The following is a 144179-nucleotide window of genomic DNA, read 5'->3' on the forward strand; positions in this document are numbered from 1 at the left end:
GACATAAATAAAATTATTAAAAATAAACTTACAACATTAAATGTAATCTAAAAATAGAAAACAAAACTCCACAATATTACCAATTATAATATTTTATTCCAATTATAATTTTACAATAATTACCTACCATATTTTTAAATTTTTATTTATTTTTCTTTTATAATAATCACAGTTTTTTCTTTTTAATTTTGATACTTTATTTAATATTTTAAAAAATTGTTTTAATTATTTTATGCAAATTGCAATATTACCCTAAACTTAAAATTTCATGTTCATATTAACATTTTCATTCATTTTATAATATTTATGGACATTATTTATATGTAAATCAAAATACTATACAGTATCGTTTTTTAGTACGAAAAAAAACCAACCTTATATATTAGTAACTCAGAAATATGAATATAAATTTATTAAATATTTGTTTCAAAATAGGTATAATTTTTTTATAAGGTTAAATTTTATAAATAAAAATTTTTGGGAATTTTTTATTATTATAAATTAATGAAAATATAAAGTAAATGTAAATATATAATCAATTTTTAGTTTCATATGGGAGATCATGAAAACTTACCTAAAAAATTATAATGCTATCACACATGTATCCCATATTTATAAAACCAACCAAAAGATCTCATATTTATGAAACCAACCAAATTGTCAACTCCATTATATAAATATATATTACTAAATAAAAAAATTCTAAAATCAATATCTTCTTGATATTTCCACCGGCAAAGAATCATGTCAAACCTATATTTATATGATGTCTTTTAACTTATTTATACAATCCCTTTTAACACATTATTATTAATTAAAAAAATCAATATTTTTTTATTTATTTTTTTTAGCCCGAATGTAATATTAAAAAAAATTGATTAGAATGTAAACAAATTATTATTAACCAATTTTTTTACAAGCGGAAAAGAAACTATATTTTTCTCTCAGGAGTATTTATATGAGAATATTTGATTACGGTCAAGTTTAGGTTATCGTAATAAAGATATTCTAAATAATTTTTATTACTTTTAAAGCAATAAAATAACTCAGGTTCATTTACAAAACCTAGCGAAGGGCCTTTTCAATTCGAAGAGATTGAATGCTTTCTAAATGATAGCTACGTTGCCAGTTGGCCGAGGTCGACCTGCGGTTTGTGATGGCAACCAATATACCGTACCAACCCATCGCACGAAACCATTGATATGCAGATGCCATAACCATGGCATGAAATGGCTACGGTCATACATAAAAGGGCGTACTATAAGGCATTAAAATCCCTATAGCATGGGATTTATGGCTTGCCGTGATTGATGAGAAGGACAATCACAATTCAAAGCTTAAATATAAAATCTGCAAGTAATATTCACTGTGCTGCAAAGTACATAATAGGTAAATATAATTATGGCAAAGTACATAAAGATAATGATGCTAAAATAAAATCTCAGCCAAATTTCTCAATTTTGGTAATTAAAATTGAGAAAAAATATTAAAATTGAGAAAAAATAAATTAAAAATAGAATTAAAATTGAGAAAAAATAAATTAAAAATTTAAGAGGTAATTAAAATTCAGCTAAATTTCTCAATTTTGGTAATTAAAATTGGGAAAAAATATTGAAATTGAAAACAAATAAATTAAAAATTTGAGAATTAAAATTGAGAAAAAATAAATTAAAAATTTGAAAATTAAAATTGAAAAAAAATATTAAAATTGAGAAAAATAAATTAAAAATTTGAGAGGTAATTAAAATTGAGAAAAAATAAATTAAAAATTTGAGAGGTAATTAAAATTGAGAAAAAATAAATTAAAATTTTTATTTTAAGTAAAAAAACTTAAATTATTTTCTAATTTTTAGATTAGAAAACTTATTATTAATTTTTAATCAACTTAGATTTAATTTTTAATCTAATTAAAAATCATTTTTATAATTATTAATTTTTAATTAACTTAGATTTAATTTTTGATCTAATTAAAAATAATGTTTACATTAGAAAATTTATTATTAATTTTTAATCAACTTAGATTTAATTTTTAATCTAATTAAAAATTTGAGAGGTAATTAAAATTGAGAAAAAAATATTTTTTTTAGTTTAAGTTGAGAAAAAAACAACTAAAATAATGCTAAAATAAAATCTCAGCCAAATTTCTCAATTTTGGTAATTAAAATTGAGAAAAAATAAATTAAAAAGGTGAGAGGTAATTAAAATTGAGAAAAAAAATAAATTTTAGAGGTAATTAAAATTGAGAAAAAAAATAAATTTGAGAGGTTATTAAAATTGAGAAAAAATAAATTAAAAATTTTAGTTTAAGTAAAAAAAACTTAAATTATTTTCTAATTTTTAGATTAGAAAACTTATTATTAATTTTTAATCAACTTAGATTTAATTTTTAATATAATTAAAAATTTGAGAAGTAATTAAAATTTTGGAAAAAAATATAAATTTTAGTTTAAGTCGAGAAAAAGAACTAAAAATTATTTTCCAATTTTTACATTAGAAAACTTAATATTAATTTTTACATTAGAAAACATATTATTAATTTTTAATCAACTTCGATTTAATTTTTTAATTTTTAATCCAATTAGATTTAATGTCACAATCAAGCATTAATGCGTTATTTTATTACCATGGTGCAGCAGGGAATAATAAAAGCTACCGTAAGTAAACTACGAAAGGCGTGTGAATGAAAGGAGATTTGCCCAAAAAGGAAAATGCGTGATTGTTGGGACAACGAAGGAATGCGCGGAGAAAAAGAAGAATAATCCAAAGGAAGAGCCCGGAAAATGAAATGCCTTCCTTCCTTCCGAGAAGAAAAATCCAAAGTGAAGAGCCCGGAAAAGATAATGGACTGGAAATCTGATAATGGAATAAATCGATTCAAAGTGCCGACAAGATGGGCATCCTGAAGAAGAAGTTTTCCTGACTCGTGCCCACTCTTTGCCGTCCAGTGGAAGGAGAAGATGGACGTAATGTATACATTTCTGAGCTCAGTCACGAATATCCAAGTTGCTACAATGAAGAGAAAATGCCTTCATATTTTTCTCAGTCTAATGACATAGATGGCTTTACGATACAATGAAGGATAAGAAGCAGGGAATGAGGAAACAGATGAGTACACTCAGTTAGTAGGTTGCAGTTTATTGTTCCTGTAGAGGAAGACTGACAATCATGGGGAAATCTCAAGAAATTATGAGCACCTTCTTGCTTGTCTTTCAAATATGTCTGGGCTTCTGGCAATTTGTCAAGCTCACCCCTCTGGGGGGGGCTTGTAAAGGGGGGATTTAAATGGTTGCTTTCGCTGCTGCCCTTTGGCCTGTCTTCAGATTATGTATTACTACAGCGTTTTCCGGGCGGGTTGTTGAAGCAAGTGGGCTGCCTTGTACCGGTAAAGGATTTAGGGTCACATGATGAGTTGGCTACCCTGATAATCGATCCCCCAAGTGGTGAGAGTCCTGAGATTATCGATTTGTCCTACTTGGGCGAGAATTTCCGGTTAGAGAGGAGGAACAGAGATAAGTTGTTCATCAATGGCAAAATGGCCTACTACATTACTGATTCAATATGGCAGAATTTGCTGGTCATGATAGAAGTCCAAAACTTCTTCAATAGAGAATATGTGTATTTGAAAGGTTATAAGGAGTTTTGGGAATTAGTGGTCACAGGGGGTGTCATGGAGTTTTCAGAAGTGCTGGATTGTATTATATTAGAAAACTTTACTATCATGCAGTCAGACACTAAAAGGTTTCTCCCAGTCAATTTGTCACTCTCGGAGGAGAAAGTACTCAAGCTTTTAAATTTCGTTGGGTTGTTCCTGCAAACCAAGAAAGTCGTTTGGTTGATTCCCACATTGCTGAGCTTAGCCTCGGCAATATTGGAGTTCATCACAATTCTGAGGGTATGGCTTTATAGCAACATCAATCGGGTGTTCTGTAGCTCGATGCATGCGGTGTGTGACAAACTGAGTTACTCAACGAGGAGGCAGGTGTATTCATTAGGTAAGTGGATAGAAAATTTCAAGCCGTGCAATGATCTACAATTAAGTACTGCCGGGGGGATATATGCGCACCAATAGCTGGAGGCGCAAAAGCAGATAAGGAAAATGCAACGGCGGTGCCTTGATTAAACGTCGAAGAAGGAGAAACAGAATCGATCTTTCATTGTGACCCCATTGATATCTCGTGTGAGTATATTGAACGTTCTAATAAATGCGCTGTGGGTGTGGAGTACCTCGAGGATGTAGCATTTACGATCGTGGATTGTAAGAATAGGGAGGAGTTTATGAAGCTGTGCACATTCATTGACTGCGTAGCAAGGAACCGTTCAGGTTCATTGAAATCATATGACGGTAAGAAGAAAGTGACGGTTCGCGGGTGGAAGGAGTCTGTCCGACATTATGCCAAAAATGGGTTTCCCCCCATCTATGAACTCAGATTCGAAAACGTAATTGTGACAGGGAGCTAAGGCAAGCTTTAAGACTTTTACTTGATTCGCCCTTTGTTATTTTCGTGTTTCCAAATACCCAGTTTAATAGGTAATTTGATTGACTTCGAGGCTAATATTGAAAAAGGAATGCGGATGTTGTTAACCAGAGCCATATGGTTTTTTTTTTCACATTGTTATTATGTAGTGTTTATCTGGTTTTTACTTGCAAATGTATATATTATTTTGATTATTGAAATTTGTTATAATTGAATTATGTTTTAGATTTTTTATAATTATTATATGTTTTAGATTATTTTTTTTATAAAAATTGGATCAAATCATGTTGGTGAAATTATATTTTTTTGTTGTTTAAAATTTGTATAATTTAATTTGTGAAGTAAATTTCTAATACATTAAAATTATATAAAATTCATGTTGTTTAAAATTTGTATAATTTAATTTGGGAAATAAACTTCTAATACATTAAAATTATATAAAATTTACTATTGAAACTAAAAATTCAATGAATATTAAAATTATATAAAATTTACAATTGAAACTAAAAATTCAATGAATATTTCTCAAATTAGGGATAAATTTAACTAAAAATATATATAAAAAACACAAAATTCTACTTCAATTATTTCAAAATTTCAATAAAAACTATTAATTATATAAAAAATACAATTAATATTTAATCTATATTTAATTAAAAATCACCCTAAATTATTTATTATATACTAAATTCTATTTAAATAGTAGTTAAGCTTTCAATATGCTAACCTATATGCCGAAGAAAATCCAATGAATAAATTTTATGAAATTTCCATGGTATGGTATCATCATGATGGTGGTTGTCTAACCTGTATGGCAAAGAAAATTCAATGAATAAATATTATGAAATTTCCTATGTCTTTTCTCTTTTTACATTTAGATGAGCACAAGTTGCAATTTTTTATTTGCAACTGTGACAAATTCCCTATGTTTTAATTCTCAATTAAATATGAAATGAAATGATATTTTAACGTTCATGAGATTAAAAATAGTATAGTAATAGTTTATGGTATCATTAGTTCCCTGTTTTTTGTCAATCTTTTTCTTGTTCAAATTGATGAGGAGTTGACCCAACTTTCCAACAATCCCTTACAATGCCAAGAAATCGATGCTAGCATATTCCCATAACTTTCTGTGATGTCTTTGAATGCATCACATTCTAAATGAAATGTTTTTCATTTTCCATTGCCCCAGATGTGCAAAATGTACACACACTAGTGCTTCCCAAGCTTCTTTAGGGTTTTTCCACCACCTTGTTTCACACCGAAGTTGTTGTTGAAATTGATGTGAGCTTCTTTAGGGTTTTTCCACCACCTTGTTTCACACCGAAGTTGTTGTTGAAATTGATGTGAGTTGGTTCTTAATTGAGCAATATGAACCTTTGCCCTCCATAGAAATGCTTCTTGTGACAAATTCCTTATTTTCCAGTTCATTTTCTTCCCATAACTTTCTCTGATGTCTTTGAATGCATCACATTCTAAATGAAATGTTTTTCATTTCCCATTCCCCCGGATGTGCAAAATGTACACACACCAGTGCTTCCCAAACTTCTTTAGGGTTTTTCCACCTTTGCCCTCCATAGAAATGCTTCTTGTGACAAATTCCTTATTTTCCAGTTCATTTTCTTCCCATAACTTTCTCCAATGTCTTTGAATGCATCACATTCTAAATGAAATGTTTTTCATTTTCCATTGCCCCAGATGTGCAAAATGTACACACCAGTGCTTCCCAAGCTTCTTTAGGGTTTTTCCACCACCTTGTTTCACACCGAAGAAGCATTTCAACAACACATCAATTTCATCAAAATGAACTAGAAAATAAGGAATTTGTCACAAGAAGCAATATGATCTAGTAGAATTTCCAGTTAAATTAGCAGGTTGGCACTTCGAATCTTTGCATTGCCATGATCTAGGAGAGTTTCCAGTTAATTAGTAGGTTGGCACTTCGAATCTTTGCATTGCCATGATCTAGTAGAATTTCCAGTTAATTAGTAGGTTGGCACTTCAAATATTTGCAGTTGATCAGCATCACGATGGCATATCAAATATTTGCAGTTAATTAGCAATAGGTTAGCAAATCAAACCCTACACAACAAAAATGAAATGAAATGAGAAAGAAAGATCAATGGGACCATACAATGTTCGCATAGGGGTTATGTAGCCAAGAAGTTCCAGGAGTTTCATTTTTGGAGAAAAAATTACGATCGCTACATTGGAAGTTTTCTGACAAGTGCTAGAGAACTTATATCTGGAATTTGTCCTTTTGAAAAATTGATCATTTTCTCTACTTCCATAGAAGTGAATGTCAATTCAAAAGAAAACATCCAAATAAAAATAGCAGAACCACTCTATATAATTTACAACAACCCACAATATTGTCTGTTAGAGCAAATATAGAAGAACTATTGCATATAACAACCTGCAATATTTCTCATTTATTAGGTTTGTAATATAACCATATTCCATTCATCAACCTCTTTCACTCGCCTTTAAATTCAATCAATGCCTACTTGATCCATTTAGAATCATTCAATATTGAATGCAAATTTCTGGACCACTATGTAAGCATTTATCGTGGTTTTCTTCTCACATCGTTTCCATCCCTTTTAACCATTTCATCTTGAACCACATTCTTGAATTCATTATTGTCTACTAATGATACTTGCAACTAACAAATACAATAAGAACGTAGTCAACATCAATATGAAAGTTCTAAAATAATTACAAACCTACAAGCTCCACATGGATTAGTGACCTTTCTATTTATTTTCTTCCTTTGAAGAAAAGAAAGAAAATATGTAACTGGCAGTTCATAGTATATTTCAAAGTTCCAAAGTTCAGTTTCTAGGGTTGATTTGGCACATTTATGTTTGATTTGTTTTACGAAAATTTGTAATGTCAAATTTCCCATCAGATGGTGGATTTGAATTCCATTGTAGGGACAATTTGACCAAAAAGCAGTCGTTCAACCTTGATATTGTATAAATAGTTTTTCAGAAGAAGTCACATTGAAGATTTGGGTCGATGCGTTTCAAACCAACAAGTGTGCTTCATCTTCAAGATGAACCACACGTGTTGGTTCGAAACGCATCGACCCAAATCTTCAATGTGACTTTTTTCAAAAAACTCTTCATACATTGTGATATGGATCACAGAATCTTGAATTCGAATAACCTTGATATTGTGAACATGGGAGGTGGTGTTACGTTGTGATCCCATGGGAACCTTGATATTGTGCACAAGGAAGGTGGCATTACGCTGTGATGCCGTGGAATTGGATGCAAAGATGGAAATTTTGTGAGGAAAATCGATGAATTTTATGCATTTCGAGGGTGATTTTCTATTAAGTCTATATAATACTAGTCCCCTATTACTATTGTCATTGTAGCCCTTATTGTTATTATTGTGCCCATATTGTCCTCATATTGTTATTAGTGTGCCCCATAGAAACCCACTATTATTATTATTGTGCCTTATGTTATTATTGTTATATCGGCTTGATTATATTGTGACCCCTTAGACTCCTATATATAGAAGGGAGGTTTAGTCATTTGTGTCATACAAGAAGTGTTCATTTGTGTAATGTAAAGGTGGTTGTCCCTTCGAAGAGGCTGAATTTTAAGGCGTTGATGTATCTTTTCTATCTTTTTGTGAGCTGGTTTCATAACATTTGGTATTAGAGCTTTGAATTCTAGGGTTTCGCTGCTCCAAACAGGTCATCGTGGTATTTTCGCTATAATTTTTTTCTGCGACGTTTCAGAAATTAAAAAAAACCCATTTGAACCGAAATCATTCTGAACTTCGACTCCAAATTTCAGAGCTTGTCTCGCTATATTTTCGGAGATATGATCCGAGGAAGTTAGGGTTTTTGAAAACTCCTGAATTACATTTCAAACAGGTGACCTAGGGAAAATCATCATAACTTTTGTTCTGAGCATCAAATTGAAATTTCGTAAAACGTTTCAGAAAGATGACGACATGTAGTTTTCTGTATATCAGTTTCATGTACTAAGGTCAAAACAATGACACATGGCACTTCGTACAAGTTCGCTCTACTGAACTTGTTTATAATCAGGTCACCGTGGGCGATTTGGCATAACTCTTCATTGGAGAATCCAATCTTGATCAGACTTGCGGGATTAGAAAAATGACTCAAAGGGCTACTACAGGACGCGATTTCAGATATTAGAGATCCACAGTTACAAAGATACAATAGATTCAATATCAAGCTTTTACAAAGTGAAAAAAAAAATGTGTAGTTTTAATTTTTTTTTGCATAAGATTGGTTTGAAAAATTAGTTTGAAGGAATTCAAAGGGAATAGTGAAGAATTATTAGCATTAATTGGTGCCCCGAAGAAAAATTAGAATGGAAACACCTAGTAAGCAACCTGAAAGCTCTAGCATGACTCGTGAAGAAGATGAAGAAATGCAACATGATATATCAAAATTACAAGACCAAGTACAACAAATTTCACTCTCATACAAGGTCACTGAAGCCAAGATGAATGGCGTGGAAGCTAATATGAATGGCGTGCAAGTTAAGATGGATGGCATGGTAGCTAAGATGAATGGCATGGACGCTAAGATGGAATAATTGAAGATAAATTTGAATAAGTTGCTACAAGAAATGGTTACTAATGGTGAAAGGGTAGTAAAGGAAACTCATGATGAGGATAAAAGAAATGTTAATCATGATTTCATACACTCTAATGTTAGATTGAAGACCCACACGTTCCAAAAATCGATATGAGGAAGTTTGATGGTAAGGATCCCGGAACATGGATACTATAGATGGGGCAATTTTTCGATCTCCATAATGTGCAAAACACACAAAAGGTACATATTGCAACTTTATATTTGGAACCAAATGAGTTTCTATGGTATCGATGACTTTGCTCTCATAAACAAATTGTCACTTGACAATTTTTATGGAATAAATGATAGCACGTTATGAGGATGCAAAAAACAACACCTTTTTTAGGCAATTGATAAATCTCAAACAAAAGGGTTCAATGATGGAGCACATTAAGGACTTCCAAAAATTTAACATAAGGGTAAAATATATTCCAGAGGAGCATAGGATTGATGTGTTCATAGGGGCTTTAAAGGATAGTATCCAACATGAGCTTTTCCTTTGGGAACTTGATTCATTGGAAAAGACATTCAGGTTAGCAAAAAAAATGGAAATAAAAATTATGGCAACTAGGACGCCTACCACTCACAACTATAAAGATGGAAGTGTTGTTGCCCCTAGCCTTCCATAACCTACAAGGTTGACATCACAACAATTGGAAGAAAAAAGAGCAAAATGGCTTTGTTACAACTGTGATAGCTAATTCAAAAAGAACGGCTGCCCAAAAATCTAGAGAAGCATCAGTTTGAAGTATAAGCAGACCATCACCTGGTGGTTGAAGTTTTGGCAATTGCTGACATTCTGCTTTCAACTGTTTTACTGCTGCTGTTGCTTCTGGTGACCATCTTTCTTTTAGATGTTTTCTGATTGGAGCTGTTTTCTCTGTCTCTTGCAACAGGAGCAAAAGTTTCTTCAAAGTCTATTCCTTCTTGCTGCGCATACCCTTTACAAACAAGTCTGGCTTTGTTTCTAATTACTTCTCCATTTTCATTCAATTTATTTTTGAAGACCCATTTTGTTCCGATAACATTCTTATCCTTTGGTCTAGGAACCAGCTCCCAAGTGTTGTTCTTTTCGATTTGCTCAAGTTCTTCATCCATTGCTTTCACCCAACATTAATCTTTGCATGCATCTTTCACATTTTGTGGTTCAGTAGAGGAAAGTAATGCCAAATAGCTTGAAGCTTCTGCAACTGTTCTTCTAGTTTGTATACCTGCTTCTTTCTGTCCCATGATCTGAGATTCTGGATGGTTCTTCTGAACATACCTGGACGGAGTCTTTTCTTCTATTCTTGTTCGTTCTTCTGCTTCTTCGTGAGGTTCTTCTTGAGATTCTTCTTGCGGTTCTTCTTCTTCATCATTCTGTCTTTGAGGGTAGCTTTCATCTTCTTCGATGTCTTCACGATGTATTTGCCTAGGAATGTATCCCTTCTCATCAACCACTACATCAATGCTGTCAACAATTCTGCCAAGTCTTTTATTGTAGCATTTGTATGCTTTGCTATGTGGAGAGTAGCCAAGAAGAATACCTTCATCTGCTCTAGGATCAAGTTTGCCAAGCTGCTCCTCAGTATTCTTGATATAGCATTTGCTCCCAAAGATTTTGAAGTGCTTTACCGAAGGAGTTTTACCACTCCAGAGCTCATGAGGAGTTTGAGTGCTGTTCACTCGGACATTTGTCTTGTTGAGAATAATAACCGCCGCATGTGCAGCTTCACCCCAGAAGGTTGCAGGAGTTCCTGATTCATCAAGCATAGCACGAGCCATTTGTTGGATTGTTCTGTTCATTCTTTCAACTACTCCATTTTGCTGAGGAGTTCTAGCTGTAGAAAATTCTCTCCTTATCCCATGTTCATCACAGAAATCGAAAAATTCATTTGAAGTAAATTCCCCACCTCTGTCGGATCTGAGGCACTTAATTTTGTGACCTGATTCATTTTCAACCAAAGCTTTGAAGGATTTGAATTTTTCGAATGCTTCATCTTTGTGCTTCATAAGTCCTAACCAAACAAACCTGGAGAAATCGTCAATAAATAATATCAAGTATTCCTCTCCTCTAGGTGTTCTTTTTCTGAATGGTCCACATACATCTGTATGTACTAGCTCAAGAGGCATGCTGGCTGATCCTTCTTTCTCTGGAAAGTTAGTTCTGGTTTGTTTTCCAAACTGACATGATCTGCATATGGTGTTGTCAGGAATTTTGATATCTGGAAGATCGCGAACTGCCTGATATTTGCAAGCTTTCCTTATTTGTGAGAAGCTTAGATGTCCCAACCTTCGATGCCGCCACATGTTGGGGTAGAAAGGTAGCTAGTAAAAGGGAAGCCCACACTTGGGTATATAATGTATAGGAGGGAGAAATCGTGGTACATGAGGTGCCCCGACCTTGATATTTCCACCCTTCTTTATATGCCTTTTTCCTTTAATGATTTTTCTTTAATTAACTGCTCGGGGCTCAAAGGGGTAAGAGCATGATGTGTGAAATATAGTAGTGGATACCCCCTTTAAGGTATGGCGGTTCATTTCCCACTGGGGTTGGGACAATCATGTGTTCCTGAATGATAAAGGAGGCTAATCTAGGGCTTGTAGGAACCAAGGTGATGGCCATGATGATGGGGTAGAGCTCATATATTGGCTTTTACCCACGTGCTGAATGTGTTTGTCCGGGCCATCTTTTGCATTTTGTGCCACATTTCCCTGTTGGATGTCGCCAATTATGCTTTTACTTTTCTTTTCAACTGCATCAACCTCTAGGGCATTATTTTAGGCCCGACCCAAGGTGTGGGAAAGGGGAAAGGGAAGGCTAACCCTATGTGGACCCAGTGGAGGAATGTGGACCCAGGTGGGAGAAATGATGAATGGGGTTATTATGAGTGGAAGAGAAGTAATATATATGTATAAGGGAGCAAGACCACGCAACCAAAATCAGGGTTTCCCATGTAGTACCATCCCTGAGTCCCAAGGGTTGGTAAAAGAGATCCCACGAGACTAGGGTCCAAGGTTAACATCCAAAAGAAGTCTAGGAGACAAGAGCACAAACCTAGCCCACTATTTCTGCCGAATCCCCCCATTAATCCATGCCCATAAGTGTCCATGATAAGCAAACTACAATACTCAATTACCAAATGACAAGGCATACCTTTAGGTTCGTGAATCCCACCTTCAAACATACGATCATGGCAGATAGGTGACGGACCACATGGTTGGCTCAGGTGGCAGAGAAATGGCACAACAAGCTAGTCGGTGGCTACAAGGGGCTGCTACCTACCAGCTGAGGACCATCTTGGAGAAAAAATTTCACTTAGGGATATCACCCACAAAGTGGTGGGTAATAGAACCTATTCAAATAGCTCTCCAAAGAGATTCTTCAACCAAAATACTTCGCAGCTAGCCATGTTAGCGACAATATACTCTTCTTTGGCGGTACTCAATGCTACGGACTTCTGTTTCCTGCTCATTCAAGATATCATGGCAGATCCAAGGCTAAAGAACCATCCAAGCATACTCTTCCTATCGATAATGTTCCCCTCCCATTCAGCATGACGGACCACATGGTTGGCTCAGGTGGCAGAGAAATGGCACAACAAGCTAGTCGGTGGCTACAAGGGGCTGCTACCTACCAGCTGAGGACCATCTTGGAGAAAAAATTTCACTTAGGGATATCACCCACAAAGTGGTGGATGATAGGACCTATTCAATAGCTCTCCAAAGATATTCTTCAACCAAAATACTTCGCAGCTAGCCATGTTAGCGACAATATACTCTTCTTTGGCGGTACTCAATGCTACGGACTTCTGTTTCCTGCTCATTCAAGATATCATGGCAGATCCAAGGCTAAAGAACCATCCAAGCATACTCTTCCTATCGACAATGTTCCCCTCCCATTCAGCATCGATGTATCCATGAAGTTGAACATCTCAGGTAGAATATCTCAAACCAAGTGTGTTGTCCCATGCAAATATCTCAAAATATGTTTGGCAGCAATCCAATGTGCATGAAGAGGTTCAGTCATGAATTAAATCAACATATTCACTGCATAGCATATGTCCAGAAGGTTGTTCACTACGAACATCAGAGCCCCCTATCAACTATCTATACTCGTATGGATTCGCCAAATCGGGTCCTGCAGCTTCTCTATATAACTTATTGAAATACATTTCCATCGGTGTGGGTAGTGACTTGCATTCTATTATTCCAAATCTTTCTAGCAGCTTCACAATATATTTTCCTTGTGAAAGGAAAATCTCACTGGGCCTTTGCCACACCTCAAGGCCTAGAAAGTAGTGCATGAGTCCAAGGTCCTTCATCTTGAATTTAGAGGCTAGATCCCTCTTACACTCGATCATCAAGGGCTCACTTCCTGTCAAGAATAGATCATCAACATATAAAACCAAAATTAACGACATACCTTGGACTACCTTGAAGTAGAGGTTGGGATCGACATTGCTTCTTCTGAATCCCAACTTCACCAAATAATTGTCTATGTAGGCATACGTACCATGCTCTGGGGGCTTGCTTCAAACCATAAAATGCCTTCTTCAACCTGAAAACATGTGTCTTTAGATCCTCTACTTCAAATCCCTATGGTTTCTCAACATACACTTCTTCTTGTAACATGCCATGGAGGAATGCAGTCTTCACGTCCATCTGATGAAGAGTCCATCCATGCAAATATATCATCATAATCATCTCCCTATTTCTGGGACAATCCTCGAGCCATGAACCTTGCCTTGTATTTCTTAATGCTACAATCAAATCCATGCTTGATCTTGAATAGCCACTCTGAAGTCAACACAGATTTCCCCTTTGGTCTCGACACAACATCCCATACGTCATTCTTCATGAGTGATTCGTATTCTTCGGCTATAACATCTTTCCAAACTTGTTCCTTCACGACTTCTTCGAATGTGGGAGGTTCGACTTCAATCATAGTGCTCATGGCTACAACATATCCCTGGTACCTGCATGGCTTCTTCCTTTCTCTAAATGATCTTCGAACGGGAGCTCATCTCTCATCATCTTGTAATGTGTCTCAAAGCCAAAGTGGCCTCTCCCCAGCAGGAGGATCACATGCACGAGGATCTAAGGGATCTGTGGGCTCCAAGGGATCATCAACAATATCTCTCTCAAATTCGGCCACGGAAGGACCATCCAAAATATCGATAACATTAACCTCCTCACGAGGAGGAGGCAGAGGAAGGTACCTTGATTTTACTAGGGCAGCATCTTCATTGAATGTAACATCCCTGCTAATTTCAAACTTCTTTTGACTAGGAATATATATTCTAAATGCTTTAGAATTTTCACAACATCTAGGAAACGTACATTTTGTTCTCGAGGCTTCCAACTTGTTTCTTTTGTCCTTTCGAACATGAAAAGTCATGGGGCAACGAAAGATACGGAAATGACCAACATCGAGCTGGATACCTGTGAACACCTCTTCGAGTGTCTTGTTGTCCAATGCTTGATTAGGTACCCTATTTTGGACATATACAACAGCATTTGTTGCTTCTCCCCAAAGGAGCTTTGACAACTTCTAATCATAGACCTGTTCTTTCTTTCAACCACTCCATTTTGATTAGGAGTATAGGGCACAATTGTTTCTTTCTTGATTGCTTCCTTCTTGAAAAAATCAATGAAATCCTTTGATGTGTACTCTCCACCATTTTCGGACCTGAATATTTTGATTTTCTTAATTGTTTGATTTTTTTATCAAAGTTTTGAACTCCTTGAACATTTCGAAGTCTTCATCCTTATGCTTCAAATAATTTATTCATGTCTTTTTGAGAAGACATCAATGGAGGTGATATAGTAGAGATTACCACCAATAGAATGCACGGGCATCAGACCACATATGTCAGAATGGATGAGCCGGAGGATGTCATTTGACTTGTTCTCGCTAGGGGGGAGTGGTCCCATTGTCTTCTTTCCACTCGCAAAACCTGGACATACACCATCATGATGGGCTTGAACCTTGGGAATCCTAGAAGTGGCCTTTCGGTAACCCTGTAGAGTCCTTCATATCTTGATCCTAATGTGAATGCATCTCTCATAGGTGATCCAATAGGCCAAGTAAGAACATTTCCGTTGATGAAGGCAACCCTCATCCCCTTGTTTTACAAAGCAGATATTGATACCAAATTCTTCTTCAACCCTGAAACATACATCACATCATGTACAAAAATAGATTCTCCTGAATCAAATGAAATTTGACAGACCCAAAACATTTAACGGGATGAGTGGAGTTGTCTCCAAGAATGATTTTCAAATTTGATTCCCTCTCTACCAAATTAGAGAGAATTTCCTTATAACTAGAGAAGTGATGAGTGGTCCCACTTTCAACTAACCAACTATCCCATGAATTCAGAGGAGATGAACTAGTAAGGGCAGAAATAAAAATATATTCGGATTGATTCGCAACATTGCTTTCATACCTGAAGAATTTTGACTTTTTTTGAGGACGACGATCTTCTTCATGATCACTTGGAGCATTGCAATCGTTCCTTCGGTCGTCTCTCTTTCTTTGATCATTGAACCTGTTGTTGTTGCTTCTTGTATTGTAGCGTGGTCCATTGTTTTTCTCAAGGAAATCTTGGGCATAGCACCCTTTCTTATGAAAATTATAGCTTTTGATGTGCAAAAATTCCTTCCTTCTATTTAAATTTCGAGGAGTGTAATGTTCCAATCTAGGAAAAATAGTGTTGTGCAAAGCAAAAAATAAAAACAACACCATAAAATTGAAACATTGAGTGCACACACATAAAAAGTCCAAGAATAACCAACAATCAAGCCATTTTATTATAATCTGGGAGAAAAGTACAATAATGTGAAAGTGGTGCACTTGGGCTTGCCTCAAAGGCAAGCATGATCAAGCCCAAGTGGTAATATGTCAAGCCCATATGGCACAAACAACTACTGCAATGATGGCCTGCGCTGCCCTTGTGAAACTGTATTGTTTGCAGCAAAGATGTTGTTGGAAACCCACCTTTGGTGCTCAGAAAATTACAGGAAATTAACCCCTACCTCTCCACCAAATATCCAGAATAACCCATGAAGGAACTGGCCAAATGTTGACCTCGGAATTTTGGCCCAAATCCCCCTTAGCTTCTCTAGCCGCTGCTGAGTTGGGACCCCTGTTTGACCCCTTAGATCTACCTAGAAAATTCTATAAAATTAGGAGTGTGATCCCTGCCCAAAACCCAAAAGAACCCAAAAAGTGTTTCCCTTGGTTCCAACCTTCAAAAATTGACCCTTCACAGCTTAGCCCTCCCTCCAATTTCGAATTTTGTTGCTGTGACTGATCCTGTCAATATCTACTCTCCCAACACTAGAAATCCTCCTCAAATGGCCCTCCAAATGATCTCCTAGCTCCAAACTCCCCCAGATGGTGCTGCCCCAAAGAGTCTCACTCCAATGACTGCGCAGTCAAGGAGGAGATGACACAGTGTTGCGTCTGATGAAATGAGAGTTGCGTGTAGGATGGTCCTCTTTTCTGTAGTTTCCCTCTATACTCCTGAAAATGATGAAGGATGCTCCTGTCTCCCCAACTTCCCGAAGTACCTCACGTAGTGACTGCGCAATCCCTGCATTGTTGTTACTCCCCCTGCTGCTGGTACTCGACTTACCACTATTGTAACTCGTCTCCCTATTGTTGCTACAAACTAAGATAAAGAAGAACTCCCTTCTAGGGTTGGCACCTGAAGTCCACTGAAGCAAGGGTTGAGATCTTCGCTTGGAGACACTCGCGTGATAAACAACACAGTAACCCGCCTAAGCAGCCCGAGCAACTAATATTGAGTTCAATATGTCAAAAGATAAGATATCCAAATGAGAAGAGTTTCCTTCCTTACATAGATTTTGTGGAGCACTTTTCCTTCCATTTTCCCTCCATCGTGGGTTCCTCACCTAAACATCGATTTCCCCTCCATGCAAATCGAACTACGGAATGCGTATTCCCCTAGTATGGGTGGCCCCCACATATACTTAACCACATCGAAATAATTTCTACTAAGTCTAGCCTCCTAATAAAATCGAATGAGCCCCCATCACCTCCAAAATTGGCCCCAAAATGTAGAAATTAATACTGCTCCAAAATAATTTAGGAAGGGACATGGCAATCCTCCCCTCCCAAATGTTGTTTGTCCCCAAGAAACTTCAATGCTGGACGCTCAAGTATGTGCTCACCCTCCCAAGTAGCATTCTCGACCGACAAGTTCCTCCAATGCACCAAAAATCACTTGTCCTCAAGCAATGCCTGAACGAGCATCCTCTCTAACTGTTGATCCCCACTGTCACTGCAACATGTGCCAAGGTCCCTGATGTGCCACTGAATCATCCCTAACCTCAGCACTGTCCTGATATGAAAGAATCCTTCAAAACCAGGATCCCGAGCCATCATGTCCAACATGAAGCTCCCCTCGTTCCATTCACTATCTTGCTCAGTGCAAGTACCAGAATTCCCCTGCTCCAACATGTACTCTAGCTGCATCAGTAGGGATTCCAACCACTTCCTAACATGAGCCAATTTGGTCGTGGACTCGGCATAAACCGCTCTCATGCCCTCTAGCTCCACATTCTGCTGGAGAAGAGACTTTCACACTAACATGGCCTTCCTTTTTAATGCTAGAAAGTTGGCCTGAAACTGATGGAATCGTTGTGGGCATCTATCAGTTGTAAACTCGATCACGGCTCCAGATACCTCAGCAACTGTTGGCATCTCGTCCATGGGTGGCACCCCCTCAACAAATGGCTCTATGTGTGTAGGCTCTATCCTCTCCACCAAGGTGTCAACTGGAGCTATCAAAGAGGTCTCTAATAAAGGTGACTCATGTGCCACACTAGGTATATCGATGTGCTCCTCACCATCCTTTGGGCTCTCAGCATCATGCTCAACCTCCTACTCAAGCTCCTAATATCTGAAGTCAGGTCTCCACCAGCAAAAGCACCCCCTGGTCTCACCCTCTAACGGTCTTTGTCTTGCCTGCTCCCTTTCAAGAGATCTGGTGCCTTGATCTGGTTGACTTTCCCCACATGATGTAGATGGATGCACCCCCATGGCTTGCACACCTCTCACATCTCCTTTGTAAGGGTGAGGATGGGTTTGGTCTGTCACCCTCCTCAACTAGACCAACCTCTCATCGTCCCAATGAATTCTACCCCAGAATTTTTGCATACTAGTTTCCCTTGAGCCATGGGTTTGTCTCTGGTTTCCCCCGTCACTGTACACTCATACCCAATGTTTCCATGATCTTCTAGCTAGTTTCACACAGCTGGGCCAGGATCATTCTCTGATACCACCGTAATGTTCCAAACTACAAAAAATAGTGCTATGAAAAGCAAACAATAAAAACAACACCATAAAACTGAAACATTCAGTGCACACCCATAAAAAGTCCACCTGGTGCACCTGGGCTTGCCTCAAGTGATGCACCTGGGCTTGCCTCAATGGCAAGCGTGATCAAGCCCAGGTGGTAATATGTCAAGCCCAGATGGCACAAATAACTACTGCAATGATGGCCTGCCCTGGCCTTGTGAAACTGTGTTGTCTGCTGCACAGATGTTGCTGGAAACCCCACCTCTGGTGCTCATAAAATTACGGGAAATTAACCCCGGCCTCTCCACCAATACCCAAAATAACCCACGAAGGAATTGGCCAAATGTTGACCTCGGAATTTTGGCGCAAATTCCCCTTAGCTTCTCTAGCTACTGGCTGAGTTGAGACCCCTATTTGACCCCTTATATCTGCCCATAAAATTCTATAAAAATAGGAGGGTGATCCTTGCCCAAAACCCAGAAAAACACAGAAAGGGTTTCCCCTGGTTCCAACCTTCAAAAATTGACCCTTCACAGCTTGGCCTTCCTCCAGTTTCGAATTTTGTTGTTGTGGTTGATCTTGTCAATATCTTCACTCCCGACTCCAGCAATCCTCCTTAAATGGCCCTCCAAATGATCTCCCAGCCTCCCAGCTCCAAACTCCCCCGGATGGTGTTGCCCCAAAGAGTCTCACTCCAATGACTGTGCAGTCAAGGAGGAGATGACACAATCCTACATGTGATGAAATGAGAGTTGCGTGTAGGATGGCCCTCTTATCTATAGCTGCCCTCTATACTCCTGAAAATGATGAAAGATGCTCCTATCTCCCCAACTTCCCGTAGTACCTCACGTTGTGACTGTGCAATCCCTGCGCTGTTGTTACTCCCCCTACTGTTGGTACTCGACTTACAGTTGTTGTAACTCATCTCCCTACTGCTGCTACGAACTGAGATGAAGAAGAAATCCCTTCTAGGCTGGCACTCGAAGTCCACCGAAACAAGGGTTGAGATCTCCACTCGGAGACACTCGTGTGCTAAACAACACAGTAACCTGGCTAAGCAGCTCGAGCAACTAAGATTGAGTTCAATATGTCAAAAGATAAGATATCCAAATGAGGAGAGTTGTCTTCCTTATATAGATTTCGTGGAGCACTTTTCCATCCATTTTCCCTCCATCGTGGATTTTTCACCTAACCATCGATTTCCCCTTCATGCAAATTGAACTAGGGAATGTGTATTCCCGTAGTATGGGTGGGCCCCACGTATACTTAACCACATCGAAATAACTTCTACTAATTCTAGCCTCCTAATAAAACCGAATGGGCCCCCATCACCTCCAAAATTGGCCCCAAAATGTAGAAATTAATACTGCTCCAAAATAATTTAGGAAGGGACATGACAAGGAGGATTTCTTGATAGACCTCCTTTCCCTTTCTTCTCCTTCTTGTCATGAGTGATTAATGCAGCGGGCTCTCCTGTGGATATCATCCTTGATTGATCTTGAGTGAGATTTCCAACAATTTCATCAAATGACGGGAGGACGTTATTGTTGCTTATAGTAGTAATAAAGGTTTCCCAAATAGGAGGGAAATCTCTTCGAGTCAAAATTACCAATTCCCTGTCAGGCACAGATTCCCCAACTCTTTGCAATTGATCTCTAAGACGAGATATCTTCGTTATGTATGATTGCACAAAATCTCCTTTGTTCATATTTGTGTCTCTGAGTTGAGCTTTCAAGGAGATGATTTCATTCAAATTGTTGACTTCATACATGCAAGCTACCTTATCATACATGTCCTTAGACCTTCTCAAGTTTCCAACATATGCAAGTAAATTATCTTGTAAACCATCAACTATTATTTTTTTTGCTTTTAACTCACCTTTCTTGTGTTTGTTCTTGACAACAAGAGGAGCATTCTCTAGAGGCTCAGGTACTTTTCATTGAATGTAGTCCAAAACATCATTGTTATCAGCTATGATCTCCAACTTGGCTTACCATGCAGCAAAATTGGATGAGTCACCCAACTTCTCATTTTCCTTGAAGAAGTAAGACATATTGACTTGACTAGATTGGCTCCTTCAACTTTCCCAAAGATGATTGCTTCAATGCTTGTCTCCTTTTGGGCTTGTCCTTCACCTTAGGTTTGATACCATGTTTTCAGATTGTTCTATGTTTTTAAATAATGAATCCATACAGGTGGGGAGAAGATTTTTAGATAAGGGAGGAATAACCTGTTAATGGAGTTTGTTCTATGTTGTATCAATTACTTTAGCCCAAATCCAATTAGCAATTTTTCCAATTACAATTAGTCTTTCCATTCATCAACAATAATTGAAGATAGAACAATAAATGCAATGACAAAGGAGACAACACATCAACAAGAGATACCATGATTGGTCAAAGAAAACCCTTTAAAATTATTCCTCTATAATATTGTCATAAGATGCTCATCAGAGAGTACAATGAGCCCAATTCAATATCATCAGCAAAACAACCCAATAACATTCAGAAATAAGTTTCCAGCATCATAATATATCAGAGACAATGTTTCCCATCTGCAGTCAACTTCGGTCAACAGTGAATTTTAGTCAAACTTTCCAGTCACATGCATGAGGAGTTGTGCGAGCGACTAGAGGCTTCCATTCGCACCCTTGATGCCTGCAAGCCAGTGACTGTGCTCGAATTTTCCCTATGAGGTGTCTGTGACTGTAATCCAAAAACCCTAAAACAGATGCGAGCCTCACACCCTGTAATTTCAGAACTTTTGCGAACTTTTGTTGTCATCCCTGCCTTAGACATGTGTGAGCCAATCAATGAAGAAGAAAAGAATAAGATGCTTAGTGATATCCAAATGAGCTTGAGGTCACTTGTATTTATAGGCTTCCAAGGGTGTCAAATTTGCTTTAGGGCAGACCTTGCCCAAATGAACATATGTGGGCTTTTCTTCATAAGTACACTTTCCCTTATTCGATTAGAGAGATCTTTAGGTCGATTTTGGTCCTCTCAAAAAGAGGAATTCAATACAATCATCAACTCCATCAAATGAGCTTTCCAAAGTGGAATTTGACCGTAGCTGCATATTTTAACAATTTCACTCTCCAAGTGTCCTCATTCAAGGATTACTCCTCTACTTTTGTATCACATGCATTTTTTTGCCCAACATACCTCAACATGTGTGTCAAGTTGATTATTATGCTGCAATTCTTCTCAACATAGGTGTATAGGTCCATTCTCAACTTCCATGATGTATGCTCCTCAACCCAAGCGTCCTCAAGTCAAGTGTCCAAATTCCATAGGGCTAAGTGTCTAGAACTCCTCCTCTGAGGTAGGTAACTCTCGCAATCATGCATGAGGAGTTGTGCGAGCGACTAGAGGCTTCCATTCGCACCCTTGATGCCTGCAAGCCAGTGACTGTGCTCAAATTTTCCCTATGAGGTGTCTGTGACTGTAATCCAAAAACCCTAAAACAGATGCGAGCCTCACACCCTGTAATTTCAGAACTTTTGCGAACTTTTGTTGTCATCCCTGCCTTAGACATGTGTGAGCCAATCAATGAAGAAGAAAAGAATAAGATGCTTAGTGATATCCAAATGAGCTTGAGGTCACTTGTCTTTATAGGCTTCCAAGGGTGTCAAATTTGCTTTAGGGCAAACCTTGCCCAAATGAACATATGTGGGCTTTTCTTCATAAGTACACTTTCCCTTATTCGATTAGAGAGATCTTTAGGTCGATTTTGGTCCTCTCAAAAAGAGGAATTCAATACAATCATCAACTCCATCAAATGAGCTTTCCAAAGTGGAATTTGACCGTAGCTGCATATTTTAACAATTTCACTCTCCAAGTGTCCTCATTCAAGGATTCCTCCTCTACTTTTGTATCACATGCATTTTTTTGCCCAACATACCTCAACATGTGTGTCAAGTTGATTATTATGCTGCAATTCTTCTCAACATAGGTGTATAGGTCCATTCTCAACTTCCATGATGTATGCTCCTCGACCCAAGCGTCCTCAAGTCAAGTGTCCAAATTCCATAGGGCTAAGTGTCTAGAACTCCTCCTCTGAGGTAGGTAACTCTCGTAATCAAGCAACTAACCCCCCATTGTATGCACCCAATGGATTAGTCATAATGTTAATTAGGATAACAACCTCCCAAATAAATGCATCATGCTATCACTCTAAACAAGGTCAATCATCCACCCAAACTAAGTCATCCATATGTCCATCAAGCATCTACTAAGAACCAGGAGACCTAGCACTCTTCTAGATATGTGAAAACCCTTTTGGAACGACCCAAAAAGATAAAAAACCAACAATGAGAGAAATTAGAAGGTCAAAAGACAGGAAAGGATAAGAAATCTCCCATGAGAGAAATAGAAAAGAGGTAAGAAGGAAATTTCCCAAGAGTAATTCATAGTCATAATGCTAATTAGGATAACAACCTCCCAAATAAATGCATCATGATATCACTCTAAACAAGGTCAATCATCCACCCAAACTAAGTGATGCATATGTCCATCAAGCATCTACTAAGAACCAGGAGACCTAGCACTCTTCTAGCTATGTGAAAACCCTTTTGGAATAACCCAAACAGATAAAAAACCAATAATGAGATAATTTAGAAGGTCAAAAGACAGGAAAGGATAAGAAATCTCCCATGAGAGAAATAGAAAAGGGGTAAGAAGGGAATTTCCCAAGAGTAATTCAAATCCACTAACAGTGGCTCCAACCCAAAAGGAGCCATCCAAAGGATGAACTACATTGACACTCATCATAGAGAAATGACATAGTAACCAAAATTACAATAAAATAATGAGTGACTGGGCCTACTTCCCAGTCTTCCAGAGATGGCTTTGCTAAGGAGATAACTTAAGTCACTCAGGGTCCAATGGAAATATTAAGAAAAGGAAAACTTTGGCCAAAAAGAGAGGGTCTATTTACCATGGTTGTTGTATTTGTTCTTGTTTTAGAGGATCTAGCTCCATGCTTCACATGTTTTGAATATGTGTTTCTAAAAGAACAGAAAATGGTTCACTTCCTCAAATCCATTCATGTTGGCCTTCTTAGACTATTCTAGCACATAAAATAAAAATAGAGAGGGGAGGTGTTACCCACCAAAATGTGTAACCCCTAGTGTGAAATTTTTAATATTGTTGCAGTTACTGGTTATTATTCACCTATATAAAATATATTATTTGTCTTTTGAAAATTTTATGTGGCAAACACTGAATAAAACACTATTGCAACTTCACAAAAATTAAATCACATGAATTCAGAAAATATTGCACACACAAAAAATAATAGACATCGGAGCAAGTTCATTCTCCCTCATCCATCTACTTGGAGGAACTAACTAGGAAGTGAGAGACAATTTCAAATAGAATTGCTTTTCTCATAGAATAGCTATATGTTTCAATTACCATGCTAATAGCAACATATAGCTATGACTGTCTTTATTTCATTTTTTCGATAAAAAGACTCCCTGGCATGATGTGTTCCCACTGACCGGACCTGGAGGTTGACACAGGGAGGGGCATTGATTAAATGGATGCCAAGATAAGACCCTCATTCCCCACCGGTATATGCCCGGCCGATAGTCTCCTCAACAACGGCGCCAAAAATGACAGTTATCTATTATGCTACCTGGATGTACAGGCGGAAAGTGAATTTACTGTTCATTTCATTTATCAATCCGATATTTTTGGACTAATTGTCCCAAGAAAAAACTGAAAGTGGGGAAAACCAGTTCTATAGATGAGTATTTTATTATTCTTCAACAAATTTGTAATTGAAAATTGTGAAAATTCCTTGAACTGCAGCAATTGAGTAATATTCTTCTAACTTAACAGTTTATTTGTCTTGTATTAAATTATTAACGACTAATAACAGATAAACCACATTGCAGTTCTTCACCAACACTACAGAAATAAAAAGCGGGAACTAAGAAATAGTTGCACACACAAAATAATGACATCGTCATTTATGGAAAATAGTCCCTGGAAAAACGCTAAAGGGAAAACCGGTGCAACAGATAAGGGTTTTATTATTATGCAACAATTTGACAGAAATATTAAAACTAGTTGCCAACTGGAAAACCTTTGGCAATACACAGGAGATCCAATATCTCTTCTGCAAACCAACTCTACCTCCTCTGGCCTGCTCGTACCTCACACTGGAAACTCACCCTGCTGCCTGAAATGCGCACTATTGGCTCTTAGTGACTCGTACAACCCTGGATCTGCCCTCAATTAGGACTTTTGGCCTCCCTCTACCTCTGGAATGTATTTTCTCTACCTTCGGACATTGATTTGGCCTCAGGAAACTAAATCAAACCTCTTGCAGCAACTCACACTAGGGTTTCTAGCTATTCGCACTAGTTGTAGCGGCCCTCTCTACAGATATTTCGACCTCCCTTCTCCCGTCTCTCTGACACTGGAAAATAACTGTGAATCTCTCAAGAATCCTGCTCTTCCCAAATCTCTGTTTCTTCCTCTCTCTGATGCTCTTTCCCTAGCTCGAACTACGCCCTCACTGAAAACAACGAACTGGGGTATTCTATCTCCCTTGCTCCCTTGATGTAAACAATGTCAATCTCCAACCCCATTGACTTGCTCTTATAATCCCTCATTGGAGCATCAACGGCTAAAATATAATAATGACCGATGGCTTAGATCATTTTGACTCCATCAATATAAGTCTCTAGAGAAAAATCGATTTCCTCAATTAATACCCATTAATTAATAATTTTTCCTAAGTTAGACGTAGGTATTTTTAATTATTGATCAATTAAATTAATTGAGAGGTTTCTAAGAGTTTTCTCTCAAAACCTTTTTTGGCTTTTGGAGGTCTTGTGTTCCTTAACCTCTCTAACACCTTGGAGACTAGAACACCTATTTGATGCTACCATATCCATCAAAAACTAACACTCCCTCTTAGTTAAGAAGGTGTTCTCCACTATACTCCACTATCCATTCATCTCTCCTAATGAACAATCTATAGTTGGACTACCACACGCTACTGATGTCTGACATCTATTGTACCTCATTGCTTCAATAGTGCCAATTTCCAAAGGTCAATTTCCTTGAGGACGATTTTTCCTAGTAGGGTCGAGTTCCAGGTTCCAACAATGTTATTTTTCTGTGTATTCTCTATGGGTCTAAGCCCAAATTTTGCTAAGGAATTTAATATGAAGTAAGATTGTGTTGGGAACAAATTTGATATTGTAGTGTAATTGATTTACTTAGCTTACTTCCGCTGCAATTTATTTTCTGAGTTAATACACCAATGTGTTTATTTTATTAACAATTTTAAAAATAATTGAGATAAATATTCCTTAATTTTTTAAGGAATTGTTTAAGTAAATCAGCTTTGGTATAAAAGAATTTAACATGTCCCTTTATTCAAAATAGGAGAGGGAGGCCAACATAAAACATGAACTAAGTCCATACAAGTAACCAACAAGGCAAACCCACATTGAGTACTATAGTATACACAATACAATGATAATAAGTACCATATTAGGTTTTTACAAAAACCCAACATGGTACACCATCCAACCATAATCCTCCTTGGGTTCAATGCCCACCTCTCTAAGATGGTGCAATCTCCAACACATGCTAGACCAACACCACTCCCTATTCCATGGTGTTTCACTCTCTAAGTGTCATCATTGAAGGTATTCCTCTAGTTTTGTATCACATGCACTTTTTTCCCAACATACCTCAACATGTGTGTCATGTTGGTTATTATGCTCCAATGCTTCTCAACATAGGTGTCTAGGTCCATGCTCAAACTCCATGAAGTATTCTCCTTGACCCAAGCGTCCTCAATGTTGATTTCTAGTAGCTTCAGATGTGCTCTAAGTCTCAAATTTTGTAGGGAGGCTTGGGCACATGTATTCCAAAGAACCCAGAAAGGGTTTTGGGAAATTCCACCCAGAGACTGTGTTATTAAAATAATTAATTTTTTTAATGGGACTCTAAGTCTAAACTTAGGAAATTAAAATAATTAACGGGTATTAATCTAAACTGTCAGTGTAACTTCTAGAAGAAGACAAGGATCAAGCGGAAATGATCTTAGCCATTTATTAGCCTCTAATATGGGTCGTTGAATGTCAACGAGAAGATTATTTAAGGAGGCTTGAGGGTCATTTGGAAAACACACCGAGAAAGATCAAGAAGATCGAATTTCTTAGAGAGGGCGACGCCGCAGTTGCTAGAGGAGTGATCAAGTGATATTTTGCAATGAAGGGCAGAGATATCATCCGGAAGAGGGAATTTTTCCTGGGTCGGAGAGTACAAGACAGAGAGGGAAGAACGACATCCAGAGAGAGGCAGATGTTGGCCCACGCAGAGGTGACGCAGTGGCAGCACAGGCCTTAGAGGGAGATCGAATTCCTACTGAGGAAATCGAGTTTCAGAAGTCGGGAGCCGGGGTGTGAGACAGGGAGGCAGAAATTCAGAACTTCCAACCAGCAGAAGATCTGAAGGAGGAGCAGCAGGATTCCCAGCAAGGGTGACACAGAGTTGTGTGAGGCTTACGCAGTTCTGTGTAGAGACCACGCAGAGGCTACAGTCCAGCGTGATCGACTCAGATTCTTCCATTGACAAAGTGAGAGCATCTCACTATTTGTTTTGTCCAGTTTCTCTCTGTATCGGATTGCTAGTTGAGCATCCACGAAATTGTACACAGAATTACTACTGCATAATAATAAAACCCTCAAATCTGTTGCACCGGTTTTCCCACATTGGGTTTTTTCCAGGGACATTTGTCCAAAAATAACGATGTTATTGTGTTGTATTTTCTTTCCTGCTCAATTTCTTGTTTCCGCATTATATTTAATTAAGTGAAGGCTGCAGTGTATGTATTTCGATATTTTTCGTAAGACACTGCAAGTAATTTGTTTGAAGGAATCTAACAAATAGGAGAAATATCATCAGTTGCTGCAGCAGGGATTCCGGTTTAGGAATTTTCACACTCAAGTCAAGTGTCCAAACTCCATAGGGCTAAGAACCTAGAACTCCTCCTCTAAGGTAGGTATCTCTCCTAATCAAGCAACTAACCCCCCATTGTGTGCACCCAATGGATTAGTCATAATGTTTTAGGATAACAACATATCAAGTAAATGCATCATGCTATCACTCTAAACAAGGTCAATCATCCACCCAAACTAAGTCATCCATATGTCCATCAAGCATCTCCTAGGAACTAGGAGACCTAGCACTCTCCTAGCTAGGTGAAAACCCTTTTGGAATAACCCAAAAAACTAACAAAGCAATAATGAAAGAATTTAGAAGGTCAAAAGATAGGCAAGGATAAGATATCTCCCATGAAAGAAATAGAAAAGGGGTAAGAAGGGACTTTCCCAAGAGTAATTCAAATCCACTATCAGTGGCTTCAACCCAAAGGGAGCCATCCAAAGGATGAACTAGATTGACACTCATCATAGAGAAATGACATAATCACCAAAATTATAAAAAAAATATTGTGTGACTTGGCCTACTTCCCACTCTTCAAGGGATGGCTTTGCTAAGGAGATAACTTAAGTCACTTAGGGTCCAATGGAAATATTAAGAAAAGGAAAACTTTGGCCAAAAAGAGAGGGTCTATTTACCATGGTTGTTGTATTTGTTCTTGTTTTAGTGGATCTAGCTCCATGCTTCACATCTTTTGCATATGTAATTCTAAAAGAACAAAAAATAGTTCACTTCCTCAATTCCATTCATGTCGGCCTTCTTAGAGTATTCTAGCACATAGAATAAAAATACAGAGGGGAGGTGTTACCCACCAAAATGTGTAACCCGTAGTGTGAAATTTGTTCTTGTTTTAGAGGATCTAGCTCCATGCTTCACATGTTTTTCATATGTGATTCTAAAAGAACAAAAAATAGTTCACTTCCTCAATTCCATTCATGTCGGCCTTATTAGAGTATTCTAGCACATAAAATAAAAATAGAGAGGGGAGGTGTTACCCACCAAAATGTGTAACCCCTAGTGTGAAATTTTTAATATTGTTGCAATTATTGGTTATTATTCACCTATCTGAAACAAATTATTTGTCTTTTACAAATTTTATGCGGCAAATACTGAATAAAACACTATTGCAACTTCACGAAAATTAAATCATATGAACTCGGAAAATATTGCACACGCAAAATAATAAACACCTATAATTTTGGACTAATTGTCCCTGGAAATACCCCAAAGTGGAGAAAACCAATTCTGCAAATGAGTATTTTATTATTCTTAAGCAAATTTGTAATTGAAAATTGTGAAAATTCCTTGAACTGCAACAATTGAGTATTATTCTTCTCACTTGACAATTTATTTGTCTTCTATTAAATTATTAACGATAAATAACAAATAAACCACATTGCAATTCTTCACTAATAAAATACGTTGCGCAAATAAAAAACAGGGACTAAGAAATAGATGTACACACAAAGTAATGACACCATTGTTTTTGGAAAATAGTCCCCGGAAAAATGTCAAAGGGAAAACCGGTGCAACAGATGAGGGTTTTATTATTATGCAGCAATTGGAGAGAAATATTAAAAATGGTTGCCCAACTGGAAAACTTCCAGAAATACACTGGAAAAATACATTGGAGATCTAAGATCTCCTCTGCAAATCAACTAGACCTCCTCTGGCCTGCTCGCACCCAACACTAGCAACTCGCCCTACTGCCTGAAATGTGCACTGTTGAACAACCATGGATCTACCCTCATTTGGGACTTCTAGCCTCCCTCTGCCTATGGAAATTTTTTTCTTTGCCTTCCGGACATTGATTCAACCTTTGGCAACTTAATCGAACCTCTTTCGACAACTCGCACTAGGGTTTCTAGCTATTCGCACTCGCTGTAGCGACCCTCTCTACAGATATTTCGGCCTCCCTTCTCCTGTCTCTCTGACACTGGAAAATTACTGGGAATCTCTCTGGAATCATGCTCTTCCCAAATCTTTGTTTCTTCCTCTCTCTGATGCTCTTTCCCTGGCTCGAACTGCGCCATCATTGAAAACTACAAACTAGGGAATTCAATCTGCCTTGCTCCCTTGATGTAAATTGTGTCTATCTCCAAACCCATCGACTTTGTTATAGCTCCAAATCTCACTCTTATGGTTTGTGATGCTGCACTTATGGCCTAGGGCAACCCCTCCTTCCAGACCTGGTCCAAAAATTTAAAAAACAGTGTTTTATTCCCTATACGCGACTTTGCCCTGTGTTAAACGCGTGTACACGCGGGTCTGTCATACCCAACCCGCGTGTATCTATTAAAACACTTAAAAAAATATAATTTCCTCTTTTTCGGGCGGTGATCGCGGGTTTACCTGCTGGATCACCTGTTAGTGCCCGTGGCCCAACTGATCCCAACCAACTCCTAACTAAAAAACTACTTTGGAGAGGGTATAAAAAGACATCAAAGGGAAGGCCAAAGGGAGAGAAAGGAGAGCAAGATTATTATGCTGAGATTTTTCCCTTAGACCAGGTCTGAAGTCCTTGGTGCATTCTGCACTTCCCCCATTTTGCATAGGAAACCCTTGTTTCCATGTGTATTGGTGATCATTCATCCTTGACATCATCATTGAGTAAGACTTGGAAGGAGCTCTTGTTGGAGGCTGGAGGCTGGAACGAATCCGGGAGGAAGCTTGCTTGGAGCCTGCTGAAGGTGTTCAGGTGATATCTTTCCGATATATGTACTTTATTTGCCTTTATATATAAAGAAACACGTCTTTGTTCCCGAATAATCTTTCTTTATGCTTATGAGATTCTTGTGTTGAATTCTTATGAAAGTGGTTACTTAAAGATTTTTTATAACTAACTTTATAGCATAAAGATGATTTATACATAAACTTCTATACATGTACTGTTGTGTTCTTTGATTTGTTTGTCTTGCAGGTCAGAGAAAGAAGAAGGGAACTCCAAGAAGGGTTTGCACCCTAACGGTCTTCTCGAACGTAGGACCTTAGGTATGTACCCTAAACATTAGAATTTGCTTAAAAGTAAAAAAGATGGCTGTGTGTGTGTGTTTCTTTGTATAAGCAATTTTCAGTCTGGTAGAGTCTTAGCCCAAAGGACCCTAGGGGTATTTTCCCTTCAACCAGAATTGGCGACTCCGCTGGGGACAACACTCTTGTTGTTCCTAGTTTGGGTAGTCCTCAAGCCAATCAAGGCTCAGTCCCTCTGTTTGTTGGTTCTGACTGTCTGATATTTTCTTGAACTCCAAGCTTTTCCAGTTTTTCAGTTTGTGTTTTTTATTTTTCTTGAAACACTTCATATACGCACTTTTTCTGGATTACAGAAGCGTATATACGCAAGTTGCACTAAGTAAACCCGCGTATACGCAGGTTTCCTTAGTTACAGTCGCGTGTACACGCATTCTGCAAATAATTGCAGGCGCGTATATCACATAATTTTCAAGATTTATAATTTTTCTTTTGGCTGAATGTCTGTCTGGTGGTTTGGGTCAGTTTAAAACAGTCAATTCCCAGTGACAGTTCTCTGTTTAACAGGGGGCATCTTGTTTCGAACTCTCTCTAGTTATAAGGAGTGCTAGTCTTGTTTTTCGTTGATTGCAAGCGTCATTGATTTTTGACACACAAGGTTTCTGTTTAAGAATCTTGATTGCTCTGTTTCGGCGGAGTGGGAAGATTGTCTTCAAATCTTTGTGTCCATTTTGTTTTCATGACATTTATGTTTGCTTAACGAAATCGTTTTTATGACCATTTACTCCTTTGTTTCGGGAAATTTGCTTGTTACCAGTTTCTTGAAACTTGTCTTTTGATATTTTGGACTTTCATTGCTGCTTTTGATTGTCAAAAGCGTTTTCGAACACATTTTATTTTTGTTGAGTTTTCATCATTTGAAAGGTGTCAATTCACAAAAGTGTTTGGTGGCTTGTTTATCAATCATTAGTGTCATTTTTTTTTGAGAGTTTTCCTTTGAAAAAGACTTTTTGGTTTGATTGAAAGAAAATCTTTTGAAAGTTTTTGAGTTTCGCTTTCTTAAACTTGCTTCTCATCTGATTTCCTTTTTCGCGAAGTGAAAGTGCCTTGTTTTTTATCTTAAAACTTGTTTTTATTGTTTGGACGAAATGATTAGTAACAAATCATCTTCTATCTAAGCATTTCAGTGGCAAGACAAAATTTGGTAAAGCAGCAACTTTCCTTCTTTGTTTTTAGAGTAGTCTTTGAATTGTGCATCCACATTTAGTTCTTGCATTAGGGAAAGATTTGCATCTCTTTTTAGGCATATTTAGTTTTGTTAGTTTTTGTGAGTGTGGAGTCTGAAAAGAAAAAGAAAAAAAATTTTTGTTTATATTACAAGTGCCTTCTGAACCTCATAGAAATTGCTATTCATCGAAAACAAAAGTGCATGTGCATGTAGCTAGGTTTTATTAATTTCTTTTGCGTCCATAAAACACCACAAGTTTCACCTCCATTACCTTTGACTTAAAGAACAGCCTAATAAAATCAAGCGCTTAATTAAAATCCACTAGAACTTTTTGTTTTAGTTATTACACCAACAAGTTTAGGATTTTAGGGCCTTGGATTAGGCGAGTGGAGAGTTAACTCTCCAAGGCCACACAAAACGTCAAACATAAGAGTCTGATTAAAGAGAGTAAATCCAATAGCGTTAGGGAGACCAGGAAAGCTCCGGATCTGGGAGTTAAGCACGAGGGTCTGTGAAGACAGGGAAGAGAGATACCCCCTCTCCTACTTGTCCGAACTTACCTCACGACTGTTCCGCCTGGCTTCTGCGACGAGTTGGTACCCATAGTTGCCTCTCATAGGGATCTGCATAGGTGGTTGCGGAGGGGAATCCCGTGGCACCTGAGGTCGACGTTGTATCACTCTCGACAGTACTTCCGGAGGGCACCCTTGCGAAGCTTGGGGGCTTGCACCGGCGCAGACTGTTGTTAGGAGGTCAGCGTAACTTCCTCTGATACCTTCGCTGATAGGACTGGGCCCTCATCATCCCAGACTATCCTCGGAAGGCCCTTTGATTCACTTTCTCGTATTTTGGTGTCCGGTCTCAATCACCCGGAGCGGAAATACTTGAAAGTTGTTTGACTGGCTGTATCTTTAGGAACTTTATTCTGTGTGCTCTGTGCTCCTAGTCGGCTTAGCTTTTAATTTTTTTTGAGTCTTTAGTTAGATCTTAACAAAAGAATTCAAAGTGGCTGACCGGTCTCCAAGACGGTCTCGAAGACTTCGTGGTCTCTCGCCACCTAGTTTAGAGCCTTCTCCTAGAAGGCGCAGAGGGAATACTACCGGTGGGGTCCGTCCCACGCCGGCTGACGCATCGGGGATTGATCCTCCTCTCGGGGATATTAGCGGCCAAGCAAGGCCTGGTACTTTTGAACAAGAGAGGGACGCTCCAGTCTTTTCTCAAGTTCGCTTTCAAGCGGAGGATAACGTAGAGGTAGAAGAACTTTCAGAATCATTAGTGATTCCAAATTCTCCACTACCATCTAGTTACCCAGACGTATTGCAATACGTTGGACCTCCATTATATAGACCAGCGAGTCCAGGTTACGCTACGCGCTTACCATTTATGATCACTACTGGAAGCATGGCTTCCACGAGTGCTGCGACTATGCAAACCCCAACATCGGTGCAAGGGGGAGGAACCATTTCCATCCCCTCCGCTTCCTTGTTCGGATCGTTTGCTAGCACATCTTTGGTTGGGTCTACCTCCATTCCGTCCACGAGTGGAAATGCCCAAACCAATCCTTTTAGTACTGGTTCCTTCCTTTTTGGCACCCAATCACAGGGTATTCCGTCAGTTCCGTTCAGTGCCGCTACGTCCATGATGGGCGGATCGGCTTCATTTCAGGGTTTTCCTTTTGGAAGTGGTCATATTCCACATTCCAACCCAACGGTAGGATCCATGCCTTTTTCTTCAATAGGACAAAGCAGCAATCCTTTCCAAGGTTGGAATAACCCTGGGGCTAGTAACGCAGGAACTGCGAATCCATTCATTGGCCAACAAGGAAGTAGGCCGTATTCCACGGTTAGCATGTTTCAAAGTATCCCTCCCCTCGCTTCGGCTTGGAACCCATATCAGGGGTTATCGACTCCTTACAATTCTTTAGGAGGAAACTTTGCAAGCTATGGAGCTTATACGGCAGGAGTTGGTCAAACTCCGAATTTTGCTGGACCACAAGGCTTGCCCTTTGGTTCAGCTGGTTCTACTGGTCACTTGGGGCAGCCTGGTGCCTCTCAAATCCCAGGACAATCTTTTCAGAACTTGGGGAGTTCTGCCCAGTCTGGGTGGAATCCCCTAGGTCCTCCTAGGCTTCCATTTCTGGCAACGTTAAACTTGCCAGATCTCACTAAGCTAACGAACGACCCTATCAGATACAATCCAGCCTGGCCTCCGGTCCCAACCAAACTCCCTTCGGACATCCCAAAATTCGAAGGGAAGAGCGGTGAAGATCCGGGCGATCATGTAACCACATTCCATTTGTGGTGCTCATCTAACTCCCTCATCGAAGATTCGGTTAGGTTGAGACTCTTTCAACGCACCTTGACTGGTAATGCGGCTAAATGGTACATAGAGTTGCCAGGGGGCAGCTTTACATCGTTCGCAGACTTAGCTAATATCTTCTTGAATCACTTTCAGTTGCCTGTCCGCTATGATGCCGGAACTGAACTTCTGGCTACCTTTCGTCAGGATAAGGCAACCCACATTTCTGATCACATACAGGAATGGAGACGGAGAAAAAGGCTCATTAAAGCCGAAATCCCTCCGGAGTACCGTCTAGAGTGGTTTTTGAAGTCTTTGCAACCTGAGATCTCCAAGGATGTCTCCATGTCTGGGGTCTATTCTGAGGAGCAAGCCATTTTCAGGGCCCAGCAATTAGAACTGATCTACTCTCAGTCTGGGATCCTCCAAAAGTACTTGCCAGATGCTCCTGGATCTAAGGTTGATTTAGCTAAGCCAAAGCCAGGTCCGCATGCGGATGGTATCGTGGGGTCTGTAGACTCGACTACAGTGAACTTGTTGAATCAATTGCAGCAGTTGTCATTACAAACTGCTCCTAACAACCAAGTCACAATGTCTAATCCTCCTGCTTCCCAAAATTCTTCCATTAACGCCGTCCAATCCGATAACCCCAAAGGAAATCAAAATTCCAATGGGAAAAAGAAAGGACGTGGTAAAAAGAAGAACTCGGATGGGAAGCCCGATGCGAATAAATCCGGCAACAACGCTGGTGGTGGCAAGGGTGAGTCGAGAAAGAAAGTCAAGTTTCCTTGCAAGTTATGCAGTGGGGACCATCTAACTCATCTTTGCCCTAGAATCGAAGACGCTCAGCGCTTGTTAGCACAGCAAGGGACTTCTAGTTCGCAAGCTGTGTTGACTAACCCGTTTCCCCAAGGGCAGCAACTTCTTGCTGGCGCAAATTCGAATCCTGGGACCTCCTCAGGGGGCAACCAGGAAGGGGAAAAAGCATCAAATGTTTTTATGATGGGTTCAAACGTTAACGTGACTACTCGGTCACGTGATTATGGTGAAGCCGAAACATCTAAGGATAAAACGGTTCCCGGAAGTAATGACCTTCATATTGAGCGACCTCCTGTTGAGACTGTACCTAGGATACCGAAAGGTTCCGCCAAACGCGCGACAATTAACCCCAATGCTAGAGCTGCTCAAAATTACTCCATTGTGGAGGATTTGGCTCAAAGCCCATGTGCTATGTCCGCTTTGGAAGTTCTCCAGTCGTGTCCGTCTCAGAGAAGTGCTTTACTCTCCGCCATTGGAGCAGTCGATTCAGCTAACTCTCTAGTGCTCTCTTTTGACATGTCAAATGTCAAAAAGAGACTCCCTCATCATATGGCTTTTCAAGTAAAGTCAACATACCGGAAAATCAATATTTTTCGCACCGTTATAGATGAAGGAGCTTCCACATGCGTCATGTCCATGTCTTGTTGGAAGGCTATTGGTTCACCTTCGGCTGTTCCTTCACCAACCGTCTTAACTGCATTTGATGGCCATTCTCACAAGCCGCATGGGATTATCCCGGCCTTTCCTATATGTGTTGGAGGGAAGGTCGTTAATATCGAAGTTGAAGTCGTAGATGCTAACCTAGACTATAATCTCCTATTAGGAAGGAACTGGGTGTACGAGATGGAAGCCGTTGTTTCGACTTTGTTTCGTGTCATTTGCTTTCCTCATGAGGGGAAAATCGTTAAGGTTGATCAATTGGACTATGCTCCAATCGATCCTCAAGCAACCTCCGACTCTACTGTTCCTTTGGTGGATAACCCTCGCCCGCCGACTGAGAATTTAGGAGTAGGGATGTATTCCTCATTGATGGGTACGTTTGATCTTCCCTCTCCTTTTGCAAGAATCAATGCTATTTCATCATCCAAGGAATCTTCTCGAGAGGAGTTCTTCCGAACTCATCATTTTTCCGACCCTTGGACCTTGCCTTCACCTACGACCACATTAGTTGAAGGGCAAGTTAATGGAATGGCGTTTCCTATATCTGCAGCTGAGCTTAGATATCAGGCTATCGTAGACTCTGCCGATAACCATTCTACTCCCTTTTCCGAAGAGGAGCTAGATGGTCATGTGGCCCCCGCTTGGAGCTTTGATTCTAACTCTGCCTTGGACTGCTTAGATTCGGTTCTACCTTCTGAAGAAGCAATCCTCGAAATTATGATGGGTATAGATCGACCTTGGGAAGACTTACACCATCGCTCATATTTTCTTCCTCCATTGCAGGAAGTAGAATCTAGATTCTCCGAGCTCGTTGGTAGTGATGTTTGTACGGTATCGAACCCTTTGGCTCCAACACACACACGTGCTGAAGGTAATATGTCGGTAATCTCAAAAACGATACCTATAAACATCTCTAAAAATCCTAACATCATCGAGAATATCTTCATCGGAAGTGAGTGTTCCCCTGAAGAAATTCAAATTTACACCGACCTCTTCAAGGAATATCGTGATGTATTTGCTTGGTCTTATGAGGAAATGCCCGGCATTGATCCTTCTATAGTCCAACATGAGATCAAGACGTACGAAAACGCAAAACCGATTCGTCAAAGGCTTCGGCCGGTTAACCCTAGGAAAGCAGCGGCTATCAAAGCTGAGGTTGAGAAGCTGCTAAGGGCGGGTTTTATATACCCTGTTCCTCTTACGGATTGGGTTTCGAATCCAGTCCCTGTGGACAAAAAGCAAGGAACAATCCGCGTATGCATCGATTTTAGGGACTTAAACAAGGCTTGTCCAAAAGACAATTACCCCACGCCATTTATTGATCAAATTATTGACGAGTGTGCGGGTAATGCGATTTTCTCCTTTATGGATGGTTTCTCAGGTTATAATCAAATCTCTATTCGTCCTGAGGATCAGCATAAGACTGCCTTCATATGTCCCTGGGGTACCTTTGCATATCGAAAGATGCCCTTCGGTCTTAAAAATGCTGGAGCCACCTTTCAGCGGGCCATGTCTTACGCTTTCCACGACATCAAACATATCATCGAGGCATACTTAGATGATCTCGCTGCTCGTTCTCGAAGGAGAACTGATCATCCTAGTCATCTTCGATTAGTCTTTGAGCGATGTCGTTTTTACAAAATCCGGTTGAATCCTAATAAGTGCGTTTTCGCGGTTACATCAGGTCGGTTGTTAGGGTTTATAGTTTCCAATGAAGGGATTCGGGTTGATCCCTTCAAGGTTGAGGCAATAGTTCAGTTGCCTCCCCCGTCTTCAATTCGTCAACTTCAAAGTCTTCAAGGGAAGGCCAATTTCTTAAGAAGGTTTATAGCAAACTATGCCGAGATCACTAAAGGGTTCATGCGTTTGCTACGGAAAGGAGTTCCATTCCTGTGGGACGACTTTGCGCAGCGGTCGTTTGATGCTTTGAAAAAGGCATTAGTCTCTGCCCCGCTTTTGAGTCCACCGGATTACGGTAGAGACTTCCTTTTATATCTCGCTGCAGCAGAATCTACCATTGGTATGGTTCTAGTTCAGGAAGACGATGCTCTTGTCGAGCACGTGATTTATTATTTGAGCCGAGGCTTGATAGGCCCTGAACTCCGCTATTCTCCGATTGAGAAGTTGGCCTTGGCAGCAGTCCATGCTGTCCAGAGGCTCCGTCATTACATTTTGCTACGCAAGACTTTTGTCTTAGCGGCGGTCAATCCATTCCAATTTGTCCTCAGTAGGCGAGTGATTGGGGGCAAATATAATAGATGGATAGTCATTTTACAAGAATTCGACCTCGAGTTCTTGTCCGCCAAGTCTAAGAAATCTATGGTCTTCGCGGAGCTAATTTCTGAGCTTCCTTGTGGAGAGGATGTTGTTTATGAGGAAAGTTTACCCGACGAACATATATTCCTCATCTCTTCACAAGACCCTTGGTATGGAGATATCATTGTTTATCTCCAGACTTCGAAGTTTCCCTCTACTTCCTCCAAGGATGAACGTCGCAAGTTACGTCACCTGGCTAAAAACTATGTTATCATTGGTGACACTTTATACCGTCGAGGGGTTGATTCAATTCTTCGACGTTGTTTAACCTTAGAGGAAGCAGAGTCTGTTCTTAATGATTGCCACAGTGGAGCTTGTGGTGGTCATCTATCTGGGCTTGCTACAGCCCAGCGCATCTTACGTGCTGGCTACTTTTGGCCTTCACTCTTTAAGGACTGTGTGGAAGCGGTAAAACGCTGTCACCCGTGTCAAATTTTTACTCGCAAGATGCGCGCGCATCCAGCTCCCCTTTTTCCCGTTGTCACCGTCGGTCCCTTTACTAAGTGGGGTATTGATTTTACGACTTGTAATCCACCTTCAGCGGCAAATCACAAGTACATTATCGTGGCTGTAGACTACTTCACGAAGTGGGCTGAAGCCATGCCTACTTATAAGAACGACAGTGACACGGCAGCTTTGTTTCTTTTCAATCAAGTTATCTCAAGATTCGGTATCCCAAGAGAGATTGTCACTGACCATGGCAGTCATTTCCAAAATCAGCTAATGTCCGAATTGGCTTTTAAATTAGGTTTCCGTCAAGAGCATTCGTCTCCTTACTATCCTCAGGCCAATGGACAGGTCGAGGCGGTCAATAAAACTCTTAAGACGATACTCCAACGGACAATCGATAAAAATCGGTCCAATTGGCACATTATGTTGTATCCGGCTCTTTGGGCATACCGAACCTCCGTTAAAACGGCTACTGGTTTTACTCCTTTTCAGTTAGTTTACGGGGTGGAATCTATCTTTCCGGTTGAATGTGAAATTCCATCTCTGAAATTGGCTGTCGAGCTTCTTCCTGAGACTTCGAGTCTCGAGGAGCGCCTAGTTCACCTGGAACATCTCGATGAGCAGCGTCGAGATGCCGCCACGACGAATGAGGCCCATAAGAAAAGGGTCAAAACTCAGTATGATAAGTCTGTCAGACCTCGTGTCTTTTCTGAAGGTGACCTTGTCTTGGTCTATGACCAAGATAAGGACGCCTTGGGGGCAGGCAAATTCAAGCCTATGTGGTACGGTCCTTTCATTATCAAACGAGTCTTAGAAAAAGGATCGTATGAGTTAATTGATTTCGAAGGAAACAAGCTGGCGGAGCCCCGAAATGGGCTCTATTTAAAGAAGTATTTTGCTTAGTTTTACCAGGCAATGGCTTCTTTGTATTTTATGTATATTTGTACATATCTTATCGAGCGTTTTCTGATATCAGCACTTTTGGTCTGCTTTGGCAGGTGTTGATGGATGATTTGGTTTATTTTGGATTCGCCGATGGTGCTAGTCGGCACACTCGGAATCTTGCTTCCGCAGCTTGGGTACTTTATTACCCAACTGGTCAGTTGATGACATCGAGAGGCGTGTGTATCGGTCCTGCTTCAAACAATATGGCCGAGTATACAGCTGTTATCAATTTATTATCCGAGGCAATCTCTCATGAGATCGACTCGTTGGTAGTGTATCTTGATTCTCAATTGATAGTGTCTCAGTTAAATAACATTTATCGGGTTAGAGATCCATCATTATATCGCCAATATTTAAGGGTGAGGTTGTTGCAAAGATCATTTATTTACATTAATTATTTGCACATTCCAAGATCTCAAAATTGGTTAGCTGATTCTATCGCTAATCAAGCATTAGACTGGCATATCAATCATTCATCATCATAAAATCATGCATCAAAAAGTCAAACTGTATATATATATATATCGCAAAGCGTCTCAAGTGTACATATGCGTGTCCAAAATATACAAAATTGGGACTCAAATGCCCATAATCATGTCAGGCATATCTAATGCCTCGGCTCTGGATGAGCAGCTAAATAACTAACTATAGCATTGGCCACGCGCCGAAAAACGCGAACCCAGTCACGTGGCATCCCAACCACATGACGCTGCATATCTGGAGGAAGGTCCTCTATCTCGGCCATCGGTACTTGATAGCTCAATCTCGCCAAGTGTCGCTGGACGTTGGCGAGGGTCCTTTCCGCATCCGCAGCCGCCTCTTCGGCTCCTCGGCCACGCCGTCCGTGCCGTGGGAATCCATCTGGTCGCACAGGCCCAATGTCTGGAACATGATCATCATATCAGTCATTTGAATCTCATCAAAAAAAAATATTTTTCAAAGTTCATCATTATGCTTGAAAAATCCTAAAAATCATAAAATCATAAAAATCAAAAAAATCTTACCGATCTCGCCCCATGCTGCATCTGGTGGCAGCACTAGGTCAGGATCTCCTCGGAAATCCAGTCCAGCATAGGGGTAGTCGTCTATGGCGATGATCTGTTGCTCCCACCAAGCAAAAAAGTCGTCGTCGAATGCATTCCTGGGCACTTCCCCACCCCCCAGACGTTTCATCAAGTCAGCCCACCGGCCCATACGTGGATCACGTGGACTACTGATGGGAACTGCTACCCTGGGGCGGAGTGCGGGAACCTTCTCGAAGAAAAACGTGCATAAAATGGTTCCGTACCCAAAGTTCTTGGTCTGTCCCTTCCTGATAGAAGCAAGCTGCTCCTTCATGTTGGCAAGTAGAGGAGTACACCAGTCAAACACCGTGGTGAGACAGTCCACTGCTACGCTCATGTTTACTCGTGATGCCTGATGTAGCGAAGATGACCCGTTCACTCGAGCTATGGTGAACAGGATTATCCGCAGTGACAAACTCGCCACGTGTGGGATCGAGATCTGACTCCCGACCTTCCGATGACCTGGGCAGTAAAGTTGTACATAGTCGTCTACGCTGAGACTATTCCGGGTCCTGCCCCGGGAGTGGACTACCTCTCCCCTTCGGGAAAGGCCCGTGATGAAATATATATCTTCCACTTCTATCCTGAGTGGCATTTGATCAATCATAAAAGCTTCTTCCTCGACATCCCAATAATCAATAAGTCTCTCGAGCAGACGCACATTTGCTTTCATATTCGGCAACTTGAAGAATTTTAACAATCCGCATCCCCGTAAGGCATCTAATGCCTCATCATTGTCCATAACTTCATTATCTACAGCTGAGTGCTCTCTTTCACGCCATGTGAGAGTCATCCTGGAAGAAAAAATCATTTTCATCCATTAGTTTTTTGTATAAAAAATTTTCGCTGCGCACACGCGGTTTACCCTATACACAGTCGCGTGTAGGGCCGTCGTATACGCGATTTATATACATCCAACCCGCGTGTACGCCGCAGAGCAATTTTTTGCAAAAATCTAACGGTGAAACATTAATTAAACTTCCTAAAAACTATCACAATTGATTGCAAGACAAGTTTAGTGCTTACCTGGAAGTTTTCGGCAAGTTTGAACGGTTGAATAAGTCACGGGGAAAGTTTGCTCCTTTTGCTCCACAATTTGCTCTCCAAGTCAAACGGTGAAAATGGTAAGTCCAAAATTTCTTTTTATAAGTTTTGAAAATGCAAAATTTTTTCAAAATTTTATTTTGTTTGGTTTCATGTCACTTTTAACTTGGGAGCTTGGAATGTCGAGATTGAGTTGTTTTTCAGGACATTTTGGACATTTTTCGACGGTTCGAGACGGTTCCATGACTGCTGACCCGTCATGGCAGGTATCGTGTTCTCACTGGCATATAGGTTAGGGACACCATTTTTCCGTTGCATTATGCATACTAGCCTCCATTTGACCGATACATCTGCCGTAGGGTCGACCCCGTCATGTTATGGTTCGCAAGCCATTTTCACTCGCCGATTCTTTAAATCATGACATGATGGTAGAGCCATCCTTTTACATGGGCATCCTAGTTAGCACCTCACTGACATTTGTTGCCCATGCTGCTTCGTTTTCAGTAGGCTCGGGAGTCCTCTGTAGTCCCGCCATGACTTATGCGTTGAAGACTCATTCTTCTTTGCTTCTTCGCTTCATTCTGGCCTTATACCCTAGAGGCTCCTATGTGTGTTGAGTTGTACTTCTGCATTGCATGTTGACCATTTGCACCTTTTGGCCTATAGCCGGCTTCACTTGGACTCGTGTTTAAGCCCACTTTTGACCATGACGTCTGCAAAAATCAACCTTGCATACCCTTGACCTCTGCAGCTTGACATACCCAGATCCGTGGAAGGGACATACCTCTGAGTGTCACTGACCAGTTTTTCACCTCCCTGCATTGAGCATAGGAACGTTCCTTTCCCAGGAACTAGATCATCTGTTTCACCGACACTCGTTCTTTCCACTGTACCATAGCATTCTTTTATTCTTTTTCCGGCTTATCAGAAAAAGACAAAAAAATTAAATATTCCAAAAAGAGCGGGAACAGGGACATTATTTCCATTTATTGTTGGCAGCTAGAGTCAGTCGTGTCGCCCTTGAACAAAGCACTCAAAACAAAGTCTCCTCCGTATGGGTGGGATTTAGTTTGACTTAGGTAAGCCATAACCTTGTTATCGAGTCAGTTCTCCCCCGATTGGTTATCTCTTCCAATCATATGGAGGGTTCGTTCGTGCCTCCTGCATGACGAACTTATACAGATTCATTATATGCTGCCACATAGTCACATTGAGTCGTGCTTTTGTTCAAGGGAAGTTAGCCTGAGTCGGCCTTTCTGCGGTGTCTCTTGACTCATTTTTCAGTCGGCCATCCCTGGTTGTCAGTGTCATGTCTATCATCACATCAGTTATATTGGTCCTTCACTCGTGCCGGTTTGAGAAGGTCCCCATTGACTTCTTGCTGGCGGGTCTTGTCCTTATCGACGACGACACATTGCTCTGAGGGCAGACCTAGAGACCGCACCCTGGCCCTATTTTCATTATTGATAGGTCACCTTGTGCTCAGCATCGATCAGTATCATGGGTCTTTGACTGAGTGGTTTCCCTTGTGTTCGACATCAGCATACATTATCACACATTGGGATTCGTGCAGTACCTTGGTTTCCATTTGACCCTATTGGTGGATACCTCGCCTCTGTGTCAGCTTTCATTATTGGTTGGTTCAGAGGGTTTCTGCCGTGCGCTAGCCACATCTTGTGTACGCCGGAAACGTACTTCGGTTGGGTTACTACATCTTTTTCGTCCGATTCCTTCCACATTATTGGCCTACGGGTTACACTCGCGCTAGATTGATGGAGGATGCCTTAATGCCTTCCTTCTAGCGGATCTTTCCCTATCGACTCCGACTCATTGCTCTGGGGCAAAGATCTAGAGTCCATTTGGCAGTACCTTGGGGTTTGCAGTCATTAGTGGCAGATTCCTCGCTATCGACAGTGGGAAACCATCATTGTCTCCTGATTGATAGATTCTTACAGGTGTTCGACTTCAGCTCATCTATTCACACTTGTTAGATTGTACTGGGTACCTTGACGCTCATTATCATTATCGGTGAGTAGTCTCGCGTTTGTTAACGGTATACATCAATGACCGGTAATCAAACGATTTCTCACATGGTCGACTTCAGATCATTTATTCCCATGGTGTAGAAATGTACCACGGCGGTCGGTGAAGACCTCAGGTTGTATCAGCATTCATTGGTTCACTTGACAGTTGCTCCTGTTGCTGCTAGTTGATACCATTCCACCTTATATGTTGCAGTCAGTCATGGCGACATTCTATATGCTGGCACCTGAGTTTGCAGTGTAGTACCATCCTATTCCATCATGTTCAGTTGGTACCTTATGGGATCAGTCTTTGATTTCAGTGATCCGTTGCATCTTTCAGCATCATTGACAGTTTTATATGTGATATTCAGACATGTACTTACTCATTATGGTCAGATGATCCATTATGTATTTTACAGTCATTTATACTTGTATACTTAGTGGATCCGCTTGTACTTGATATGCGGACATGCTTTACTTTTCCTGAGCATGGGTATGCCCGCCTCAGACAGTGTTTCTTTCTGATCTCCTTTCGGTGGCTTGGCAGGCTGAATTCTGGTGAAGTCCTCCTCGGTTTTTCGGCAGAGTTCCTTTCCTTGTACTTACTTAATGTATTTCGGCCATCATGTTCCCCTTCTGACCTCATACATTAGGGGGCATCTGTTATAGCTCCAAATCTCACTCTTATGGTTTGTGATGCTGCACTTATGGCCTAGGGCAACCCCTCCTTCCAGACCTGGTCCAAAAATTTAAAAAACAGTGTTTTATTCCCTATACGCGACTTTGCCCTGTGTTAAACGCGTGTACACGCGGGTCTGTCATACCCAACCCGCGTGTATCTATTAAAACACTTAAAAAAATATAATTTCCTCTTTTTCGGGCGGTGATCGCGGGTTTACCTGCTGGATCACCTGTTAGTGCCCGTGGCCCAACTGATCCCAACCAACTCCTAACTAAAAAACTACTTTGGAGAGGGTATAAAAAGACATCAAAGGGAAGGCCAAAGGGAGAGAAAGGAGAGCAAGATTATTATGCTGAGATTTTTCCCTTAGACCAGGTCTGAAGTCCTTGGTGCATTCTGCACTTCCCCCATTTTGCATAGGAAACCCTTGTTTCCATGTGTATTGGTGATCATTCATCCTTGACATCATCATTGAGTAAGACTTGGAAGGAGCTCTTGTTGGAGGCTGGAGGCTGGAACGAATCCGGGAGGAAGCTTGCTTGGAGCCTGCTGAAGGTGTTCAGGTGATATCTTTCCGATATATGTACTTTATTTGCCTTTATATATAAAGAAACACGTCTTTGTTCCCGAATAATCTTTCTTTATGCTTATGAGATTCTTGTGTTGAATTCTTATGAAAGTGGTTACTTAAAGATTTTTTATAACTAACTTTATAGCATAAAGATGATTTATACATAAACTTCTATACATGTACTGTTGTGTTCTTTGATTTGTTTGTCTTGCAGGTCAGAGAAAGAAGAAGGGAACTCCAAGAAGGGTTTGCACCCTAACGGTCTTCTCGAACGTAGGACCTTAGGTATGTACCTTAAACATTAGAATTTGCTTAAAAGTAAAAAAGATGGCTGTGTGTGTGTGTTTCTTTGTATAAGCAATTTTCAGTCTGGTAGAGTCTTAGCCCAAAGGACCCTAGGGGTATTTTCCCTTCAACCAGACTTGCTCTTATATTCTCTAGTTGGAGCATCAATGACCAAGATCTAATCACAATCGATGGCTTAGATCATTTTGACTCCATCAATATAAGTCTCTAGAGCAAAATCGATTTCCTCAATTAATACACATTAATTAATCAATTTTCCTAAGTTAGACATAGGTATTTTTAATTATTGATCAATTAAATTAATTGAGAGGTTTCTAAGTGTTTTCTCTCGAAACCTTTTATGGGTTTTGGAGGTCTTGTGTTCCTTAGCCTCTCTAACACCTTAGAGACTAGAACACCTATTTGATGTTGCCATATCCATCAAAAACTAACACTCCCTCTTAGTGAGCAAGGTGTTCTCCACTCTGTTCCACTATCCATTCATCTCTCCTGGTGAACAATCTATAGCTAGACTATCACACGTATGACATCTATTATACCTCCTTTCTTCAAATCTTCAAACTGATTTGACTCCCTGTCACTAGAAATCACTGTGAAGAAGTCATTCTAGCAAACACTATCTATCATGCTACTGCACATACTCTGATTCACCTTCCACCACATGTAGCTGAATCAATCTTCGATCTCACACTGTTGGTACCTTTGCGCTACTACTATTGCACTTCCTCTATTTTGTTGCTACCACTGCACTGTGTGTACTGACCTGCTCAGAACCGGAAGATCAAGCTTCCATAGGGTTGCTCCCTTTAAAGCTAAACTCCCTCTAAGTCTCAAATGTTCTCTGATTTGTTGTGCCCCTGCAACTGGATCTGCAACTGCCCCTTGAGTCTCTGACTGCAACTAGGTCAGTGTTGTCTATGGAGCATCTGACAATGCCCAACTGGCTCTGCAACTTCCTCTCACGTATCTGACTACAACTAGCTCTTCACTCTCCCTCAAGATCAAATTGCACCTTGTTGACACTTCGATCCTCTTGCCACTGTAATACTATGGGCCCATGTAGCAAAGGTGTTGATCCATGTGAATAGTAATTGGATATGATCTAGACTTCTTATGCTCCCCATGGATCCTGCCCATGTTGGTATTCTGAAGCATCATGCTCCTCCTCCATCTGGGGGTATTGCTGTTATCGATGGAAATTCCTCCAATCTAGATGTTAACGCGTCGATCTTTGTCGAATCTGTTGTCTGCTACCCCTTCTTGTCCTTCTTCCTCTTTGGACACTAGGTGACATAGTAACCGAATTCACCACATCCGAACCACTTGATCTTCGATAGGTCTTTCTTCTTCTTCTCTCCTCCTTTTGAGTTATGTCCTTTACTAGGACCCTTCTTCGCCTTTCCCTTACCCACAAGGGCTACGTTTTCTTCTTCCTTCTCCACATTTGGTCCCTTTCTACTATTGTTGGTAGCACCTTTTGCGAGACTGAGCCTTAGCTCCTCCTGAGTGAAGTCACTCCAGGCGTTCCCAATATGGTAGCTTATCTCATCCAATGATTCCTTGAACAAAGGTTCGCCATTCCTTGGTAAACCCATTTAGATACATTTGCACCAATTCACTATCTGTTGTTTTTTCTCCAACAACAAGTTCATCTCTGACTTCCTAAATCCTAATGAGATAAGAAGTTACGCTCTCACCCTTTTGCATCTTGGCGTTCTCAACTTCTCCTTGAGAATCATTTTCCAATTCTCAAATGGATCCTGGTACAACTTCACAATGGCATCCCACATGTCCTTTCTTGTATTCTTGTCTGCAATATGTGGGACAATGTGATCTCGAACCTCGTCTAGGACCATCCTCTTTGCTTTATCCATATCCTTCTTTTACTTATGAAACTCGATAGGATCTATTAGTTCAGCAACTACAGTTGTCATGAACTCTTTCAGACTATGCTTATCCAATAAGAATTGCATCCCAACCTTCTAGACAACAAAGTTTGAGGCTTCATCAAGTTTGTCCTAATATTTGAGTCGTGTTGCGGCCATCTCTGGGAAACTCAAATTAACTGCAGAATTATATGCTGGAAATCTCCATCTCCTTTTGGAAACTCGCCTGGCCTTCTCTCTGCTTCACACACTCCCCCTGGAATGAGCATAGATGCTTCTACACTTGCCTCTGGGGTCCTTCCCAGAATTCTCACTATCTGCTACTTTTATTGGGTAACTCGCTCTACCTCCCGGAATCTTGCACACGCACTACTGACCCTGAAATTCGCACTAGCTAGACTGGCAATTCTTCCATGGCCTTCTGCTACTAGAAATTATGGCCTCCTTATCTCAACTAGAAAATTGGAAACCCTCTTAAAATAGATCTGGAAATTCCCTTTCTGTGTGCCTTTCTAACTCGCTCTACCTCCTGGAATCTTGCACACGCACTACTGACCCTGAAATTCACACTAGCTAGACTGGCAATTCTTCCATGGCCTTCTGCTACTAGAAATTATGGCCTCCTTATCTCAACTAGAAAATTGGAAACCCTCTTAAAATAGATCTGGAAATTCCCTTTCTGTGTGCTTTTCTATTCTTTTATTGCGTTGATCTGCAACTACAAAACCCTTGCTGCAAATTTTCTTCACTAGATCTTCTCTACGAGTTAGTTGATCTGGTCACCAAAACCCCTCTCTGGCAAATCCAATGCCTGCTGCTACTGCTTCTGGGGCTAGTAAAACTTTTCCTTCACCTGAACTGGAAATTGATTTTCTTGCCTACATCAAATCGCACTATCTGGATGGCCTGCATAGATTTGGAAATAGTGCTTTAGATCTCCCTCTAAAAACTACGTGATTTATCCTCCTTTCACCTCTAAGCCTCTAATATGATCTTCAATGCTCTGATACCAAGTGAAAATTCCTTGAACCGCAACAACTGAGTATTATTCTCCTAACTTAACAGTTTATTTGTCTTCTATTAATTTATTAATGACAAATAATGAATAAACCACACTATAACTCTTCACAAATAAAATACACTACGGAAATAAAAAACTGTAAACAGGAACTAGGAAATAGATGCGTACACACAAAATAACGACATCGTTGTTTTTGGACAATAGTCCCTGAAAAAACCCCGAAGGGAAAACTAGTGGAGCAGATGAGGGTTTTATTATTATGAAGCAATTTGAGAAAAATATTACAACTAGTTTCCCAACTAGCAAACATCCGACAATACACTAGAAAAATATATTGGAGATCCAAGATCTCCTCTTGAAATCAACTCAACCTCCTCTGGCCTACTCACACCCCACAATGGAAACTCGGATCTCTGCCTGAAATGCGCATTACTAACTCTGAGTGACTAGTACAACCCTATATCTGCCCCCAACCAAGACATCTATCCTCCCTCTGCCTCTGGAATGTATTCACCCTGCCTTCCAAACAATGGTGTAGCCCCTTGCAACTAAATTGAACCTCTTTCGGCAACTCGCACTAGGGTTTATAGCTATTCGCACTAACTATAGTGGCCATCTCTACAGATATTACGGCCTCCCTTCTCATGTCTCTCTAACTTCTTAAAATCATTGGGAATCTCTTTCAAAATTTTTGTTTCTTCCTCTCTCTGATGCTCTTTCCCTAGCTCAAACTACACCCTCACTGAAAACTGCAAATTGGGGAATTCGATCTGCCTTGCTCCCTTGATGTAAATTGTGTCTATCTCCAACCCCATCAACTTGCTCTTATAATCTCTCACTAGAGCATCAACGACTAAGATCTAATCATGATCGATGGCTTAAATCATTTTGACTCCACCAGTAGAAGTCTCTAGAGAAAAATTGATTTCCTCAATTAATACCAATTAATTAATCAATTTTCCTAAGTTAGACGTAGATATTTTTAATTATTGATCTAATTTGTATTAATTAATCAATTTTCCTAAGTTAGACGTAGGTATTTTTAATTATTGATCAATTAAATTAACTAAGAGGTTTCTAAGGGTTCTCTCTAAACTTTTTATGGGTTTTGGATTCCTTGTGTTCCTTAGCCTCTCTGACACCTTAGAGACTAGAACACCTATCTGATGCTACCATATCCATAAAAAACTAACAAAAATTATTACAATTGTTTGTTGTAAATTAGCAAACCTCCGACAAATTGTTTACTTCACTTCTGCTAGTCGATTTGACCTCTTGGAAGCAACAAGGCCCCTATGATTCAATTTGGCCCTCCTTTGGAACCCTGAATTGATCCACACGTGCGGCCTTGGCAAAATAATTCGACCTCTTTGGCAAGTCGCACTTCCTGGCACAAGATCACGACCTCCACTAGAAAATCGAACTCTACTGGCAAAATCGAATTCCCTCTTGCAAATTGACCTCCTTTGGGAATTTCGTTCTTCCTCTCACAACTCGGCCTCTTCAATCAATTTGCACCACTCTGGGAAACTCGTCCTTTGAAAATAAAATCGATCTCCCTCTAACACTAAGAAATTGGAAATCGTTGCTAAGAATTCTCTCTGGAAATTTGATCTTCAATCACTATTGATCTCAATTGTTGATGTCCTCCACACTATCACTACGCCCTTGCTATCACTGCAAAATTGTCACTCGAATGTATTCTCCCAATGCCCATCAATTTTTTCTTATAATATCTTGTTGAGCAATCAACGACCACAATCTACTCTCAATCGATGGCTAAGATCATCTTGACTCCATCAAATTACTTTCTAGAAGTCACTAGAGGAAAATTATCATCAAAAGAAACCTTTGCATGTCCCAACCCTAATTATTGATAAACCACATCTTAATGGGTAAATTAACTGCTATATTATAAAAAGTGAGATTTGACCCTTGAGATATGCACCAAAATACAAATCATTATTAAAAAAAGTAAAAGGCACGCCAAAGGTGTGGGAAAAGCAGACCGAGTAGGGCAACTCATATATCCATGATTGCTCCCTCCATTACATCTATACATTCAAGATGTGGACTCCCATTAGTTGGTCTCCTGACCATGGCACTTGGCCATGAACTTTCTTCCCTTCCATTGCCACTTATTTACACCAATACCTATTGATTGAAGGATTAATCTTGGAAATGCCACCTCCCCTTGGGGGTTGGAAGCACCTAATAAGGTTCACTACTTAGCCACCCCTACAAAGGTAGGGAACACCTTTATGGGACTTGGTCTGGTAAAATATTTCAAGGTGATCTCATTTTGAAGTATTAACATGCCCTAAACACAAGTATGATCCACTTAGATGCATTTATGATCTTAGTCTCTAATGAATGGTTGCTTTCACTTGACTTTGAGTTGACTTTGACAAGTGGTTCATGTGAAAATTCCACAACCGGAACCCCTACTGCAGCAACTGATGATATTACTCCTATTTGTTAAATTCCTTTAAACAAATTACTTGCAGTTTCCTACGGAAAATATCGTAATACATACACTGCAGCCTTCATTTAATTAAATATTATGTGGAAACAAGAAACTGAGCAAGAAAGAAAATACAACACAATAGACACCGTTATTTTTGGACAAAAATCCCCGGAAAAACCCAATGCGGGAAAACCAGTGCAGCAGCTTTGAGGGTTTTATATTATTAAGCAGTAGTTCTAAATAAAACTTTGGATGCCCTTTCGGCAATCCAGTTATAGAGAAAAACATAATGGAGGAAAACTTAGTGAGATTACCTCACTCCCCAAATCCGGCTGATCCGACAGCTGAACCTGTCCCCGGCTACAACTGTGTTTCCCCTTCGCAGTAACTGCATGGGCCTTCGTGGAGCTCTCAGAGGCTTTGCGTCAGCTCTGCACTGGGTCGCCTTGCCTCCTAGAGCTCTAACGTCAACCCTCCAGGCTGATCCAGCAGCTCCTTGGCAATTTTCGGACTTCTGCTGGAAGACAGCTCTGCCTCTACGCTGGCCCTTCTGGCTCTGCATCAAGCACTGCATGGGCCCTCCTAGCCCAGCGTCAGTCCTTCCTGGGTATGCGCTACCTCCACTAGTGCTTCTCTCCCTCTCTGCTGAGTATTCGGGGTTCCAGAGAAGATACTCTAACCCAGCTATCCCTGCCCCTCAACTGCAAGAAATCTACTCGATCAGAATTTCCTCCTAAGAACTTCTCACTTCATAAATTCGATCTCTTGATCTCTCAGTGTGTTTTCCAAATGACCCTCAAGCCCCTTCTTATATCTTTCGGTTGGACAACCGACGGCCTAGATTAACTCCTAACCAAAGGCTCAGATCATTTTGGCTTGATCTCCATCTTCTTTTAGAAGTTACACCCACAATTAGATTAATACCCATTAATATTTTTAATTTCCTGAGTTTAGACTTAGGGTCCCATTAAAAAATATTAAGTATTTTAATAAAATCGTCTTTGGGTGGAATTTCCCAAAACGCTTTCTAGGTTCTTTGGAATACATGTGCCCAAGCATCCCTGCCAAATTTGAGTCCTAGAGCATATCCGATGCTACCCCAAATCCGTTGGAAACCTAATCCTATATGGGTTAGTGTGGAAGTCGAATAGACTAAGGAAGTCCAAGAGACCTTGGGATGTTGAACCCAACAGTCAAACCATGTACTCTAAATGTATATGTTTTGTTAGTAAAAAATGTACTCTCATGATTTATCTTTTAGATTTTGTCGCTGCCCATGTGTGTGTTTAACATGGTATCAAAGCAGTCGTATTCCTGCCCTCCATAATTACTTTGAGCCATTTGTTTTATGGCCTTTCTGTGCAGGTCATTTCTACCATCAATTCTGCATTTCATGAATGTTTTCTCAGCTAAATTCCAGCTGCAACTTATGTCATTTCTCCAACGCCATTTTTGGCTTCCCTCTGCTTTGTAGCTCCTTATTTTGCCTATGGTATTCTGAATCCTATGCGGACTGGCTAGCCTGGCAGCTCTGACGATTCCTTTGGCATGGACGCATTATTCTCTATTATTCTCTGCTACGTTGCTCCACCTGCATACAAAACGCTCATGGTGCTTTCTGCGCTCTCCCCACCAGTTGCCTCGTTCTTTACCCAGAATAATGCATTCAATCTGACATGATATCGATACCTGCATTCTTGTCAACTGTATGGCATTGTGTGCATTTAGTTTTGAAGATTTTCTCTCCGGCCTTACCGTCGCCTGGAGGAACCTCCGAGAAGGTCGCCATTGATTAATGTCATTGATACTCAGCGTTACTGTTAGCAATGGCATCCTCCTCCTCTCTGTCAGCGTCGTGTCGTGCTCGTTCTGGTATTTTGCATTGCGTTATGTAATGCTGGTCAAAACGTTGGTTCAAGTCGAATTGTGTTAAGACTGTGGTGTGTATTGAATCCAAGTTTCTTCCGCAAAGCTCATGCCTGCTACGAAAAAGGTTATGAAATCTTATGAGCACATGTCTGCTTCAACTGGGTTTCCTAATGCTCGCTTACTATTGTGTGTTGAACTTGTCTATATACGAGGTGGTTCTCCCATGAAGTTTTGTAGTATTCCTAACCCGGAATATACCACAAACCCCAACAAAACTCCAACAAATATATGCAAATGATATAATAACCCAGAAACGATAAAATGACAGTGAAACAACATATAATAATGTAAACCGGAAATATAAGCAAATACAAGAAATGCAGCGAGAAAGTGCTAAGTCATTTTATTACACTAAGCAATAAAATGAGTACAATAGGTGATCAAACAGGTGGCACCTCGACTTGCATCAGGCAAGTGAAGAAATACTCTCAGAATGACAAGAGTGACTTCTCTGCGTGGATGTTGCCGCTGTGCTGCTACTGTTGCTAGGAAACAACTGATGATTTGGCGCTGCTCCCCTCCTCGAAAAAGCTGAAACTCTAGATTCGGGCTCTACTCAAGAAACCCAAAAAAACCCAGGAAGCTTTCTTGGAATGCTCGACCCTCGAAAATAACCCTCTTGGGGATCTGCGTAGTTCCTCCAAGGCTCTGTGCTGTCTCTGAAACCCCTCTAAATCCTGCCTGAAACTCCACATGAAAAATGTGCCAAAAATCCTCGGATAGACAAGGGTTGGTCCCCTGCTCACTCACACAGCATAAATCCTCCTGCAAACCCCAATCCCCAACAACTGCCAAAATGAACTGCGTCCCTCTCCCAGTCTTGCACAGTCCTCCAAAATGCTGCTAAAACTATTGTTGGAATGCTCATGAAACTACTGTTGAAACACCAAAGGAAATACCTTGCCCGCGCAGGCACTCGAAGTCCCCCGGGGCTAAGGGTGAGATCTCTGAACAGAGACACTCGATGTACTAAACAGTGCTGCAGACTAGCTAAATAGCCAGCGTGCTCAGAAGTCGAACGACTAGCTCCAAATGCACATAACTGAATGATCCCAAATGAGGGGATTCCTCCCTATTTTATAGCCTCTACCTCTCACAATCCCTAGGCTCACCTTCTCCTGCATGATCCCCTTCTTGCCATGTGTTCCTTCCCTCCTGTGCAGTCCCACCATGTGCCTGCATGGGCCCCCATTTCTGCGTCCCCCTTTGGCCCCCTTGGTTCCCCTTAAGTCACAATGTTGTGCTACCTAGGAAGTGACTTTTTATTCTAAAGTGAGTTATGTTCCCCCTTCCTCACTTCTGATTTACAAGTAACTATAGAAGGCAAAAATCGAACAAAATCGAATATTCCAATTAGCCATCCTCACTTTTTATTTACAAATAACTATAAAAGGCAAAAATCGAACAAAATTGAATATTCCAATTAGCCATAGCTAATTAGGATTATTACAAGTTTAGTGGTCCATGATTTCATTTTAATAGTAACTAAGAGGGCACTATGCAGCGACTGCAGTTCAAATCACATCAAAGAAGTGCAACGTCCCTAATGCCAGCTAACTTTAAATAGTTATCTCTGCATGAGCCTCGGTATAGTATTAGAGCAGGGCTGATTTTCTCTCCTGTTGTTGTTCATCGAAATTGAATGGAAGGTCGTGGCTATCTTTGTTGACTAGTGTGTGAAAATTGTGCCACATGATTCTTACATCTGAACTGTGCATTTGAACTGTATATGCGGTGTTTAATGGTGGAATGGAAATGGTTGTTCCATTGCAATGTTTTCTTGGACTGTGCTCTGCTCTACGTGAAGGTTGACTAGATTTTATTACCACTCGTCCAACGTTAAACTTTTCACTTGAACCAGAGGTACCTGAGTGCTGGATAGTGATGTTGTCGTGTTCAACTGTGTAAAATTCCAATGCAAAAATTGAATGCGTTGAATGGTTAAGGTATGTTGACTTTTGAAGACCGAAATATGTTAAGGAACATGTTTTTTAAAGAGATCTGTGCTTGGTTCGGTGGTATGAACCTTTAATAAGGATTGATACATATATTAAATGGTGAAAGAATATGCGCTGGTCATTTTTGTTAAAGAGGATGTGTTGGTTATGTGAAACCCATGAGTCCGTGGTGTATATATGAGTATTGTTTCCTTTTAAACTAATGATGGTATGGCATATGGTATATGCGTTGCTCTTAAACACTGTTTTGACATATATAAGTTGTTCAACTTTGGCACACCACAACGAGCGATTTGAACGTAGATATTGAGGAGCTTTCTCATTTGCTAACCATTGCGAAAAGGCCTAGAATTCGGGCCTTGCTCACTGACGAGCTTCAGCAGTTGCAGAGTCAAAAGGTCCAGTAAAGATAGCAGCACCTTTACAAACCTCTGCTGCAAAAAGACCGAAAGCATCCTACACAACACTCGAATCATTCAGCTGGGATCAAGATAATGGAAAAATCAAGGTATATCTATTTCTCGAGGGAGTAAATGAAGAGAAAGTTGTTTCTAATTTCCAGCCTTGGTCATTTGATGTCAAACTTCATGATATTGGAAACAACAAAAAAACAAACAAAATTTATCACTGTTTGGCCTCTTAGATCTCGAGCAAGCTAATTCATTGCTCGCTGCTGAACTGAAGATCAATAGTTTCATTTCGTGGAGAAAAGATGATTATTTCCTGTAAGGGCTGACAGAGATGTCCTCCTAAATGTGCTAAGTTTTTGCGTGTTTTTTTGAGTGTTTCCATTCACTACAGTCTTGCTTATTTTATATGAAGAAATTGATGATATTGTAAGCACTTGTTTTGGAAAAACTTGTAACAAAGTTTCACCCCAGGGTTTCGAGGGTGAGCACTTCATCATCTGCCATTTCAAAATTAGCAAATGTAAGGCGCTTCTTATGTGCTTTCAGCTTTGCAGTTTATGAGATTATGTACAACTCTTTCTCTGGCGATCTGTTATCCCACAATTGCAGCTGTTCCACATGCTATCATCAATGGTTACAAGAATGTATTAGTAGTCGCTATTGAACTTGACTATTCTTTTCCACTGGCCGAGAAAGTGAAGGAGTATTTGAAGGATCCAAGCAAGTTTGCAGTTGCTGCTACCCCAGTTGTGGCATTGTATTTAAAACTCATTATAGTTTTTGTGTTCAGTGTTGAAGTTCCCATAGAGTATTAAAGTATATAGAAGTTATCCCCTTATTCCAAAAGTTGTATAATTTCACCATTCAACCAAAACCTGGTGCAAATCGAAATTGGAGCAACTTCTAATATCTTTGAAAATAAGTGTATTTAACAGAGTTTGATTTGTTGATAAAATGGGAAGACTTTATGGAGTATTAGAGTTATTGAATACACTAATACATTCTAGTGTTGAAAACATAGTCAAAATCAACAAATACTCTCACTTTGAAATTCAGACATGTATACAATGCGCACAAGAACAGATTGATTTTTTGCAACTTGAATCTCAACTACAACAGGAAGAATTACAGCAGTGGAATCATCATTCTGAACTTGTTTCTGTTCAGAAGATTGAAACAAACTCCCATAAACAGCAAGACAATAATATTACAGTTCATTCAGATTTAGTACCCAATAAAGCAACAAGGTTACATGCAAATGCAGAAGTTCAGCTTGCACTTCCCAAGCCCATCATCAGACCTTGGGAAGAGCTTGTCCATAACAAGCATAGAACTGGTCTTGGATATGACAAGGACTTGTCCTTTACTATTCCAGACTACTCCAAACCAATCCAATTTCAAAGTGTTGGATTTCTTCGGGACAGTTCATCTTCACCTGCTCCTCATGACAATTCACCTTGTTCCAGATTCTGCCCCTCTTCCACAGCAACAACAACAAATTGTGAAATGCCAACACTGTGACCGAGTTGGCCATTTGAAAAATCACCGTTTTGATCTTCATCCATGTAAGCACTATCATAAAACCAAGTATTCTTCAAACAGATGCTTCAAAAACAAACCTCCTGCAAGAAAAAAGATTCGTCTTGGATGGATCGCTTCTTGGCAATGGGCATCAACAACCAAGAAGATATTCCAGTCACATGTCAAAACTTGTTCTAGAGTATTGAACAGTTTTGCAGTTGAGTTTTCTCCATCATCTCCCCTTGTATCTGACAGGGGGGGAAATGATGGTCATCTACAAGCTTCAAAGCCACATCAAGCGAGCCTGAGCCACAACCTACCAAACCAGATTCAGAGTTGTGGCCAGAGACAAAGATGCCCCTGAGCATGCCTTCAGTTGGTAATCTGGGACACTTCCTCTAGCAGAAGCCTTCAACTTCTTGCCAGTTTCGGAAGAATTCCAAGAACAAAATTGGGGACACTTCCTATAGCAGAAGACTTCAGCTTCTTGCCAATTTCGGAAGAGTTCCGGGAATTGCATTAAGCATTCCAGAGTTGTTGGTCATCCTTAAACCATCACAGGTTGAGACTTCCCTTTTCAAGTTGAAGTTCTCCCTTTTATGCAGGGTGAGACCTCCCTTTCATGGTTGAAGGTTTCCCTCTTCAAAACAATAGGAGCACTTCCTCTAGCAAAAGGCTTCAGCTTCTTGCCAGTTTTGGAAGAGTTCTAGAAATTGCACTAAGCATTCCAGTGTTGGTGGTCATCCTTAAACCACCGCCCTTTATACCAACATTTCAAAGAGCACATTCAGCCTAGTGTTGCCAAGCATTTTTGCACATTTTGTATTACAGCTCTCTTCTTGGACTCATACATAACCCTTCAGATTAAGGAGGGGAATGTTCGACACCTAATCCTCTATGGGTTAGTGTGGAAGCCAAATAGACTAAGGAAGTCCAAGAGACCTTGGGATGTGGAACCCAATGGTCAAACCATGTACTATAAATGTATATGTTTTGTTAATAAAAAATGTACTCTCATGATTTATCTTTCAGATTCTGTTGCCGCCCATGTGTGTGTTTAACAAAATCAACAATTCAGAGCAGTAGAGGCCTTGAGGGCACCCGACTCCACATAATTCCCAAGCCATATACTACATTCCAGAGAGCATGATGACGTAACAAATGCGGTGTTGCCGACTTTTGGCAAAGTGTTGGGTCGTCTGATGACTTGAGCAGTTGATATGCATCCCAGAGCAGCCCTATGAGTCAGGACGTTGGGCTTCTCTTGCCTAGCATGGAGGATTTCTTGATGTTGTACCAATGGACCAAGCATGCCCCCAGGTTGGGGTTGACTTTACTTGTTGGGCTTGCCATGATACAAGGCTTAGAGGAGGATGATCATTGATCATTCTTACAATGATTGAGCACGGATTGTTTCACCTGATGGAGCCCTCACACTGGAGAGAGGGGGCATCACATTTCTCACGTGACACCCATGGAGATGACATATGGCACCCACAACTGCATTTTCGACCCTTGGAGTTGCTTTGATGTATGACTAGGGGATTTCCCTCAGCTGGAGGATGATCATGATGCTTGGAGATATTTTCTACCCTTGTCTTTGCCTTGATGGAGTGTTTGGAGCCCTAAAACAACATGGAGTCATCACCCTTTAGGTCTATGTCCCACACATGTTGTGAAGCAAGTGGGTTGGCTTGTAACCCAATTTTACTTTTGTCCACTGAAAAATCAAACTTGTGTAGTTTCTTTTAGTTAGAAACTATAAAAGTAGACTTTATATAAATAGAGGATCACCTTCTTCATTTTGTTCATCATCCCTTGTGGAAAAATTTGTCCTCTCTTAGAGAACTCGACCTAGCTAGTTGTATTTCACTACTTTGTGGAGATGTGATCTTTTGTGGATTTTAAGCTATTAGAGACTAGTGCTTGTTGTGGATATGTCATTTTGGGATAAAGAAGGATGGTTCTTGGATCTCTTGTGAGTACTTTTTGTTGAATAACATTCATGATTATTGCATGTAATGAATATTGCTAGGTTTATATGTTTCGTGTCTAAATGCTTATATATCTATGAAATACTTAGTAAAATTTACATGCTTTAATTTTGTATCCTTGGACTCCCTAGAGAACCTGCTAGAGAGTTTGTCTCTAGTAAATTTATCCCCTCATAAAGTGATAGTTAGGATTAGAAAGTGAAACTTTATGGTTGTCCCCCTTACTCCCTTCAAGGGTTTGATATTTCCATGGTCAAAATCCCTAAGACTCCATCAACCAAGTAGATAGAAGGCATTAGCATCCATATTGGTGATCAAAAATCATGAAAGAAGCTAGGGTTAGGGTTTCAGGCCAAATTGAACTAAGGCTTGGACATTGAGCTGATTTGAAGTCGTTTCACCTTGTTAAGCCTCAAAACATGAAAATCTAACAATTTGCATGGTTGAGTGTGCTCCCCTAAGGTTGACATCATCAACCCTAGGCAATTATAAGGCTCGAAAAACCCTAATTTTGCACTAAGGCTTCACTGTAGGGTCGTTTGAAGGTTTTTGGCTCCTACTATTGATTATACCTTTCAAGCAAACCTTTTCCTTATCCTTGTATGCCTAATTGTGCCAATGTTGGATCATACATTGAAAAACCTAGGCTACATGTCCCACCTTATAGGCCTCTTAATGGGTATGTTATTCCCTATCACAGAGACTTGAGCCTTGTTCCTAGTCTAAGTACCTTGATTAAGCCTATTAAATTGTCACCTTTGATGTGACAATGTTGAATCATACATTAAAAACCTAGGCTACAAGTCCCACCTCATAGGCCTCTTAATGGGTATGCTATTGTGTATGTTGTTCCCTATCACAGAGACTTGAGACTTGTTCCTAGTCTAAGTACCTTGATTAAGCCTATTAAAGTGTCCCCTTTGCTCCTTTGACCTAGAATACCATTTACGTGACCTATATTGGGAAACCTCCCATGTAATGAAATTCCACTAAAGAATAGGAGGTGGATTGTTGAGATTCCACTAAAGAGTAGGATGTGGAGTGTTGAGGTGATAGTGGCATCCACCTCATTGTTGTGTCTTAGTGCCCACCTGTATCCTGTGTGCCTGGATCTGCGGCTCGCGCAGATCCTTTTGGACACTCCCCAGCGTCTGCATATATTGTTGCTCGAACTGTTGCAACACTTTAGTCGTAGTGTTCCTTATTTTATCCCCGATCTCATCGAGATCGCCCTCCGTCAAGACCATGGGATCACCCTGCGACTTGTCTGATTTCTGTTTCTTCCTTGGGGCCTTCCTGCTACCCCTTTCCACGCTTTTTCAAAATGAAGGGGGTGCTCTGCCCCTCATCTCCTTCGTCGCCTTGTTCTGACAGTTCTTCCTCCTCGGTCTCTGGCGAAGGTGATTTTCCACTTCCTTCTGACTCGCGCTGCTCTTCTTCTGCCTGCTCCTTGGCAGCGCGCTCTTTCTCCATTTGAGCCTTCTCTGCGGCTTCCTTCTTTCTTTGTGCGGCCAGGTTCTGCGCAGCCTGCTTAGTTGCTTCCTTTCTCTTCTGCGCTGCCGAACTTCTCGCGCCCTTACTTGTTCTAGCATCTAAATCTGAGGGGGGGCGCCACTCTGTTGGCCATCGCGCCATCACCTCCTACACATTTGTCTCTGTTACCAAATATGGCAAGTCATGCCATTTCTGTTGTGGATCCTTCTGCGCTTGAATGTACACTCTGTGGAAGTCAGCCTTGAAAGTTGCATAGGCTGACAGCGGTGTGTACAAGGTCAGGGACAACCTTGGGCATTGGTTAATGGCCATGCAAAGGCTTGATTCCATCAGGACCCAAAAGATATTTGTCTCTGTGATCCGCACAAGGTCCTTTGTAGCCCACAAAGAGGTAATCCTTCTTCCAGGGGAGGGAACTGGCTATCCTCCAGTAGTTCCCACGCAACCAATGCAATAGACAACAACAACCAAGCGTAATGAAACAACTTGGTGTCATCTTGGGCCTCGCAGCAATTCGCAAGGAATTCCTGGCACATGTACCTGGACCAGTTGAACTGCACACCCTTCGTGCATTGTGCAGCTAGGGACACTATGGGCGCCAAAACTTCATCTGTGTGGCATTTTCTCATCACCTTCCCTGTTAAAATTTGGGTGGCAATTTGAACTGCGGGATCGTTTATTGAGGTGATGGAATATCCTCGAGCCTTTTTCAGGAGGTCGAATTATTTCTTCATTCTTTCTACCAGATCCTTTTCCCCTGTCTTGCCGCCAAACTCCTTGGCCGGATTCAATCCCTCGTATGGCAAGTGCGTGATCCTGTGAATGAGCATGTTAGTGATGGGGATAGGCCCTCCTAGCCATAAACACCCATCATGTACCAGAGTGAGCAGCTGGCACACACAAATTGTGTTGATAGGGGTGTGGTGATAATGGGGCACCCACAACAGATTCAGTAATCCTGAATTCTCCACACTGTGGATCCATTCCACCGTTTCTAAGGTAGTGACACCTGACTCCGCGTAGTACATGCGCTTCATGTACTTATCTGTGGCTAAGTGTGGAAACCTAGCATGATCTACGAGGTCCCAATCTTCCATCTTCAGCAATGGGATCCGTGCAAGCTGCGGACCTTCAAAGGGGCAGCAGGGGTGTAGAAATGGAAAAATTGTCTGAATCTGGATCCTTTGTGACCTTCGCCTTCCCCTTGCGCGGAGGGATATAGTTGGGTATCTTTGTGAAGGGCTCCACTCCCTTAGCGTCTATGTCTTTTGTACCCTGGCTTTCCTCTGCCTCTAGGTCAACTACCTTCTCGGGTTGTTTGTCTTTCTTCTGCTTCTGCATTGCAGAATGCTTTCTGGGGGACTCGCACACTAGTACCGACTTTTTCTGCTTATCCTTCTTTGGTTTAGCTATTTGGGTTTCTCTTGCAGGGGTAGGCTTCAGCCTAGGTGATCTTGGCGCCGTAGGCACAGGAGTCGGAGCTTCCATACTTGCCACTTCTGGGGCAGCTCCTTCAAAAGCAACATCACCACCAGTACTCACAGTCTCTACAAGGCTTGGTCCAAGCATTTTTTCAAGAATGAACTTTTGATTCAACTCAGACAACTTAGCAAATGCAGGGCTTGCGACTAAATCCTCCCAATACGATCGGTTCATAGGCGACAGACAGCACAGCTCAACAAAAACTCTAAGGGTGCAACTGCAAAGTGTTCTTTGTTGGACCGACACGCGTAATTTATAGGGGTTTTTGAATTCAAATCCAACCATTCCCCCCAAATTCTGACAATTAATGTTGTTTTGGCAGCAGATCTTCAAAGATTTTTTCCTTAAATGCCACCAATCCGCTCCTCTTAATCATCTTCTAGTTGTCAAGTCATGAACAGTGACTCCAACGGTCACTTTTTTGTTGTGTTGCGCGTCACCTCCCTCCATAGCGCAACTTCATAGGTTGTATCTTCATCATCTTCCGTGCAACCCGCCTGCTGCGTAGGCCTCCAACCCTGGCAGTGTAGTTTATAGTCTCGCGCTCCCTTGCAACTGCTTGGAGCACTAAGACTGTCCTGCCACCATATAGTCATTGCGCAGGATCCCCTATATACAACTTCAATCGGCTCCCATTCACTCTTCCTGGAAAAGGTTCTTCATTCAGCTTCGCGAGCTGAACTGCGCCTCCATCTGTAATTTCTTTGATAATATATGGCCCCAACCAATGCATCTGAAATTTACCCAGAAATTTAGTGAACTTACTATCATATAACAAGACCACATCGTTTACCTTGAACGTGCGAAGCTTGATGTGGCGATTGTGCCATGCTTTTTCACGTTCCTTCTGTACCTGCTGATGGAATCCTGCCAAGAATCGGTCTCCTTCAAGCTCCATCAGCTACGCGAGTCGTTCCTCCAAGGCTTCGCGATCTGCCATACCTATGAGAGCTGCTATGCGCAAACTAGGCACAATATACTCCATCGGCATTACAACTTCTACCCCATAGACCAATCTGAACGGTGTTTGTCTTGTTAGCTTCTTGCAAGTAGTCCTATAAAATCCCATAGTACTGCAAGTACGCGCACATCCCAGTCATTTCGCTGCGCGTTACAGATCTTCGTCAGCATGTTCTCCAAAATCTTGTTGAAGGCCTCAAGAGTTCCATTGGCCTGCGGTTGATGGGGCATACTCTTTTGATGGTAGACCTGGAATTCCTTTATTAACGCGCTGATTGTTTCATTCAGAAAGTGCGTACCTCTGTCGCTCATCAACACTTTCGGGCAGCCAAATTTGGTTAAGACATACTCAAACAAAAACTTCGCTGTTGTAGCCATTGTACAATCCTTAACCGGCTATGCCTCTACCCATCTAGTTAGATATTCCGTCGTGGTGATGATGTAGCACACAACAGTTTTCTTCCCTGGGGGCTGAATTGGCCCAACAAAATCAATCGCCCATTTTTCAAATGGCTGCAACGATACTTGAGGTTGTAATGGCAATTCATCCCTTCGCGATGGTCTGCCCGTTCTCTAACACACATCGCATGCCTTACAATACACTTTGGAATCCTTATGCAGCGTTGGCCACCAGAGACCTGCGCGCAAAATCTTCTGCGCAGTCGCCTTTCCTGCATAATGTCCTCCCGCAGCCCCTCCATGAGCTTCAGCGAGAATGCTATTTCTCTCAAAATCTGGCACATATCTTCGCAGTATTTCATCTGCACCCATATTATACTAATGTCCCACAATCACTGAAAAGTCTGTCGCGTGCACTACGAGTTCCTTCTTCTACTGACTTGTATACCCTTCCGGTGCCATCCCTGTAGTCAAAAAGTGTATAATATCAACAAAGTGATTATCCGCTACACACACCGTGAAGAGCTGCACATCTGGCAACCCTTCCTCCAGATTATTGGGCTCCTCTCCTGTTTCGATCCGCGACAGATGGTCAGGCCCTGCATTTAACCTTCCTGGTTTTACAATTACTTCAAAGTCATATTCCTGGAATAGTAGCAACCATCTGCAGATCTTCCCCCCCAACATAGGCTTATTGACTAGGTATTTCAAGGTAGAATGATCTGTATACATTTTGAAATACCCTCCTAATAGATAGTCCCTGAATTTCTGCAGCACGTACACCATGGCCAATCCTTCGCGCTCAGTTGTTGAGTAATTATTTTCGGCCTTTGATAATTTCCTACTCGCAAAGGCTATAGGGTGGTCCATTTCTCCTTCCCCGGCTTGCGTTAACACTGCACCCAATGCAATGCAAGAGGCATCAACGTGTACGTGAAATTCCTTCTTCCAATCTGGGAATACCAAGATCAGCGTGGTGACCATCTTTTCTTCGTCCCAATAGAATGTTGTGTCCTTCTTCAATAGTTTCTCCATAGGCGCGGTAATCTGAGCATATGCTTTGATAAATTTCCTGTAATATCCTGTATGTCCCAATGTTGTGCGTCGCTGCTTTACGTTCCTTAGGGCCTCCAGATTCACTATCACCGCGATCTTTGCAGGATCCACCATCAGCGCTTGTTTGCACACCACGTGACCCAACAAGATTCCAAAGGGAACACAAAAGATGCATTTCTTCAAATTCAGCGCGATCTGGTATCTGCAACATGTATCCAACATCAGGTGCAGACTTGCTACATGGTGTTTTACTAGCCCGAACACTATCCAGTCATGAAAGTATACTTCCAAGAACTTATGGATGAACTCTTTGAACGCGGTGATGACTACGCGAGAAAATATTGCAGGCGCATTTTTGAGTCCGAACGGCATCACAATGTATTGAAAACATCCCCATTCCATCGCGAAGGTCGTTTTGCTCCTATCCTCAGGCGCAATCTTAATCTGATGATATCCAGAGAACCCATCCGTGAACGAGTAGGCATCCTGTCCTCCAACATTGTCTAATACTTCATCGGTAAACGACGTCGGGAACGGATCATGGACACAGGCATCATTAAGCTTCCGTAGATCTACGCAAATCCTTATCTCGCCCTTCTGCTTCTTCTCCTGAACCACCATTGGGCTCACCCAATCAGATTCCTCAACCAGTTCTATGATGTCTGCTTCCAGCATCTTATCCAACTCTAAGCGAACCTTTTCCTTATATTTGGGATTAAGGCGATACGGCCTCTTCTTATTCCCTTTAAATCCGAAAACTTGGTAGGGAACAGGTCCTGATATTCGTGGAGTAGCTCAACAACCTTATCCACAGTAGCGTCGTCCCAATAATCTCCAATCTTTGCAAACTTTGGTTTCGCTTCAGTACCAATGTTTACTTGTTTTGTCTTCAACGGCACAGTGATGTCTGGGTTGTCTATTTGCGGGCCCTCGACTTCGTAATGCCCTTCTGCCTCTGGAATATTAATATTTCTTGGATCGTCATCCTCTTCTTCAGCGGTCACATTATAACATTCTAGCGCATGGCGCAGTTGGGTGCTCCAATCCGGTTAGACCCACTCCAAAGGTTCTTGCGGCGTTCTAAAGATAATTGCCTTAATCTCTTGTAGGGCTTCATCGATGCTCGCGAAACCATCTTCAAAACTGAAGGTTAATAAGAATCCTTCTCTCAATATATCCCACTCCATGGTGCCATGGCGAAGCTCTGTTTCCAAATACCAGTTCATGGGGATTGTATCCAAAGTATGGAAAAATAAGTGTACCCACTCCGGCTGCGGCTCCATTCCATAAAAGCTTTAGTCCATTTCTCTAGGTGATCGCGCAAATCATCCCTCCCATCATATTTCTCAGCCATTCGAGTGTTAGGACGTCCAAACCGCAACCTCATCATCCTTCTATAATCCCGCCATCCATCAAAGCTATCCTTGTGTGTACCCCACCATCGTGCGAGCGTAGCGCGTAGTGCCAAATCTAACACTTGGACGCGGTGATGCTCCAGGAATTCACACTCAAACGCATCCAAAAACTTATCCACATCAATTAAACCATCATAATAAGGTAAGTTCCTTACCTCCGACGAAACGCAACGCAGCGATTTAGTCATCATGTTGTAGCGCAGTGTGGAGACTTCATTCAGTCGATTCTGCCAATGCTCCAACTCTTCATTTGAATCAGAGGTGTAGGAACTCTCTCGATCCCATGCGATCCTCCCATCTGTCGTCGGGTTGATCCAGTCTTGGTCGTGCACTGTTATTTTGTAGATCTGATCCAGTTCATCTTCACTTTCTTCATAGTCGCGGACTGGTTCAGTGTAGCACGCCCCTTTTGCAGGGTCCAACGACACTACAACCCAAAGCGATTTCCTTTCAAACAACATTGTCCTCTTTTTCAAATTGATGACCCCATTCATGTCAATGGCCCAGTCAATTCCGAGGAGCGCAAGGTATGGATTACTGTCATCAACGATCTCTATCACTTCAAAGCCAGCCATCACGCTCGCACCTTCTATATCAACTGTTACTCCATATAGTTGTCCCATAGGAATGATCTTCTGTTGGTTTGCCATTCTGAACTGGATCGGAGACCACTGCAGTGCAGGTCTCCCCATTCTTTCCCATGTTTGTTTTGGCAAAACGTTCGCATTGGACCCTAGATCCAAGATGACCTGGTCCATCTCATAATCTCCTATTTGCGCGGTGAGCCTCATCTCGCGCCCCGTTCTTTCCTTGTGTTTGCCAATTTTTTTGACTACGCGTGTCCATCATGGACATTCTCTTTGTTGGCGCATTTGTTTATTAACTCCTACAGGCCTTTCACAACTTTGCATATGGCGCAGAAGTTTCATACAAGTCTCCAAGAAGTTTCATACACCTCTGCAGGCATGGTGGTGTCTTGCATCTTGTCTTGACTTCCTAAGGTGGATGCCTCAGCGAAGCTTTTCCTTCCCTCCATAAATGTTTCCTTCGCGCGCTCCAAATCAAAACCAACTTCTTTTTCTGGGACCTTGCGGACCCATCCGTCCTCTTCAGGTTGTTTTCCTTTATCATCGCCAGTTGTTATTCCACTCCTCAGCACGATATTCATGCTGTGATCCTCCTCGCGGGGCTCATCTCTCATCATTTGTAAGTTCTGCATAGGTTTCTTAGGTTGCGCCTTCTTCTCCTGCATCTTAGCTATCAGCACCGGGCATTCTTCTATAGTGTGATCAAACTGGCTGCAGTATTGACATGACAGGCGTGGCTGATTCTAACACTCTCGCGTGTAGTGCCCTGGTGTTCCATAGTTATAACAGATAACCTGTCCCCGGCCTCTACCAAGCCCTCCTCCTCCTCAGCCTCGTCCTCGTCCCTAATAACCTTTGCGCGCCCCCCGTGCGCCCTGATCTAGAGGCTGAGTTTCTGCTTGCATTCGGTATGTGGGTGTTCTTTCCATCATCAGCTCATAGCTGCGATAGTGGCGCTCATTGTGGCCCACTAATTTGCAGAAGTTACAGAACAACTGTTGCGGTGCCTGGACGAACTTTTGGAGCAAATGACAGTTATCTGTCGCATGTTGTCCAGCAACCTGACAAATAGCGCACCATAGCGCAGCACCCACGCTCGGTCCTGCTGGAGCTTCTGGCCTCAAGGGAATTCGTCCCCCTCCTGTGATATAATTCGCAAATACGAGACAGTGGTCTTTATCATGCCCCTGGCTCTTGCACTTCAGACACCAGACTTCTGCGCGCACCTCTGGTTTAGTCTCCTTGTCTTTCTTCAAGCTTTGTAATTCCAAGCAGAGGCTTTGTAACTGAGAGTGAATCTGTTGTACTCCCAAGGTCACATCTTGAATGGGCATTGCATGCAACCTCATCACGATTTCCAGGGCTTCTGCCTCAGTTCCTATCTTATGTTGCGACAGCGCAATCCGCAAGTGGGGCAGAAGCGAAGCTATAAACCATCTGTGAGCTGCATGTTAGCTTCTCGAATTACACATTTCAACCTTTGATCTAATTCCCAAGGCGTCTCATTAACCCTCATCGTGATTTCCTTAAATCCAACTACTGACTGCGAGTCAGACTTAGCCTTACTAAACTCTTTGTTTAAAGCAGCCTTAGTGTCTGCTAGCGATGCAAGAGGATTATCATAACATATACCAAGTCAACGTGCGATCCTGCAGAGCGGTAACCAACTGTGCCTTCTTTATATTGTCATCAGTAATCTGCTGCGTTGTCCACACAGCATTCACAACAAACCAAAACTGCTTTGTATCTTCGCTCCCTATGCCCTTGAAAATCGACAACTTCATTGTGTTCGACATGTTGAATGGTGGTGGTGATGGTGGCCGTTGTGGTGGAGGAGGTGTGGGCGAAGGTGTATGTGGTGGAGGTGGAGGTGGAGGTGGAGTGGATGGATGATGTGTCTGCGGAAAACCCTGTGTTATCAGCTGGACAACACTTCGCGACAGAGTCCTTTCCACCCCTTCGTCGTCACTTACAGGAGGTCCAATCAAGGGACTATACTCCAACCCTGATCCTTCTCGATTTCTAAAGAATTTTCCACTTCGCGTAGCTCCAAACATCAAGGCAATGGCATAACTCGTTTTACACATAACAACATTTTAATCCAGGTATTCAAAGTTCTTAAATACTTACCTCGCAGTCCCTTGAAAAATCGCCGCTCTACTTCACTGTAGTTGCCCGAGGTATCAACTGCGAATTCTGTAACAAATCCTCCTATAATTCGATCGAGCCAGTGATCGATAGCCCGCGCGATCTTGTCTTCAGAGGCTTCTAATCGTTGTACCAGTTCTGGAGTCCACACTATTGGTCTGTCAAGCTTCCACCTTCCTTGACCGTCTACCAACTTAGCTAACCACTCATATAATTCGATCAGGAAGGTGCAGAAGAAAATTTTGTGCATCTCCGTATACAAATATCTATCCAACCACTACTCCTTTGACAGTCGCGGATTCCTGTTTTCCTGCACCGCAAATTCATGAATTTTTCTATCCAGCCACTTTTCAATTTCTTTCTTTGTCAGGTTCCAGTGATGCGACATCACACATCTCCTTCAAGCAGATCCCTATCCCAACAACAGAGCCATTTGTTAGCTTAGGGGGTCTTGACCCAGGTTCAGAGTTAGTTGCACCAACCAACAAACCCCTACACTACTGGCCCTTTCGGCAACAACCTGCATAGCGCAGACTGCAGTCTCACCCGAAGCAGTATGGGGGGATGCAAGAACCAAGTTTCTGCATCCAGAAACGAGTGTGATGTCTTTTAGCACCCCAGATCTGCCTTCGCGCAGATCGATAAGCCCTTAAGGCTCGATACTGCAATTCTATTCAAACAGTCTTCAGACCTTCGCGAAGGTCTACGATCGGCTTTTGCGGACCTTTATCAGTTGATTTATCCACTTACGCACATAAGAAAACAATTCTATATTAGGGATCGCACAGATCTACTTAAGTTACTCAGTAAACATAACAAAAGTCATCACAGTCTTCACAGAAGTACTTAACATGCATTGTGTACATCTATTAAGATCTATTTAAGTGAATCGCGCATCATTAGATCAATATTTCATAAACACATTACTTATCCACAACATATATCATAAACAGAAGTAAACAAAAAAAAACAGATATACACAAGAATTCTTCAATAATCTTCTTTATTGGTCCTCAGTTCAGGTTTACAAACTCAAAACTACCCTACGCACTACGCTACAAGGGTTCGCGCACTCAGCGGTGAACTCTACCTAGGCCTTTTCACACTCAACTGCAGAGCCTTTCTCTCCTATCTGACCCACTTCTCTATGCTATTACTTCTAAGACATCATTCCTTTTCCATCCAGACATTATCTTAAACTCTCTAAAACACACCTATTTATAGTCTTTTACATACAACCCCATGGTCCGCGGACCATGGGTGGGTCTCAAAGCCGACTCAAACTTTACATAAACAAGGGGCTAACACCCCTTTGACTCCTAACCATCTACATGCTTCGCATCCACAAATCACATAGACTTTACATTCGTTACAAAATATACATCAAAACTTGGGTTATTTTAACCCCAAAACTGACCCAGAGGACCCCATCCCAATAGGCATTGTATGATGTTTGACATTTGTAGCTTCACATCATGGATATGTTACTCCATTATGTGAATAATTAGATTCATTAGAAATTAATTTGGAAATTCAGGATGCAGGAATCCATAATTCTAGATCTTATATAAAGTTTTACAAATTGGCTTAAATGAGTAAAGGCATTGTATGATGTTTGACATTTGTAGCTTCACAGCATGGATATGTTACTCCATTATACGAATAATTAGATCGATTAGAAATATATTGCGATGATCACTCATGCATATCAAATCATCTAGTTATACCCAAATGGAAAAGGTGACGAGGCCTTGGAACTCTTTTGGTAAATGCAAGATGAAAGAGTGAGGCCTAGTTTGGTTACAATTTTTGTTTTTCTCCCAGCATGTGTTACTGGGGGGATCTGCAACTTGGGAGGGAGATCCATGGCTACTTTTTGAGAAAGTATCCATGAACATGTTTTTGGAGCTTGTCTTTTCAGAGTGGCATTATGTGCAGGCTGGAGAAGTGAACAACATGGGAGCTCTTGCTCCTTGTATAGGACTAGGTTGGGGTGCTACTGAAGGCAGATTTTGGTCAGGAAAAGTGCTTTCAGCTCAAGTAAATGTTACACTAACTACCACCTTACTTGAAAATGTTCCACTCGAAGATGCTTTTGACCTCGAAAAGCTCAATTTACAAAGAGCTAGGAAAAAATACTTTAACCAGTGGTTTTAATGCAACAATGTCTGGACCAAAAAAAAGTCACATTTTAAAATATTAATATAGTGATGCTTGTTATTACATTGTGAATGGTCCAAGAGAATACCATAATCTCATGTAAGTAGCAAGAAGAAAGAAACCCTATCCAGGATTCTCTCTGATGAGCCTTCTGGGTTCTGAGAAGGAAGTCAAATTTTTGAAGCAGTTTGCATAGCTCAAGAGGCTCTTGATTCAATCAAGAAGAAGATACCAGTCATCATATTGGACTTACCAAAAATCCTATGATAGAGTGGACTCAGTTGTTACTCCACATAAAAGTTTTTAGCCTCATAACTAACATCCTGATAGAGTAATGCTACTCTACAACCACTTGTGGAGTATTGATAAATGGATCTCCCACACATTTCTCCAAACCTGGAAAAGGATTAAGACAAGGTTTCCTTGTGTCTCACATTTGTGGGTGGCAGGAGGGCTGATAAGTACCTGAATAATCTAAAAGCGGACAGGAACTTCAAAGGAGCATAGTTAATACCATTCCCCAATAGTTCTCACATGTTTGTAGATGATGTTTTCTTTGGAATGGGAGCAGTCAGAGAAACAAAGTACATAGGGAAAGCAATAGAGCATTATTTCTTCATAACGAGGATGGATATCGGTCTAGACAAATATACTATAATCCGTTATCAAGTTAGTGATGACAAAGAAGAAAGGATCAAAGCTTCACTGTCTTTCCATGCCAAAAAAAAATTGATGATTCTCTGAAGTACCAGGGTTACCACCTAATAAAAGTGATAAAACTCAATTGGTGATGCAACATGTGGATATCCATTAAGGGCAGATTGGCATTAATAAATATTGTGATAGGGAAACCCTGATTTCATTGGATGGCATGGCTATATACCTAAAGGGACCCTCAACAACATTAGGAAGGTCTATTTTAGATATCCATAGGCTCTTAAAAGAAACAAAGGAATTATTCCCCTAGTTTGTTAGAAGAAGATTCCAAAACCAAAAAAAAAATGCGGAGGTAGGGGATCGAAGGTAATACCCATTTTATCAAATGATCTTGCTGCAAAAATATTTGTAGGATCATGTCTACTAAAGAGATTTGACAATCATTTATGGAAAAGAATATATTGACACCCTAAGCATAGAAGAACTGGGACAATTGATGGCAACATATTTGCTCCTAGGAAACAATCTCGACTAATTAGTAGGAAATGCACAAGGGGTGAGAATCAGCAGAGACCCTTGGATTGGAGGTCTAGAGGTGCCCAGGTTATCTCAACAAGTCATAAAGTTCCTTCATGATAGAAACTTACACTTCCTAGCAGAGATGTTTATAGTCAAGAACAAGTTAATTGGTGGACAGTAGGCTAGAAGAAGGCTAATGATTTGGGGATTCAAGCAGATTCAGGCCCATATAATAGATGCAAGATGCAAATGCACTAAATTAAACCTTCAACCAAAGTACATGAGCAATCTAACATAGTTCTCTGGATAAAAAAACATGGAAGGAGGTTTATATGAAGTGAAAGTTGGATATGATAGCCTTGAGGACCCATACTGACCAAATGTGGAGATGACACTTTAAGGAAATTTCATGATACTAAGATATTTATATGGCTTTCCTTCAAGAACAAAATATTGACATGGGATTATCTGCAAAAATTATCATAGCAGGATACTGGATACTGGACTTTATTTCCTTTAGGAATAGAATAAAGGAAACATAAATCATATTCTCCTTAATTTACCAAGAAGGTATGGTCTGCTGTAAAAGAAATGACTGGGGGAAAGTGAAAGTGAGAAAGAGAATTGATATATGAGACTCTGGAAGCATGGTTGAGGGATAAAAGGGTCCTACATAAATTTTAATAAGGCAGAGAAGTCAAAAAAGAGGGAATTAAGAATAAGATTGATTTACCTCTAGAAGCTTGTGGAAAGTTTCTAAGATGATCTTAGCCATCGACACATGCTTGTCACACTTTAGGAATTCATCCCAAAGGCGGAAAAGAGTGATGGCGGCCTGTTGTCGAGAGTTCGTCCCTCACCCTCACCCTATCGGGCCTTGCCCTCGGAAGTGCAAGACCTCACGGACCTTCGGCAAGCATAAAGTTGTATTGATTAGCAGGCAGTGTGCCTCAGAGTGTCGGCCCTGTACCGTACCGGGTTTGAACATATCCGTCGTTAACTGCTCATAGCCATTACTAACTGCACTTAGTTGCTTCACGGGGTATGGGATAAATAACCTCTCTCGGACATGTTGTGAATGGGTACTTCTCCTCACTCGGGTAAGGTGTATTGAAAGGGGATTTCTCCTCTCTCTGTTCTGTCGGTGCAGACTTTTCTTCTTTCTCTCGGGTATGGGGTGAAGGGTTCTTTCTCTTCTGCCATCTGTTGGTAAGGACTTCTTTGCGGTAATAACTTATCTGCGGTAAGGGGACTTCCCTCTAGTCTGGTGGGAACTATGGGGTCGATGATAAAGCAAGCAACTGTGGGCAAGTTTTGCATCTCCAGGTAGAGCAAGATCGCGAAAGTAAGAAGAACTTCGGCAAGCAGTTCGATCGATCAGCGGGTAGGTACTCAAAGTGTCAATCATTACCGTGTTGGCTCGCCAATGTGGCTCATGTGAAGGTGAACTCAATCTCTCATCTATTGTGTGATATATTAATGGGGACTTTTTCCCTCCCGCCTCCAATCAACCTGGCGGAAGTGGCGATGGTAGGAACCTGCAATATGATATCTTCGACTCAAAAGATCTCAGAAAACGATATTAACATGGATCATCCGCAGGTATTTCCTCCAAGCCCAATAGAAATATTGTAGCAATCAATGTTTTCGGTATGGGAGGCAGACCCGAATCAATGCTCATCGAGCATTTGGATAGATAGGTCTAGGAATATGGCACCCTTCAGATCCTTGGTCGCAAGTGCATTACACCGACGAAGGAATTATTCAATCAATGATAATTGAAGCGGTGCCATGGGAATATTACCACCATCGTTCCCATCTTCCAGATTGTCAAGAAGATACTCCTGATGACCTTCATTGAAATTCTAATCATAGCCACTCATGTGAGAATGAGAGATTATAAAGGGAGATCGATGGGTAGTTTTGGAGATCAATCGAAGTATTCCAGTGAGTGATTTTTAGACACACCGCAAGGGTTTCAGTAGCAGTGATTGGGAAGAAATTGATGGAGTTTATTCTTCACAGAAGTTTCCAGTTTCTAAATGACAGAAGCAGACCAAAATATTTTTGCAAAAGGAGGTTGTATTTGCTAGTTCGAGTTTGTCAATTTACCAGTGTGAATTGCCAGAGCGAATTCCCAAAAGCAATGTGAGTTGCCGGGAAAAAGCTAGAACAAGATGTCTAGTAGTAGTGTGAATTACAAGAAGATCAATGTGATTGCAGGAAAGGAAGATCGAATTTATGGAGGCTGCCAAATTAACAGTGCGAGTTGTTGGAGGTTTCCGGTGCGAGTTCTAAAGGAGATGTGAATTGCAAGAAAGGGTCAAGTTGATCTGTAGAGGGAGACAGTGAAATTTCCCAATTCAATTTCTTCACAAGTGAAGATAAAAATATAGTCGTAGCTTTGCTAGTGTCAAGAAAGCAGTTGTAATTTCTCAATAGCGGATATTTTGCTAAAGAAATTAAAAAAACCATCAAATCTAAAAATTAGTTTTCCTCACATTGGGGTTTTTCCAGGGATGTTTTTGTCCAAAAAAACTGGTGTAAATTGTGTGATTGGTTTCTCAAATATTTCGTGTAAATTTATTTTGTGATTGGTGTTGTCCATATCATTATTCGTTACTTCCCATTGAAGAATTAACTTAACGGAAATAAGTAACAGGAAATAATTAATTAGGTTAATAGCACCTTTTGGGTAGCCAAAAATTTCACACTTGCATCATCCATCTCCAACATAAGCCTCGGTTCTTGGCAATACACTTGCCAAGAAAAAGAAAGTTTTGAGGTTTTTTAATACTAACTTTGATTATTTATGAGATTGTACTAAGTTCAATGATTGCATGTGTTAAAACTTTTATTTCGTTATTTTATAGCAATAATGATGGTCATACCAGGTTAAGAGGTCGTAAAGTTGGAGCATGCAGAAGACTTCTAGGCCCTATTCGTGCTCAGGAAGATCGAGGTGCTCTTTCAATGCTCTTGTTACAATATTGAAGCTGCAATTAGGAGCCTTAGGATGCAAGGCAACAGTAGTACCTGTAGGTATTGGTAAATGTCATCACACATGTATTTGAATCAATGTTATCAGAACCAAACCGGTCATTGAACCAAAAAACCTTGTGGATCTAAAACCGATCGGAACCGGAAAAAAACCACGATAAAAAATTGGTTTACCAAAAACACATAAAATATTCATATTTTAAATAAAAACAGATATATTCATGTGCATCCATATGAATCCAAACCATTTATACACAAAAATGCAATAGTTATCATTCATATAGCAAGTAATAGTGCATATAACCAAAATAGCACTTAGTGCAAAACATCATTGAACCAAAAATACTATAAACATCAAGAACCAAGCTCTAAAAAGCCTTTATAGTCCAAAATAACAACATGATAGATCATAGTATTATACTACAAGCTACAGCTACAACTAATCAATGATCAAATCATCAATCATCATCTAGTTCCTGATCATCCTCCTCATGCTCATTTGAAGAATGAGTGGCATCCAAGTCTACAATGGGATTATGGCTTGATTCCCCTGCCCCTGAAGTTGTTACTGGTGCTTCTGATATATATGCCTATGCATCCTGTGGAGGTGGGTCCAAGTCCAACCAAGAAAGGTCTTCATTGTCAAATGTTGGTGCTTGACTCTCCACAACCCATTCTGATGTTGGATCAAAGTCACCCAAGGCAATGTTGCTTTATTTAGGGGTTTTATTCAGCAATTGGTTGTGCCTCAGCCTAAGGTAGTACTGAACAAAAACCATGTCGTTTAACCACTTTTGCTCCAAACAGTTCCTCTTCTTAGTGTGTATATGCTCAAACACACTCTCCAACAACTTTCCAAGACTCCAGTCAACTCTTCAAATCTGAAAAAAGCCTCCCTCAGAACAACCATGCAAAATCTCTCTGAATTCTCCTCATTGAACTTAGCTCAAGAGTTGCAAGAGACTCGAATGAATAGTGTGAGTGAAATAGATGGGATGGGGGTGTTTAAACAGCTTTAGGGGGTGCTAGAGTAGCGTTAGAAGCTATGAAAAACAATAAAAAAATTTAAAATAATAATAATAATAATAAAATCTTTTTTATGCCCAGGCCGCGCAACCGTGGGCCTTAAACCGATTCGGCACCCGAATTGGCCGGTTCCATACAGAAACTGGCCAGTTCGGTACCGAACCACTCATTTCCGGTTCGGACCGGCCAGTTTTTCCGGAATTGGTTCAGTTCCGATAACACTGATTTGAATGTTGAAGATATTGAGCCCTTCCCATTTCCTGCCCCCAATACAAAGTCAAAATCATTCCAATGGGCCCCCAAAGTCAAACAAGCCTCCCAATTCACAAGATATCTATCACATTAAGAAGTCTAATACAAGGAAGACCATCACCAAAAAGCAATGGGTCCAAAGACCAAAAAAAGAATAGGTGATCTTGTTTTGGTTGAAAAATATCCTATTCCTATTAGGATCCATGTTAAAGTGGGTATGGGTTACTTTTACATTACTAAACTTGATGGTGTACTTTTACCTTCACCGGTTAAATGGAACCACTTGACTTTGATGGTGTACTTTTACCTTCACCGGTTAAATGGAACCACTTGACTTTGTATGATGGAAACTAATTAAAAAAATGCCAGTAGTTAGTTCCATTGCACATTGTGTGAGCATACTAAAAATCTTGCATTCTCTTATTATGTTTCATCATAGTTTAGCTTGCACTTAGAAGTTAGCATAGACTTTATTTTCTGTACGGATTTTTATCATCATATAAAACATGGGTGATACCTTACACCCAGTGCACATGCTCCCAAACAAGTTCATTTGGATGTGCAAGTTATAGGTATGTGAGCTCAGGGATTGTTAGAGTTCTCAAAAACTCCCTCTTTCGAACTATTAGATCATGCGCTCTATGGTGAGCTCATATCCCTGAGTTGGAGCCAGATATTATCCACCAAAATGGGTAACCCATAGGAGGAAATTTTCTCCTACATTTGATAGTCGACCGATCAACCAGATAAGTAGCATCCCTTGCAAACAACCATTAGACGATGATATGCCATGTGCCTCCACCACTTAAATCAACCATGTGCTTCTCACCCATCTAGCATTAGCACTTGTATGAAGGTGGACTACCACTTAAAAGCCACTTTGATCATTTTGCAAACAAGTGCTTATACTTGTTTGTTTTGGGGCATTTAGTATGAATGATGGGGTCATCTAGAAGATTGGCAAACCTTGACTATTTTCTTGGTACTTGCCTTACCAGGGGAGGGGGCTTAGTCTTTGACCCTAGTCTAGTGGGACCTCCCATAAGGCCCTTTGGGTTATAGGAGTGCCACTCACTGTAAACCCATGATTGAGATAGCATGTTCCATTATACTATGTCATACTTAACACCTTCATGCCACATTACAAGCCCCATCTCTCAACCCCATTCTTTAAGTACACTCTGTCGTTGATTCTTGGGGATTTGGCACTCATATGTTCACATACCTCGACTAGGGCTCAAAGTTTCTTGGGACTTCAAGTGATGACCTCCTCCCAAGTGATGACCCCCTAATGCCCTTCAACTCTCCAGGTTCCTCCGGCTAGTGTGATCCAATGAAGCTTTGTCCACAACTGTGTGTTCCCTTCTCTGACTGGCCCAGAAATACGCACTGTTGGTTTGTGGCTGAATGTGTTGGCTATGAATCATCCCTGGTGCTATGAAATTGCCTTCCTAGGGTGGCACTCGTAGTCCCCCGAAGGTAAGGTTGAATCTCCCGCTTGAGAGATTCGTGGCTAAGCAGCCAGTTGACTCGGCTAAGCAGCTCGATCAAACAGTCAAGTGATTTTCGATATGTAAGAGTGAATGATCCCCCAAATGAGCTCTTCCTCCTTATGACTTTGTGGGCCTCCTTTTCCTCATGTGGGCCCCTCCAACAGCCATACGATTTCCCTCCAAGGCAATTCGAATTGCCCAATGCGTTTTCCCACGTGGGTGGCCCCCACCTTCCACTAGCAAATTAATCTGGCCTTAATTCTCCTAAGTTCCTAAGTTGAAATTGCTTGGGTCCTTAGCAAAATTTGTACAAAATTGTGAAGAGACAAAATCTATTACAAATTCTTTTGGGAAGGCACACAACATGATGCATGATAATATTAGGAACAAACAACCTCAATATAGATGGATTGTTGATTTGTACAAGAGAGGCAAGAGTGATAAAATATATTACCAATCATAGCAATACCCACGGGATTTTCCGCAGTCACTCAAGGTTGAAGCTGTTGAATATTGCGAAGACTAGATTTGCTAGTATTACCTCACCTTCAGGCGCCTTTTGAAGGTGAGAGAGTCATTAGCTAGCATAGTATCAAGTCAACACTAGCAGGTATTAAAGGACATGACTCCAACCACACTTGGCAGGGAAGGTTTTGAAGAGGTGGAGACCGCTCTTGATTGTCTGTTTTGGGCACGTGTGAGGGATGTTTTGTAATACACCAAGCCCATTTATAACATGATTCATTTTGTAGATACAGATGCACTTATGATTGAGGAAGTGTATAAGCAAATGGATAACATGTTGGGGCGAACAAAAGATTTTGTTCAGCAAAAAGAACCAACAATGTAAACTATGAAACGGGAACTATAAACTCAAAACGGGAACTCTGGCCAAAAAACCCCAAAAAAACATCAAAAACAGTGCTAAAAACGAAAAGTGTGTATACTGGAACGATGTTTTTATTTTTTAGGCGTTAATTTTGAACATGTTTTAAAAATGGCAGTAACTACGAACTTTACTATGAAATTTTCGTGCAAAATATTGCTTCAAAATGAAAGTGATGATACTGGAATAATGATTTTTTTTTTTTAGGGTCAATTTTCAACATTTTTAAAAAATGCTAATAAAACCAAATTTTTATGTGTCAAACAAAGTTGTTTATGAGGAAAAAAACACATTAATGTTTTTGGTAGAATATCATTTTTCTTTCCTAAGTATAAATTTAACATGTTTTCAACCATAACATGCTAGGGTGGGCGCCACAGCCCGACTCGTCCCCTACCTCTAACCCACCTACCAGCCTCGGCGCCCTGACCCACCCTGCCTCGGCCGCGCCCCGGGGGTTGTGGCACCGGGGGTTGTGTGCGGGCCGAGCAGGGGCGTGGGCCGCCCTGGTGGCGCGACCGAGGCAGGTGCCACCCGCCCGGCAGGCGGCAGGGCGATTCCGGGATTCGCCCAGGCGGGTGGGTGAGGGCGCCGGGCGGGCGAGGGCACCAGGGCGGGTGAGGCGGGTGAGGGCGCTGGGCGGGCGGGCAGGGGAGGGCGCCCGGGCGGGTGAGGGCGCCGGGCTGGCAAGGGCGTCCAGGCGGGTGAGGCGGTGAGGGTGCCGGGCGGGCGGGCGAGGGCGCCCGGGTGGGTGAGGCGGGTGAGGGCGCCGGGCGGGCAGGCGGGAGAGGGCGCCCGGGCGGGTGAGGGCGCCGGGCGGGCAAGGGCGTCCAGGCGGGTGAGGCAATGAGGGTGCCGGGCGGGCGGGCGAGGGCACCCTGGCGGGTGAGGCGGGTGAGGGCGCCGTACGGGCGGGCGGGTGAGGGCACCCGGGCGATTCCCGGAATCGCCCTCACCCACCCGCCCGCCCGGGCGGGTGAGGGCGCCGGGCGGGAAAGGGCACCCAGGCGGGTGAGGCGGGTGAGGGTGTCGGGCGAGCGGGCGAGGGCGTCCGGCGGGAGGGCGGGCGAGGGCGCCCGGGCGGGTGAGGCGGGTGAGGGCGCCGGGCGGGCAAGGGCGCCGACCGGGCAGGCAGGTGAGGGTGCCCGGGCGATTCCCGGAATCGCCCTGCGCCGGGCGGGCAAGGGTGCCCAGGCAGGTGAGCCGGGTAAGAGTGTCGGGCGGGCGGGCGAGGTCGTCGGGAGGGCGGGCGGGCGAAGGCGCCCAGGCGGCTGAGGTGGGTGAGGGCGCGGGGCGGGCGAGGGCACCGGCGGGCGGGCGGGTGAGGGCGCCCGGGCGGGTGAGGGCGATTTCGGGAATCCCCCGGGCGGCAGGGCGATTCCAGGAATCGCCCGGGCGCCCTCACCAGCCCGCCCGCCAGGCGCCCTCGCCCGCACGGCGCCCTCACCCGCCCGGGCGGGCGGGCGGGCGATGGCGCCGGGCGGGCGGGCGGGTGAGGGCGATTCCGGGAATCGCCCGGGCGCCCTCACCCGCCCGGGCGCCCTCACCCGCCCGCCCACCCGGCGCCCTCGCCCGCCCGGCGCCCTCACCCGCCCGGGCGAGCGGGCGGGTGAGGGCGCCCGGGCGATTCCCGGAATCGCCCTGGCGGCGGGCGGGCGGGTGAGGGCGTCGGGCAGGCGAGGGCGCCGGGCGGGCGGGCGGGTGAGGGCGCCCGGGCGGGTGAGGGCGATTCCGGCCGGGCGGGTGAGGGCGCCGGGCGGGCGGGCGGGTGAGGGCGCCCGGGCGGGTGAGGGCGATTCCCGGAATCGCCCTCACCCGCCCGGGCGCCCTCACCCGCCCGCCCGGGCGGGCAGGCGGGTGAGGGCGCTGGGCGGGCGGGCGGGTGAGGGCGCCCGGGTGGGTAAGGGCGATTCCGGGAATCGCCCTCACCTGCCCGGGCGCCCTCACCCGCCCGCCCGCCCGGCGTCCTCACCCGCCCGCGCGGGCGGGCGGGTGAGGGCGATTCCCGGGCGGGTGAGGGCGATTCCCAGGCGGGCGGGCGGGTGAGGGCGCCCGGGCAGGTGAGGGCGATTCCCGGGCGGGTGAGGGCGATTCCCGGGCGGGCGGGCGGGTGAGGGCGCCCGGGCGGGTGAGGGCGATTCCGGGAATCGCCCTCACCCACCCGGGCGCCCTCACCCGCCCGCCCGCCACCCACCCGGGCGCCCTCACCCACCCGCCCGCCCGGCGCCGTCACCCGCCCGCCCGCCTGGCGCCGTCACCCGCCCAACCGCCCGGGCGGGTGAGGGCGCCGGGCGGGCGGGCGGGTGAGGGCGCCCGGGCGGGTGAGGGCGATTCCGGTGAGGGCGCCGGGCGGGCGGGCGGGTGAGGGCGCCCGGGCGGGTGAGGGCGATTCCGGGAATCGCCCTCACCCGCCCGGGCGCCCTCACCCGCCCGCCCGCCCGGCGCCCTCACCCGCCCGCCCGCCCGCCCGGGTGAGGGCGCCGGGCGGGCGGGCGGGTGAGGGCGCCCGGGCGGGTGAGGGCGATTCCGGGAATCGCCCTCACCCGCCCGGGCGCCCTCACCCGCCCGCCCGCCCGGCGCCCTCACCCGCCCGCCCGCCCGGCGCCCTCACCCGGGCGGGCCCGCCGGGTGAGGGCGCCGGGAGGGCGGGCGGGTGAGGGCGCCCGGGCAGGTGAGGGCGATTCCCGGAATCGCCCTCACCCGCCCGGGCGCCCTCACCCGCCCGCCCGCCCGGCGCCCTCACCCGGGCGGGCGGGCGGGCGGGTGAGGGCGCCGGGCGGGCGGGTGAGGGCGGAGGGCGGGTGAGGGCGCCGGGCGGGCGGGCGGGTGAGGTCGCCCGGGCGGGTGAGGGCGATTCCCGGAATCGCCCTCACCCGCCCGGGCGCCCTCACCCACCCGCCCTCCCGGGCGCCCTCACCCGCCCTCCGTCCCGGCGCCCTCACCCGCCCGCCGTCCCGGCGCCCTCACCCGCCCGCCCGCGCGGGCGGGTGAGGGCGCCGGGACGGCGGGCAGGTGAGGGCGCCCGGGCGGGTGAGGGCGATTCCGGGAATCGCCCTCACCCGCCCGGGCGCCCTCACCCGCCCGCCCGCCACCCACCCGGGCGCCCTCACCCGCCCGCCCGCCCGGCGCCGTCACCCGCCCGCCCGGCGCCCTCACCCGCCCGGGCGGAGGGCGCCGGGCGGATGGGCGGGTGAGGGCGCCCGGCCGGGTGAGGGCGATTCCCGGAATCGCCCTCACCCGCCCGCCCCCCCGGGCGCCCTCACCCGCCCGCCGTCCCAGCGCCCTCACCCGCCCGCCCGCCCGGGCGGGTGAGGGTGCCGGGCGGGCGGGCGGGCGGGTGAGGGCGCCCGGGCGGGTAAGGGCGATTCCGGGAATCGCCCTCACCCACCCGGGCGCCCTCACCCGCCCGCCCGCCCGCCCGGGCGGGTGAGGGCGCCGTGCGGGCGGGCGGGTGAGGGCGCCCGGTTGGGTGGCGGGCGGGCGGGTGAGGGCGCCCGGGTGGGTGAGGGCGATTCCGGGAATCGCCCTCACCCGCCCGGGCGCCCTCACCCGCCCGCCCGCCCGGCTCCCTCACCCGCCCGCCCGGCGCCGTCACCCGCCCGCCCGGCACCGTCACCTCACCCGCCCGGGCGCCCTCACCCGCCCGCCCGCCCGGCGCCCTCACCCGCCCGGGCGCCCTCACCCGCCCGCCCGCCCTGCGCCCTCACCCGCCCGCCCTCCCGGCACCCTCACCCGCCCGCCCGCCCGCCCACCCGCCCGGCGCCCTCACCCGCCCGGGCGGGTGACGGCGCCGAGCGGGCGGGCGGGTGAGGGCGCCCGGGCGGGTGAGGGCGATTCCCGGAATCGCCCTTCCCCGCCCGGGCGCCCTCACCCGCCCGCCCGCCCGGCACCCTCACCCGCCCGCCCTCCCGGGCGCCCTCACCCGCCCGCCCGCCCGGCGCCCTCACCCGCCCGCCCGCCCGGCGCCCTTACCCGCCCGGGCGCCCTCACCCGGAATCGCCCTTACCCGCCCGGGCGCCCTCACCCGCCCGCCCGCCCGGCGCCCTCACCCGCCCGCCCTCCCGGCACCCTCACCCGCCCGCCCTCCCGGGCGGGTGAGGGCGCCGGGCGGGCGGGCGGGTGAGGGCGCCCGGGCGATTCCCGGAATCGCCCGGTCGCCAGGGCGATTCCGGGAATCGCCCGGGCGGGCGGGCGGGTGAGGGCGCCAGGCGGGCGGTCGGGTGAGGGCGCCCGGGCGGGTGAGGGCGATTCCGGGAATCGCCCGGGCGCCCTCACCCACCCGCCCGCCCGGCGCCCTCGCCCGCCAGGCGCCCTCACCCGCCCGCCCGCACGGCGCCCTCTCCCGCCCGGCGCCCTCATCCACCTCACCCGCCCGGGTGCCCTCGCCCGCTCGCCCGGCACCCTCACCCACCTCACCCGCCCGGGCGCCCTCGCCTGCCCGCCCGCCCGGCGCGCTCACCCGCCTCACCCGCCCTCGCCCGCCCGACGCCCTCGCCCGCCCGCCGGCACCCTCACCCGCCTGACCCGCCCGTGCGCCCTCGCCCGCCCGGCACCCTCACTTGCCTCACCCGCCCTCGCCCGCCTGGCGCCCTCGCCCGCCCGGCGCCCTCGCCCACCCGCCGTCGCCCGCCCGGCGCCCTCGCCTGCCCGCCCTCGCCCGCCCTCGCCTGCCCGGCGCCCTCGCCCGCCTGCCCTCACCCGCCCTCATCCACCCTCACCCATCCGGCGCCCTCGCCCGCCCGCCCTCGCCTGCTCGCCCGACGCCATTACTCGCCACACTCGCCCGCCCGGCGCCCTCACCAGCCTCACCCGCCCTCACCCGCCCGTGCGCCCTCGCCCGCCCGGCACCCTCACCCGCCTCACCTGCCCGTCCGCCCTCGCTCGCCCGCTCGCTCGGCGCCCTCGCTCGCCCGCCCCGCGCCCTCACCCGCCCAGGCGCCCTCGCCCGCCCGCCCGACGCCCTCACCCGCCTCACCCGCCATGGCGCCCCTGCCCGCCCGCCCCGGCGCCCTCACCCGGCTGCCCGCTCGCCCAGCGGCCTCACCCACCTCACCCGCTCGGCGCCCTGACCGGCCCGCCCCCCTGCCCGGGCGCCCTGACCCGCCCTCCCCCCCCCGGGGTGCCCTCACCCACCCTGCCTCGTCCGCGCCACCCGGGCGGCCCCTGCCCCGGCCCGGCAAGCGGCAGGGCGATTTCGGTAATCGCCCTGCCGCCTGTCGGGCGGGGGCGCGGCCCGCCCGGGTGGCGCCTGCCTCAGCCGCGCCACCCGGGTGGCTCGCGCCCCCGCCTGGCAGGGCGCCAGGTTAGGGCGGGCGGATGAGGGCACCGGGCAGGGGGCGGGTGAGGGCGCGCGGGTTGGGCGGGTGAGGGCGCGCGGGTTGGGCGGGTGAGGGCGCCCGGGCCGGGTGGGGGAGCGGGTGAGGGTGGGTGAGGTTATACGTTCAATATCTGTAATATGTGATTTTCGCATTGATTTTTAAGTTAATCATTATTTTTTGAAAAAAAAAGTTATTATTATTATTTTTTTAACATGAAATTCATAAAAAAAGCTATTATTTAACCATTTTTAGTTAAAATTATCATATAAAATTGCGATTTTGACATGTCAATTCTAGCAAAAAATTATCAAAACGTGTAGTTTTTTAGTTATATTTATGTTAAAAATGGTTATTTTTATGTCCATTGTTAAAAAATATTGTTTTTTAGAAACAATTATTTCATGTGGATTGAAAAATTAATTAAGGATGTATAAATATGTAGAATATCGAAAATTCTAAATATCGACCTCCTAATTTAAAAATGCAAAACAATAAAAACCTCACTAAAAAAAAAGTTAAAATTAAAATAAAAAACAAGAAAATGTGAAGAAAACGACCACTTCAACAATGATCAAATTTACAAAATAATTATTTACATTTTATACATTAGAAAATTTAAAGCCAAAAAATAGGTCTTTTAAAAAAAGGGGGTGATGCAGAATACTCACTTTTTTAAATCAGCATGAAAATCACTATGATTCTAAAACGTAATGTACATAAAAAAATTAAAGTGCCAAAAACTATGGTCTAAAAAAAACATGTTTGTTCTGCATCACCTCTTTTCAAAATCAGGTCACTTTTTTGCTATCTCTACGAAACGGGTAACAGTATCAGTTCCCGTTTCATAGTTTACATTGTTAACCCAACTTGTATGATATTATTTACAATTTTGTGTGTGCGTGATGGGATAAACTTAATGATCCACTACATTCCTTTGCGTATATCCTTATGCCAAAATACTACTCTCCATCTTGGTTGGGCAAACCTGCACATGGGGGTGGGGTTAGGACCAAACCCCATACAGATCCAGAGGTACAAAATGGGTATATAACAGCGATAGACAAGTTGGTCCCTGACAAGGAGGAGAGTGCTATATTGCGTCTTGAATTGGGCAAATACTTCACTAGATTTGGAGTGTTTTGTTCTCTGCATGCAATGGAAGATAAGCACAGATTGGATATTGTCACATGGTGGGACATGTGTGGTAGCTAGGGACTTTTAGAAAATGGAAAAAATATTGCTTTCACAGGATGTAAATACTTCTTCTGCAAAAAGGTGTTAGAGCACCTATAGCTTCATCTATAATGTGAGAGGAAAGAATCTCAAAGAAAATCGGGAAGAAAGCTTGGTTTTTGTACAATACAACTTGAGTTTGTTGACACATTATTGTGACCGGCCTCGTGATGATTGTTAATTTTAGGTATGTTCTATGCTTAGAGCAATTTATTTAAATTTTCATAGTTAGCTCAATATCTTTTCCAGATTAGCAATCACAAGATGTGGCGCTAGCCAGGGACAAACCCCAATGTGGGGAATCCCTTGATCAATTCTTCTTATATGTTCTTCAATAGTTCAACAGAGAGAGAGAGAGAGAGATAGTACATTTACAACAGAAGTCAACACTTTGACTTATCTAAATAAGAGCATAGATCATCTCTAATAAGATGATACATGAGGTATTCGAACTCAGTTGAAGACACGTTGCTTCAACTGATTCTCCACGGTGACTCCATCTCCATGTTGCACCTATCATTGTGCTGCACCTTATCATCATGTTGCTCCTCACTATGCTGCACCATGTTGCACCCATCATCATTATGCTGCATTTCATCATGCTTCACTAATCATGACTATACCCATCATTGTACTGTTGTACTACGCTGAGCTATGCTATGCATTGCTGCTCCTACTATTGCTCCATCATGAACCATTGCTGCACCATGTACTTGTTGCACCAAGTATCATTGTTGTCCCAAGTACCATTGTTTCACCTTACTACACTTTGTACTTGTTGTCTCATGTGCCACTGTTGCACCGTGCTGCCACTATTAGCACTATTGTGCCTTGTGCCATTGCTACACCACGCTGCCACACTACTGTCCCATGTGGCATTGTTGCTCCTATGTAGCATTGCTGCACCATGTGGCATTACTGCAATGTCTGTGACTGGTTAGGGCATATTTGCCTGTTGTAATAACCCTTGATCAGCCACCAAAACAACCCTCCTTGACTGTGGCTTACCCTTGGAGAAGTGGTGGCTCCCATCACTATTGTTCTGGGCATAGACAGCCCCTAAACAACTCCACGCTATCCCTTGTTGTGGTGGTATGGCCTACGGCCTACCACACAGCCTTGTTGTAGCATACGGCCTCCTCCAAACTGAGTTTCTAGCCCACACATCAAATGCTAAACGGCTTGACACTAACCTCCTTTGCCTCGACCCTCTAGGAAGGTACCTTGACCCTCCTAACAGCAACTTGGCCTTCACAATGACCTTGAAACAGCCCACATTGTTCTGTCCCTCTTTGCTGGTTAGGGCATCCTTAAGACTGCGGTTAGGGTCACTCTAGAACTGTGATAAGGTCTCTTCAAGGGCTGCGTAGGAGAGCCTCCTTTAGGGCAGCGTAGGTGCCTCTCTCCAATGATAATCATCCTTCATGACTGCGTCCATAGTGCCTGCGTCTAGGTCTCTTTAGATAGTGTCTAGGGCTAGGGCATCTCCTCTAGGGTAGCTCCCTTAGTCTCCTTTCCTCCTGCGTCTAGGGCTACTTCCTCTTAGACTTCTCTTCCACTAAAACCCAAAACAAGTGGAGAGAAAATCAAGAGTGAAGTGTGTGTTAAATGACTCTCAAGTCATCTCTTTTTATACTAAAACAATGAGCACATGTGGGGGTTATTTGGTTGCTGGCTGACCTTGACGAATTGTCCCATAACACAAATAAATTCATATCTTCATGAATACTTATCGGAACCGGATGATATTTAGATCAATCCTACACCTCTCGATGAGAGGAGTCCAAGAAAAATATCAGCAGCCATAAATAAAATGACCCACATGGAGTTTGTGAGTAGTTGCCAATTTTAACAATGATACATCATATATGACTTGGGACAATAACCCAGAGGAAGATAATTTGGAGGATGGAGCTCTACATCTAGAAGAATGGGAAACATAACTTTTGAAAGATGATGATGAAGCAACAACAGCAGCCATGCCACCCCCATCATCCAGTAGCAGTGCTAGAGTTCCATAAGATTTGCATTTGTTGTTTCCACCTCCATCTAGACCCTCATGTGGAGGTCATGTGCCTTCTGGTTCTGGTTTTGGACATGTTCGTCCAACTATGCGGGAGAAGACTCCTAGTAAACTACGACGACCTTCTCAGAAATCAGACATTTCTTGTGGTAAGGGCCAAAGGAAGCAGTAGATAAAAGATTAATTGTCTTTTCTAGTTTCTAATAGTTTTTATAATTGACTCTTTTATATTTATTATGATATCTTTTGTAAACAATATATGACAATTTAAGTTTGAATTTTGAAGTTGGCAAATATAACGCATTGGTAATGAATTATGAACACGATGCCTCGTGAAAGTTGAAAGTTAAAACATTTAATTTCATGTTAGATATTCTTTGATATAGTTTGGTTACTTGGTAATGGTAATGGTTACAAGTACAACGTTTGTGATCAATGATGATAAATGTTATATATTAAATTTTGAAAGCTTAAAACTTTAATATTGATTAATCATGAGACTCAATATGTTGTATGTTACTAACTTGTGGACGTGGTTGATGAAGATTATAACTTCTAGATGATTGATGTTATATGGTTCAATCCATGTTTTTATGGCTTTTTTTATATCTAATTCATCATTCTACATGTTTTTGCTAACATATATGCATCAAAATATATAAAAATATATATTATATAAAACTTCGCTCCTGATTCGCTCCCGACCTGGGAGCTTTTGAAAATGTCGCTCCCCACCCCTACTTCCTGCTTCCGCTCCTAAGCAGCCTTGGTCATGGCCCTAACTCAAGGGTGACTGATTGCTAAGCAAGTCGGAGCAACATAGTCTACCACTGGGTGGTGCATCTAAGGTTTCCAACTAATTAGTCGATTTTCACAAATAAGTACTTAAAACGAGTTTTATGTATGTTTTATGAATTTTTTTGGCATATTATTTTATTGTTCGGTCATGTTATGTATATGTATCATGTTCATAGTATTAGTGTTAAAGGCGATGGCATCACCCTAGTTGGGTGACTGGGCAATGTTATAGGTACTACCACCAATGAACCTAATCATGTAACTCTTCACCTTTAGACTATTCATACAATGATATGATGATGAAGAAAAAGGGCAATCGCGGCAAGCCTCACATTTTTCCAACTAATAAAATTAATACTATGGAATAACATCAGAAAGTGTCCATAAAAAATTCTATTAGGATAAGGAGAAGAGGCATCGAGATAACAAGAGTCAAAAGTTAGCTGAAAGAACAAGATGTTAAAGGGAGGTCGAGAGGCCAAAAATGGAGGTTGTGAAACCAAAAAAGATGGTCAAGAGGCAAGAAAGGGAAATGATGCTCCTAAAAGGTAGGGAAAAACGTGCAAGGGAAAGGCAAAAAGAGAGTCAATGTGTCAAAATAGAAATAGAGAAGTTGAAGTGAGCAAAGGAAGCACCAAGCCACCAAATTTTTCCAATCAAACATTCGAGAAAAGAACCAAATGATATGTCACTAAAAAGATAGTAAAGGAAAATAGGAACAATAGAATTGAACCCTAAGCACCCCTCAAGGCACTATAGATGGTGACATGAAGCAATGAGATAACTTAGGGAATGAACAGTAGGAGGGATTATACTCAAGGCATGGAGGGTGAGAAGTGACAGTAGTGAAAGAGAACAAAGGACTAAAGTAAGGTTTGGCACACATAGACAATAGATACATCGTCAACTACAAAGGACAATGAATCATGGTCAAGGCAAAGGCATGAAATCACAATGGGCAATGCTACAAGTGACATGGTCTACATTATTTGCAACAAAAAATCTGGTTGTTTGCAAGGCTACAACAATTGTCAGGGACGAGTATACAAATTAGGGATGTATATAAGATTAAGAGGTAGGGCATACAATGTCTTAGAGATGAAGGCTAGCTGGGGTGAGGAACACCGTGCAAGATATGAAAGCAAGTAAACTATTGCAAGAAAATGAAAACCAAAATGGGAAACCATTCAGAGGTGAGAATGAGAGGATCGCAATATGTTGGAGAATATAGTTACACAAGATCCTAAGATATTAACAGTGATAAGAGGACATAGATCCTTGTATATAACCTTTAGAGAGGCACTACAATAGTAAGGAATCAAGAGGGGCCCTTAAGAAATTAGAGAGGAATCCATATTCCTAAATACTTTTAGAATCATTCGACAAACAACCTCCACATCCCACTAGGACAATTAAGGGTATGTTTTCACCAATTATGTGTAAAGCATGACCTCTACATTATGTCAATGAACAAGATATTTTCGTTGTGTTATTTATTGGATATTGAGATAGAGGATCACTTCACCTTAAAATGCCACAAATTTTATAATATCATATGAATATGTAATTATACATACCATGATTCAAGAGTGTCTCTTACTACATTTTTTCTATCCAAATTAAAGACATTTGACCCTCTACATCCTAGAGGAAATTACATGAACAATAACCCAAAAAAACTCATCCAAGTTGAGCATACTAATTTGATGACCTCTTCCCTCGAACCTATATTGGTAATCGAAGGTGTGACATGCCAAGTAGACACAACTACCGTGGATACAAAGTCAATGGGTAAGTGGGACAATCCATGTCTTCTACTATATCATGAAATGAAAACCTTCTTGCATGAAGCCATATAGATTTACCCACTCTATTTAATTTACCTATGACATAGATCGAGTGGTCAAGTATTCATTACTATATCTCTATTTTCCTCAAATACTAAGAAAGCTTCAATAGTTTGTATTTAGACACACCCAATACTCCCCAACTAAGTTGTCTCATCCACAAGTATTCCCAAATGCATATCATTACATTTTGCATTGATAATTTACTAGTGACTGATTATGATAGAGATAACTCCCCCATCTCTACATCTGCATATGTTGCACAGTAGTTCCCCCCTATTTTATTTGTTTCCTTTTGCATTACAATGTACTCATTCTTATTTTTCATATGGCTTTATCCCTTTCTACTCACTATTTTTAAATGTACTTTGTTTGTCACCTAAAGGTATCTTTCACACCCCCTCATCACTATTGTGGCTTGTTGTACTCCCTAGTTCCATTAGCCTAGTTTGGCCACTTTTGGACATTCCTGAATGTATCATATCTTATTTGCTACTACATTTACCCCAAAGGAGTATGTAATTGTTGTGAGATTGGTTTCCAAAAAATAAGATGTTGATGGAGAATGAACCTACTAAAGAAAACAATGAAAACAAAATATAGTCGAGATGAGAGTAAGGAGAAACCAAGGTTCTCAATGGAGGTGATGTGGCAAAGTAACGTTGTACAAAGTTCAATGCTATTAATAAGGATAGGAGCATGTAATATTGCCTATAGAAAGGAGGCTACCAAACTATTCCATTTCCGAAAGGACATGTATGATGAGAAAAAAAAAAAGAGGGAGCAAAATTTTGTGGTAGGGGGCTCCCTTGTAAGGGTGAAAAAGCTAAAACAAGTGCAACACAAGGGATAATAAGGAACATTAAGAGGGGCAAGGCCAAGTTAGGAGAAGGTGTTGTAGTGAAAATTGCATAGAATTCTCTAATAAATCAAGAGAAGGGAAAAGAGACTCCAACACTATGGTTTTTAGTAGGAACATAAATTGTTTAGGCAACAACAATGCTAGTTAAAAGAGAGGAAGCCTGCAAGAAATGTGTGCTCTGAGGGGATATGGAGAATCATGGCCCCCACATGACAAGGAACAAAGGCCTATTGCCCAAGAGAATCCAACACAAACTTGATAGAGAATCAATGGAGGATTAAAGAGGTATCAAAGGGTTGATTGGTGGAAAAGGCCTTGTTGAAAAGGGAGGGTAAATGAACTAGGAAGGAAAATATGGTGAACAAAATGGGGTGGAGAATTCTCCCATGAAAGGAAAATAAAAATATGGAGAAAGGGATTATGCCTAAAGAAGAGTGAATCCAACTAACATATAGTGGGTTTAACCCATGAGGAACCACTAAAACAATGCACCATATTAGGATTCGATGCATGTCTAATGTGAATTAACAAAAAATCTAACAAATAGTTCAAGACCCCATAACCCACCAAAAATGGGTTACTCCTAGGAGAAATCTCTCACCTATTCATCACTTCTAGTTGGCATCCAACAACCCCAATAGCCACCGAGTAACTAATGTGACATTCCATTCATATCTTTTCCACCTGCATCAGTCATATATTTCCTCACCCATTTGCAAAGAGCAAATCTTGGAAGGTGGACAACCCGACCCAAAAGGTACTTTATTCATTTTGCAATCGGGTGCTTATGCTTGTTTGTAATTGGGCTTTTGATATGGAATATTTGGTGACTAAAATAAGGAAGGGCTTTGACCGTAATCTTGTTCCCTCAGCTTGAATGGAGGGTTAACTTTCAACCCTAGCCCAGTGGGACCTCCTCTAATGGCCCATGGCTTTAGGAAGGGCACTACCTAGGAAAACCCGATGTGAGATAGTGTAGTCCTACATATCCCCTTTCCATACTTACCACTTTCCATCTCACAACATAAGCCCCTATTCCACGTCCCCTCTTCAACCTCAATTGACCATGGATTCATTGGGATTTGGCACACCCCTTTCCCCTACACTCATACCTGAGTTGGGCACTGAAACTATGCCCCCGGAAGTTGATGCAGCTAAAACAAAAAGAAAGAGCATATGATGGCCACAATAAAAAAAAACGATAACAAAATTATAAAAATGCAAAAGATGGTCGAGACTTACAAGTAGGGCGTGGGAAATAACAAGCATGAGCTCTACCTCCATAATTATGGCCATCACCCGATTCTTGGGCCAATGTTTCCCTACCACATAATGGAAGAGGAACCTTCGCATGTCCCAACCCCTGGTGGCGATGAACTGCCCTACTACTAAGGGGGTAATAACTGCTACAAATCATGCAAAGCAAGCTCCAAACTCGTTGAGCTAGGAGCGGTAATACAAGGAAGGAATAAAGATAAAGTAAAAAGGCAAATATGAGGGGTGGAAAAACAAAGGTCAAGGTAACTCATGCATCCACGATGGCTCCCTCCTCACATTTGTACGATCAGGATGAGGACTCCCCATCATGTCAACCCCCTTAACCATAACACTTAACCATGAAGTTCCTTTCCCCTCCGCTCCATCATTATTCACATGACACCTATCAAACTTAGGAGTGGACCAAGGACATGTCTTTTCCTTTAGGGGTTGAGAACACCTAATAGGGTGGTTTGTTAGCCACTCCTACATAGGGAGGTAACACTATTGTGAGATCAAAGCCCCAAATTTGGAAGGGAGTTATTGTATGAAGTGTTGATTTTCCCATTACTTGCAAGCCTGGTTCACTTAGTTGCAATAATGATTAAATGTACCTAATGGTGAAGATGCAGCACTACATATTATGTGTGATTGACAGGTGGTTTCTTCATGGGCTAGGCAACTTAACTGGGGACCAAGTCCACTATAGAAGCATATTGACACCCACAGGTGAGGCGTTGAGTGCCATGGGACTCCCGACAATTGTAGAGCATCATTTATATCCATGGTCACCTTCAACACCCACAAGTGTCTCTACACTTTTCCCCTTTATCATTGATGGATGATGCACCTGGAAAAGCGTGCCCCCAACCAGCTTAGCAGTATAAGTGGATCCAGGGCCCAGATGAGGTTTGTCTCATACCTTGAGACAAGGGAGGGCTAGCACCATCTCTAGAGCCCTCAACGTTGGAGCAAAATCAGGCATTTACACCACCAGGAGACCCATGAGACCCATTTGGTACCCCAAACCCAAAATTGGGGTCCACAGGATGATTTTGATGGAGATCTATGGGCCAACCCTTATATCATGATTTTAGAGGGCCTCTACACCAAAGAAGGCACTCAAGGCCCTCAACGCCTACCCTTAGCAAACCTACACTAGCATGATGTCATCATTTCAACTTGCATTTATGGAGATAGATTTAATTTCATAAAGGCTACTAGGTCGGCTTGTAACCTAGGCCTATTTTGAACATTATTTTATAATTTTAGAGGGGCTTGTAGGTTAATTAGCATTAGTATGCCCTCTTATAAATTAGAGATTATAACATAGTAACTCATCATCATCACTTCTTGGAATTCCAACCTCTCGAGGAACTCACACTTGTTCTCTTGTGGATAAATTGGAGATCTTGGATGCATTTTGATATTTGGGGATGATTTTGAATATTATTTAGAGCTATTCTTTGGTTTAATGGATGGAAATATTGCATGTTATCTTGTAAGTGATCTTGATTGTTGAAAATCTATTTATATATCTACTGTATGGAATTTTTGAATCTAGTTTATGCTAAATTATGCCCTAATTTTGTTGAAGATTAATTGAATGCTATCTAGATGAATATTGCATACATTACTCATACATAACATGTTAAGAATTGTCCTAGTGGTGAACTCCTTGTAGCTCTTTCATAAGATTCCATTTTTCCTTTGAGTGGGAAAATGCTTGGAATCTTGTTGCTAAGGCATCAAATTTCGGCCTCCTTGGAAACAAGTTTAGCTAACCTATCTCATCCTTAACTCCATATTCCCGAGGGACAAGGCATTGATCAAGTTGATTGGTGATCATACTCAAATCTTATCCATATTTTTCTCCCTCCCAATTCAGCACTTCAAAGACCAAGCTAGGAAACTAGGGCTTGGTGTGAATCCCTAGATAAGCGAGTTTTTGGTCGTTGGAGAGCCGAACATCAAGAGGGTAGTATTAGGCACAAAATCTATCCTTTTAGTGGGCATCCACTTCAATTTCATCCATAAACTTTCTTTCCCTAGTTGCTTGCCTGAGAGGGAAACCCTATTTTTCCTTGCTTCAACTTAAGGGTTTTCTTGAAGGTTTCATGAGCCTTCATATAGTTGATACCAATTATTGGAAACCTTTTCTCTTGGCCTTGACCTTTGGATACACCAACACTCATTCCATTTATCATACCCTAGGTCTTGTGCCCTCTTTTCTAGGTCCCTTCATAGAAAGTGAGTTACCTCCTTTTGGATCATTGAACCTAAAACTGTCTTTCTTGAAGAGACCATCGTGAGATCATCCATTGTAAGTGATCTCCATCCTACTGGGAATCCTCCCATTAGTGAAAATCCGTAAAGACCAAGGGGTTGTGGCTATGGTGACAGTGGGACACTACACCATTGTTGTCCCATTGTCTAGTTTATACCTTGTAGGGTTTCCCTCTCCAAGGCCTGCTAGATTTTGCGACAACAGAGCCAAACTATTTATCACTCTCAACGAAGGTGGATGGTTCAAGAGCTATATTGAGCCACATAAGGTCCAAGGCTAATCTTGGTAAAACGCAATTATGAGCCATAATGAGAAGATTTAATGATCTAGGTTGTTAGAGATTTTCTTGTATCAAGGGATTTGGCTTCACAATTCACATGTTTTGCATATGTCGTTGTAATATAAAAGAAAATGTCTCATTTATCTAACTCCTTCCACTATTGAGTAAAGTAAAAAAGTGAGGAAAGGGATATATGTTCCTTCACAATCATTGAAAAATCCCAAAACAAAATTGAATTTGTTCCTTAGGTCATTGTCTCCAATGAGATTAATGGATATATTATTTCCTATGAAGTAATTAATTTCCTTTTGGAAAGTCTAAATAATTAAGTCATGAAAACGAGCAAGGGAGAGAAGTATTTTTGCAAGTTGGATGAGAATCCAACTTGTAGCAACGAAAAATGATCCAAATAGTAGGTACACATGAAATAAATTAAACAAAAGGGGTAGGGATCACTATGCACCCCATGTTCAAGATTGAGAGCCACAAGACAAGGGCGAGTGTTTCCAAACTCCATAAATTGCACGGAACGATCCACAAATTCATAAAATTCAAAGGAAACAAATGGAAAAGATGTCCAAAAAACCAAATTCAAGGTCAAAACTCAAAAGATGGGATTTTAACCCATGAAACAAAAGAAGGCATATGGGCCTCACCAATGAGGGGGGTATTTAACAAAGACTAAGGCAAGAACAAGGAAAAGTATCCTCCACTACATTAATTTTATTAGACAATTGTCGTTAGCACATTAAACCAAATCATCAAATGCAATATGTCATTTGGCATTGTTACAACAAAAGTTCACACTTCTCGAGATAAAGTCCTAAAGTTCAAGTGAAAAACCCTATGTAACTCAAGGGGGGGTCCATTGTCACCTCACTAACCCTATTTTCACTTCTAGCCAAATCTCCTCTAGCTTGGGGGGGTTTCTCCCTAGTAGATCTTAGGGATTTAATGGCCCAATCAAACTAAGTCAAGAGCTCCCTGAGACTTCTACTTCTATTACCACCAATCAAAGGATTGAATAATTAGGGTTTAAGGTGGGGCTTGAAGATAGAATTGCTAGGGATTTTTTCTAGGGTAATTTCCAAATTTGAGTTCAAATGGAAGATCCCCAAATACACACAATCAAGGAATTACAATGTGATTCAGGACACTGAACCCAAGAAAAATGGTTTAAAGGATTTTAAAAGAAGGGTGATAGAGGAGAGGTATCAATGCCTTAGCTTGCCAATGTATTTTGTTTTATGGGGTCAAGGAGCAACACATTTGAAAAGAAATGGAGTAGATCTAGGTTCAAAGATTATGGGAGACCCACTTGTGTCCCTTAGAGGTTTGACCTAGGCCTCCTACAATCTTCAAATATGGGATAAGGGAGTGAGCTCCACTTAGGTCATCTCAAAAGATCTTAATGAGAGGTTTAATGAAGGTTGGAGAATAGTTAACTTCAAAGCCTAGGGAAACCCACTCATGTACCCGAGAGGTTTGGGCCAAGAGTCATACAATCTTCAAGAAGGGTATAAAGGAGGGAGCTCCACTTAGGTCATCTTGGAAGAACTTGGTGGAGGGCCTGTCCAAGAGGGTCAATGAAATAAAAATACCAATAACACTTTCGAGAATATTTAATAACCCTTATCCATAACCATAACCAAGATGATAAAAGACAATTTACTCAAATCATCATGCATTCATTCAAGTTCTACCAATATCCATTCGTGAAAAGAAGACTATCCACATCCCAAAGGCCTTCTTCATCAAGATCTACCAATATTCATCCAAGAGAATAAGATTATCCACATCAACCAAATCCTTTGAGAGGTCGTTCTATTTATTCCTCCATAGCCAAAATTAAGAAACAACATAAATTTTTAGAAATTTTAGACTTGCTAAGGGATTTCTCCCTAATCCCACCATGAGAAAATGAGATGAAGTGCACCTCTATTTATAGAAAAGGCTATCAACTTCCTTTACATTAAAATATTATTTTCCTAGGCTAAAATCCCCTAATATAGCCTATGAAGGAAGTAAAATCCCTCTTCACCAATTAGATAATCTAAAATTACAAAATATGGGCTTTATCAAGCCACTTGTACAATGCTAAAGGGGAATAAGCCCTCAAAGTAGTACATCTCCATAAATGAGGGGAATAAGGAGGTTTAGTGTATGATCCAACCTCAAAAGATCTCTTAAATGTTCCTCTTCCTCCACAAATTCTATGGGCTTTATCAAGCCACTTGTACAATGCTAAAGGGGAATAAGCCCTCAAAGTAGTACATCTCCATAAATGAGGGGAACAAGGAGGTTTAGTGTATGATCCAACCTCAAAAGATCTCTTAAATGTTCCTCTTCCTCCACAAATTCAATAGATACAATCGCCAAGTGTGGGAAAGTGGGCGCTCAAGGTAAAGAAAACTCCCAAAGTGATAAAAAGTGTGGGAAAATAGGCCATCAACATGTAGAAACCTCCCAAAGTGATAACAAGTGTGGGAAAGTGGGCCCTCAAGGTATAGAAACCTCCCAAAGTGATAACAAGTTTGGTCTCCATGGTGCCATGTTTAGCCTCCAAACATTCAACATGTCAGCCATATACACTAATCAACACGCAAAACTCCCTTAAACAACAGGTTAACGATGATTATTTCACCAATAAAACAGGGGCAAACAACCTTCAAAAACTAGCCACCTAGACTAGCAAATTCACTCCCAAGTGGACAATACAGTCCTCAATGGAAGAGTACTCCCTTTAATCATTAATTAGCTCCTTCTAATACATCAGCCCTTCTCAAATCCACATCATCGTGAACATTTTATGAAGGTCAGCCATAATCAGCATTCAAAGGTAGGATTACCTTAGTTTTGTGTGTTGTAGGTCAACCCAGCCCCAAAATTGCTACACAAATATGTATATATATAACAAAGCATTGAGCGTTCACCATTTCATCATGTCTTCAGTTTAATTAAATAACACGTTACGCTCCAAAATAGACCACAGATCAAGAAAAGAATGATCCATAAGATGATACAAGTCATAGCCCATTTAAACAAAGACTCCAACATATTATGTTATGAGCACTTGCCTGGTTTAATATCTGAGACAATTTCCACTTTAGTTAGTACATTTAGATTTTCAGTTACCATTGGAAAAACTGCCTATAAGTATTGCAATAAGTCACCCAACATTTTTGAAAATGTATGCCCTGTTGTAGCTTTAGGCTCTATATACCAACTAGATTCTACTCGCCAAACAAATCTTAATGCATTGGACCCCTCCACGTGTTCCTCATAACAGTAAAAGATCTGGGTGCATCTTATAGCATTTTAACACTTCTTAACTCTTGTTTTCTTAACCCCACAAATGAATCATGACTTTAAGGTATACCCTGTATATTGTTTTCCAGATCTGCCCCAGAAAAACATGCCTACTGCTGTTTTATTGTTTGTTTGTCTACTTGCTAGATCAACGACCTAATTTTCTATATAAATCAAGTCACACTAGATCCTTTGCATGTTCGTATGATTCCAAAAGTCCAATACTGTACTTCCAGTCAAAGTGATGGAGCTGGAGGTACATCCTATTGGCAAATAAAGGACCTAACATAGAAGATATGTAAATCCTACACTACAATCTACACCTTATATCCTTGAATTCTGCTTGACATTAATGATCTATAGGTTGTGTTTACAAGTGAAAAAGGCAAGAAAAGACCTTAACTATCAATTGATGCTACAAGTCTCCAAAATGCGACAACTTTGTTGTCTTCTTTTGCTCTCCTAGCAGCAGCCCTCTCATATGGATATCCACATACGCATGCAATTAGGGGGAATTTAGCCATACATCAATTTTCAGGCCTTTGTAGCATAAAGCTTCCCATGTTCCCCAACCAAACGTTGCATTTATTTTGGGTTGCTCACAAAATGAAGTAGCTCAAGATGATCTTTCAATATATTTCAAGACGCCAGCCTCCCAACACACCTTCTCTCACTGTCCTAAAATTCAAGTACATGAAAAGAGTGGAAAAATTTGTAAAAATTTCCACATGTCAAAGTGGTAGATAATTACTAATAGGTCCTACAAATCAAGGTTTAACAATAGGATTCTATCAGATAGTGATACTTTCATTAACTTGGACAGGGGCTAGTGCTTGTGCTTGTTGGACAAGGAAGAGCCCAAACAACTACACAAATTATATAACTTACAAAAAAATCACTTTTCATACTACAACATTAGCATTAAATGCACGTTGAAATAGTGTTTAGAATCAAGTACTTAAGGATAAATTATAGCACTTTGTAAATTCCTTTACCTAGGAGCCCAAATAAATATACAAAGTTAATATACAGAGTTAAAGTGCTAATATGTTCATCTTTCATACTATAACATTCACATTTCAGTGCACATTGAAATAGTATGTAGCATCAAATATTTAAGTATTAACACTTTGTAAAGCCCTTTAGTTAACATCTTTCTGCAAACTTACTTGGGGTTTTCTTAGCATTGAATATTACTTCCCTTCTCGTAGATATTTTGATATTGAAAATACTATCAAAACTATGATTATTGCATGTCATGAAGCATCCTAGATCGTGAGCTTGCTTCAATTATTGTAAAGAATTTTAGTGTGAATATACAATCTGGCAAAACCCCTCCTTGAAAAAATTATAGACAACTCATCCTCCTTAACAAACAATCTACAAAGAGGTTGATGGAGGGTGTCATATGCATATTGTCATACAAGATCCTTTCCATATATAGGAGGAGGTTATGATTGATGTTGTTTATTATGGGAGGAAATATTGTGTTTTAATTACTTATAAGTTAATTAGATTCCCTTTCAGATTAATCACATTATTAGGATTTGGTCGATGTTTGACCATTTAATGTGGTTCATCCTGAGGACAAAGGTAAAATTACATTGTAAAATTTCAATTCCCTTTTTCTTAGAAGAAAGCCTCCACTTTCAACTCCAATGGAATTAGATTTATCACTAGAATATGCAGGCTCATATCAGATTTATGGACTCCATTTGCAAACTTTTGAATTTGTTTTCTAGTGCAATGTAGTGATAGGAACTCCTTTTATTTGTCTCCACTATTAAAGAGGTTGGGAGTATGCCTCGAATATAGTATCTATGCTCAAGTTAACATAAAAAGGCTCTGTATTGTTTCAAAATTCACATAGCCTTTACTATAATAATATGAAAATAAAACAAGAGATCAAAATGTTTCAGATAGAATTTCTACATTTAGTGTCCAATAGATGGACATGATGTGATTTTGGGCAACATTCATCTTCTCCAACCAACAAAATGTTTCCATTTCCGTAATGTTGCCACTAAGGAAAGTAACATCTACAGGCTACGCTTTGACCCCAATTCTATCTCGCAGTTGCTATTACAAAATCAAAGGAAAGAAGACATGATGTACAACTTACACAGTTTTCTAGGAGATCCTTTGTGGCTACGAAGGACGTTTGTTGGACTCATGATAGCAAGCTGGGTAGTTCCCTAAAGGCTACGTAATAATTTCACCCACTCATTTAAGGCTAGATTAAGTAACATCCCTCATTTTTTTTAAATGAAAAAGGGGTTAAGTAACTATAATTCATCTAAAACTTGGTGAGGGTTGAGGGTTGAAAATGAAGAAACTAAAATTATCCATAGAAAAGGAAAGAACTAAATGAAAAGTAACATACAAACATTAAAGCCTATGGCATTAAAATTTAATACAACTCGCAGCTACAACCACTGACATAAAGACCAACTATCATTTGACTTTAGGATAACCTTTCCTCTAGAACATCTAGATCTTTTAGTGAAATTTTGACAACTTGGTGAGGTTGAGAGTTGATAATTGAAGAAACTAAAATTTAATACAACTCACAGCTACAACCACTGACATAAAGACCAACTATCATTTGACTTTAGGATAACCTTTCCTCTAGAACATCTAGATCTAGATCTTTCAGTGAAATTTTGACAACTTGGTGAGGGTTGAGAGTTGATAATTGAAGAAACTAAAATGATCTATAGAAAGGGAAAGAACTAAATGAAATGTAACATACAAACTTGAAACTTAACATATGAACTTTAAAGCCTATGACATTAATACTACTCACAGCTACAGCTACTGACATAAATACCAACTATCAGTTGACTTTCAGTATAACCTTTCCTCTAGAACATCTAGATCTTTCAGTGAAATTTTGACAAAACAAAAATTTCAAGTAAAAATCTATGTATTTTGACATAGAGACCATAGGCCCTCAAGATTTATCTTGAAAGAGTATAGAGAGGTGGAGGGCAAGAAATTGTTCATCACCAAGCAAATCAACCTAATAACAACTAGCCAGACCAAGATTAGGCATATAACCACCCCACTTATACTTATGCCATATGAGGTGCCCCTACCTATATCTATATGTAGTAAGGTAGCTTTCCCTTCTTCAAAGCCATGGTCATTGTTGGGTGATTTAGACAAGTTAGTAATAACCAAAGTCTTTGAATTTTTCTCAACTTTCTTTCTGTTTTGATCTTCAAGAGATAAATAAAATTCATAATATGTATTAATGCCTAGTTTATGTCTGACACATCTTTGCACGTAAAATTATGAATATATAGACTTAATTCGAAGCAAATGAATATATAGACTTGATTCGAAGCAAAACTTTAAGTTATGTGGCTCCATATGTTTATAGTTTCACTTTGAAAGACCGAAAATGATAACACTTGTACCTACCTATTGAGAGTATAACAAACAAAATAGGTACCTGTGTATTTAGACAAAGAATGAGAGTGGCAGGTCCAAGAAAAGCTTGATCCTATTCTCCATCCTCTCTCCTTATCCAACATGTAATCTCATCTGCAAATTATTTAAACACCTCCTTAGAAAGCTTGATAAAGAAATCTCCCTCTTAACACTGACGTATTAAGACTTAGAACTCATTTAAACACCTCCTTGGAAAGCTTGAGAAAGAAATCTCCCTCTTAACATTGTCGTATTAAGACATAGAACTCTCACACAGAGGGAAATATAAAACGAATGAGATGTAAAAATGCTTTTAAAACTGGGTACAATCTGGCATATAGAAATGACATGAACCAAACTGTGTGAGAGAATATAAAACGAATGAGAATTAATATGCTTGTAAAACTAGGTACGATCTGGCATATAGAAATGACGTAAGCGAGCCAAACAAGCCTGCGGAAGATATTAGGTTCTGACCTGGAAACAAAAATATTATATTATCATCTCATCTTCATCCTCAACGGAACCCTCCTTTTCACCTATTGCAAATCAATCACTTTCAATATAAGGCCAAAACCAATAATCAAACAAAGTAATTAGATGTAAACGAGATTTCCCACAACATGCCAATAATTAAAAGCCTTGCGATTTCCCACAATTTCAGTCTAAAATCATTTGAGATTTCCCACAATTTCGGTCTAAAATCATTTCAGTCTAAAATCAATTTAATAATTAGAAGTGTCTAACGTCTCCTATCAAAAACAACTCTTAAGGCGGAATCCCATTATCCATTATATAGATATGCGTAACTAAAAGTTTAAAGCTCGCCTGAAATATATAAATTAGAAAAGAAAAATAACACGATACAAATTAAATCGCCTAGCTAATGGATAAAAATACAAAAAAAAAAGAAGTAAGCCAACTAAAAGCGACCAAAACAACGTGTACCTACAAGACGGAGGCTCGTAATATTCTTCAGCAATCTTATATCCATGACTCCTCCTAAAAGCTCAAACAGATAAGGGTACAATTAGCGCTCCATAAACATTAATGCAGCCCATTATCTAATAGGCAAAACCATATATAGCGATGTATCCTCTGCTGTACACCCTACAGCAAAATAAAATTACCTGGAAAACGAATGCAAACACAAAAGGAAATATTGAAGAAATTAATGTCAACACTCGTAATCTAAGAGGTTGGTTGTTTGGCTCCAGTTACATCGATTGATGCAATATGTACTAAAATTAGCTGGAAAAAAAATGCGAACAGGAGGAAATATTGAAGAAATTAATGTTAACACTAATAATCTAAGAGGTTGGTTATTTAGCTCCAACTACACCAATTGATACCGAATGTTTCTCTTTCGGAAAAGCGAGAATAAAATAGTCCGTACCTTCCTTGCTAGTTATAATGAATGAAGGGAAAAGGCGTACGAACACCCGTTTCGCACATTTACATTCTGTCCTACCCTTTCCGCGTGTCCAAGTTCGCTGAACTCTGTCCTGTCTCTTTCCGCGTGTCCAAGTTTGCTGAAACCATCATATAGAAACAAGAAACCAATGAGAAAATAAAAGACAAAACAGGTGGAGACTCTCCTCTCCACCTGTTACAATATTATTAAACGAGATTAGTGAATTTGTTCTTTTAATCTCTCTTGGAAACCGGAAACCGAGAATTAAAGGATCGTTGCTCACCTTACAATTTGAGACCAACAGGTGTACGAGCATCCTTTGGCACGTGCGTATCCTGTCCGACGTCCCAATCTCCATCTCGGCTTCCTGCAAACCGCGCAAACAAAAGTTCCTCGTCTCATAACCCTTCGTTTCACTCCCTTTCAGTTGTTTGCAAAATTATTAACCAGATCAAAACCCGTAAGCAAGAACTGCCAGAGAGAATAAAGCATTATCTCTATGGTTAAGCCCCTTGCAATTCCCACAGCTTCTTTGTGAAATAGAAATATGAAGACAATTGGTTTAATGATTAGGGCTCTATGCAGCTAAAACCAGAAAACAACGATTAACCATTATCTACTAGCAGGCTTCTCACTATACAAATTATCAAGGAAAACTACCATTATCTGCCAGGAAGCTTCTCACGGTACAGATTATCAATAAAAACTATCTGAATAGATGTAAATTGAAAAACAAACCCATACCTGTCCTCCACTCCAATAGGTTACATGCATTTCATCGATTCTCCTGCTCTACATTACAGCAACAAAATAAAATCACCAGGGCAATTGATGCAAACACCCAGGGCAAAAGAAAGAACGATGAATTACATTTAAAACGAAAGGAACACACAAATTACACCCAAAACGGAAAAGAAGATGAAAATTAAAAAACTATAAAAACCAAGATTCATGGCCATGCAACAGAGGAAAGAAAACAAAAAGGAAAAAGAAAGAGGAAGCCAATGTAATGTAAAGAAGCAGAATAAGAAGAAGAAAAAATAGAAGTGTCCTGTGCCAATGTAATGTAATGTAAGGAAGCCTTAAAGTGCCAGGTCCAATCTAGAAACGGCGGGCTAGCGGTGGAGAAGGAAGGGGAAGAAAGTGAGTGCCAGGATAGCCTGGAAGAACTGGTCAATTTAAGAGTGATAAGGTTTCGGTTGGCTACAACTACTGGGCTGTGGTCTATTGGCAATGACCCTCCCTATGGCTGAGACTCAGTCCAATAGGTGCCGCTTCGCACCTTTGGTGGAGTCGGAACTCCCATCACCAGCAGAAGACACACGACACGCCCAGGTCCATCAGAACTCACTCATCGGGGTCATCTTCGCCGTCGCGTGAATGAAACCATGTGTCCTGCCTGTCGATGATGCTAAACGGGTGCATTGTCCCGACAGACGAAGAGAGAAGTTCCCCATCACTGGCCGAGAGGAGAAGAAACCCAAGTTACCACCAGACGCATGAAAGGCAAGAATTTCCTAGCAATGCTTGCTGTCTGTGTTCATTAATCAAAGCGTACCTGGGGTTTCGGCGGATGCTTGCCATCAGGAACCTTGCCCGATGCGGACAAGCGACTTCGTTGATGGCGGCCCGGCAAATCACCTTGAACCCATGCCAATCCGAGCGTGCTCCGCATCCTCTCCCGTTGGTCGAGCGTGCTCTCAAAAGGTTAGAGATGGAGGATTGTAAACACGTTGCTACTCTGTTGGCATTAGGAGTGAAGCTTGGTTCAGGAGATCGGTTTCTTACACAGAAACATAGGGGGCGCTTAAATAAGCCAAAAACCTTACCAGTAACGGAGCCAATCTGGTGGAGACACAGCCAGTAGAGTAAGTATCTAAGCCAACATAGCGGCTTTATGCGACCCGGCGCCAATTAGAAGATCCAGCATCTTTTCCAGTGGAATCAGTAGATCCAGCGTAAGCAGCAGAGACGGAGACATAGTAATAGCCAACAGCAGCAGATACAGTTTCACGATTTAGCTTCTATAATAGTAGATGTACAGATCGTGACCGAGAGGCGAGGAGATGAAGAAGCACACATCTGCAACAGCATATGACTGATATGAAACATAAGAGAGGCTGAACAGTGCCAAGAAGCATTGGAAAGCAGCCATGCGTCTATGCAATCTAAGTGGAAACAGTGACAGCATTCTGGTAATACTCTCACCTTTTCTCCTTCCATGAATTCCGCCAGGCAAATGGGGCAATCCACGGCTCTGAGGGAGTGGACTTTGCGGTAAACTGTGGCTGAAAGTGCTTCTAAATCCTTTTTCTCGATGCCAGATTGAGTTCTTTGGACATCCATATTGGGTGATGGCTCCGACACCACTCGCCATGGCCTGTAGAGCCGTCTGCAGCGGAGCAGGGCATTGAACCCTAAAAGGCATAGTATTGAGAGGAACAAGGCCGCGGTCGCAATAACGCGGACTAAGTTTGGGCCATATGTCGCATTAGCAAAGTCAGGAGTTACCTCCGTCATAGGAGCAGCCGATGAATGCGATTCCTCGCTATCTTGCAACAATTTCCTGCCCTGATCATACAATGAAAATGAAGACATACTCTGTATTTTTCTGGAAACGTGTTCCAATCACAACGAACCTCGAAGGGGGTCAGGCACAATGGCTTCAGAAACTATAAAATTTTCAGTAATTCAACTTGGGGACTGCCTATCCAAGAATATGACAACTGGGGACTGCAAATCAGAAAGCTTGGAGAAATGCAAAGCGTGGAAAATTGAGGAAGCTTCAGTGCTTATCACCCAATAGAGCGGAGTATTTGTAAATGGTACATAACCCCATAACTCCAAGTGTGGATCGGATTCTGCGTGCAGGTAAAGGCCGGACCGAGGCGCCCACAGAAACCCAAAAGCAAAACTGAGAGGCTGTTCAAGCCCCCACTTGCTTAAAACAGGTGGATATTAATTACATGGTGCGAGCGATGCATATATATTCTAAATGTTCATCAGAAAGTGTACACGCTTTCGCTAATAATGGTGGTCACAATGCTAGCTTTGCTACTGCTTCTGGGTCTCTATCTGGAACCAGCAAAGGAAAAAGCCAACCCCTGAATAGTGAGCCGATGGCGGCCTATTGTGGAGAGTTCGTCCCTCACCCACCCAAAGGTGACAGTTGACAGGTTTCTTCATATGTAATGTGCGGCCTATTGTGGAGAGTTCGTCCCTCACCCACCCAAAGGTGACAGTTGACAGGTTTCTTCATATGTAATGTGCAGCCTATTGTGGAGAGTTCGTCCCTCACCCACCCAAAGGTGACAGTTGACAGGTTTCTTCATATGTAATGTGATATGACCACCGGTATGGGGGGTTTGTGAATATAAGTGGTTTATATCACATTGTCATAATTTTTTAGTATTTGCGATAATATAAAAGGGTTATATCACATTGTTTACAAGATAATTATATCCCACTACGATCGTATAAGAGGTTTATATTACATTGTAATATTTTTTTTTGAGTATTTATTATATTTGTCGTTAATTTATTAATAAATTTTATCTAATTTTTATAATTTAATTTTAAAATTAAATTAACTAGTTTTAAATTTTAATTAAAAATAGTTTTTGAATATATATAAGATTTTATTGTTATTTTTATATAATTTTATGTTAGTTATATAATTATTTATTTATTTGGATGATTTTGATTTATGTTTTAGTTAAGTTTAAATATAGTAGACAATTACTTTTTTTGGGGTAAATATTGTATTCTTTCAAAATTGAGATTTAAATGGACACTTTAGAAATGTTAGGTTAGTTTTTAACTAGGGGATCAAACTATAACCAAAAGCGCACTCTTTGCAGAAAGGCATGAAAGGTCACACATTACAAAAAGCTAAGTAGAAATTGTGTACACTAAGAAAATGGGTCATATTGGCCTGGAGATAAAACTATATCATAATAAAAAAATAGACTTAAGCATAACAAAGCTACACCTAGAAATCATAGTCAGTAGCAACAACCTGAATAAGGTCTTTAGTGTTGCTAGATGTACTACCTGTCGGTGGAGAAATTCCCAAATGCTACTCAATACGAACCATGTGTTGATTTACCTCTCTCATGTGACAGTGAAGGTGCTCTAGAGAGTGTAAGATATTAACCTTATGCTTGAAATGATCCGTTAAAATTCTTCCTATGAGAAACTTCAAATGCCAATGCATTGATGGTGTACATGTATAGATCAAACTGGCCTCGGGTGTACCTAACATATGGAACCTAGTTAGCCAAATCCACTAGAACTTATGTATCTAAAAGTTGTTATCGTTGGAAGGTCTCTTCCCATGTTGTGTGAGTTAGCTCCTCCTCGACTGGTCTGGGGGTGAGGTCTCAAAACCTAGCGGAAAATTCTTGAAGCATATGATGAACATGTTATGTCTTCTAAAGTCTCACTCCTAATAATAGGCAGCCCCTAGGTAGTCACCACTCGTTGTCGAGGCATGACAAGGGATTAAGCGCAGACACTAAGAGGGACGGTTGAGAAAATAAACAGGGGGTGTTTGACTCGGGCGGGGCGCAGGGGCACGTAATGGAGGGGGGCAATAGTAAGGAGTCAGAGAGAAACAGAAGATGATGATATAATAAGCCACCAACAAGTTGTGAGAATACAAAGAGGGCATGGGGATGGGCGTGGATTGTTGGAGAGCCTGTAAGGGAGGTTGACCAAAAGAGGCGACAACCCACTAGATGAGGAGTGGGGGGGATGTAGAGTTGTTGATAAAGGCAATGGGGGGAATAAAGCTTTACGAGTGAACAAAGCCAAATACTCAGGAAAATAGAGAAGGAGCAGGGAAAAAAGGACAAAGCTTCAACTTTTAAATTAGAGGCAATAATTAAATAAGGAAACATACATAGGCCATAAAACATAAAACTAGAAGACGTTGCAAGTGTCCAACTTCCATAGGGGTGATGTCAAACGTGCAGTTGTCACCCACACAAAACTCGATGTTTTCACCTGCATGCAAATTCTATAGGCCAAGAAAAGGAAATAACAAGCTCTGGTTGATAAACCGGGGAGCCAAATGGAAAGCATCCCCGTAATGTCGAGAATGAAGGAGAATTTGAATAGGACTGAATATGATGAAGCAATATGGGAAAATGTGATAGGGCCTAGCCGAAGTTCACTAAGGCAGGCTAGCTAAAGCCCCAAGTGTTGATTGTTGTGAGATGAGGAAATAGCTACATACTGATGGAGAGTCTATCTTGTATCAACATCTGAACATCCTCGCACCAGAGGGAGAATTGGAAATCTAGAAATGTCAACTTTGTTTGCCTTACACACAAGGCCATGATCGTCTTCGCAAGACAATGACTCTTCAAAGCTTTTGTGGTACATGGTCTTGGGATCGAGCATATGATGTACAGCTCGACTCAAGTGAAGTTTTATGAGCACGATTATCATTTATTTTGTTTTGGGGGCGTGTTAAGAAAAAGCAACATGCAAAAATTCTTCCTAAGAGAGAAATTTAGAAGACCCGTATAAATGACCATAAAACACTTGTTTTGTTTATTGAAATGCTTCTCGTGTGTGTGTGTGTGTGTGAATTAGGTTTATCTCTAATTCCTCCAACCATTAGAGATAAACCTAATTCACACACACACACGAGAAGCATTTCAATAAACAAAACAAGTGTTTTATGGTCATTTATACGGGTCTTCTAAATTTCTCTCTTAGGAAGAATTTTTGCATGTTGCTTTATATATATATATATATATATATATAAGAAAAGAAGGAAGGCAAGGCATCCATATAGATAAACGAATATCAGGAAAAATATTGTCATCGTGACACAAGATCATTTCCAAATAATTAGTTCTTATACAATTGATAAGATGATCACTCAAACATGTAATCTACCAGCTGTGAATATTAGATCTACATCTGGACCAACGTTTGCTTTGATTATGTTTCTCATAAACAAAAACTTGTTTCTTGGCATCTTGGACGAGCCATCCTTTGGAAGATGTTGTTAAAAGATCTTTTGTACACATTAAAATTCCAATTTATGTGTTTATCCATTCGAATAATAGAATGGTTGAACCATTCTCTCTGAATTGTTTTCCAACTTGATAAATGTCGGTCAAGTGTATCTTTTGTTACATTATTCAATTTTTCACCCACACTTTTATAAGGTAAGGTGAGGATAAGATGATTGGGTATTTTTATTTATAATCAATATTATAAGGTATTAGTCCTTTTTTTATAAAGAAGACGATATATATATCTATATATATATAGATATGAGATTAAGGTTATGTTGAAATAATTATTTGGCCCTAGAGTGAGATTTAAAATTGCTTTTTATTGACTAAGAACTCTTCTTTTTTGGACATAATGAAAGATATTAATATCCCAAAATCAAAATTATATAATAGAAGTGAAGATATACCCCTTACAAACTATTAAAAATTTATTTTAAATAGTACAATTTTATTGAAAATTGATAATAAATCAATATACATTTAAAATCAATCTTAATGTTTCTAGGATGAAGTTGCAGTCGTCAGATATTCCCCCCATGTTTAGCCAAACATTTGGATCAGCCTCTTAACATGTTGATTTTTGGGGCGATTACTCTCCCCAAGTATTTGAGATCATCAACAAGCTTATTGAAGTCAATGGAATTTATGGCATGCGTTCACTCACCTTCCATGGCCCAATTCTTTCTTCCCTTGAAGAAATGCAGGAGGAGGGATTCATGCTCTATGAATGGAGATGACAAGCGACCAAAATTGAAACCCTAGCCAACTACGTGTTGTGTAGTTCCTCACATATGTGGCGATCACTACTTAAACATGGCCTTATCATTGCTCATTCATTCATACACAACTCCATTTTCTAAAATAACTCCTTTGTTAGCCAATTCTGGAGACGATGAAAATTTATTTCTTATTAATGACAAGTATTTATCTCCCGAGATATCCCAAGATGAAAATCAAGCTCTAGATCTCTTGCAATTTCCTATATTTTTCAGTTCTTTCTTTGGTGGGATTCTTTATTTTAAGGTGAAAGCAACAGATTGGTATCTACGCTTGCTACTGGGATTTAAGAATGGACAAGCATCCCTGTCTGATTTATGCGACTTATTCTGAAGGACGACAACTTTAGGAGGGGAATTTACTTAGGGGTTATGACATTACCAAGGATGTTTCAATCTCTCTCATTGCAAGCTTCAACGATGGTGCCATAGGAGGGTGGGGGGAGGGCACCTTTTGTTTCTAAGTCTAAATCCTTTAAGGATGCCCTCAAGCTAGGGCCCAATCCTTCGACACATAAATAAATCTCAAGGCATGCTTTCATTATGGATTAAGCAAATGATAGTCCACCTATTAAAGTAGATCATCGTATCTCCTATGAATCTAACATGGATTTTGGGCTACATGTTGTTATTTTTCCAACTCAACAAGTTTTTTCCATAGGAAATTGCGCTTCAAAATTGGGTACATCAAACATGGACACCAAATGTAGATTTGTTCTTTTGCTCAAAAGGTTTCTTTGTGGTGAAATTTAAGGATTTGTAGGATTCTGATAGGGTTTTTGATGAAGGACCTTGGTTTTAGGGTCAAGATGGGATTTTCATGAAGCCATACTTTAATTGTTTTAACCCTCTTTCTATGCCATCTTTTCCCATGCATTTAGGCTCCCAAATATGCCCCTTCATCTTCTTCATCTAGATATTTTAGCTAAAGTGGGTAACTCAATTAGTCGTTTCATTAAGGTAGATCCCACAAACAGGTTGGAGAATGGCATTGTTACATTTACCCGCATGTGTTGAAGTAAATCTCACTAGTGTGTTCCTGGATAAAGTCCTTCTTCACTAGAATGACCTGACTTTTACTCAACCTTTGGATTATGAAAGTATGACCTTTCATTGTAGACTTTGTCAACAACCAGATCATCTAAAGAATGTATTCCCTTCTTCTCAAGGGTGCTCTCCTCCTTCGACTTCCAAGAATAAACCCTGAGCATGGAATGACCCAAAATTTTCAAAGGAATCTAAGAAATTTTAGTGAACAAGCCAGATAACCCTCAACACCAAAAAACCTCTATAGATAAATCGAGTCCTTCAACTTCAGCTCAACCATGTGCAACACCATCACATCCTTTAGATGTTGGGGTCTACCCCTCGAACAAAGCCACATGAGACATAATTATAGTTTTAGCTTTGTCATTAAGCAAACACAAACATGTCCATGAATCATATCACTTAGATAGTGATAAGGAAGAATCTACAAATGCAAAACCCCAGAATTGGATTTGATTCAAGAAAACACAATTGTTTTACCATCTTCATTTATTCTCGACAACCCCTCAAGGTGGACAAATTTCCGCAAGAAAAAGGGAAAAAAGGATCCTTGGAGGGATCCATGATCATTCTCAAGTTCATCACCCAAGATAGAAGTGTTGTATGGGTTAGGTAGTAAGACCAAAGAGGTAGTGAATGTATTGTTGTGTACTACGCTTATCAATGATGGAAAGATTTATGCAATTGGATATTTTGAGGTAATACAAATCATTTTCATATATATATATATATATATACATATATATATATATATATATACATATATATATATATATATATACATATATATATATATATACATATATATATATATATATATATACATATATATATATATATATACATATATATATATACATAGATATATATATATATATATATATATATATATATATATATATACATATATATATATATATATATATATATATAGTATGGGTTAGGTAGTAAGACCAAAGAGGTAGTGAATATATTGTTGTGTACTACGCTTATCAATGATGGAAAGATTTATGCAATTGGATATTTTGAGGTAATACAAATCAACTTCATATATATATATAGACACTTAAAATTAATAACAAATAATAATTTTTCTTTGTATTTATTAATAAAAACTTATAGTAGATTTTATCGCTTTAAAAAATTTTATAAACTTTTTTTAAATTCACTTATCCTATATAATAAATAATTTGGTATTATTCATTATAAGAACAGGCTACTACATTCCATTTTTTTTAAAGATGTTCCATTAAATGATAAATGATAACTTACAACCATAATCTAGTGTAATAAGAAAACATTATTATAAGTTAAGAAAAATGTGTGATATAGATACATTATTGCACTAGATTGGAAAACTATTATAAGTGAACAACTATGTTTGGTAAACTTAATCCCGTCATTCTCAATTACAATAAGCTAATGGTTAATCCCATTGTTTCTTGATTTAGCCCATGGCCTATACTCTAAACTCACTGATTGGAATCAAAGGAATCTCTTCAAACCTTAATTACTTACTTCCATTTTGCAAGGTTGTTAATAATATTGTCTTGCAACTTGATGCAGGAGCATCTGAATGAAGAGGCAACAGCTGGGAAATATTTTTGTTCTATTTTAATTTGTTTCATTTAAAATTAAGTCTGACTCAGCCATTGTTAGTTCTTAAATTAGGCAAACAGATTAAGTTAGGATTAGTTAAGAACTGTTTGAAGAAACTATTGAGCAACTGTTTCATAACTGAGGAACAGTTCCTCGAACTGTAAAAGAAACTGCTAATGATGTATTGAAAAGGAAACAAGAGAGAAGAGTAGAGAGTTAGCCGAATTAGAGTATGATTTTAAGCCTACTTGCAGAATGTAAAAGAGGCCAATTGTAGGAATTTACAGGGTAAGTTCCTCAGACAGAACACCAAAAGGACACCGCTCACAACCAGATCGCAGATCAATACACCAGTATTTTGACGTGGTTAAAACCCTCAAAGAGGGAAACAGTCCACGGCCTAAGCCAACGCGGCCACTTCAGGCAATTTATTAGTAAAAGAATGAAAATTTACATATGTTTCTCTCATGCACGGATTACCCTACAAATGACCCTCCATGCGCTTTAAATAGAATTCATGGACCAATCGGGTATCAAGCCATGGATCAAGTGTCGGTAATACCGAGGAGAGAATGAACCGTCGGATCACTACATATCGTGACCGTCGGATTGTAAGTTACAAAATGTACAACGGTAAAGAAACACACTTTACCTAACTCTATACCTAACTCTACACTAGACCAAGTTGTACTTAACTATTTCCTATGTGTCGGAATATCCTAACATCCCCCCTTAAGAACAACTTGGGCTAGGATTGAAGGATTTACAAATATGACACAATAGGAGAAGGAAGGAGGCACTAGAGCCTATCCCCCCTTAGTGACAACTTCCTGAACTCGAACCATAAATCAAAGTTTAGTGAACTTCGCCTCTGTGAGAGCCTTTGTGAAGATGTCTGCAACTTGATCATCTGTTGAACAATATTGCACTTCAAGAACATGGTCGTGAATGAGCTTTCTGATGAAGTGAATGTGCATTTCAATGTGTTTGCTGTGTTGATGTTGGACTGGATCTTTGCATAGCTAAATGGCACTTTGATTATCACACCAAAGTGTAGCCGGATGCTGCTGCTGAAAGCCAAACTCTGACAGGATCTGATGAAGCCATAAGGCTTCCTTACTAGCTTCTATGGCACCACGATACTCTGCTTCTGCTGATGAAAGAGAAATGGCAGCTTGTTTCTTACAAGCCCATGTAATAGGTCATGAACCAAGAGTGAACACATAACCGGCAGTAGACTTCCGATCATCAGGGTCACCAGCCCAATCGGAATCAGTGAAACCAACCAATAGAAGAGCTGCTTCGGCACTGTAATGAATCCCAAACTGAACTGTACCTCGAACATAACGAAGTATTCTTTTAGCTGCTTTCCAATGACTTTCACGGGGGTTTTGCATGAACAGAGCAATAAGGCCAACAACAAAGGAAAGGTCAGGACGAGTATGGGTTAGATACAAAAGTTTTCCTACAAGTTGACGGTATAAGGTAGCATCAACTTCAGGAGAATTACAAGTGACTGCAAATTTGACTCCAGACTGAAAGGGAGAAGGGGCTGGCTTACAGTCTTCCATGTGAAAATGACGTAGAATATCACAAGCATACTTGGACTGGGAAAGGGAAATACCCTCCTTGGATTGCAAGACTTGAAGACCGAGAAAATAGTGTAAGTGTCCTAAGTCTGTCATTTCAAATTTCCTTTTAAGGCTAGACTTCACATGGTTTATAAGGTTGGGATCACTACCAGTAAGGATAAGATCATCAACATAAAGAACAAGGATGATAAGAGAGTTTCCCACTTTCTTGGTGTAGACAGTATTGTCAGAATGACACCTAGAAAAGCCAGATTCTAAAAGAAAGCTATCCATTTTGGCATACCAAGCCCGAGGAGCTTGCTTGAGACCATAAAGGGATTTCTTAAGTTGACATACAAGGCTGGAGTCTGTTTGTATGAAGCCATTGGGTTGTTCCATATAGATTTCTTCATGCAAGTCCCCATGCAAGAAGGCAGATTTAACATCCATCTGATGGACTTCCCATTTGAAAGAGGCAGCAAGGGAAAGAACAAGGCGGATAGAGTTCATTTTGGCAACAGGGGAGAAGGTTTCAGTGTAGTCAATGCCTTCAACCTGTGAAAAACCTTTAGCAACAAGACGAGCTTTATGTTTATCAACTTTCCCATCTGGTCCATACTTGGTTCTGTAAACCCATTTGCATCTAACAAGTTTTCGTCCCTTTGGTAGAGGAACAAGATCCCATGTATCATTTGCCAATAATGAATGATATTCTTCATTCATAGCTGCTTCCCAATCTGGATGGCCTGAAGCTTCTGCAAAGGTGTCAGGATCATAATTTACTGGAGCTTGAGCCAGTAAAGAAGAGGCTCTCTCAAACTGAGAACGTGTGCGTCGCTGATCTGTAGGATCACCAGCAAGATCACCTGCTGCATCTCGAGTAGCACGAACCCATTTTGGAAGCTCAGGAGATGAAGGAGGATCCTGAGATGGTGGCGGAGGAATGTCATCCTCACTTTCATCATCTGAAGAAGAAATGTTTTCAAAAGTAGAAGAGATAGGGAGAGGTGGCACATCCGCCGGACTAGGCTCGCAGGCCGATATATTTTCATCAAATTTTACATCTCTTCTAATGATAACATTTTTGGACTTAAATGGAATAAGTCTATAGCCTTTGACATCTTCAGAATATCCAACAAAAGTACATTTTTCACTCTTAGGTTCTAAAGCTTTATGCTTTTCATCTGGAATATGGGCCCACGCTTCACTTCCAAAAACACGAAAGTGACTTACATCTGGTTTGATTGAGCTCCATGCTTATTCTGGAGTGATATTCTTTAAAGCCTTAGTAGGAGTGCGATTTATTATGTAATTTGCACAGTTAATTGCTTCTGCCCAAAAACTAAGACCAAGTCCTTTAGATTGTAGCATACAATTAGCCATTTCCTTTAAGGTGCGATTCTTCCTTTCAGCTACACCATTTTGTTGTGGAGTATATGGAACAGTATGTTGCATTTGAATTCCATTCTCAGTGCAATAGTTGATGAATGTGTTTTTAACATATTCTCCGCCATTATCAGATCTTAACTTAAGAATTTGATGTCCAGATTGTTTTTCAACAAAGGCCTTGAAGGCCAAAAAAGTGTTAAATACTTCACTCTTGAGTTTTAAGAAGTATACCCAAGTGCGTCTGGAGAAATCATCAATGAAAGTTAAGAAATACTTGCAGCCAGAGAATGACACAACTGGAAGTGGACCACATAAATCACTATGCACAAGCTGTAAAGGGGCTGAGGCGTGCCAAGAGGCACGTTTTTCAAAACTGTCCCGATGATGTTTTCCGAGTACACATCCGGAACAAACACCATCTCTGCAAGATACCATAGGAAGACCTGTCACCATATTTTCTTTACATAGATGCTGAAGGGAGCGATAGTTTAAGTGACCAAATCGCTCATGCCAAAGTTTGCTCACTTCATCGTTATGAGCAACAAATACTGAGGGAAGATTTGATGACCCAAAGTTGTGAAACTTATACAACCTTGTAGAATCATCAGCAATGCCAGTAGCCAAAATCTGTTTAGGATCTCTTAAGTCCTTAATTACAACATCATGATGTGAAAATTCAACGATTTTACCTTCACCTGAATGAGTTATCTGATATACAGATAGAAGGTTGCAGGATAAGGTTGGAGCACATAATACATCATTAAACTGACCATTGTCTAGATGAACAGTTCCAGTCCCTACAACATTAAGAGATCTATCATCACCAACATATATATTTTTGGTGTTACAATCATTTAAAGAAGAAAACATGGCTTTGTTTTTGGCCATGTGATAAGAAGCTCCAGAATCAATGAGCCACTCATGAGAATGAGAAGAAGAAGATACATTTAATGCATAGCCAGACCGAGATGCTTGACAACCACATGCAGAAAGTGCCATTCCTGAAGATGAAGTTGAAGTTGAAGATTGCCCCAAATGGATGTTATGCTTCTTCATTGCTGCTTCCAAGGCTTCCATCTTCTTAAAGCATTTTGATTCTAAGTGGCCATCTCGATTACAAAAATTGCAATGTCTATCAGTCTTCTTCCCTTTGTTTTTATTTGTCTTATCATTTTGGTGAAAGGATTTTTCATTTTGGGGCTGAAATTGCTTAGGACCCTTGTTTGGTTTAGGACCATTCTTTTTAGGATATGAATTCTTAGGATTCTTTGAATTTGGTTGCTTTTGGGCGGCTAACGCTTTCTTGGAAGAGTTTCCAAGATTAAGAAGACCAAGGTGTAAGTGTTTTTCTTGTTCTCTTATTAAAGAATCACAAAAAGAGTCAAAGGAAGGGGGCTTGTAGTCTGTTCCTTGAGAAATGAAGGCTTCTCTTGTAGAATGGAAGGTGGAAACAAACACAGAGTAGGTTGGTCCCAACTTTGTAAGAATGGAATAGATAAGCTTACTATATTCTTTCTTAACTTTAACACCTTCCAAAAGATATCTAAGGGTCTTGAACTTGGATAAGAAATCTTCAATGCAAGAAAAAATTTTAGGGTCCAATGTAAGCAACTCATTTTCAAGTTGATGGGCTCTAATTTCATTTTTAATCCCAAAAACTTTATTGATTTGTTTCATTGCTTCATCAGGAGTATCAATTTTTGCAATATGGAATCTAAGATCTGGAGAAATAGACATCCCTATCAATCCAAGTGCTTGATCTTGCCTATTTTCCCATTTAGCAGCTTTATCTTCATCCTTTGGTTTCTTTTCTTGGCCTGAGGTTGTTCTGTAGAGACCTTTACTTCTAAGTAAATCCTCAATGTAAGCCAACCATTGGAAGTAGTTGGTGCTGTCAAGGGTAACTTGGTATTGAATTTCCATTTCAACGGAAACTGAAGCTAAAGATGTTGAAAATAAGTGTTCCAATGGATAGATCTCGAAAAATTAGGCTGGTTTAAAAAAAACGACTCTGAAAACGGCTTCCGGATGAAGAAGTTATGGCTTTTTGAAAAAAAGTTGTTGAAGTTGCCGACAAAGTGCGGGAATGTGCGGAAATGAAAAAGTTCGCCCCCACAAAATGGAGACTTGAACCCAAGACCTCTACTCTCTTAAAATAGCTTTGAACCAATTGATCGAGAGAGAGAGAGAGAGAGAGAGAGAGGGGGGGGGGGTGCTTTGGGTTGCGTGCTTGCTCTTTTTCCTACAAAACAAAAAACACAAAACCCAACACGGACATGAGAGAGAGAGAGAGAGGGGGGTGCTTTGGGTTGCGTGCTTGCTCTTTTTCCCTACAAAACAAAAAACACAAAACCCAACACGGACATGCAAAGAAAACGAACCTTACGGCTCGAAGTTAGCTTTACCCAAAAAACTAAATATTTTCAAAAATGAACCTTGCGGCTCAAAGTTAGCTTTAGCCGAAAAACTAAATATTTTTCTCAATGTTTCTGATTTTCCGAGATCACACTAAGGCGCAGGGAAAAGAGCATACGCATGAGAAAAATCCTTCCTTTCTGTTTCTGATTTGCCCAGATCGCACAGAGTCGCAGGGCAAAGAGCATACGCAGAAATGAAAGGTATAGATCCGGTAATAAAAAAGCTAAATAAACCGAAACCGAAATAAACAGAGAGAAAATAACAGTAAACTGCAAATAAACACTGTATACCTCCAGATCTTAAAAATGACGCAGCTAGGGCTACCGGAAACCTTTTTGCGTGAAACGAAAGGGGTTCCTCACTGGAACAGATGCTCCCAACACAACAGAGCAGTCCTCTCGGCCCGAAAGCAGTCAGAAACAACAGATCTAGGAAACGGCAGTCGGATGCAATTCTACCGGCTTTAGATTTGGATCACCAACAGACGCGGCCCTCAAATAGCTCTGATACCATGTAGGAATTTACATGGTAAGTTCCTCAGACAGAAAACCAAAAGGACACCTCTCACAACCAGATCGCAGATCAATACACCAGTATTTTGACGTGGTTAAAACCCTCAAAGAGGGAAACAGTCCACAACCTGAGCCAACGCGGCCACTTCAGGCAATTTATTAATAAAAGAATGAAAATTTACATATGTTTCTCTCATGCACGAATTACCCTACAAATGACCCTCCATGCGCTTTAAATAGAATTCATGGACCAATCGGGTGTCAAGCCACGGATCAAGTGTCGTAATACCGAGGAGAGAATGAACCGTCGGATCACTACATATCGTGACCGTCGGATTGTAAGTTACAAAATGTACAACGATAAAGAAACACACTTTACCTAACTCTATACCTAACTCTACACTAGACCAATTTGTACTTAACTATTTCCTATGTGTCGGAATATCCTAACACTAATGATATTAGAAGAGTAGGCCAGAGACAGAGACAGAGTATCAATGTGTAATCATATGTTTATTTGTTATATGCAGAGATTAACTTAAACCAGTATAAATGTGTGTTTAAAGTGATTGAATGTTGAATTTAATGTGAGTCAGGGTTTCTGTACAATATAATATATATGTGCAGGCGAATTCGGCGAACACAAAGAGGAGAGCGATTACACAAAGAGGAAAGAGTGAGAACGAGGCAGAGGATCATGATGGATCATTGAATCCATTCGAAGGAAGGACCAAAGAAATGCTTGAAGCATTCGTGATTAAAGAATCACCGAGTTTAAGCTCAGGAGAGAAGAGTTGCATGGCAGAATAGCGGAGGACTAGAACCATTGAGGAACCTAAAACCATAGAGAAACATTGGGGAAGTGTTATAAGACCCAAATAATAGAGGAGCGAAAGATTGAAGAATCGGTGCTCAGGGACCGTTGGATCTGACCGATCAACGGTTGAGATCTGATCGCAGAGAATGGGCGGAGTTTTAACTATCACATCGGAGGAACACAAAAGGGTGTGAATAACCTCGACCTTAGGCAATAGAGCAAGGACCGTTGGATATGTGGGGAGGATCAATGGTGGGGATTTAATCAATGGGGATTTAATCGGCGAATGTCGACGCGATCATCAGAGTGATCGTATCGCAACATTTAATGGTGTTATCGGCGAAGGAGTATTGATGCAAGTGATAAGGTGGACTCGATAATATATCGACGCAGCTTAATGGGATTTGAAATCCATTATTGTGTTACCCCATATCAGATTCGATAGAGGCATGTGTTAAAGTAACCCACGAAACGACGACTGCGATTAGCGATAAAGGAGCCTAGAGAATTGTGCAAGAGCCATGAGATAGGCGAAAGAAGGCATAAAAGACGGGTTTTATGTGTATTTCCCTTTTAAAGGGTTTGTAATGAAACAAAGCACCGATACGTGTTTTTTTATGTGTAAATCCAACCTTATCATGAGATAATGTGGGAACTGATTATATATGCGGCATAAGGGTTAGTGGAAGGTTTATGAGGGTTTATAAAACTGGGCTACTGTAATGAATTCATTCTGCTTGGGTTTATTTAAAGGGGCCTTAATCGTAAAGGTTTGAAGACTAATACACGCAGGTAACCCTGTTCTAGGTAGCCTTGCATCAATTTTGGTATCAGAGCAGTTTTTTCCTTTCTCTTAGTAAAGATGGAGGTAGGAAGAAGGGGACGAGGAAGAGCCATCAGAAGAGCAGTAGATGAAGGGTTAAGAGAAGAGATTAGAAATTTAACTGCACGTTTGGCAGTGGTGGAAGCAGGGAGGCGTAGAGAGCCGGAAAGTGGGGATGATAGTGAGGAGGAAAACATAGCCACGACAGATGGGTCAGATGATGAAGGACCGGAAATTAAGCTATTGAAGTCAGTTTTGTTGGCTAGCAGCAAGCCAAGATCGAAGCTCTCTAATTATGATGGCAGTTTGTCCACAGAGGCCTTGTTAGACTGGATAAGTGAATTAGATAAATATTTTGAGTATGAAGAAATCAACGAAGACAAGAGGGTCAAGTTTGCTGTCACCAAATTGAAGGGACATGCAACATTGTGGTGGGACATTGTACAGGAGGAATGGAGGATATTAAACAAACCATTGATTGAAAAATGGGACAGGATGGTTGCTAGAATGAAGAGCAAGTTTCTACCTAAGGATTATCAAATTTCCCTTTATAGACAGGTACAGAACCTGAAGCAGAGAATGATGACTGTGAAGGAATATACTGAAGAATTTTATAAAATTAACCTGAGAGTTGGTTATGTAGAAGATACCCCTGAGAAAACAACGAGGTTTGTGAATGGTCTACGGATGGAGATCCTAGACGAAATTAGCATTCTTTCCCCTAAGACCATGGAGGAAGCTTATCAAAGTGCTTTGAAGGCGGAGGAAAAGATTGCTAGGAAACAAAATGCCAGAAGAGGACGTGGTTCTGGTAGAGGTTGAGGACAAACCTTTGGCAGAGGTAGGACTGCCAACAACAATGAAGAAGGTAGTAGTTCAAAGACTTTGGGACAGAGTGAAAGGGAAGGTAACACCAGAGGAGGAAGGCCATACCAACGAGGAAGAGGTAATGGTAGAGGTAGAGGAAATGCCTATCAGTGTTACAAGTGTCACAAGTGGGGACATAGGTCCTTTGAATGTCCTGAAAACGAAAAAATTGGGCAGAGGGGAGCATATGTTGCTTAACCCGATGAAGCAGAGGCACCACCACAGGAGGTGGAAAATATGCCAAAAACCAGGGAAGCCTTGGTGTTGAACAAGGTATTGTTAAAACCAGCTAAGGAAGTAGTTGATCAGACACAGAGGAAAGCATTGTTCTGGACTGTATGTAAGTCACACGAAAAATGTTGTAAATTGATTATTGACAACGGGAGCACTGATAATTTGGTAGCTACAGAGATGGTGGAGAAACTGGGTTTGAAGAGAGAAAAACACCCAACTCCATATAGGGTGTTGTGGTTGCAGAAGGGACACCAATTGTTAGTTGATGAACAATGCGAGGTAGATTTTCAGATAGGAAAGTACAAGGATAAGGTGACTTGTGACATAATGCCGATGGACGTGTGCCATATTCTGTTGGGTAGACCATGGCAGTACGATAGAAAGGTAGTCCATGACGGAGTGGAAAATTGTTACAGATTTGTCAAAGATGGGATAAAGCATACCTTCGTACCCATGAAAGAAGAGGAGACAACAGAAACAAGTGGAAGAAAGCATTACTGCTAAGAGGAAAGGAGTTTCTGCAATAGATTGAGGAGAGTGAATTGGGTTATGCAGTTGTGAGAAGACCAAGGGTAGTGTTAGTACACACCAACCTTATTGATTTACCTATGGAGATACAGAACATGCTGCAAGAATTTAGTGATATTGTGGTAGATGATCTACTAGACAAATTACCACCGAAGCGGAGCATTAGTCACCATATTGATTTTATTCAAGGAGCTAGTTTGCCAAACAAGGCTGCTTATCGGATGAGTCTGAAGTATAATGAAGAAATCCGGAAGTAGGTGCAGGAGTTGTTGGATAAAGGACTGATTTGGGAGAGTTTAAGCCCTTGTGCAGTTCTGACTATTTTAGCTCCCAAGAAAGGAGGTGAGTGGAGAATGTGCATGGATTCCCAGGCCATTAACAAGATCACCATCAGGTACAGATTCCCTTTACCTCGGATGGATGATATGATGGATTGTTTGAGTGGAGCAACGTACTTTTCAAAGATAGACCTGAAAAGCGGCTACCACCAAATCAGAATTTGAGAAGGTGACAAGTGGAAGACAACTTTCAAGACTAATGAAGGCTTGTACGAATGGCTGGTTATGCCGTTTGGATTGAGTAACGCCCCTAGCACGTTCATGCGATTGATGAACGAGATGCTGAAGGAATTCATTAGTAAATTTGTGATTGTGTATTTGGATGATATACTTATATTCAACAAGACGAAGGAAGAGCATTTTCGACACGTGAGGTATGTATTTGAAAAATTGCAGCAAAATAAATTACTGATAAACTTGAAGAAATGTTATTTTTTCAAGAAAGAGTTAATTTATTTGGGATTTGTGATTTCTGAGAATGAACTAAAAGTGGATCTAGAAAAGGTTGCAGCTATAGTTAGTTAGCCATCTCCCAAAAGTTTGTTTGAGGTTCAGAGTTTTCATGGATTGGCGAGTTTTTATCAGAAATTTATTAAACAATTCAGTGGGATTTGTGCACCCATGCTGGACACCATTAAGAAAACAAATAAGCCTTTCCATTGGTCATAAATGGCAGAGAAGAGCTTTCAGTTACTCAAAAGGAAGATTATCGAAAAACTGATTTTGAGATTACCAGACTTTAACAAACTTTTCCAAGTTCATTGTGATGCCAGTGGGACAACCATTAGTGTAGTACTCAGTCAAGAGAACAAGCCAGTAGCCTATTTTAGTGAGAAACTAAATGGAAGTAGGTAGAAATACACGTCTTATGACAAGGAATTTTATGCAGTGGTTCAAGCACTAAAGCATTGGAGACATTATTTGTTGGCCAATGAATTTTTCTTATTTTCAGACAATTTTGCGTTGCAGTATATTATGCAGCAGCATAAGCTAAACCATAAACATGCGAAGTGGGTGGAGTACTTGCAGATTTTCACTTTTGCGTTGAAACGCATCAGCAGTTAAGCCAACAAAGTGGCATATGCGTTAAGCACGAGGAATTTTATCCTACAGGAAAGTACAATACAAGTATTAGGATTTGAACATCTTAAGGACTTGTATGAGACAAATGCAAATTTTAAGGAAGCTTATGAAGCTTGCCAAAATCCATTTGTGAGGGATAACAGTCCATGGGTGGACTATAATATGCAAGAAGGATTGTTGTTCAAAGGAGGGCAGTTGTGTATTCTAGAATCTTATATGAGAGAGAACTTAATCCAGGAAAAGCATAGTGGAGGTTTAGCCGGGCATTTTGGCATAGACAAGACCTTGGATCAGTTAAGCCACTTTTACTATTGGCCAAAGATGCGCAGATATGTACAAAGGTTTGTGACTAGATGCAAAGTGTGTCAGCTTGCAAAGGGACACAACCAAAACATAGGGTTGTATACGCCCTTACCCATTTCGAACAGGCCGTGGGACTCAGTCAGTTTAGACTTTATCTTAGGTCTGCCAAAGACACAACTGGGATTCGACTCCATCATGGTGGTGGTGGATCATTTCACCGAAATGGCACATTTCATTCCATGCAGGAAAACCAATGACGCCACACATGTAGCACATTTTTTCTTTACAGAGATAGTCAGATTGCATGGCTTGCCGAAGTCTATTGTTTTAGGCCAAGACGTTAAGTTTACAGGACATTTTTTGTGAACCTTATGGAAAAAATTAGACACCAAACTAAACATCAGCTCAGCTTATCATTCGCAAACCGATGGTTAAACCGAAGTGGTGAACTGAAGTCTGGGAAATTTATTGAGGAGTTTGGTTGGAGAAAATTCTCGACAGTGGGATCGTGTGCTTGCACAAGTGTAATTTTCTTATAATGATTTGCCCAATTGGAGCATAGGCAGTAGTCCTTTCCAGATCCTATACAGAATGCATCCACGGGGAGTACATGAGTTACGGGATTTGGGACAGTTGGAGTGCAGGAGTGCTGATGGTGAAGACTTCGCAAAGGCAATCAACGATCTTCATGAACAGGTGAAATTAAAATTACAGAACAACAGCCAAAGATACAAGCAGAAGGCAGATTTGAAAAGGCGGGAGGTACAATTCAACGTAGGAGACATGGTATTAGCACACCTACGCAAAGAGAGGTTTCTTAAAGGCGAGTACAACAAGTTGAAATGGAAAGAGATTATGCCTTGCAGGATTCTTCGGAAAGCTTACGAATTGCAGTTACCCCCAGGTATTGGAATTTCACCCATTTTCAATGTAGCAGACATGTACCCTACATTGCAGCAAAGGAGGGAGGCAGTTCGGAAAGACGAACATGGGACACCCAGAAAGAGAATGATACGTGGATTAAACAAATGCCCTCAGCAAAGCCTCTAGAGATTGAACAGATCTTAGATACCTAGGTGGCAAGACGGACTCGACGAAAGGAATATTTGCAGTACCTAGTCAAGTGGAAGGGTCATCCTATTGAAGATAGTTCTTGGTTAGATGCTGGCCAGATTCAGAGCGTTGGGTACTCTATTGAAGAGCTCATGGATAAGAGCCATGAATTTCATTTACCCCGGGAGCCTGATGCAGGAGCATCCGAATGAAGAGGCGACAGTTAGGAAATATTTTTGTTCTGTTTTAATTTGTTTCATTTAAAATTAAGGCTGACTCAACCATTGTTAGTTCTTAAATTAGGTAAACAGATTAAGTTAGGTAGTTAAGAACTATTTGAAGAAACTGTTTCGTAACTGAGGAACAGTTCCTCGAATTGTAAAAGAAACTGCTAATGATGTATTGAAAAGGAAACAAGAGAGAAGAGTAGAGAGTTAGCCGAATTAGAGTATGATTGTAAGCCTACGGGCAGAATGTAAAAGAGGCCACTAATATTAGAAGAGCAGGCCAGAGAGAGAGACAACGTATCAATGTGTAATCCTTTGTTTATTTGTTATATGCAGAGATTAACTCAAACCAGTGTAAATGTGTGTTTCGAGTGATTGAATGTTGAATTTAATGTGAGTTAGGGTTTCTATACAATATAATATATATGTGCAGGCGAATTTGGCAAACACAAAGAGGAAAGCGATTACACAGAGAGGAAAGAGTGAGAACGAGGCAGAGGATCATGATGGATCATTGAATCCATTCGAAGGAAGGACCAAAGAAATGGTTGCGTTTGTGATTAAAGAATCACCGAGTTTAAGCTCAGGAGAGAAGAGTTACACGACAAAATAGCGGAGGGCCAGAACCATTGAGGAACCTGAAACCATAGAGAAACATTGGGGAAGTGTTATAAGACCCAAATAATAGAGGAGCGAAAGATTGAAGAATCGGTGCTCAGGGACCGTTGGATCTGATCGATCAATGGTTGAGATCTGATCGCAGAGAATGGGCGGAGTTTTAACTATTGCATTAGAGGAACACAAAAGGGCGTGAATAACCCCGATCTCGGGCGATCGCCGATTGCGATCAAGCGATAGAGCGAGGACCGTTGGATCTATGGGGAGGATCAATGGCGGGGATTTAATCGGTGAATGTCGACACGATCATCGGAGTGATCGTATTGCAACATTTAATGGTGTTTATTGGCGGAGGAGTATTGATGCAAGCGATAAGGTGGACCCAATAATATATAGACGCAACTTAATGGGATTTGAAATTTGTTATTGTGTTATCGCATATCGGATGCAATAGAATCATGTGTTAAAGTAACCGGCGAGAACCGACGACTGCGATTATCGATAAAGGAGCCTCGAGAATTGTGCAAGAGCCATGAGATAGGCAGAAGAAGGCATAAAAGACAGGTTTTATGTGTATTTCCCTTTTAAAGGGTTTGTAATGAAACAAAGCACCGATATGTGTTTTTTTATGTGTAAGTCCAACCCTATAATGAGATAATGTGGGAACTGATTATATATGCGGCATAAGGGTTAGTGGAAGGTTTACGAGGGTTTATAAAATTGGGCTAATGTAATGAATTCATTCCGCTGGGGTTTATTTAAAGGGGCCTTAATCGTAAAGGTTTGAAGACTAATACATGCAGGTAACCCTGATCCAGGTAGCCTTGCGTCACAAATAACCCTACTTCCTATTTACTTTGCATAGATTTAAGGACTCCCAACAACTCGCATATCCTAACGATTGGAGTTCTACTAAATCGCTATGAAGCTTTATAGCTAAATGAGGGAACTTGACATACCATTTGTCTTAAAGTATGTTATGTATTTCTTAGTCAAAGAATCATTGTTTGGGTACCTACCTAACAAATAGATATTTAAGTGTGGGTGTTTGGATGAATGAACATATGTAATGGAAGTCATAATGCATTTCTATAGACAATAACCCTAGATCTTTCCCTCTCACCACTTTATTGGCAAACAATCAAACCTTGGATTTAAAAAATTTCATAACCTAAGGTGCCACACGATAGGAATGTGTTAAATGACTACTTAGAATGACCTTCTGCATTATGCTCCTTAGGGCACTAAGTGGATTGAACATAAGGAAATAACTCATATCGATTTAGCTAATGAGTCTTATAGTCATTAAGTAGGCCACTATGATTTCTTATTGGTTTATTTATATAAACCTACCTTCATAAAACCCCATTACTCTTTTAGGGACCTATTTACCTTAAATATACTACAAGGAGTATTGTCCCACTCATATGGATTTGAATTTGTTTCTAAATCTATTTAGACTTTCACATTTTGTAATAGGGAGATGCCACTGGTAAGCTAGAGAGAGATAGGTAACTTTATAGGTATAGGAGAAATTCCAAAAAATTGGAAAATGCTACCAATAAGACCTTAATGAAATTCTACCTTATCCAATATACCTAGCAATAGATATTGAATCATTAAGAAACCTTGGCCTCATCATATTCCATTTTAATGTTTATTAGGATGGACTATGTTGTATTCACAACTTAATATCATAATGAATTTGATACAGTACACAAAGGAATATATTATTGCTCATGAGGCTTTGTCTCCTCAAACGAGCAAACCAAAGTAGTAGATGGTTCATTTAATATGAAGAAACACTGAGTCAAATCAATGAATTAGTCATGGTTTTGTTTTGACCATGTAGTTGTGGCATATGCATTAGAGATATTAATAGAAGAACCAATCCTCACCACACATATAAATGTTGTGCTTTCTAAAATATTCATTTTCTTTCTACCTTCTATATTTTCATTTTCTTTTAGGTGCAACCATGGGAATGTAATCGTGCAATGTTTTTTTTGCACATATTTGTAACTTCATTTATGTAAACATGGATCTACCCATATGAGAGACAATAATGGTATTAAATTTAGTACTTATCTATGTAATTTCTCACAAAGCCTAATAGATTAAAGGTGTGCATGTTTCTATCATATCTCTATTGACACAAATTCTTGTAGATCTTGGTGAGGAGAGAAAACAAGTTACTAGAATGAAACTATGGTTTGCACTCAATATCGTTAAAGAGCAGAAACTATAATATAAACTTGACACAATCCCGTCCTTAAATAGTAATAGTGTAGGTTTTCATTTTAGGAATTTGTTTGTTATTATACCTAAAGACACCTACTATAGTCCATTTTATTACTAAAAATGGAAAGGAATAGATAAAAAGTATAGTTTGAGCCAAGGAACTAAGAATAATAAGAAAATCTCTAGCAAACTAGCAAGAAAATATCTTCTTTCACAACAAAATTGACAACAAAGTTCATACAAAAATTCATAGGTTATTCAAAGCTATAAAGGCACTGATACATGTTACTTACCTATGTATTGTTGTGAGAGAAGTCACACCTAGTGTAGTGAGATCAAAGTTGAAGCGTTAGATTGAGGGAATATGTTAAGCCTAATTTGGGCAACTACAATGATTTATGGGTTACTTAAACCTTTAACATATGAAAACCACACATAGAGTGACAAATTGAAAATAATATTGTATCATTTCCCACTTATATATGTTTCATTTGAATAAATTCATTTGTAAGGAATGCCAAATTCTACTAATTTTGAAGGAAATTTAGTATAGTTGTGCACCTTTACGACATATAAAAGAGCATACAAAATGACCTGAATACCTCGATACAAGACTAAAAAAGAGTGGCATGTTGAATTTTCATTTTTTTATGAAGAGGATTTTTATTTTTTTTAAGAAATCACCAACATCAAAATATATGTTTTTTTTTTTTTTTAATTTCCAAGTAATAATAATTTACCACAAAAGTTAATCAAGTTCAAATAAATTATGCAAAAGTAAACAAACGAATTCAAAGTCAACCTAATTTAACTTGTAACAAATTTTATAATACCTTGCATTGGAAGGACTAATAATATGGCTAAACAATTACAAAGAATAATCAATTGCTCAAGCCTAGTAAATAAACTAAAACTTTATATAGGTGAAAGCAACAATTGTGTGTTGTGAGTAAGTAGAACAATTTACATTTTATAATACCTTGCATTTAAAAGACTAATAATATGACTAAACAATTACAAAGAATAATTAATTGCCCAAGCCTAATAGCTCAACTAACTTAATCTAAGTGAAAACTAACATTTTTGTGTTGTGAGTAAATAAAACAATTTTAATTCAAGAAAACATGTGCACGATTTCCCTTTAAGAAAGAAAATTTTAATTCAAGGTAACTTGCACGTGTTCTTGTTGTCTTAAATAAAAGGCGTTTTTCATCACTGCTACACATCATTTGCCACATTCCCTCATTGTTAAGCCATGATTGTCATTATGCTTTGGAGAGGAGACTTCCTTGAACATGTGGATTTGGAATTCATGGATTCCAAAGAACAAACCCTCATGTTCCAAATATGGGAAATCTATGCATAAATCCCAATGCAAACCTATAAATTTCTAATACAATGTTATGAGGAAACGCCTCGCCAACTAATGGATTAGAACATAAAAACCCTAACATAGATGGCCAACCTAGATTGTTTTAGAGATATTTCTAAGGCCAAAGACACACTTCGACACCCACTTATCGAAACTATAGATGCAATGATTGATACAATTATGCGTACAAATGGGGAATTGTATATTAAGAAAAAACATCGTGAATATTCATATGGTTTGGATCTGAAGCAATACAAGAATTAAGTATTATCAAAGAAGATTTATTTTCCCTTTTCATAAATCCTTCTATAATTGAAATTTTAAACACCGACAAAGCTCATATTTTTATTAAGTGGTGTACTTACTAACCATTTAATGATGATTGAATGGTTAGATGGTACATGATTTTCAATAAGCTATTTCATAACAATGGGGAAATGACACTATACGTTTTGAGGAAAATGTACCAAAGTTGTTTGGGTAAAACATCTTAAATATTTTCATCACATAGCATTCTAGGGGTTTGATTTGGGGATGCCATAAAACTAACCCAATGCAAGGCACTAGATTCAAAACATCCAAAACCTCCTCCATCCATCTAATATAAAAAATAAATAAATAAACATAAAAAGGTTAAATAAATTTATATAAATACATGTAAAGTTAAGATGGATTTAAGTAGATTTAAATAATAAACTAGCATATATAAATTTTAACTTTAAGTATCTTAAGTAAGGGTATTTTAAGCATACATTTAGTTGAATAAGAATTTGCTATACAAATTAAATAAATCATAATAATATTTGTTATACAAATTAAATAAATCATAGGGAAAAAAATTAATGTTCTTTTTATTAAGAGATTAAATGTCAAATAAACTATAATAATTAAATAAATCATAATAGACTAATTCTAACCTAGATTAATATTACTCTGGAATCTTTTAAGAAAAAGACTTAATGCTTTTATTATCCTTGTTAAACTTTAAAACATCAAGGTTAAGTTGGATGTAAATCAGACCTAACAAGATTATCTAGAAAATAATACCTCAAAATATATTCTTATTGAGACAAATATTAAGATAATATGCCCCTTGTAGTAAGACATCAAGGTTAAGTTGGATGTAAATCAGACCTAACTAGACTACCTAGAAAATAATATTTCAAAAAGGGAAAACAAGGTTCTCAAAGAGTAGGTAATAAGCTTACAAAACAATATGGAAAGAGGGCAACAAGAGTTGATCATGCTGAAACAAGAGTTAGAGAAAACAAAGGCAGTAGAAGAAAAAGACATAGGGACAAGGAAAATTAACAAAGAAAATCAGATGGAAGAGTTTCAATCAACAATTGCAAACATGGAAATGAGGGAAAACAAACTAAAGCAACAAATAGAAGAAGCTAAATCTTGGGTTCAAGTGGTAAAGGAACCATTGGAGGAGCAAAAAGAAACCATGGAGAGACAAATCAAGATGCAAATAACAGAAGAAAAAGCTAGGCAAGACAAGGCCACAAATGTCATCATCAAGGGCTTGAAAGACTATGGAGAAAAAGAAAGAACATATATGTTAGCAAGAGATTTTCTCAAGGACAAGTTGAATTGGACAGGTTATATTCAACAAGAAAATAGGATTGGTTTGAAGGCAAAAAATGGAAGGGATAGACATGTCAGAATTTCATTAAGTATAGAAGACAAGATGAATATACTAAAGAATATGGGGCTACTTAGAGGCACTCATATTTACCTAGATGATGACTTGACACCGGAACATCAAGATGAACGAAGGATGGAATGGGAGAAAGTGAAATCAACAAGAGATCCAGGAAAATGGGTGTGGCTGAAAAATGGAAAAGCCCAGGTGAGTGAGTGCTTAAAAAATAAAAAATGGGTATTTGGGGCTCTCCAGGAGTATCTAAACATGGTGAGTTGGAATTGTAAAGGTTACCCATGGAGGAGAGGACCAAGATTTGGGCCCATAAAAGAAGGGAAAAACATCATTATCCTTACAAAAACCCATGATCATGATGGTTGCAAGTTTCCAGAATTCTAAGGATACAGTAAAATTTCAATATGGAATGAAGAGACTAGTATAGGGAAAGGGCATGGAGGGATCATCATTCTAATAAGAGAAATGTGGAGTGGAATAGCGAAAGTGGTAAAAGAGGATCCAAATAAGCAATTTATATGGCTAAATATAACAAAAAACAAAGTAACATTCAGGTTGGCTGCATGTTACATTTCCCCAACAAAACTCAAAGTTCCACAAGAAGACAAATTTAGATAAAGAAGATGCTTAGGCCACTTTAAAAAGAGATATTGCAGCCTTCAAGATTTTAGGAGATATAGTTCTAATCAGTGAATTTAATGCCAGGACAACAAACAATCAATGTATTCAGTTGCGAAGTGATGGGAAATTGGATAACAATCCTCTTTGGTTAGAGGAGAATGAAGAGCACACGTGGAAAATGACTTCTTAAGATGGGAATGGGAGTGTGTCACAATTTGGCACTGACTTGTTACGCTTATGTAGCCTCTATGACATGGTAATTCGCAATGGCATGAAATGTTGGCCAACATTCGATGGCATCACGTGTAAAACATACAATGGTCAAAGTGTGGTGGACTATGTAATATGCACTTAGAGCTCTATTTGCAATTTGTTAGAGTTCAATATTGAGGCTTGTCCAATTGAGATGAATTCTGACCATATGCCTCTCTATATTAAGTTGGGCATACACACAAGTGGGCTATAAGAAGGGCAGGCCCAACAATGTCATAAGAAAGGGCATGCAAATGGAAGAATCCTCATAAATCAAGAAAACCAAGAGCTCTTTGTTGTTGCTCTATAACAACACTTTCAATGGGAAAAAACAACACAAAAAACAAGGAAGACAATGCATAAATAGAATGCATTGGTAGCAATATGTTGATCCCTCTGATCCACAAAGCCTTAAAGGTGTGCAAAATATCTCGGCCTAAGAAGAGGGTCTCAAACACTTTTCCAACTAATCCTTGGTATGATGAAGAGTGCAAGGCTACTAAAAGATCCCTTAAGGAGAAGGAGACAAACATAGAAAGCAGGAAAAAGTATAAAAATATGATAAAAACAAAATAAATAAATTTATGTGACTTCAAGAAGGAATGAATTAATCTCTTTGGGAAAGCACAACCCCAAAGGATTTTGGTGGGAACTACAACAAAAGAGAAAGAAAATAGATAATAATATATCAGATACACATTGGTTGGAATATGCAAAACTCCTCTATGAGAGAAAACAAGAGAAAAGTATCCCCCCCATAATCAACACTACAACCATGTTATTTTTAGTAGAGGATGTCAAGTGTAGTATAAATTTTTTAGCAAGTGGTAAAACCCAAGACATTGATGGGTTACAGGAAGAATTTTTAAAATGGGGTGTTGAGATCTTGGCCCCAATCATCAAACGAATCTTCAACAACATCACACAAGATAATTTTCCAATTGAATGGACGACAAGTGTTGCTATCCATATTTACAAAAGTGGAGACATCAATAATCCCTCTAAACTATTATGGTCAATCCTCTTCTTGGAAAATTGTTTGGGGGTATGATGGAGTGTAGAATCAGCAGTTGGGAAGAAAAAAGAAGGTAAAAGAGAAAAAGGACAAGATGGTTTTAGGCCAAGGCACATTACAAATTATCATTGCATCACTCTTAGGCACTTCATCGAAAAAATATGGGACATTCAAGTGGGGAAGCCTTTCGTTGCTATGTTGACTTCAAAAAATATTTTGACACTAATCCTAGGGATAAGCTGTGGACAAGAATGAAAGAGCTTGGAATCCCAAATGAATATAGAGTTGTTGTCCATAAAATTTATGAGAAAGTTAGTGCAAAAATCATAACTAAAGAGGGATTTTCGAAATGACTTGGTAATGACATTGGGGTCAAGTAGGGGTGCCTCCCCCCCCCCCAACTTTATTTGGTATATATATTGATAAGCTAGAAGAATGGCTAAACAACACCAATGGAGAGTATTCAACTAGCAGTTTATGTGGTGAAACTAATTTTCTGTTTTGACCATCAAATCCTAATTGTAAAATATGCTCATGGTTTGAGAGAGAATTTGAAGGCCTTAGAGCTCTTTTTGTCAAGAGCTTGGGATGCATGTAAACACTAGGAAAACCATATTCATGATCTTCTATTTGCAACAGAAAAAAAGTAGTAGGTTAGCTTTATATTTGAGGTAAAATCCTTGGAGATAGTGGAAGAGTACAAATACTTAGTAATTGTTTTTCACAACAGGTTCAACTGGGAGACGTGCATAACTGAAAGGATCCAAGGGGGTTGGAGAGCTTCTTACCTTTTTTAGAACAGATGCAGGAAAGCAAAATTATGGGACTGGAAAACCAAGAAATCTCTTTTTGGAGTGTTGGTTGCTCCGATTGTCCTCTATGGATATGAAGTTTGTGGGAACAACATGTCAAATCACAAATGGAGACAACTAGAAAGAATTCAAAAGAACTTAATCATTAGTAACCTCAAAGTCAAATCAATGGTCCCATATGAGATTCTACTAGCTGAGGCCGGAATGTTCCCAATGGAGGCTTCAACAATCATTCGTTTGTTAATTCATTTAAAAAAGGTGGAAAGAATGGATTGATCCAGATCTTGGGGAGGCCCCCAATATCTAAAAAATTGCAATGAATCTTAGTGGGCAGGGAGGAGGCCCCCAATATCTGAAAATTTGAAATGCCAGAAGAAAAGTGGAGAACACCCAGTAAACAAAACCATAACTTTTTTATTTATTAAAACAAATAATAACTGTAAAATCTACATTGTGGTGGATAATATTTCCTTTTACAAAATGTGACTTGTTACTTATAGTCTTGTTTTAGTTATAATAATACAGGTAAACTCCATTGGTGGGTAGATACCATGGGTGGATCTCACTTACAATACCATGGGTAAATACCACGGGTGAATGAATACCATCGGTGGATGCCACTTACAATACCATGGGTGGATAAATACCTTGGGTAGATGATTACCATGGGTGGATTCTACTTATAATACCATGGGTATATTCCATGAGTGGATAAATACCATGGGTCGATACATACCATGGGTGGATGCCAATTTCCATTAAGATCATTCCTCCCTCCTTAAGAAGAAATGGTCCTCATTACGTGAAGTTCCCTCATAAGAAGCCTTTGTTGAATATGAAGAGCCACTGAAGAGACGGGTTTTTTGTGGTTAACCCATAACCGTGATGAAGAAAGATCCGAGGATAGAGATACCATGTAATGCTTGTGACGAATTGTGACACTGACAGTGTGGAGGCTAGCAAATGAACTTCAATGAAGTGTGGATTTGTGGATGACCCATAACCATGACAAACGAAGTTTCGAGGATAGAGATACCCTATAATGATTGTGACCAATTGTGATACTAACAGTGTGCGACCTAGTAAATGGACTTCGATGACAAAGATTTTGTGCGGTTGACCAATAACCATGATGCTGACTATTGATGAAGTAGCAGGTGCCTACATAGCTTGGGGTGGGAGGGCACGTCTCCAAAGAACCCAAGCCATATGTTGTTATTTTGAAACTGATGAATGTGAAATAGGTGCCTACTAAAGCGAGGTGGGAGGGCACGTCTCTCAAGGGAACCCGCTCTGAATGTTGCTCCAGATATAAAAACTAATTTAAAATGGGCATAAATCGGTCAATATAACTCAGAATCTTTATTATAACCTATTTTTGGAAATAGAATGACCATTCTGCATATTCCTATGTGATTGAAATCCCTATCTAGACACTCTGGAAACTCAGATTTGCGTTTTAACTGTCCCACCGTCACAAAAGTTCTAAAAAAAAATAGTTTATTTTAAATCAACGATATCTTCCTCATTCGAACTCTGATTCAACCAATTTTTTTTTTGAAATTGGGTGATTCTTCAAGACAAACTCAGATATGTAATCAATTTTTTGAAATTATGCATAAAAAGCCGCAAAAAATGATAGGAGAGCCACCGTCAACGAATTACCATCAGAAACATTTCTGTAACACAACTGATTTTAAATCAATGATATCTCCCTCATCTGGACTCCGATTCAGCCGATTTTTTTTTGAGTTTGGGTATTGTTTTGTAGAGAATTGAGATCTATTATTTATATTTGTAATTTTTTCACGAGTTTTAGAGCTGATCTACAAACTCGCCTCCCAAATTTTTTTTACAAAAGAATGATTTTTTTTTTTTTTTTCTCGTTTTGCCCAAGAAAGTGTTCTGTGGAGGTCGTATCACGTGCATGAAGTTTGTTGAAGTTGCTGCAAAACTTTGAAACTGAAATGTGCATCAAACCCTCATTCCTATGGAGTCGTAACCTGAATCTGATACCACTAATTTGGATCTTGGGGGGAGGCCCCCAAGATCTAAAAAATTGAAATGATAGAAGAAAAGTGGAGAACACCGAGTAAACAAAACCACAATTTTGCTTTTATTAAAACAAATAATAACTGTAAAAGCTACATTGTGGTGGACAATCTGTCCTTTTACAAAATGTGACTTGTTACTTATAGTCTTTTTTTAGTTATAATACCACAAGTAAATTCCATGGGTGGGTAGATACCATGGGTGATTGAATACCATGGGTGGATCTCACTTACAATACCATGGGTGGATGCCACTTACAATACGATGGGTAAATTCCATGGGTGGATAAATACCATGGGTTGATGCCACATACAATGCCATGGGTATATTCCATGAGTTGATAAATACCATGGGTTGATGAATACCATGGGTGGCCAAATTCCATTTGGATCATGGATGCACATTGTTGACCCAAGATGATTGTTGCAGAGGAGATAAAGCGTAGGAAAAAAACATGGAGGAGGAAAAATGACAAGTGGATGAGCAAATGGGGAATTATTTGGCATGATTGTCCTAATTCCAAAGAGGAGATTAAAAAATGGGTGCTTGAAAAATCCAGGACTACTATGTGGGAAAAACAGGTTGGCAAAAAAAAAAATAAAAAAAAAATTGTTATATGTCAAAATTTTCAACCCATCTCACTTGCATGATGAAAGTACTTATTTGAGTGTCGCTATCAAGGGAAAGGCTAAAATTTTAATAGCACAATTGAGGACCATATCTCACCATCTTAGGTGTGAAACAGGTAGTGGACAACCCCCAAGGAAGAGTGGGAAGAAATAACTTGTATCTTTTGTAGGGCAGGAGCGATAGAAACTGAATGGCACTTCATCATGGAATGTGTGGCTTATGAGGACATTCGTAATCAGTTTGAAAGTGATCTAAAGGTGGACAATTTGAGTAAAGTATTTGAGGAAGCAAGGCTTCATAAATTGTGAATTTCTTGATCAATATTCATGGCAAAAAGGTTGTTTTAGAGGGAAACTCAAGATTGTGATGTCTTGTTTGGTTTGGAGCCTAGGTCCCTTAGAGCACTTGGTCTTGTGGATGTCATTACAATTCCTTCATTCATTCAAATATATTCTTATTGAAACAACTATTAAGATATGATGAGGCTTGCCCCAAGTTTACACATTTAAATTGATTTACTAATTAAAATATAAAAACTTTAATAAAAGATCATATTTTCTCTCTTTTAAATAATGTTTAAATGTTTCTCAATAGAATAAATTTTCTATTTAACGTTTTATCCATGATCAAATCCTAAATCAGAATTTGAGATATCAAGTTCATTTTCTCCAGTTAGGCTTGTTGCATCAAGTTGTAACGTGAACAATAGGTCAATAATCCTGTTTTGTTTAGGTGAATGAAATATCTCTAGAGACAAACGTAAAAATGCCTTAAATTTTATCCCCTTTCTTGGAAAAGGTTGGAAATCCATCTGCTCAAAATCTATGGTAACATTGAAAGTAAACTCCACATGCCCACACCATGCTCTCTCCAATTACGAAGAAATATAAAACTCACAGCTCGGTAGAAATTCCATAAATAGCACAAGCACCCGATGAGAATAGTTTAAAGAGATATGTTTTTGATCATAAAAGAATTGAAAATATAATATGATTTTGATAAAATCTGGTGGAAATTTTTTGAAATGTAAGTTACAACTATCAAGCTTAAGAATCTTGGGCGCTCAAGAGGTTATTGATGGTTCTGAATTCATTTCCACCATTAAAAATGATTCAAACACTCCACAATCAAATTTATTGAAAAAAATTCACCAAATTCCAACAAAACATTTACCAATAAAATGTCACCTCGTTAAACAATGTCGAATTAAACACCACACTCCAAATACACCATGTCATTAAATAACGGTTTGATTCCCAATGCACAAACATGAAATAAATTCAGCTTCTAATCGAATTTACGAGGCCATAGTGTAAATAGGCCACAATTTTCCCTAAAAACAATAGAATTTTTGCTACGATTTTGAGAAAATATAGTAGAATTTTTTTAAAATCTAGGTTATAGCTCTCAAGATTCAGGATTTTGGGTGCCCCAATAGTTTTTGATGGTTATGGATGGTGCTGAATCTATTTCTACCATAATGGCTTAAATGCTCATAGTATCAAATTTCTTAAAAACAAATTCACCAAATTTAAGCGATAAATTCACTGTCACGCAAAATTGTGATACCTCAGTAAAAGGCAACGCATTTTCTAGTAATAGTCTCTCTTTCCAGGGTATTCAAATATGGCTCATAGCTCACACGATGGGGAAACTATTAAAAAATCAATAAAGTACGACCCTAAAAATGCAGGAACTATCTTTGCATTTCATTATTGTTAGCATTCTAAACTTGATGCTTTCATCGTAAATATAAGAACAAATCAAGTTTCATCGTAACAAAAATGATTAGATATTATTACTAATCTAACCTATATGTTGGCAACCATACATTAATTACAAATATTTATTAAACTAGCTCTCATGATATGTGAGAGTGAGAGAAACATTGGAAAAAAAGAATATATAATACTAGCATTTGCACCGAAAGGGAACAAAGACACGCCTATAGGACTACAAAATGGAAGATCCTATTGTTAATGATACATCAGATTGAATCTTCCTAGATAAAACATCATAAAACATTGCCAAGACATATTTGTTTTATTTAGCGGTGTTGATCGGGAAAAATCTCCTGATCAACATTTGGGGAAATCCATGAAGTCAAGATTTGTAACTTAGATCTATATATGTTTAAGTGGTGGTTCTAACTAGTATAATGGGACTAGTTATATTGTGCAACTTTGTAAGGGGATACCTTGTGTCCTTTACTACATTGCCAGTGTGTTGTGGCAAAAACACAACCCCCCATTATTCACTTAATTTTCACTATGGGGACCCTTTAATTGAATGGTTGGTCATATTACTATTTGATTTTGAGAATTTGGATTGCTTCAATGAGTTCAATCTGTTTCTATTTTCCTACCATAATTTTTTGTGGTCTCATTTGGACGTTTGGTATATGGCGCCTAATTGAAGATTGGACATTTTGCACTACCTTGGCCTGTTAAAATGTATAAAATGTCTAAAGTGTATATTACTTTTGTTCCATAAATTTATTTATCTGTAAAAATTTAAATTTCAATTGTAAATATTTTGTAAATAATTTATTTTTATTTTATACATAGCCCCCGAGACCAAGAATCATTCATAGGCTTTAAGCCTTAATTAAAAAAACAAGTGGTACACATATTAATATATCATAGCTTTGGTATCAGAGGAATTCATTTGAAATCCCTGATATCCAAAAGTCCCAAACCTCATACCAAGTGGCTGTAGTTCATTTATATATTATAAAGTGGTTAAAGTATTATGGAGAACCCACTTTTTCTTATATTATTCCTGCCTCCCTTTACGTTACACGTGACCACTTCTGCTCAGCCTGGAAAACAATCATGTGCCCCTCTCATCGGAAGTTTCCAATCAGAGAATTAACATGGGAGTTACGATATTTCACACTTTTGATATGGCCCATAGCTCTTGGTGCTCAGCCCCAGTTTTCGCCTTTGGTTCTTTGAGTCTTAGCGACCTATTTATGCCCCAAGACCATATAAATCATGACTTTTTAAATTTATACAATAGCAGCCCATAGGATGTGACAAGTGGAAGATGTTAGCAAGTATTTGAGAAATGGATATCACAACTTTTAACAATGGAAATAATATAAAACTTGCGATGTAAAGAAGTCCTCGATGAGGAGAGGACGTGATATCAACATTAAACCATTGTTTATATGCTCATCGAATCTAGAGGAATATCGGAAATCAGAGGTTTAAGATATCAAAGGTTTTATGACTGTTACCATATAAAATGTTTTGATATAAGGGGAGGATGCAATGTTCTGATTAGACCATCGTTAATACGAATATCGGATCCTGGCAGATATAAAAAGTCGGAGGGGGAGTTGTATTGGAATATCAACGATGGAGAGATTATTAAAGATTGGAGCGGGAGGTTATATCGCTATCGAAGATTGGAGGGATATGTTGTATCGACATATCGATGGGATTGGAATATCGCTATCAGAGATCGGAGGAGTGTTGTCAGAGTTTTTTAAATGTGTCTCGAAAGGAAATCTCTGATATGCACTACCTCCGATACACGGGAGCGAAAACAATGACATGGAATGTGGGTCCTCTGACAACCTCTTTATTATATAGTTCTGGAAGTTATATGGCCACTTAATATATTGATTTGATTATTGAAAATAGCCACTTTATGGATTGGACTTTGAATATCGGGGATTTCAAATGAATTCTTCCAATATCACAGCTATGATATCAAAGCTTTGATATATGCATTATTTTCATTAGGTCTCTCTCTGCTTTTATCAATAAGACAATTCGTAATATAAAATCCATTTTGTCATATAAGACTTGGTCTTGGTCTCAGGGGATATGTAATGAATTAAATAAATATTTAAAAATAAATATTTACAATAAGGTAATATACATTTTAATAGGCCAAGACAGTGAAAAATATCCAATCTTCAATTAGGCACCATTTACAAACCAAATAACCAAATGAGATCAAAAAGTTATGATAGGAAAATAGGAACATATTGAACTCATTGAAGCAATATAAATTCTCAAAATCAGATAGTAATATGACTAACCATTCAATCAAAGGGTCCCCATAGTGATAATTAAGTGAATAATGGGGGGGTTGTGTTTTTACCACAACATGACACATTATGCATATCACAACTTTTTAAAGGTTGTCACCTTAAGAAGTTTTGATGTTGCGATGCGTCGATATGCTTGATGCTCTGATATTGCGACTGCCAATATCTTTGGACCTCCAATATGTGATCTCCGATATTCTAGACCTCTGATATGCGTTCTCTGATATTCTTTCCTTCCTTAGGCTTCAATCCTTGAAACTTCACCATACCATATATTTTGGTCCAGGAGTCCATTTCTGGACTTCCACATATTGTTGGAAAGCTTGTTCAGAGCACTTTTCAATGGAGAGGGTCTGATGTAGGATTTGCATCCTTATACTACTTGGAAAATGGATACAAACTTCTTTGCTCATTTACTTTTTGGACAACTAAAAAGACATTTACAGTTAGTAACAACAGATGTTCAATATTTTTTGTCAAACATTTTCAGAGTATTTGAATTGAATCAGAGTTTTGAAATGTTGGTCACATCAACTATTGAAATTTGAACTTCTAAAGATTGTTTATTGTTTTTTTTAAAACATATTATACCATAAATGATGATTTTTGAAACAAATTTGACCATAAATGAAAATTTATGCAGGCCTTATGAGGGGGCTCTATTTGTGTGTATAATGTTTCCAAATATTTTACTCCTTTAGTGTATTTTCACACAGAGGTGCAAAGGAATGCGGATAGGGGGAATTGGCTAATGTGGAAGGAAATAATCCTAAAATTCGGATGTTCCATTCTAGAAAGAAATAAGTGGACGCAAGAACTCCGTAGTCTGTTGTTTTCAGGAAAGATAGTTATTCAATTTAATTTCATTTTTTTTTCTATAGAAATTAAATTAGATTGTTGTAACATAACTTAAATGTAAAGTCATATGGAATGCAAAGTAACATGGTCTCTTACATATGTCAAATTCACGTCCCCTCAAATAAATGCAAAGTCTTACCGAAATGCTATTTGAAAAGAAAAATATAACAATTATATTATATCAAAGTTGGTAAGCAATTAAAGTGTTTGCTTCAGTATTGGGGTTATTTAGTAGGTATCTTGTTAGAAAGTTATTGGAACTTTGTGGTGTATGGAATTGTTTGGAATTCATGTTGCGACTAGCCAACCTCCTAGCCCATTCGACCATTCAACCCCCTCCCTCCAGTGAAATATTAGAAACCCATATATATATATATATATATATATATATATATATATATATATATATTCGAAAGGGTGAAAAAAACCCAAAACACAAAGAGAAAGCAATTGCAAAGAAAAACCACAACAGATAGCCTGAGAACCTTACAATAGTGACTTTCCATAACTTTGTAGGAATGATCAAATAACACTGAAATAACACTGAAATGATTGAGAATCGAATAAGATACAACAAAGGAGCATGTAACAACAATATAATGAACTTGCAATGAACATGTAACAAGTTCGAGAGAGACAAGTATAGCAGGCAAATATTTGAAGACATGATGAGTATATTCCTTTACATTTAATAATGAACCTGTTAGCGCTTGGAATTCACCTAGGCTGAGATAGACAAACTCTCAAGGCTACATCAAACCATTTCACCTCGTAGCTAGCCCTACGAGGTATGAGAAGGCTCTCTCGGGTCAGATTCGATAGATCTTTCAATATGATTAGGCTGACCAATTAATAATAAAGATTTTTGGCTAGTAAATTGATAAGGGGGTTGATTTAATGATTTTTGGGGTTTTTGGTGGCAATTGGTGGAAGTGCAATTCAGGGTGCGGGGAATGAGCACAGTTTTTGCAGGGTGATCTTAGGGGCAAGGTAGGAGTGAGTGCTGATGCCTTAATCTGAGGTGGATGATCAGGAATGATAGAGGAGGAGCTAAAGAGGGCAAACAGCCAATTCGAATCCTCTCTAGACAGTAGAAAACATAAATATTGAACAAACTAAAAAGCTGAGCATGTCAAAGCATGAATTCAAACTTTACCACTTCATCTGTCCAATTAGAAGCAAAAGAGAGATGTGGAATACATAAACAAAACTTACAAGAACATGTAGAGAACACACCATCAACACAACAATCCACAAGAATCCACAATGATGTCTGCAAAACCCTGGCCTTCCTTTTCCTTAAATTGCAGAGATAGATATACAATATACAATGAAAGCTTTCTTCCACAAGAGTCCAACCATGAAAATGAGAAGGAGAGAGCATAATATAGACCATCTAGACCATCTAACTCCTTTCCCCACCTCTAGGGGTCGAGCTCAGCTTCCTAGGAGCAGTTTGAACTAATTCTAAACTAAGAACTAGAAAATAGGCAGCCAAACAACTTGCCTCTATTACTTAGCTAACTCATCCATGCATTAATTTTTCACTTTTTACATCATGGAAGCTTCTATAAGGGTAAAGAGAGACAAAATCTATCAAAGTGCCATGAAAATATTACATTTATCCATCATCTACAAGTAAAAATGGTCAACCATAGTCAAAACAGTGTTTTTTGACAAAAAAGGTCAATTCTGGCAAAGTTGGCTCGAATGGTCGCGCCCCTTTGCAGCTACTTTTGAGTGGGTTCCACTGATCCAAATCAGGTGCAAGATGGCTCATTGGATAGCTTGGTCTGTCTACTTTCCATCCCAAGTGGAATTTCTGAATTTGGAGTTGTTTTGCCTCCTCAAAAACCATTTCTCCCAAGGTCACTTTCTGCAACTCAAAAAGTGGGCAGAAAGTCATTTTTTTGATGTATTTTGAGCTTTTGGAGGCTCAAATCTCAAAATCAGGCTTCTCCCAAGTATTGGTAATTTTTCTCTTTGCATGCCCTTTCCAAAAATGCCAAGTTTTCAAAATTCCGAGCAATCCTCCAGAATGGTCTCACCCGGGGTGAGACCATTCCACGGGCAAAAACCTGTAATTTTACCAAAAATTTGCAAAATGCTCCAAAATTCTCAAAATTTTCAGATTTTGATGCTAGATCAAGGCTGATCAGTACCATGATGAGTGAGAGATGCCTCAACCAAGATGCGGAGTGGATTTGTCCTTTTCTTCTTCTTCCGGGCCTCTGACAGCTTTCGTTGGAGAATTTTCATTCTTGCTTTGCAAACATGTAATCTGGCCCAGTAATGTGTCCTCATGTTTCGGAGCAGCTCTTTGTCATGGTTTGCCTTCTCCAACAATCTCTCCAAGCGAAAATTTGCTTGGATGAGCAATGACTCCCTGTCAGCGGGCAATGGGTCCCCAGGCCTCCTGCGGTTCAAGCCTCTGTTACCGCGGATTCTCCATAGTTCATCCAGCTCTTTCTCCGTCTCTAGCTGTTGGTTGCGCTGCTCTAAATAAGTGATGGTCCACTGAGCCATCTCAAGCTTCCGCTGCAACACAAGGTTCTCCTCATCTCTCCGCCGGATGATCTTATCAAAATCTGAAGAGGGAGAGCGGGCATCGCGACCAGTGAAATCATCATGTGCCTCTCCAACTGCCTCATCCTCAACCATGGGCTGCTTACCCTCTCGTACTCCCTGTGCCGATGAAAAAAATGAGGCCCCTTCCACCTGGTGTGGAGATAACACTCGCTGCTCTGAAAATGATGACGAGACCCCTTCCACCAGCTGTGGAGAAAGTACTCGTCAAGCTGCTGCAAATAAGGTCCTATGACCTCTCTGATATGTGACCCTAGGAGAAGAAGCCATGTGTCTTGGAATGCTGGTCTCGGGCTGATGTGATGGCCCTCCCTCCTCGTGAACTGCCTCTGGCTCTGGATGTGGCTGTGTAAAAAACTCTCGGGAGATAAAATCTGCCCAAGGAATGCCCAGCTGGCTCAGCTGATGGGAAACTACTAGCTGGATAAGACCATGATGGCATAGGCTCCGAAGTTGCTGTACTAGGGTCTGTCTCTGAAAGATAGAGACCATCCTCTGAGTGTCGTGAAATAAGTATGCTGAGATGTTCATCATCCTCACTCTGGTGAAGTGCATTAGCATGCGGATATGACCAGGACCTACCCGTGAGAATCTCCCCTCGCATGTGAAGTAGTGCATAATGAGTCTCATGATATCTACATACTCTGCTCGGAGTAACTTGATAGGAAAGTTCCTTGTCAAGTTACGCACATGTGTAGGCCTGACATATGGCTCATAATATACTAGGTCCAGCCACTTGCGCTTCGGCCACACCTCACCCACATTGGGTATCCCGGTAGCCTCTGTGATAGCCTCTGGAGAAAACACAAAATTCACCCCTGCAAGGGTGACCTGCCTGTCATGGAGATGTAGGACAAACAACCGGGCCAACTCTCTGTGATGCTAAATGTGTGACAACCTCTCGCAAAACTGATAACAAGCCATATGCTGAAAACAAGCCACTGCCAATGGGCAAGCCTGCAACTCTGTCAATGATGTGGGCTTTTCTCTCCTGTGGTGACCACCTTTGCCTCCCCTACGAGGCCTCCGCTGTGTCTCAATCTCAGAAGATGATGATCGGTCATCACCTTGCTCATTAGTCTCAGTAGTTGACATGGTATTATTGAGCAAGGTGGAATAAACAAGTCAAAATGACCGCTGCCCTGCCTGCAAAATGCTGTGAAGTATGCTGTTTTCAAGGGGAAACATCATGAGGGACGTGTTAGGGGAGGGAATTTACATATAGGAAAGGGAAAAATATATATAAGCAGGGAATTTTGAAGGAAAACATCACATAATGCTAAACATGTCATTCCATCTCTCACCATTTGCAAATCAATACTTTATTTAGGGAAACTGTGTTTTTTAAGCACCAAGGGAAAGGACAATGAAAATCTTCATCATGGAGGGAATGATGTCATGTGAGTTAGGGAGATGAGGGGATATAGGGAATTGGGGTTAGGGAAACAATGAAACCTTTTTAATAATCACTGCCAATCAATTTTCATAACAGCAGTTCATTTAAACAGGGGTAGTTTCATTTTTGCATTTGTCATTGGGAATTAGGGTTTCACTGTATGCTTTGACATTGGGGATGGAAATTCAATTGCATAAGGAGCTTTGTATGAAGGGAAATTCAATTTGAATTAGATTTTCATATGGGGAATATATAGGGAAAAACAGAGTCTTAAGGATGGGGAAGAATACCATGTTAATGCAAAACCCTAATCACAGCAAAACTGGTCTTTTTTGATAGCTATGCAGCTGTACATTTAATGGATTTTTGTCATGACTTTAACATAGCTTGCAACCTTTGACATATACATAGCAAGATGACATTTTTCTTTATTTTTTATAAGGCTATGCAAATGGCATTTTCACTGTTTTTACAATTCTTGTGTGCATGCCTTGTCATCACTTTCTTTTTGTTTTTTTACAATGTTTTTTACTTTGCTGTGTATTAACATATGCAAATTTGCTGTGTAGAGAGTGTAGGGTTTTAATCATGTAGCATGGGGAAAAGGTAGGATTTGTATGGTTAGAAAGAACTAGGGTTTGATAGGATTTAGGGGTAGGGTTTGTATGGTTAATTTGCAAATGAGATCAATAAATATGACATATTAACATATGTGATTAACATGGGAAAATGAAAGGAGGGACATAAGGAAAGAAAATTGCCTTGAAAAACAAACAAACTGTCATAACATATGCTTGCAAAACAACCATCATTCAACCTATCTTCTATTGTTT

The 144179-nt window shown here is 40.9% G+C and overlaps 1 protein-coding gene across 7 annotated transcripts; it reads right to left on the bottom strand.

Annotated features, from left to right (window-relative positions):
* Positions 1–23930: 23930 nt before the first annotated feature.
* On the bottom strand, positions 23931–104832 carry LOC149214897 (uncharacterized). Of its 7 annotated transcripts, XM_089392440.1 has the most exons (9): positions 103756–104832; positions 103377–103629; positions 103106–103288; positions 102292–102339; positions 101831–101914; positions 101530–101671; positions 101082–101135; positions 100611–100672; positions 100149–100247 (listed from the first exon to the last, which is right to left on the bottom strand). In XM_089392440.1, the coding sequence occupies exons 3-8, from the start codon at positions 103220–103222 to the stop codon at positions 100626–100628; spliced, it is 492 nt and encodes a 163-aa protein (XP_089248566.1). In that variant the 5' UTR covers positions 103223–103288; positions 103377–103629; positions 103756–104832; the 3' UTR covers positions 100149–100247; positions 100611–100625. The 7 variants fall into 7 exon arrangements, with proteins under 7 accessions (XP_089248571.1, XP_089248566.1, XP_089248572.1 ...); XM_089392446.1 differs by lacking the exons at positions 103377–103629; positions 103756–104832 and adding an exon at positions 102830–103006 and having other exon boundaries at positions 103106–103276; XM_089392441.1 differs by lacking the exons at positions 103377–103629; positions 103756–104832 and having other exon boundaries at positions 101530–101665; positions 103106–103315.
* Positions 104833–144179: the final 39347 nt, after the last annotated feature.

Source organism: Pinus tabuliformis, chromosome 1_1, assembly GCF_031772625.1.
Source record: "Pinus tabuliformis cultivar Carrire ecotype Pingquan chromosome 1_1, CPIR1, whole genome shotgun sequence".
NCBI lineage: Eukaryota > Viridiplantae > Streptophyta > Pinopsida > Pinales > Pinaceae > Pinus > Pinus tabuliformis.

Excerpts from the sequence above, each read along its gene's own strand:
- LOC149214897 (XM_089392440.1), bottom strand. The coding sequence starts at position 103,222 with ATGCGGAGCACGCTCGGATTGGCATGGGTTCAAGGTGATTTGCCGGGC. Across the intron at positions 101,915-102,291 it reads CCTATTGGAGTGGAGGACAG|GAAGCCGAGATGGAGATTGG; the intron begins GTATGGGTTTGT and ends CGCGGTTTGCAG. Across the intron at positions 101,672-101,830 it reads TGTTGGTCTCAAATTGTAAG|TTTCAGCAAACTTGGACACG; the intron begins GTGAGCAACGAT and ends TCTATATGATGG.